At 38.6% G+C, this 112,889-nt stretch overlaps 3 protein-coding genes across 4 annotated transcripts; 1 reads left to right on the plus strand and 2 right to left on the minus strand.

The window, feature by feature from the left end:
* Positions 1–19,989: 19,989 nt before the first annotated feature.
* Positions 19,990–63,276, plus strand: lmo3 (LIM domain only 3). 2 transcript variants are annotated; one of them, XM_067390971.1, is made up of 4 exons: positions 19,990–20,047; positions 23,503–23,716; positions 53,041–53,166; positions 63,171–63,276. In XM_067390971.1, the coding sequence occupies exons 1-4, from the start codon at positions 19,990–19,992 to the stop codon at positions 63,274–63,276; spliced, it is 504 nt and encodes a 167-aa protein (XP_067247072.1). The 2 variants fall into 2 exon arrangements, with proteins under 2 accessions (XP_067247072.1, XP_067247074.1); XM_067390973.1 differs by having other exon boundaries at positions 20,015–20,055; positions 23,480–23,716.
* A 28,488-nt stretch (positions 63,277–91,764) lies between these two features.
* On the minus strand, positions 91,765–93,749 carry mgst1.1 (microsomal glutathione S-transferase 1.1). Its single transcript, XM_067391782.1, has 4 exons — positions 93,535–93,749; positions 92,708–92,833; positions 92,517–92,611; positions 91,765–92,419 (listed from the first exon to the last, which is right to left on the minus strand). The coding sequence occupies exons 2-4, from the start codon at positions 92,831–92,833 to the stop codon at positions 92,173–92,175; spliced, it is 468 nt and encodes a 155-aa protein (XP_067247883.1). The 5' UTR covers positions 93,535–93,749; the 3' UTR covers positions 91,765–92,172.
* A 419-nt stretch (positions 93,750–94,168) lies between these two features.
* mgst1.2 (microsomal glutathione S-transferase 1.2) lies at positions 94,169–97,090 on the minus strand. The gene is made up of 4 exons (XM_067391783.1): positions 96,942–97,090; positions 95,140–95,269; positions 94,915–95,012; positions 94,169–94,834 (listed from the first exon to the last, which is right to left on the minus strand). Exons 2-4 carry the CDS (start codon positions 95,254–95,256, stop codon positions 94,588–94,590), a joined length of 462 nt encoding a protein of 153 aa, XP_067247884.1. The 5' UTR covers positions 95,257–95,269; positions 96,942–97,090; the 3' UTR covers positions 94,169–94,587.
* Positions 97,091–112,889: the final 15,799 nt, after the last annotated feature.

Below are 112,889 nucleotides of genomic sequence, written 5' to 3' on the forward strand. Positions count from 1 at the left end.
AAGTCAAACACAGTAGATTATAGAGATGTAAATGTTACAGGAAGAGTTTATCCAAAAATGAAAATTCTGACATCATTTGCTCACCCTCATGTCGCTCCTAATCTGTATTATTTTCTTTCTTCTGAAGTACACAAAAGGGAAAAATTTCCATAAAATTAAAGTGAATGGGGCGGTCTAACTCCAAAAATAAAAAATACATAATAAAACTAATAGTCCATAAGCTCTATATTACAAGTCTTCTAAAGCCATATGATATATTTGTTTGAGGAATTGATTTGTTTTCCACTCATAATCTCTCGGTTATAGCTCTCAAATCAAATTTGCCTTTCTGCATTTCAAATCAGAGGCCATTTTTCTAATTTCAGTGTATTCCTCCAACAAAGCTATCATATCACTTAAAATGTGTTGTATGGGCCACTTTTATGGTGCTTTTGTGGGGCTTTTTTTTTTGTCAACTTGACAGCTCATCCCCATTTGCTTTCATTGTGAGGAAAAGAGTAGCTGAGACATTCTGCAAAACAACTTTACAGAAAAACAAAATGACATGAGGGTGGTGTATGCATAACTTTTTAATTTGAAAAGGTATAGGAAGAAATATAGAAAGAGCAAATGCAATAAATGAAATTACAATGTTTTATAGTATCCAAGGGCAGATTGCACAACCTAAATATGACGATCCCAATTCTCATTTCAGTTTTTTATGTCTAGGACAGCGCTAGAGAGCATTCTTACATCACAGTACTTTTCTGTTGTCCAAATTCACAAGGCATTTACAGTAGCTGTGGGGCATTAATTTATTCATGTTGTGTTCTTTAAATATTCACACAGTGGCAATCTGTTAAGACTCATTGGCTGTCTCCTGAGCACTGGCCAGAGCGATGTAGAGAAGAGAGAGAAAGGGACTGACAGCAGTTAATTATTAAAAATGTCAAAAATAATCACTAACTCCCTGCAAACCACCACTGTCATCAAACCTGTAGCGAATATCTGAATTCTATTCAGGAGGTCAAAGGCGCAATATGGGAGCCGCTAATAGCAATGCAACAAAAACTCTCGCAGATGCATTGAGGAATGGTTTTGTAAGATGCTAGAGAGGCTCAATAAGTAACGGTTAAAACATGACCTCCATCCTGCCGCCATATGTCGTAACTGAAAACTACTTTCACCTCTATTTTCACTGCTTTGTGCGTGAGATGTTTCAAGGTGGCCTCATTTGAATCAAGGCTGTCATAGTGCTTGAATAGGAAAGGATGTATGGAATCTTAATAAAAACCCTCCACCATGGGCTACTTTTTTTTTTTTTAATGAAAGCACTTCATATCTCCTTTAAATGCCATAGGAGCTTATTTAGCGACATGATTGTGTATCTCATTTTAGGCTTTTGTCAGGGCTTTTTGTTAAGCTTTTTTTTTGTCCTGTGTAGCCTTTTGTACACATTTATTTGCTCTCTGTATACAATTACATTTTTTTTTTTTTTGCTGATTGCTCAATGATTCACAGTTGGATGGATGGATGGATGGATGGATGGATGGATGGATGGAGACATATGCAGACAAATGGACAAATGGATATATGGATGGATGGATGCAATGAGACACACATATGGATGGATGCAATGATAGACACTGGATGGATGGATGGATGGATGGATGGATGGATGGATGAAATTGGACATACCGACGAATGGACAAATGGATGGATGGAAAGATGAACAGATAGATACATATGGATGGATGGATGCAATGATAAACACATTTTTGTAATGAATTATAATTATGCAATAAAAAAGACAGACAGACACAGGATGGATGGATGGATGGATGGATGGATGGATGGATGGATGGATGGATGGATGGATGGATGGATGGATGGACGGATGGATGGAATTGGACAGAGGGAGAAACATATACAGACGCATGGACAAGTGGATATATGGATGGATGGATGGATGCAATGATAGACACTGGATGGATGGATAAACCAATAGATACATATGGATGGATGGATGCGATGAGACACACAGATGGATGGATGCAATGATAAAAACATGGATGGATGGATGCAATGATGGATGGATGGATGCAATGATGGATGGATGGATGCAATGATGGATGGAAGGACAAACATATACAGACGAATGGACAAATGGATATATGGATGGATGGATGCAATGAGACATAACAAAGGATGGATGCAATGATAGACACTGGATGGATGGATGGATGGATGGATGGATGGATGGATGAATGAATGATGGATGGATGGATGAACTGATGGATGGATGGATGGATGGATGCAATGAGACACATGGATGGATGGATGCAATGATAAACACATGGATGGATGGATGGATGGATGGATGGATGCATGGATGGATGGAACAATAGATGAACAGACACTTTTGTACTGAATTACAATTATGCAATAAAAAAGACAGACAGACACAGACTGGACAAATGGATGGATGGATGGACGAATGCAATGATAGACACGGATGGATGGATAGATGAGCTGATGGAAAGATAGAGAGAGAATAAGAAGTAAAAATTAAAAAGTGGGATTATATGATGCTCACTATTCAATAAGTGTGAAAACAGAATCAGTCCACGGGTCGCTATATCCTATCTTGTTCAAGTGCATCCACTGAAAGCAAAACTAATGGAATTCTGTGCGGTGGGCTGTCTGCCGTTTTCTGATCACTAGAAGATTGCACTATTGACCAAATGTCAGGCGCAGAGAGATGCAATGATTGAATAAAAGAGTATACATAATCGAAGGCGAGAACTCTGCCAGGGCCGCCTTCTGTTGCCTCTCTAACTACACCCTGGGAAATTCTCAAAAATCATTACCCCTCCCATCACCACAAACACACACACACATGCTTGCAACCACACACGCTGCTGTCATCCCACCTCTGCTCTCTTGTGATGCTCTCTTGAAATGCTATTTGTTTTTCTCATTAAAAGCAAATTTTATATGTCTTTCTCACGCACGTCATATTTCTCATTCCAATGCATTTCTGCCCTGTTGCCAACAAACTGCTGCTTGGTATCTGTCTGAGGACACGTTGTGAAATATTTTGGGCCCAAATTAATGTGCTATTACTACAAGAGGACTGAGATGAAGATGACAGAGAGCCCCAGGATATTTAGATCAGTACCAGATTGGTTACCGGAAGGAAAAGTGGGTGTTGACCCCTGGAGACCAATACACCGCCCCAAAAAACATAACTCACCTAAAAGGGAGGAGGAGGCAGCTAACAGATTAAATTCTGATTAGGGAGAAGATGCCCAGAGGAATTTATTGGTCACTTGAGAGGCTGAGTGATGTTCTACCAGTCTGACAACTGCTTGAACATGCTAATGACGCTGTTGCATTTATAAATGCAACACGAATGTGGCAAATGAAAAATGCATTCCCTCAAAAGAAAGATTTTTTCCCCCCTAGTTCTGTTCTAAAGTGATCCAAATCTGTCAGAGGTGAAATAAATTACATCCTCTCAGGAAAGGAATGTTTTTTTAAGGGTTTTACCTTATGTTCTGTATTTTATATCTATCCTGTAAAAATACATTTGTGAACTAAAACTTGTTAAAGGAGTAGTGAAATTCTGTCATTTATTACTCACCCTCATGTTGTTCCACACCCGTAAGACCTTCGTTCATCTTTGGAACACAAAAATTAAGATATTTTTTGATAAAATCCAATGGCTCAGTGAGGGCTACATAGCCAGCAAGACAATTAACACTTTCAGATGCCCAGAAAGCTACTAAAGACATATTTAAATCAGTTCATGTGACTACAGTGGTTTAACCTTAATGTTATGAAGTGACGAGAATTCTTTTTGTGCACCAAAAAATCGAACTAACAACTTTATTCAACAATATGTAGTGATGGGTGATTTCAAAACACTGCTTCATGAAGCTTTGAAGCTTTACGAATCATTTATTTCGAATCAGTGGTTTGGAGCGTGTATCAAACTGTCAAAAGCTTCGAAGCTTCATGAAGCAGTGTTTTGAAATCGCCAATCACTAGATATTGTTGAAATAAGTCATTATTTTGTCACTTAAAAGTGAGTTTTGGCATTATTTACTCACCCTCATGTCATTCCACACTCAAAAGACTTTCTTTCTAAAGCACAAAATTGTAAAGATTTTACAGGTTTGTTTATTTTCATACAGTTGAAATGAATTGTCACTTCAAAGAAGTCTGATTTGTGCATGAATCTGTCAGAACAAAGAAAAATTTGATCAAGAATCAACATTGTTACATTAAATGACATATATATAAATATAATATTATATTAATTTATGTAAATCAAATTATAAATGAAAAATAAAATTCACAACCAAGATGACACATTTATAATATAAATATAGACACATAAATATATAGCTATAAAGATTTAGAAACATTAAAAATGTATATATATTTAAAAATTTAAAAATGCATAAAATATTAAAAATATCTGACGTATATTAGTTAATGTAATTAATGTCAATATAATAATAATAAAAAAATTACAACCTATTTGATACATTATGGTGTTTTGGTTGAAGCTTGAAAGCTCCACACCAGTTCTTTGTAAGTGTGTGAAAAAAAATATTTGTTGTAAATTTTTTAAAATTTAAGACAAGTTAAGTGACAAGTAAATGATGACAGAATTTTCATCTTTTTAAATGCGAGGCAGAACTTTTTTGTTGCACCTGTGCTCTCATAGAAACAGCTCGTCCCCCCTCCAACCACTTGTGCTTGCAATTACACCTAAATGCACTAAAACGATTGAGTGAACCATGTGAAGGGCATTTACTTTTTGTGAAGCGTGACATAATCGGAGAGGTTTAGATTTCTTTTTATCAGGAGGCCCAGGTAATGATGAAGGCCTGGGATCCTTTCAGAATTCTCATTTACAGCTAGGAGAGGATGGCCCCATCTGTTCCGTGGCAAGGCCCCTTCCAGCAATCTTTGATATCACTGAACGCTATTAGCTGAGGAAGAGGCTGGGCTAATGGACCTTTAAGAGCTCATTTATTTGAAGCAATTATTTTGAGCCGACCTCTTTTTGGAGTTGAGCATTGCCCTCACAAACTGGAAGATTACGCCGTGTTTGGAGGAGAATGCATTTGACTGAAGGACACAAGGAACTGGAGGAGAAGGATGGAACTCATTTCACGGAAACAGACTGGAGACCCACAAACAGGCACTCGATGTACCCTGATGTCAACTCATGGTAGCGGTTTTCAGTATTCAGAAGCGCAGGTTTGAACCAATCAGTTTTTAACAGAACGTTGCAATAGCGAGAAAGAAAAACAATTTCGAGAAGGAAGGAACTGAGTCAGCAGTATTGCCTTTACAGTGGGCCAGGCCTTCACATCAAAATGGAGATTGAAGAACTCAAAGATGCCGATCATATGTCTTCTACTGCACAAAGGCATTAATACGTTGGATGTCCCACTGTGGAATAAGTCTTTGCCCGGTTCTGACTCCAGTTATGTTTACACCCCACATAGAGGAAAATGTTGCGATGAATACCTTTCAGATTTTAGAGTATATTGTGTATAATATTGTTTTAAGGAGCTAAAAATATCAAATAAAAAAGCACTTCAAGGGTAAATGCTCCATTCATGAAGACATTTTTTTTTTCTGAAGTATATAAAATACACACTATATGCATCCATTTTGTGTAAAATATAATAATATAAATCCTTAATTTAAACAATGCTGGTTACTAACTGTAAAACCAACAAAAATACCTGTGAATAATGTACAAGATAAGACTGGTTTCTATATGTTAGATTATACAGCTCTCTAATGTTCACAGTTACACAAGATTTTGTTGTAATTACTGTGCCAAGTTTCAGAGTTGTTGGAGCATTTTCTTGGAGTGTTTTCAGGGTTGATGTTTATTCATTTATTTATCTTTTTATAAAACAAAAAAGTTTCATTTTATCTACACATTCAACAGGAAAAAGAAAAAGAATGTGTGGGACTATGATTTGAGAAGTGAATCAAAAACTCATGTTTTGAGTTCCAGGAGCTTTTCTTTTCTGCAACACATTCAGAATCTCAACAGATCGACATTCGACTTTTAAAAAACTGCCAGAAAGAACACTTAGTCCCTAGCTGATCATAAACGTCTCCTTCTCCCTCCCTCGTGACCGCATTTGAGAATATCACTCACTCTGCTAGGATATGAAAGAACCAAAAACTGAAAGAACATTGCCATGGATTCAATACATGACATTCCCAAAGTAAAAAGATCAATCAGATCTTTTATGATTATGCCACTTTCATTGAATGTTTCAATTTACCAAATATAGACAACCTCTGCAATTTACTCTAACCTCACCCGCAAGAACTGCAAGTTTGTGATATACTTTGTACTCTTTTGAAACGGGTACATCCGTTTCTTGGCAGCCTTATTTTTTTTTAACCTTAGCTGTATTCTGAGATCAGACAATGAGCAAGTGATGCAATATCGTGGCCTGGCGGACTCAGTAATGTAGTCAATGGTATAAGTCCTACTGCAATTTAAAACTGCTTATCCGAGCTGAATCCAGATGGGAAATCACTCCCAAACAGTTTTCTCTTATAAGCACTCGTCAGGGCTTAGCCAGGGTGGTGTTCATCTCCGCACAGAGGATGCGCAAATCGCTTTAGTAAAAAAAAAAAAATGTAAGGCCTCATGAGCCATTTGATGAGACGCCGGCTCATAGGCCTCTGTCTTCTGCCTTCAATTTGGTGGGCCCAATGCCTCAGCTCAGTTGCGCATCCACTTCCATTTTCAATATTGCTTCTCCTATCATGGCGAAAGAGTCTCTGCAAAGACAGACAGCCTCATATTGGAAAATAATGGGCCTTGAACTCCTCGGCTGTATGGTTTCACTACACTAAACTATTCCGTTTTTGGTGTTTCTTTCTGTTCATCTGCCATTAAAATCTTTGCATTTCTTGTCAAAGCCACAGATACATTCCCTCCACTTGTTTTTACATGTGATAATTCAGCACATTTGAAGAAGGTGCACCTTAGATTGGGATACTGTGAAGATGGCGTCAGAGCAATCTGAACTACAATGGGGCACGATGCGAGAGGAGCGAATTTGAAACGCCTTTCCGCACCCTCCCGAGAACGGGATCCAGTCTGATCGTCACTGGAGGATTAGTAACTATTCCACCGGGTCCCCTGACATGCAAAGAGAGCAGCCAATTAAAACATGAAGGAGGGGACTTGCACGTTCCTACACAAAAACATGGAAAGAAATGAAAAAAAGGAAAGAGCAAGAGAGAGAGGAAGACGTAGAGACAGGAGTAAGATGTAAAGATTCTCAGTTTGCTTGTACATCAACCCCGTTTTTGTCGCTGTGTACCATATGAATCAGGGAAAAGAGCCTCAATCCAGGATGGCTTTGAACCACCAAACGAAGCTTGAACTACACGCCTAATTTGCAGCTTTATGCCAGAACACATTCCCATCAAGCTCACAGGGGTTGTGACATGAGAAACCAAATCCTAAAAAAAGGGGGAACGGGTGCATCATATGAGCTGGATGTTTATAATATTCTTTGCCTTCCGTACTAGGGACTACATATGATAATGATGAAAATAGTCACATGGCTCCGCCATTTTTTATCACTTCGGATCTGATGGTTCCTCACCTCCCATGGGATTATGGGATACTGTGTTAGCACTTCTGCATACTGCATTCCAGGGAAGTACACATATTCACACACAGGACTTGACTCTGATATTTGGCGCAGTTTAATGATGTCACACGCTTGTGCAACAACCATCGAGTGGATCGTAAAGAGTGACAGTTGCTCTAGCCACTGTGAAATGTGGCGATTAGCCATCTTAATTAGCTGTCGTCTCCAGCTCAGGCCCCCCTCTGCATGATGGAACGTTGTTCTCCAAGGATCGATCATAGCAAAGCGGAGGCAATCGTCTTTAAATCCTTATTTTATACTCCTCCAACTTACATACTAGAAAAAGTTAGTCAAGGCTGTATAAGAGAGATTCACCACCAGGGTCCAAAATATTAGTCAAATAATGACATCTAAAAGCCACTTCAGCTGATTTTCCTTTCAATCTTGCTCATGTAGCCTTACCTTGAGAACACTCAATTGCATGGAAATAAGTGTAATGCTTTGACTATCTCTCTCATATTTTAAGCCTATGAGATTTGGAACCTACCAAATTTGTAGTCGTCACTGAAGGTGAAGGTTAATGCTTCTCATTCAAACAACAGAGGTGTAGGTGCTTAGAATGCCACCTATTGACGTGCAGAAAATTAATTTCATGCTAAGTATGTTTTGAAAAGCGCATTTCATTTTTTGTAATGAGGCTATTGTAAGGCCCGTCTGTGCACGCTTTTAGTTCATCCCGTGGACCTCACCTTGTGTGTTTTTGAGTCAATTAGCACTGGGGAAGAGAATGAGCTAGAGGCTAATGGCAATGAACAGAGAGGTGATGTCCTTCAATGTTTCGAATAAAGGGAGAGACTGTACAGCGTCAAAGCAGATGGAGGATGGGCCGTCATGTCATTGCCTCTCACGTGCTGATCAAGGTTTAGCTCCCCCTCCTCGAATCACAGGCTTAATTATTTTAAGAAATGGCACAGCACTGATCTCAGATCAATGTAAAAGGGCAACTTTTACGGTAGCAACACCATGTCATTACACTGACTGACGCGTGTGGGTGGGAAAATTGCAGCAAGAGCGCAGGAGAACATCAGTGACATCAATCATTGCTTCATCTTGCCAATTAGTGCTCCCAGATATACACGCAGATGAAAATCAGAGCCTCATCTAACTGGCTGACAGACTCTGAGATCAACCCCCCCAGTCTCCAAAACAGTATCAGCAGCACCAAAACTTCACAACGAGATGTCTGGTTTTGTTCCTGGGCCTCTGGAGTCATTCTTCAGCAAGATGAAGTTGCTTGCAATTTTTTTTGACTCCTTTTATTTGCAATCAAGACAAAGCATACATGATTAAGGCACTTTTGACTGGTCAAGAAGGGACAACCTGCACCGTAGCCTCTGTTTTGCGCTATTGTGGGCTTTGATACAACAATTAATTGTATCATAAAGACAAACTACCCATTGACATGCATACATGAAGATTTGACAGTTTACTGAAACTAAACAAAAACCGTCATGGCAGTAACTGATGCATTACAATCACAAGGAAACTTAGTGAACTCAATAGTTCTAGTAAGCCTTAAATAGGCATTAAATAAGATTTTAAATATTAAATATAAGTCGATCTACCCTCTCAATAATCTGGATCGGATACATGAACTTTATACATGACAGATGGCTGGGTGCTAGTTGATATAAATATTTAAGAGATTGCAATTTTATATGTAGGTCTGTGACAAAAAAGGACGCCCAGAAAAAGTGGATTAATAGTTAGTTGTAGTTCACATTTTTTAATTGATTGGACTTGGTAGGAGTTGAAAAAAATTTCATTTTGTTGTTAATTTTGCACTAGTGGTTGTGCTTGAAATTAAATATCTATTTGAGTTTTCAAAGATAAACCTTGAACTGCATAATGCTAACACATACTGTACACCAATAACTGCACTGTTTCTGGGCAGAATGAAAAGACATTTATTCTGCAACTCATAGCATCTCTATATAGTGTGTATAACAAGTCTTGTTAAAGACTGTTTTGTGTAGTACATAAAGTAGAGGTTCCATCACAAGCGAGCCTCCATTTTACTGTCAACTGATGCTCAGCACTGCAATCAGGGATTGTCGGCAAGAGATTAAAAGATATTTTCCTCTTCAGGCGGAGTAAATTGGTTTTGGATTAAGGCTGATTGATTGCCGCAGAGGTATACAGCAGTCTGTTTGAAATGCTTAGTTCCAAACACACAAGCCATTTCAACCGAGCTACTCAAGGAAATCATGCTGGATAGAATCAATAGATATTATGTAGCAGGTACCAGTATTGCTCAAGGTTATCATTAAAGGCTTGTAGAAATATTATTCAATGGCTCATCTTTTTGTGGTTTTGAAAATGTGTGTCGGTGTGTGGCCTAACACTGAAAAGGGACTGACTGGTTTATTGACTGTAAAGGCTCCATTATGACGGAAGATTTAATTGGAAAGCATAAAAGTGACCTCAAAACTCCAGAAACTCAAGCTCTGTGTTACTAGGATTCTTGTGAAGTAACTAAAGCACATCCTGTGAAAGGGCAGGCAACTGTTTCTTCACATACACAAAGTTCAATTTAAAAATAAACAAATACTAATAAATAACTTTAAAAAATGTAGCATTGTTTGCTTAGTGCAATCATTTTTGTTTGATAGAAAAAAAAAAGTAATTTGAAAAATGTTTTCCAATTGCTTTACAACTTTATATATAAAATCAAAGCACTTTATTATACTGCATATGCTTTAATATATCTCAAAGCAATTATATATGGATTGCGGAGACACTCAACAAAAAAAGTAATGGTCTAATTAATTTAATGGTCTGTTTTGGCTGTAAATTTATGCAAAAAGCAGCAATTTACTCTAAACATATTGACTATAAAAGTACAAACATCACAAATCAGTAAGGCAGATATGAGCAATAGCCCCTCAAAGTCCATAAAATCATACTGAATGTGAAAGGTAGTTGCACATTAAAATGATCTGATCTCACTGCAGACCTACATATAACCAGCCTTCAGGCAGTCGAGGAACGCCCTTCTTCTGCAATGTCATGTTGCACTTGGATATTCTAGCTCTCAGACTGGCCTTAACAAATTAATTGCTGGTTGAATTAAGTAATCTCCATTGATTCCCACTGCGGCAATAGGATAGGCCAGTATCTTGTGGTTTGGGTATTCTTTAACTTCAAAGCTGTCCCCTCAGGCCCATTACTAAAGGTGATTCTTCAGACTTTGCTAAGGAGTCTCTATTTTTCGCTTTAGTTGACTCTCTGCCAAAAACTAAAATTGGTCTACAGGGCAGAGAGAGCGAGGTTGGGAGTACGAAAGTTGTCATTAAAACTAGGCATCCCTTGACCCTAGTTGAGGGTCACCTACCTGAAGCAATTATTGGGTATCTCTTTAAGGAGAGGCTCTTGTGGTCGTTAGTGCAAAGTCACATGTGTCCCTTTGTGTCCACTGGGAGCAGAGAACAGAAAAGTATGTGGAATTAGATTGAGGGTGACTCTGTACCAAAGTCACAGGGTGCTGACGAGATTATGAAAGTATAGTGTGGGTAACTTAGTTTAGAAAAGATGATGAGATAAACTGGATGAATATAAAGGTGCACGCAAATGGCAAGGAACCTGAACACTGACACATGCTATATTATGACTGCAATGCATACTAAAAAACCCTGATTTGTTATATCTCTTCATCACAGCACCTGTTAGTGGGTGGGATATATTAGGCAGCAAGTGAACATTTTGTCCTCAAAGCTGATGTGTTAGAAGCAGAAAAAAAATGGGCAAGCATAAGGATTTGAGCGAGTTTGACAAGGGGCAAATTGTAATGGCTAGATGACGGTCAGAGCATCTCCAAAACTGCAGCCCTTGTGGGGTGTTTCCGGTCTGCAGTGGTCAGTGTCTATCAAAAGTGTTCCAATGCTCATTGATGCACGTAAGAGGGGCAAAGGCTGGCCTGTGTGGTCCGATCCAACAGACAAGCTACTGTAGCTCAAATTGCTCAAGAAGTTAATGCTGGTTCTGATAGAAAGGTGTCAGAATACACAGTGCACCATAGTTTGTTGCATATGGGGCTGCAGAGCCTCTGACCAGTCAGGGTGCCCATGCTGACTCCTGTCCACTGCCGAAAGCACCAACAGTGGCCACATGAGCATCAGAACTGGACCACAGAGCAATGGAAGAAGGTGGCCTGGTCTGATGAATCATGTGAATCATGTGAATGTGTGCCTCCAAATTCCCCAGATCTCAATCCAATCAAGCATCTGTGGGATGTGCTGAACAAACATGTCTGATCCATGGAGGCCCCACCTCACAACTTACAGGACTTAAAGGATCTGCTGCTAACATCTTGGTGCATATACCACAGCACACCTTCAGGGGTCTAGTGGAGTCCATGCCTTGACAGGTCAGGGCTGTTTTGGTAGCAAAAGGGAGAACAACACAATATAAGGAAGGTGGTCATAATGTTATGCCTGATCTATATGCACAGGGCTTGACATTAACACCTGCTAGTCAATGGGTGGATTTCAGCAGTGGTGTGTAATGTGTACTAGCCACTTTGGTGGGTTGAAATAATATACAATGAACAAATGTATAAACACAACGCTTTTGTTCTTGCCCCCATTTTTCATGAGCTGAACTCAAAGATCTAAGACTTTTTCTATGTACACAAAAGGCCTATTTCTCTCAAATATTGTTCACAAATCTGTCTAAATCTGTGTTAGTGAGCACTTTTCCTTAGATAATCCATCCACCTCACAGGTGTGGCATATCAAGATGCTGATTAGACAGCATGATTATTGCACAGGTGTGCCTTAGGCTGGCCACAATAAAAGGCCACTCTAAAATGTGCAGTTTTATCACACAGCACAATGCCACAGATGTTGCAAGTTTTGAGGGAGTGTGCAATTGGCATGCTGACTGCAGGAATGTCCACCAGAGCTGTTGCCCATGAATTGAACGTTCATTTCTCTACCATAACCCATCTCCAAAGGCGTTTCAGAGAATTTGGCAATACATCCAACCGGCCTCACAACTGCAGACCACATATAACCACACCAGCCCAGGACCTCCACATCCAGCATCTTCACCTCCAAGATCGTCTGAGACCAGCCACCTGGACAGCTGCTGCAACAATCAGTTTGCATAACCAAAAAATTTCTGCACAAACTGTCAGAAACTGTCTCAGGGAAGCTCATCTGCATGCTCGTCGTCCTCATCAGGGTCTCGACCTGACTGCAGTTCTTTGTCGTAACCGACTTGAGTTGGAAAATGCTCACAGTCAAGACAGTGTGTATGGCGTTGTGTGGGTGAGCGGTTTGCTGATGTCAACGTTGTGGATCGAGTGGCCCATAGTGGGGGTGGGGTTATGGTATAGGCAGACATATGTTATGGACAACAAACACAGGTGCATTTTATTGATGACATTTTGAATGCACAGAGATACCGTGATGAGATCCTGAGGCCCATTGTTGTGCCATTAATCCGCGGCCATCACCTCATGTTGCAGCATGATAATGCACGGCCCCATGTTGCAAGGATCTGTACACAATTCCTAGAAGCTTGAAACATCCCAGTTCTTGCATGGCCAGCATACTCACCGGACATGTCACCCATTGAGCATGTTTGGGATGCTCTGGATCTGCATATACAACAGCGTGTTCCAGTTCCTGACAATATCCAGCAACTTCGCACAGCCATTGAAGAGGAGTGGACCAACATTCCACAGGCCACAATCAACAACCTGATCAACTCTATGCGAAGGAGATGTGTTGCACTGTGTGAGGAAAATGGTGGTCACACTAGATACTGACTGGTTTTCGGACCGTAAAACTGCACATTTTAGAGTGGCCTTTTATTGTGGCCAGCCTAAGGCACACCTGTGCAATAATCATGCTGTCTAATCAGCATCTTTATATGCCACATCTGTGAGGTGGATGGATTATCTCGGCAAAGGAGAAGTGCTCACTAACAACGATTTAGACAGATTTGTGAACAATATTTAAGAGAAACAGGCCTTTTGTGTACATAGAAAAAGTCAGCTCATGAAAAATGGGGGCAAAAACAAAAGTGTTGCATTTATAAATTTGTTCAGTGTACATTTTTTCAATTGCAGTCTTTTAAAAAGGCACCTTAAATAATAAACTTGGTACAACGTAGTGTTGTCAAAAATAATGAATTTTCAATACATATCGATACTGAAATATCTGAAATGTTTCCAGTACTCATTTTCCACAGAATAGAATTGATTTTAGGCATAGGACTGCATGTATTGTGCATTATTTTACTCATTCCCACAGATTTTGTGCTCACACTCAAAGTGTGCGCACATAAAGCCGCCTCTCAGTATGAGTTCTTTTTCACAGCTTATTGCACTTAAACAGATATATACAGATATAAACACACACATATATATATATATATATATATATATATATATATATATATATATATATCTCAGAGCTGGTATCAATGTCAAAATTGTGGTCAGTGAAAATGCTGAGTGGCTAGTAACTTTGGAAAACCACTGTATATATACAGTCATCTCAATAGCAATCCATGCCATTGGGGGAACCCATGGAAACATTTCATGCGAGGGAATTTTTTCATTTAGATTTGGATTGGTTGAACTTTGAATTCTTAGTATTTACCAATATTAAAATGCTTGGTTTGGAAGTACAAGTTATGGAAGTAAATTTACAGACTGGACCACTTTGAACTTTAATTGAACTCCTGTAAGACATCAAAAGAAAACAAAAATCACATATCGCCATGTTTGCACTCTCTCAAAGCTTCGCTGCCTACAGTCATGTCAAGTTCACATCACAAACAGTACATGATCTAGAAAAATTTACGCAGATGATTGGCACCAGGCGCACCCACCCTAACTTCCTCCTCTCCCTGTGTGACGAAACAGTCTCCTCTTTTAAGTGCGTAAGCATGACATTCTCATTTCCCTAAAGTTCTCCGTGTTTTAGCAAGGCGGATAATTAAGCGGATGGAGGGAGTGGCTCTGATTGGCATTATAAATGCTGCACCATCTCTGCTCACCGTTCACACCACCTGCCTCTCCCTTCTGCACTCACATTCACCATCAGTGGAATTATTAAAGATAAAAAGGCATTGTGCAAAAAAAGAGATCCTCCCCTGACAGATATTATCATTACAACCTTTTATCAAAAAGTGCAAACTTGTTTTTTATCCATCCATCTCCCCCCTCCATACGTGTCTCAGGCTCCATCCTTCACTCTTTCCCTGGGTATTTCAGCAGGGAGAGAAAAGGAGAGAAAGAGAGAGAGCAAAAAACGAGAGGGGGAAAAAAGCTAGACTGAGCTCTGTCAATTGGAGTGAGTGCACTACTAAGTCTGGCTTCACTACAAAGGTTAGCAGATCTGACTGTCAATACTGTCAGAGGAATGGAGTCTTAGGGAGGGGAGGGAGCAAAGGAGGTGGAGACACGAAGGTTAGGTGGTGGGGGAGGCAGGAAGGTTTGCTTTGAGAGAAAGAGATACTTTGATATTTCGGAATGTTAGAAGGGTGAATGTGGAGAACTGGAGGTTGGGGATCTAATTACCGGGCCATAATTGGGGGCTAGGGAATAGGTTGCCGTCCTCTCAACTCGCTGCAGATCAATTATGTTAAGAGAACATCTGTAAGTAGAACTTAATGAGGTCCATTAGAGCAACATGCGCTGCCTTCCCTAACGGTGCTTGTCAGCTTCTTGGATGAGCTGGAGTGTGCTGCTAACTAGGGACCTGGTGAAGGTGCTTAAATAGGCGAGGAGACGTGCGGGCCGGCTCAGGTCTGTTTTGCTTTGCTGCCAGGGAGGGAACGAGACCACGAGCGAAGAAACAGCCGTCGTGGGGAGAAGGAGGGGAATCTTTTTAGAGCGGGAGCGAGGAGGAGTTGCACTGAGGCGGGCTGCACGTTTTTAACCCGCTCGCCTGGAACTTGACAAGGGAACCGGCTATATTTGAACTACCATCTCCTCTTAATCGGCAACTTTTCCTCGGTACAGTATCTTTCAATCAGATTTTTCCTCCTCAAACATATTCTGATCTGCAGCCTCATTAAGCAGCTTGGAAACGTTAATTCGTGCAGTGTTTTAATTTGACCCTAAACCGGAACTAATTGGTGATGGTCTTTTGTTCTAATTAAGGTTGTTAGGATAAAGGATCTCGGGATAATTCCCAACTACTTTCTTTTCTCTCCTAAATAAGGAAGCGAAGAGTTAGAGTCGGTTACGTCTATTACATTGTGAGTGACTGTGGTGGGTGCGCGAGAGCATTAGATTCTCTGTATGTTACTAGCAGCGGTTTAAAACTGGGATTAAGTTGAAGCTTCCGTGAAATGAATGGTCGCTGGAGATGCTCAAAGGAGGCTTAAACCAGGGTAAGAGTACCAAGAAATATATTTTTTTTACTCCAATCCTACCCGAAAAAGATTTTCCTCCCTTGTGAAGCCCGGTAATTAAACTCCCGCTTTCATTTCTACCACAAAAACGAACCTGCATTCTTCGCGCTCGGATGAAGTGGGGTGGTCTTCTGTCGGATATCCCTCTCTTTGCTGACGTTATATCGCAAGTCTGTGAGTGAAAGAGAGAGGGAAAGAGGGGGAGAGTGAGCGAGTGAGAGAGAGTTAGGTGAAATAATAAGCAGCTCTTCATTTTAACGACGTCCGTTCGCCAAGACTGCGCGCGCTTCCCTCCACGCGGGCTGGACTGTTTCGCGCGAGCGTCACGTAACGTGACGGACTGCTGTGTTCACCTCGCGCGGCACAGTCTGATGATGGCACTCTCTAGCTCATCACCCCCAATAATTCAGATATCTTCGGTGAATAATTGACGTGATAATGCGTGAGATGAAGTGGTGGCGGGAGGGTAGAGAAAGAAAAAGGGGTTATAGCGTCCCCTACTCTCTCTCTCTCTCTCTCTCCCTCTCTCGCTCCCTTTTACTCAGCTTAAACCGTCTCCCCCGCAAATTGCATGATTACCAAGATAGCCCGCTTTGAAATAATTCAATCCATGACAAAACCTAATTACTGGCAGGTAATACCCTGTCAGCTTTAATGCATCTCATCACTCATAATGGAAGCGAGGAGCATTTTATGACCCATCTCATTACTGCTGTATTTTAGGCAGAGAGTGATTGGCATGGGGCCACAATCTTACCACTACTCAACTCTGTTACCATCAGTTCTCTGTCTCCACATTCTCAGTTTAGTCACTTCCAAACTGGGCTGACGATAAATGACTACTTTTGGGCCATGACAGAAAATAAACTCTACAGTGAGTGTGTGATTATGTTTCCTTTTCTCTCTCTCTCTATGTGTATGTGTGTGGGGAGGGAGGGTAGGTGGCACTGAAGGCCTGTGATTCATCCTACCTCGGCAACATGGGCATCAAGCAGTGCTAATTAGAGTGAACAGGTGTAACCAATGGGCGAGGAATAGAAACACAGGCTGAAAAAGCAACTGCGAAAACAGTGAAATGTATTGCTCTCTCTCACACACACCCACATACACAGCTAAAATTTTTGTCTGGATATTCATGGACTTTGATCTTGCAGGTGCACAGCAATCACATAGCATGAAAGTTCAATAAGGGAAAATGTTCATTGTTTGGCCTGGGGTAATACGGCTTGATTTAGGCCTAAGCGGCTGCAGACAAACCAATAAGTGTAACACTTACAGACACAAGAGGTCACACACAAAATGCAAGATATCGTAGGCTTATTCAGAAGTCATCAGATATATATATATATATTTTTTTTACTAAAACGTTTTTTTTTTTAAAATGTGTGATTAGTGATTACAGGTAAAAAATGTCGGCAAGCTTTTCTATTTTTCTGTGAATGATCAGTGTGTTGAAGCTTAAAATAATTAGCCTTTTAAGTACCTTATATCAGTGATTTCCAACTAAGGGGTTACCTAGAAAGATTTTGGTTTTGCAAAAGGACAGAAAACAAAATAATGTGCGTAATAAGTGTAAGTTTAATAAAGTACTACTTGGTGAGTCTGTTTTACACCAACAGTATTGGTTGTTGTTATGTGACTTTCAAAATAATGATAATGCTAAATGACATTAATATGATGAACCAGCATAGCCCATTTCTGATTTGGGGCAGGTAAAGGTGTACTTATTGATAGGAATGGTTATAAAAATGGTTATAAAACACTGCTTTAGATTGGATTAATTGTTTTTCAAAATCAATCAACACAGCTCTGATTAATTTGCTCTGAACCAACATAGCCTGTAAACAATTATTGAATTAATCACTTAAATACTGAATGAATTAGGTTGTGTTGATTTCATATCAAAATATTCATGCATTTGAAAAATGATCTGCACCTGATGTTCTCAGCGGTGCTGTACAAGTCCAATAGCATATACTGTAATGTTATATATATTTTCTTAAATTCTTAAAATTGAATGTTCCTCAGTCACATACTGCAGTTCCTTATAATCTGCAAAGTATGTTTCTGTCATAATCAAGAACCATTTTTGTTTTATAGGATTTATTTGGAGATAAAAAGTTTTTGAAATGATCAGTATGGCTTCTAGCTCCTCTAAAGCATCATTAGATGGTTTTCTAATGACACAGAAAAAAAAGTTACTTGTAAAACTTAAGGTTCTTACATAATGCATTAGTGTGTAAAAGCCTTTTTGTAATTTTTCATAATGCATTTGCCTGTTTTCATAGGTAGACAATTAGGCTACTAGTAAAACAGTAAGCTGTCGTTAAAATGATAGACACATGTATAGCCTTCATTAATTGATGTGTTTTATGAATTAGATAGGTTCTGCTATGATACACTTGCACTACGAAATTGTTGCCTAGCTTCTAAAACAAAGAGAGAGGGAGAGCGAGTCTAAACGTGTAGTACAGAGCTCACAGCATGTTTGCGCGCGCGTCTCAGAGAGGTGAGCATTAAGTTTGTGTTAGCGAGCGCGCGCTCCGTTACTCCGGCTGTCGGTAATAACCGAATGACCTTTTCCTCTTCGTGTAATGTCTCACTGGTGAGGGATTGGGTTTGAAGATAATAAAGCTAGGCTTCACTATTCCTCGTTCCTCACTCACTGATGGGCAAGTTGTTGTGAGCCTTCTCAGAATACTCAATACATGACGGCTCGCGCGAGAACACCTGTAGCTTTTGGTGCGAACAACTACTCGTAGATGATCCATGTGGACCTCATTATTTTCAACCTGAAGATCACTCTTATCCGCGGTGCAATGTCAGATTCGTGAACTTTTGCTCCGAGGAATATTGAGTTGGAGTCGGTGCTCTATCCTAAGTTAACCTTCTGCATAACTTGGTCAAGAAGGTGAGTGTGCTGTGCTTTAATTGTCTTTTCCGAACGAACTTGCTCTCATTCTTTTGGTCCTAAATAGCTACACAGCGAAACTAACTGCTTTTAGTGGTCCTTGATGTTTAATAGAAAATTCAATGTATGCCATATTTGCTCATGTGATTAAAATTATTTCAGATAAACTGATCCAGCAAAGTCAAACTTGGGTGCGTTGACATTTTTGCGAAAATCTTACTACGTTGCAACGCTTAACATACATCCAACTATAAATCACAAACAATAGATATACAGTATTAATCAATAAGACAGCACTTAAACAACACTGGATATAATATAGCCTGTAAGACTCATGTAGGATGTGCATTACATGCATTTTAATGTACGCACTTTCTTTACATTAAAGTTTGTAAATAAAACCAATGATTCATTTTGTATATTCAGTACACTTTTTAAAGCTTGAAAGAATTTGCAAAAGTTGGATGTTGGAAATGTAGTCAAGGTTGAATTTGTGTTTATATTCTAAAAAAATATGGCAGGCATCAGAACAAATGTAGTTCGTAAATGCTGGAGAAAATATGATTTCGTTTTAGTATGCGAGTTCCTGTTTGTTGTCTCTTGTATACATCCAACTTCGTGCCTTTTACTGTACGCGCACTGAAATAGGCGAGAGGCACGATAGGATTATAAGATTACGGCGCGCGCGAAGGGGTAAAGCATATGCCTTTGTCATCCGCTGTCATTTGTTCGCCGCCACTTGCCTCGCCACGGCTGCTGGTCGATCTAATTTCATAGTCGAGCACTGTTGTGACAAACGGAGTCTTAACAGCGTGTGGCGCTGAGCGATAGCGGCTCGCTCTTTCTTTTTTTCCCTCCCGTGTTTTGTTGATTGGTGTTTTCGACGTTTTCACTCTTTTCTGGCGAAGCGAGGTGGATTGTTACTTGTAACAAAAGCGAAGCACCCTCGCGCGCATACAGCTGCTCACTTCACGCGCATCTTTGGCTCACGCCTCGTCTTGTTGCATGGTGTTTCTGGGAGCCGAAGCGGGTCAACCAATGCAGAAAAGGGAGAAAAGTTTCGGTAAGAGCTCTGTTTTGCCTCATATCAACGTGAGTGTGATGTGTTTAAACGTGTGGCTGAGTAGTTGGGATGTTTCTATGCATATAGCGGCAGTTTTGTCTAACCCAATACAGCTGCATTTGACCGAAGCGACGCATTTTCTTCATTTCCCTCCCGTGTGGATTTTCGTGGTTTGCTTAAACAATTGTAAATAACGTTAATATGGTGTGCCGTTGCGTATCGTCGTTTCTAACACGTTAACGGTTTCATTTCGTCATTTTGCAAGCTGCAAATCTTATTGGCCTTTTCCGTGCACTACGCTGCCATGGCAACAGTAATTAAACTGATAAGAGGGTGAAATGTCAGCATCTCCGGCTCGCGCAGCTGTGATGTGAAATCAAATTGGTACTTTGCGCTCGGTGTTTGCCAAGTGTAGCCTGAAATTTCCCCATCAGTATCTGCGAACAGTGAAGCGCACAAAGAGCATCGTATCACTATGCGAACGGGACATAATGAAAGATCTGAGTGAGAGAGCAAAGACAAAAAAAAAAAAGACACCCAATGTCCCAGGCCTGTAGGGATGAGCATTTAACGATTTTAGTTGCGAAGTCGATTGCGCGTAACGATTCCGATTCCTTAACGGTTCCATTAATGATTCTTTGTGTACTCTTGAGGAAGAAATATTCCGTGAAAACTGCGATTCGTTTTGCATTTACTGCCCTCGGCAATTGCCAACCCCTGAGATCGTTTCATATTTCAGCAGAACCTATATAACAAATAAGAAATACATGTATTTCAGTTCTTTCAAAAGATGCGTTTACACAGGTTAGTGACTTTTCATAGACATCTGTAAGGCAACATAAATGCGGTCTAATAATTGGTACTATTCAGGCTATATAAAAGGAAAATGCTAAACAAAGATGTGGTCACATATGTCATTGAGTAGCCTATTGATTTATTTCATAAAACAGCCTTACTAATTATAACAAAACTCATACGTATCTGTAAATGTAAAATCTCATGACATTCAGTCAGTAGCGACACAGATTTAAGTCCCACGAGCCTTAATACATAAAGTAGGCTATCTTGGTTCATTTCGAGTCGAACATGACTAAAGTAATAATTGCGGTTCAATCAAGTATCAGATAAATTTAGTAACAGCTAGTACTGATTCAAAAGTGGATCAGTTCGCCAAAAGAACCGGTTCATAAGACTACACTTGTAGCGCTGCATGTATATGATTCACTAAAAAGAACCGACTCATACGAGTCATTCTTTCGGGGTTCGGGGTATGCTAGTCGCGCTGTAGCCTACGTTTTTGATTCAATAAAAAGAACTGACTCTTAATAGACATTCGGCCAGGAATCGAACTACACTGCTTACGATGATTCCGATTCACTAAAAAGAACAACTTCATAAGAGTCATGTCTTCAGGAATCAGATTAAATGTTGTAGATTCATAGAACATTAGCGCAGGAAACACTACCAGATTAGTTCTGTACACTATTCTGCATTGGTGGAAATATAATTCGGTTTTTGTATTCTTTAAAATGGCTTTCCAGGGCTGATTCCAGTGTGTTAGATTAATCTTTTGTTCACCGTTTGATATAGAAATCAATGAGGCCACGAACATCCCGCACTCCCATTAGAGAAAATGGAATTGGGCATCCAGGCTTTTGAATAGAAGGGCTAGTTAGTCTGTGCCACAATCGATTCATTTGGGACCAACCATGATTGCGGACCGAGGGGAGTCGAAACTCTAACTTCTCTGGCTTGGTAATGAGAGGCGGTGACTTTGTTGTGTTAACCAGGCGAGCTGGGATGGTGCGGATGAGTGGGACAGAACAAGGATGCATAGCAGAGGAAATCAGCCGTGTGCTCCTCTTACAATCCAATCCAGCCAATTAAAAGCTCAACAGCTTAAACACAATGGGACAAACAGTGCGGCGGTGCTACCTGTCTGATGTGCCTCCTTGCTGTTTTCCCCTCATCAAGCCCTCGCCTTTGAATAAACTCAAAATAAAGCGGCATAAAAACACCAGCGAGGTCGAAGGAATCATCATTATCCCTTGCCTCGTTTTCATTGAATGTTCCTACATCTTAACGAGCATGGTCCTACAGCAGAAAGAAGTTGTTCACAGTCTAAGCCTATGGTACTGCATCAGATATTTGCTCTAGGCTATAATTATGACCCTAGAGGGATCGGCTACCTGCTGTTCCTTTCCCTGCATTGTAATGCTCAGTTGAATTGAAACAATTTCACACCTGTCCTCAGTCTTACTAATTGGTGCACTGTCTTGTTTATTTTCTGTGAGGGCCAACTGCCACGCTTTTGGCAAATCATTTTTGAAAGTAATTATCGTCAAGGCCACATGTTAAAAAAAAAGGAAGCGGCAAACTCTCTCTCTCTGTTATAGGGCAGAGTCTTAATGGTCTCCAAATGTGTTGACATGCACGACTATTTAAAGGGATAGTGCACCCAAAAATAAATTCCAACATTTACTCACCCTCATGTCCTTCCAAACCAATATGACTTCTGTAGAACGCAAAAGATGATGTTAGAGATTGAAAGCCTTGATAAACTTTCATTGCATATGTTTTATCCATACAATAAAGTTGTCAAACTAGTTTGTAATGACATGAGAGTGAGTAAATGATGTCAGAAATTTCATTTTTGGGAAATCTACCAAAAAAAAATGTCCTAAAATGTTACACCAGATGTTTCACAAACTTTTCTTGTCAAGAGAGATTCATGAATTCCAAACAAGGCTTTTTAATCTCATATTCCTCTATAAATGTATTTCAGCGAGATTGCCCGGACAACGCATCGCAGCGAAGAGCGCATTATAACTATCCCGAGGGAGGTCCTCAATTCAGACAGAGACACTCAATTTACCACAGCTGAGAAATCTCTCGGTGACCCTCTCACTCAAAGTTCGCAATTTCTCAGTGCTTGCGCTCTCACCCCCCTCCAAGAGCAGCATATACATTAGGTGGAATCTATGGCTCTGACAGCTTCTCCTGCACAAGGTGAGAAATGGGGACTGTCTCAGTGGCAGGACAATGGTACAGAATCAGACGTACTTGTAAAAATGTAGGACAGAAACTTTTTGGGCCTGGACAAAAAGAGGGGATGGAGTGGGGGGAGCGGGGTACAGCTTACTTTCCTCTGTATGGAAGGAGAATACTAATTACAGGCCTTCAGCATGAGCTCACATTGTTCACTCTCTACCCAACAAAGCCCTTTCACGCCCTGTAAAGGGCTACACAATGCCTGCTCTGAGGGCAAGCTTTGGCCACTCCCCTAAAGAGGGGGAAGAGGAGGATGTTAGCTACATTGGCTTCTTGTTATTGTTGACTAAAAAGTGTGTGTGTTCACCTCTTGACTGAAATGCAGAGCACATGATTTACCTTTCAAAAGTAACCAGGAACCATGTTCTCACCTTGGTTTCGCCCCTTGTTGCCTTTCTCCGCAGGTATACAAATGCTCTCCGTCCAGCCGGACACCAAGCCAAAGGGCTGTGCCGGCTGCAACCGAAAAATCAAGGACCGCTACCTGCTGAAGGCCCTGGACAAGTACTGGCACGAAGACTGCCTCAAGTGCGCCTGCTGCGACTGCCGTCTCGGAGAGGTGGGCTCTACGCTGTACACCAAAGCCAACCTCATCCTCTGTCGGAGGGACTACCTGCGGTAAGAGGAAAAACTCACTCTTTGTATCATAACACGCATTCTAGACACTACAAGCACAAAATGTCACTGAAAACAGCTGAATCTGTACCACATTTAAAAGAGACCTCTCTAAAGGCCTTACGTCAAATCCCAAACAAAGCAAGTGTCACAAAAAGCCATATTGCTGTTAACACTGGCTTTAATGGCCGCCCTTAATGCCCAGAGTTCTCCCATGCTGTTAGATATCCTTTGCTCTTCATAATAGAAAAGGAGCTCAAAGGGGATCTTTATGAGCCTATAAACTGCTCCCATTTCTGTGAGTTTTCAATGGATTCACTTGTTGGATCCAATCAACAAACTGAGGCTTGATAGAAGGGCATTGTTTAGCAGGAGACCACCCTGGTTCTTGTTCAATCAGCTTACCTTTGTCCACTGATGGAAGGGTTCCCTTAGAAACCCAACCTCTCAATTCTGTACTTTTCTGTATCCATGTTCCCAACATGCATTAGTTTTAAAGAAACATGTCTGCTAGTATACATTTTTGGCTAAAAGACAAATATATACTCTAATATCTTTGGTGTCTGGTCACCCTTAAAAAATATTCCTTACCCTCTTAGTTCTGTCCTAATGAGTAAAAAGGAAAGAGTGCATAAGCTTCTTTCTTGTAGGGTTGTACAATGAGCTGGAAAAATATGATATGCAGGTAACTTTTGATGCGATCACATCAATTTCAGTTATATTTAAAAAGATTTAAAATGACAAATGAAAAAGGCCGTAGTCACAAACATTCGTCTAAAAGACCATGTACCAAATGTATATCCACCATTCTTCACATCCAAATGATTAAACAATCCAAGAATGAAAAAAGATGCACACACCTAAAATCGGCCAAAATGCCGATTTTTTTCAAAGTAGATTCAAAGGCAGAAAATAATGACACATATCTAGTTCATCCTGGCCAAAGAAAGCATCACTCAAACTTCTCAAAAAAAAAAAAACATCCTCCAGAATTTATGACAATATGATTGAAATGTAAAACTCTTAGATCGTGTTTTTCATGGACTATGTGTGACTGAAGAGGTTTGTGGTATTTGACCTTTGATTGGCCACACACAATTTACAAGTAGTCTTTTTTAATTACTGTCATTATTTTAAATATATCATCAAATAAATATTAATAAATAAATAGTAATACATGATGAAATATTAAAAAGTTTAAATAAATATTATATAATTTTTTTTTCAAATTATACAGTATGCATTTTTTATCTCACATTGGCATTAATACTACTTGTTTACACTACATATATGAGGTCACATATGATTTCTTATTTTAAGTGCATGTCACAAGTACGTACACTTAACATAAGACATTTGCAGGATATTCTCTGCATCTCCATTAAAGGGTTATTTCACCCAAAAATGAAAATTCTGTCATTAAGTACTCACCCTAATGCCGTTCCAAACCCATAAGACCTTCATTCATCTTTTTTTTTTTTAGCTCCCATAGAAAGCAACAAAATTACCACATTCAAGGTCCAGAGAAGTACTGAAGTACTAAAGTACTAAGTACTAAACATTGTTAAAATAGTCAACGTGACTACAGTGGTTCAACCTTAATGTTATGAAGCAACGAGAACACTTTTTGTGCGCAAAAACAAAACAAAAATAATGACTTTATTTAACAATTTGAACTTGACGCAGTGAATGCAGTGCAGGCTTCTGTGTTTATTTCCGAATGCTGGCTCAGTATTGGCCGCTAAGATTAAAGTTTAACACTGTAGTCACGTTGACCATTTTAACAATGTCTTTACTACTCCTCTGGACCTTGAATGTGGTAATTTTGTTGCTTTCTATGGAAGATAAAAAAGAAACCTCTCGGATTTCATCACAAATATCTTAATTTGTGTTCGGAAGATGAACAAAGGTCTTGCGGGTTTGGAACCACATTAGGGTGAGTAATTAATGACAGAATTTTCATTTTTGGGTGAACTAACCCTTTAATGGAGATGTAGAGAATATCCTGCAATTGTTTTATATTAAGTGTGCGTACTTGTGACATCATATATGTAGTGTAAACAAGTAATAGTAATGCCATTTTTGGGTGAACTAACCCTTGAGGAATTAATACAGTCAATAATTTAGTTACCACAGCATTATTACACTGTTCGTTTTGCAATATGTTTAAAAATGATATACTATAAAACACATCATGCAGCTGTACTCTAGGTCTACAAACCACTCTCCTTGTGTCTTTACGTAATAGTTACACACGTTCATGTTAGTAAACTCGCCTACACGTTTGTGCTACTGTATGTATATAAAATGATGTAAATGCTCAACGGGACGCTCCAGGGAGTCACAGCTTTGTGAGTGTGCTAGAAGCTACAGTAGGCAGGAGGCGCTTTGAAATGGCACAGTTCATTTAATTTTGGCATGGGCGATGAGAGAGTCTCCATTAGGCGCGGTACACAAGCAGGCTTTGGGGAAACGTGACTGTAAAGCATCGCCAGAGGGCCAGAGGCAGGCTGAGATTACCATCTTGCAGTAAGCCTCATTGACTGTGCCCTGCTAAACTGCATCTTCATTCACGACAACGCTCACAAGTTTGTGCCTCAAACAACAACGGTGACGAGATAGATGGCACCAGATGTGCCATTAGGAGACATCATATCAGTCTTTGTGATACGGTGATGGTTTGTACTAGTTGCAACCGTTGTGTATGATCTGTAATATTTCTTTTAATAAAGAGCCTTTTAATAATACCTCACTGATAACGAGGGAGGAGAGAGGCCAACTGCACCCATGTGATTCTTTCATCTTCAAAGTTCAAGGTGACTGAATTGATTCGATTCTGGCCATCACATGAGTGGTCTTCCCGTGCCTCCGGCTCGCCGTCTCCTCACCAGCAGCAAATTAGGTACGAGTACGGCATGGTCCCAGTTCCTCAAATCACATCTGCAACACAACAAAAGAAAAGCAGCCTTCATTGACGAGCCAATCAATCGGCAGTTCTACAGAGCGCTCCAATGCACTCCCCTCGATTGGATCGTTTCCTTATTTATTTCCTTAAGTTAGTGCCGGCGAGATAAGAGATAGACTTAATCCCTTCCTCTTTGTTCTGTGTTCTATTTCTTATTCCAAGTAAATTATGCTTGGATTTATTATACAAGATTCCCCACCCCCACGTCCGCACAGAATCAATCCAGTCCTGTTTAGCAGTGTGGCATGTTATTAAGGCTGACATAACCAGGGTTAATAGAATTCTTCAGGGGTCTACAACCATGAGCGATGTGATCCCACCAGCTGAGAAATAATAATCCCTATCGCAACACACACAAAAACAAATTAAATAAGAAAAAAAAAAAAGATTTATGCCTTCCCAGACCTGTCTCCCTTAGTACGTATTATCAAATATGATGTGGGGGTTTTTTGTAGTCGAAGGGAGAAATCGTTTTAGTCTGGGGATAGAATATCATTCGATTCATATTCAAAGCATCAAGAAGGTAATTATTGATGGAAAGCATTATCGGGTCCGACTCTATGCTCGTATTGCTCTCAAAATATGGGTAAATGGTATTGGCCTGTCAGATCAACAACAAATGATTCTTTTGATACCGTGCGGACATCTCCATTGATGATAAAGGTAATAACCGGCGTGCCAGTGTTTATGCCGATGCGGTTACATTTCATAGCAGGGTGCGATAAAGTTAAAAGGCACAGACAAAAAAGCGACGGACACATTTAAGTTGAGAAACGGGCAGAAATGAACCCCGTCAGAAAGTAGTTACAGACAGGAAAGCCCATGATGCAAGGAGGGAGAGGGAAGCTGTTAGGCATCAGTTAATGGAAAACTGTAAATTTCAAGGCATCCATTTTAAAGACAGCGCAGGGTGACCACTTATTTATTTATCTATCTATTCATTCATTTTTTTTTTAAATCCAACTTCAATTTTCCTCTACAGTGGTTTTACTAAGATTGTAAATGCAAGCAAACTCACAGAGCAGTCAACATGACTGGATTTATTACCGTTATGGAAAGCTGGCTATCGGTGAAAGATAACCAACATGTAAAGCATGGTTTGGTTGTAATAACTTGTATTTTTTTCTCCTCTCGCCCCTCATTCAGGAACCACTTTGTGCTCCGCATCTACCTTGTGCTGTGTAAACTTTTGGAAATGAACCATAAAAATGTATCTTTCACTTTTTCATACAGTATTTGCATCTGGAGTCACGCCGTAGATTGTATGCATTTATGGATGTGCCATATGTTTATCTGTAGGTCAACAAAATGAGAGTAATCTTTAAAGTCAGGAACTTTAACCAATTGTGCTGAACAGAATTGGTTTTGTGATTCATTTTGGTTGCACACTTACAGATAAAGATATAATTACCTTTTCGCTTGATGAAATGATGATTTCAGGATGTACATTTTGAATGACAGGACAGTGCCAAGATAAAGTAGTTGTATTAAAAACTGCAGGTGGCTTACATACTTTATAAAAGAAAAAATAGTGTACCTTGGATGCAATCATTGCTCTACGCATTTGTGCAAAGTGATGTTCGGCTAGTATCGCCCTTGAAAACATAAGAAGCATCATACTTGGGTTTGTGCCACTGAGCAGTCCAAAGAGTCACCACCTAAGGAGACAGAGACAAATTATTTGAAAAATCGCAGTATGTGGACCTCAACACAAACTGTGTCCAATCAGCTATTTTAGTTTAATCTATGTTTTGGGTGCTGTGCAGGTGTGCAATACTCATTTTTTTTCCCTCGGCTAACCTGCTAACACTCTCCTTGTAATTTTGAAAAGGTCACAAATGCATAACTTCTAGTTCAGAAGTTCTCTAGTTCTCCGGTGCTCTAGTTTACGCCCTCAGCTGATAAGAGCAATAATTCTCAAATATAAACGCATTTATTGTAAGCTGACATGACACTGAAGTCACAAAGTCGTTGCTGTGTTGTCTGTTAAAGGTTAGCCCGGTCTGTCCGGCGGGACTAGCGCAGCGCAGCCCGGTGTAGTTTGTCTTGTGTTTTCTTCAGTTATTTTGAAGCTAGCTGAAAGATTGAGGCCATCTCTTGTTCTAATGACCAGTGCAGATGTTCACAAACAGAGCAGTGCTCTCTGTCTCTAAAGGGCTTTAAGCAGGATTTCAGTTATAACAAACACAAGAGTGCTAAAACAGAGCATTGCTAGCATTTGTGTTTTACAGCCAGGATAAGTGTTGGGGAGTTACTAACATGACAATAGTTTAGCTGATGACAAAATACTCAAGCTTTTCCAGGAACTTTTACATAAGTAGCTATGTACAGTATATGAATAATGGTAAATTGCTGGTTTTTGTCATACACATACACTAGAGACAAACAGGCTGTCATTTTTCTCATACGAACTTTGAAATGAACCAGTTCATTCAGATAAAAAAAAAAAAAAAAAATTATGACGCTGGGAATTCAAATTCATTTTAGTTAAAAAGCTTGTTTGGGTGGTTAGTGTAAATTAATTTTAAAAAAAGTCACAAAAGCATTTTGAATTGTTGTAATATTCAGTTCAAGTCTACTGTTTGTCACTCTGTTTTTTAATCGTATATAGATTAGTGTGTTTTTAGTGTCAATTTACTTATTCAAGTTTAATGCCTCACCATAAATGAGATCCACATTTTTGTGACCAATAAATAGTACTCTAATGCTAAAAAAAATGATATGGGAGTTATATTTAAAAATATTTAGCACCTTTAAATGGCTTTTTGAATTAGCTTTAATTTACCAACTTTAAATTTAGAGTATGCTTTGAAAGCTAGAGTTTAAAAGTATAAAGGATAAACTAACACCGTGTCTACAGCAGACATGAGCGGCGCAACGCTTCAAAAGACAATAGAACCCATTATAATCGCGATGCGACAACAAATTCCCGACAGTAAACGAATTCCCCGTTCTGTTTCTGATGTTGTCCAAGTGCTTTGCAACGGTTAGTTGTCACGTTCAGTGTAGATAGCTTTTAGCTGTTGCTGTGCGAAGAAATGCGTCACGACAATGGTTGTGTCTAGTGTAGACACGGTGTAATAAACTAAAACGCTTCGACATCTTTGTGGTAATGTTAAAAGGATAATTCACCCAAAAAGGAAAAATTTGCTTACCCTCAAGTTCCAAACCTGTATGAGTTTCTTTCTTCTGCTGAACACAAAAGAAGATATTTCGAAGAATGTTGGTTACCAGACAGTTGATGGCATCCATTGACTACCATAGTATTTTTTTCCCTACTATGGAAGTCAATGTGTGCCATCAACTGCCCCACATTCTTTAAAATATCTTTTGTGTAGAAGAAAGAATCTCATACAGGTTTGGAACCATTGAGGGTGAGTAAGTAATGACAAAATTTTCATTTTTGGGTCAATTATCATTTTAATGACAACTGCTTCAGATGAAGATCTAACTACACATTTTAGCACAGTTAGGCATAGCTGTATAAAGCCTAATTTTTAAGGTCAATATAATATTTTGTTTTGAAATCAAATCCATGCTCAGACCATTTTTAGTCTACAGCAAAAAGACTGGCATAAAACAGAGGTGAAATATGCTGTTTGAATAAAGATTATTAAGATAAAATCCTTTAACGATAGACATAAAACAAAACAGTTGACAGAAGAACAATTTACCATTCATGTTAAGATGTTTCTTTTCAGTGTGATTAAAATGCTACACAACACTTCAAACGCATGTTGTTTGGTTTTAAAACATTAAGATTCTTTATGAGCATCCTGTGTTACTTTTGTTGGCAGCGCCATCTCTAGCTGACAAATTTCTAGGCCCTGGGGGATGCGTTTGCAAGGTCTGCTTTTGAAAACACTCTGCACCCTACATAAAGCGGTTTTCTTTGGGTGCACCTGTGCTGTAATTGTTTTTTCCCTTTCCTGTCTTTTAAAGAATGGATTTTTCTTAAAGCTAATGAAAGAGTAGTATTAAAAGAAAGAAAAGAAAGTATTATTGTCATTTGTAATTACAGCCTTGTGATGTAAAACATTATTTTTGTTTTATAGATTTATATTATACTTTTGTTTTAAAGTCTTTTTTTCCCCCATCTTCGGTTTGTTTGTTCAAAAGTGCTACACAGTCTAATTAGCCAAGAAAACAATTGACAGAATCTCTATTATGTGGGAAGTTGATGCATAATATGTGCATTATTTTATTTATTTATTTATTTTAAATCAGTGTTAAAATTTTAATTAATGTCTAAGAAAAATTTTTTTTTTAACTTAGGTACAGTAACTGGTCACAACATCCATAATAATTAAAAACAATTAGCAAAGTGTTGTTTAAAAAAGTTTTAGACATCAACTTTCTGAAAGTATTTAATGTCCAAACTATAGCAGACTCATGGAGAGTTTGATTTATCCCAATGTTATTTTCAGACAACAAGACTGTTTGGCCTTATGAACTCTGATTTCACAAGAGGAAATATTGATGACTTTAAGGAGGTAAATCCTCATAGAGAGGTGCTCCAATAGGAGTGGCCCTTAGTGTTGCGGGATCACAGGCACTTGAGGTGTGGATTCAGCGGGTGTGCCGTCTCTCACAGCCCCGGATAGCGTTCGGTCTCAACGGCACTCGTTACAACAGAGCACTCAGCGTGTACAAAAGGGCTTCTTCCTGGTGAAGATTTTAATGGTGTTGCGGCTCTGGACACTTTACCTCTTTATCCCCCCCGTCTCATTAGACAGCCCCTCACCGTCCTCTGTTCCTTTCTGCTGAGCTCTGGTCTTTGATACTGCGAATGAAACCTTGTGATGACCAGCTTTCATGCAAGCCAGGTTTTCGTTTTCACTCAAGAGTAAATTTGTTCACCCAAAAATGGATCATTTGCATGTCGTTCCAAACTCGTATGGCATTCCTTCAACTGTGGAACACAAGGAGAAATTATGAAGAACGCACAAGTCGCCTTTTTCCATGCAATTACAAGAATGGAAACTCGAGCTTTAGTGCTTTTGCATTCTTCTTGAAGATGCACTATTTTGCTCTTGAAATTGGGACACTTTCAAATGAAGCTGCACTGATGAGATAAATGGAAATTTAAATTTAAAATGTAGTTTTCAAACACCTATGTAGGCACCCTGGAGTTCGTGAAAAGTAATATAACAGTACAAGTTAATTTAACATAGTACAAGCCATCATAAATCTACTCCAACAACTACAATAATGACCCAAAAAAAGTTTATAGCTAAGAATTTCACCGTCTTTTTACGCGCTTACCCACTGTTTGTTTTATTTGTTCCCCGTAGCGTCCTGTATGATTCGTGCCCCTTGAGGCTGCACAGCGAGCCTCTAAACAGCAACGGCCGCTCCACCGCCACAAGGTGAACTATTCCCCGCTGTGCGTTATTATTAATAACTGTCAGCCAGAGGGGGTCACCCACGACAACTCCTTGAAAAGAACCCAGGGCAAGGCAACTAGGCCGCAGCTGGGCGCCTTGTAAAACAATACCCCATCCCCCCTCCCTGCTTCCCCAGAGGATGAGTGCTTAAGGCAGGAATAATGCATGGGAGCGATTGGGGAGTAGGGCACGGCCATGTTTCCAGCCGTGAAAAATTAAGATGTCACCACCTGGCACTGTTAAGCATACCTTTTGCCAAAGCACGAAGCTATCTATTAGAACAGGACACGGCAAAGACAGAGCATTTGGATGTCTCACTCCCCACTTCCACCTCCAGTCACATCTTCCCACCCGATTCTGTGGCCTAAACTTTGAATATAAATAAATAAATAAATACATAAGAAGAGGAATAGTTCACACGCACACACACACATACACACAAATTAATGAATTTGTTTTAATGAATAAATTCACAAATTACTCAATAAAATATCATATATAATATCAATGTACTTTTAAAAATGTAATTGTTTATAAAATATATTATAGTTATAAAATACATACCATTTACTTAAATAAATCATTAACATGTATTAATTTAATTTACTGTTCCTATACAACTTTTAATAATATAATATATAAATTGTTAATCATTTATAAAATGTATGTATATCAGATAAATTTATTAAGTAAAAAAAAATAATACTTCATCCACTTCTGTTGTATGGAAAACAAATAATTCAAATTACTCAACTATGCCTACACTCTAAAAAATGCTGGGTTAAAAACAACCCAAATTGGGTTGAAAATGGACAAACCCAGCGATTGGGTTGTTGCCCAACCTGCTGGGTAGTTTTATTTAACCCAACTATTGTTTGAAAATGACTATATGGCTGACTTAAAATGAATCTAAAATTAAATTAAAATGTTCATTTATTAAACATATTAATAAATGTTAATTTTCAAGATATTTTGGGTTCATTTTAAGTAAGCAATACTGTAATTTTTAAACAATAGTTGAGTTAAGTAAAACTACCCAGCAGGTTGGGCAAACATTTAACCCAACTGCTGGGTTAAAACAACCCAGTCGCTGGGTTTGTCCATTTTCAACCCAACTTGGGTTGTTTTTAACCCAGCATTTTTTAGAGTGTATATAATACAATTTAATAATTAAAAAAAAAACTTTTAAAACCTATATAAATTGCTGTATAACTTTATTCACTGGCTACACTGAGGCACAATACATTAGTCTACTGCTCAGGGTATGTATAAAATTAACTTAGTTCTGAACATTATTTTTGTCTTTGCAAAGACTCTCTCTTTTTAAAATAGAGGATGTTGTTCTCTGCATAGTTGCATTTCTGTGGTCAGAGCAATTCCAAATAAGTGTTCCTCCAATCTCCCTACACCACCTCTAATCCAACAAGTTTCCATTAAAATGAATGTTATAACTGAAACAGGGTGCCGGAGATGTGTGTGGGAGGGTAGTGACAGCAATTTATTTGTGCTCACCTCGTCTCCCGTGCACTCTCACTTTGAATGCATTACAAATCCTGCTTTAATTTTCTCCACTGTACCACATAGACATACAACTACATCACTCCAATCTCTCCAAATGAAATTGGTTTTGGAGGGGTCAGAGTTCAGTGCACTGGTCTGTGTTATGATTTCCATCTAATCTGGGAGAGGACTATAAAGACCTAATCCGCCCTACCTTTTCCAGGCACTGCTGCACTCTTGAGCCTGCGTATGGGAACCTTGTAATAAGCCGAGAGAGGAAGGAGGGAAAAGAGGGATGACTGTTTTTCAAGTCCTATTTGTTTTGTGGATTTATGGGAAGCAAAATGTTGGATGGGTTCAACTGTGCCACGAGTAGACAGACTCCATGAGGCCAAGGCTAGATTAACTGTCAACTTTGACCCTGCTTGCTGATAGGAAAGTGCCACCCAGGGGCTTCAGATGGGTTTGATTTGGTCCAGAGCAAGAATAAGAACCCCTGTGGATTTATTGCCGTGGACTGCCACCATTTTCCCAAGAAACAACGAAAGTGAGAGCCCTTTTCACTGAAGTTAAATGTTCACCATGTGCCTCATGTTATTGCTTTGTACCCTTTAAATGTGATTTTATTTTAATGTGTTTCGCTGCACTGGAGTTTTTATTAGAGTTGTTATACTACATTATATCTTAGCTTGCACCTGCCAAATTAATGTGTTTGTTTTGTCCCAAGAGTGAAATTGGCCGGACAGTCTCGCAAAGGATGGACAGTCACAAAGCATTAGACAAATGGCTTTGAAATACTTTGAAATACATTTTTGCATTCATGATGCCTGACAGTAGCAGGTGATACCGTGTAGGATTGCTACAGCTAAAATTGTTGGCCGTGGAAAAACACCTTGCTAGCTTAGGAACACATGCTCTTAAAACACGACTACCTGCAGAGTGTGATATTATCTGTGATTGTAACGCTAGAGGAACTGTTTTTCCATAACTGTATTCAGCTGCATGATTTCTTGTTTTGTTTTTGCTTTTGCTTTTTATATGCCCACAGTTCTCTAAGATTTGAACACAGTAGAAAAAGAGAAAAAGATATTCATGGCATTGTGTACATGCATCAATGTCGATAGGCCTCAATAACTTAGAGTGACATTGATGGAAAAGGTTGTAATGTTAAGTTTCCACTGGATGAATAAGAAATATGTTCTTAGCCACATTATTCTCTTGTCTGAGTCCCCAAAGCTGTTGAACGAGGTTATATTAAGCTTGAGTCAACTATTACCTTATGAGGCTTCATTTTTGATGAGATGACTTTCCCGAAATAGTTGTCGTGATACATCTCGTTGTCGAAAACGCTTCCACAGGCATTATGACCATATGGGTGCTTCATTTTTCCCAGCGCTCATGTCGTTACATTAATTTTCAGAAACTGTGGCTGTCGCTTAATGCCGAAATTAAATCCTGCACCTGCTGACTGGACTCAATGGGACGATTGCTCCTGTACCCTGAACTTAACTTTCTCCAGCAGACATTTATGTGGATTTCTTTTTCCTCCACTCCCAACCATTTGATATCCTTGCTCCTCATAGATTAACCTTTTTGCCCTTAATAAATGCTCTATATTGACATCAAAGGAATGGGGAAAATGGCGCAAGGCCTTTTGGGAAGAGGTCTGGGAGCTTCCTGAAAGAACCCAGGCCCTGGCTCTCCTAAGCGAGAAGCCATAATCTGGGCTGAGCGTATGGAACTTACCGCTCGTCTTTGTCTTTTTAATTAAACTTGAGCACAGTTTGGAGGCTATTTGACCTTTCTCAGCCCCCTCTTTGTGAGGATTGCCGTAGGTCATTTCCATGCATATATTACCTCATTTGAGCTCTTCTCTGCTTCTAGTGCGTCCATGATCCGCTCGGATTTACAGATTAAGTGGAGGTGCGGCTGAAGAATATCGGCCACATATTATATATGCTGTTTGAGGGAAATATTGAAGATCAGGTATATCATTTTAGGGAGGCCTGACTGAGCATTAGTAAGTGAGAGATTTGTGCTTTTAGACTTTATTAGGTCTGTATGTTCTGTAACTGTGAAGCATGTTTTTCTTTCTAATTTTCAATATTAATTTGAAATTCAGTGTTCTTTTACAAGAAGCAGCATTGCCTTGCCTGGCACAGCTGTAGTCGGGGAGATTGTGCCACTGCATCCTTGGCTGGCATCTCTTCTCTGCCGGCATGCGAGAGTGTGATAACCAGCCTTGTCGCTTGACACGCCGAGATATGCAAGCCCCTCTGCTGCCCCCAGAGCTTTGGCAGACACCGATCGGCTTTTGTTTCTGGGTTGTGCGCTTGGAAGCCATCCGCCATCTTGGCTCACGACACAGCCATTTAAAAACCTTGCAGCTCATTCTCCAACCTCCTAGTGCAATCCCTCCAAAACCAACTCCTCTTTTACCTGTGATAAAGCAACAGACCCAATCGAGCAAACAAGACAGGAACGGATTCCCTGCCCTGAGAGGGAGGCCGAAGAAATAAACCCTACTCTTCTGAAGCATCGTCTTGCATGGCCTGGTAGCTTTTAAACTATTCATAGCGAATTGTGCAGAGTAACAAATACAGACATGTTTTTGTAGGATCAGAAGCACAAAACTTTACTGTTTTCTCCTCAAGTGCATGTGGCGTAGTCTGTAAATCCACAAGCTCTTTTTTAAATCCCAGCAGTCTGGCTGAGAAACACATTGAGGGCTAAAAGAGAAGATCTCAGACTTATTGTTTAAGGCGTTCCCTCTCTTCGCCTTCATACTTTTTGAACATCCAATTATTTAGCACAGCTTGGTGGGTCCTTGGTCCAAGCAAGTTCCCTCTCTCCAGACCTGTCCGCTATGTTTACACCTTTAAGCATAGGTCTAAAGAGCCGCTGAAGGCAACAGTCCTTTTTATTGTGATAAGCTTGCCATTTTTAAGAGACTACAACGCCTCTCAGTGCCTAACTTGAGCATCAACGGCTGTCTCTTTCACATGCAAGTTTAACAACCAAACAGAACAAAGCACCCCAGCCCCAACCCAAATCTTGGACCTTCTCTGAAATGCTTGCTTTAGGGCTCTGCAATGCTGTGTATGTGTTACCCTCTCCTAACAATGCTCACTCTGGCATACTTCACAATCTTCATGTATGTGTGACTGGCAGCTCTACGGACCTACACAAGGCAGTCAACTCCACTCATCGAAAGTTACACTGCAGTTCACGAGGACGGGCTTGGCCTCAGACCTTCAATTGCACCACCTTAGTAATGAGCCTTTTATGGAGATGAAGAAGGGGCAAGATAACAGAAGATCCTTTCATGATAGTCAAGAAGTGGAGGGGGATAGTGGAGAAACCTCCAGATGGTGATTGGTCCATGTCAGCCCCACTTACAGGGGCTTGATTTGGATAGGGAGCACAGTGCAGCGAGCCCCCTGCGCTCAACCCCTGAGCGACTTCTCAATTAGTGTGCTGCCTAGCGGAACTGTGAGACGCTGCTGGATGCTCCTCACCTCAGCCCCTCAGCTCCAGGCACACAGCATCTGCCAAAATATCTCATATGATCACATGGTCAGGCTTATTTTGCTGTGGATGTTACATCAATACACATGCTTCTATCGAGAGCAGCAGACCAGAGCGTAGCCTGACTGAAAAGTGCAGGAGGCACACAATTTTTTCGGTATTTGTAAATACAGATGCATTACCTAAAGAGAACTGCTTGCAAGACTTTAAATGGTTTCTCGTCTCAAAATTATTTGATTATTCAAACTATAATCAAAATTCTGAGTTACTCCTTATATGGAAGTTATAAATAAAGTCTTTTTCTTTGTGTTAATGGTGTGGGTGCACTCTAAAACATGCTGGGTTAACAACAACCCAAGTTGGGTTGAAAATGGACAAACCAGATTTTTAATTTCTCACCTATTTTGGATTCATTTTAAGCCAGCCATATAGTCATTTTTAATCAGTAGTTGGGTTAAATAAAACTACCCAGCAGGTTGGGCAAACATTTAACCCAACCACTGGGTTAAAACAACCCAATTGCTGGGTTTGTCCATTTTCAACCCAACTTGGGTTGTTTTTAACCAAACATTTTTTAGAGTGTGTTGAAATAGAGTCACACAGGAAGTATCTGACACATTTACACGTGATTTCCTTTCATTTTTTTTCTTCTTCTTATATTTAAGTTGTAAATAAAGTATCTTTTTCTTTATGTTAATGTTGTGGGTGAGACCAGTCAAACCTAGTTGCTCAACTGTGCTTGTGTAAAATGAGATGTAAATGCAGCCGTTTTAACGCCCTACTTTATTCATGAGAGAACCAAAAGAAAGAGAAGAATGCAAATGAGGCACTCAGGTTTGCCCTTGAACCGGACACTTCCACAAACAAGTCCATCTCACCAAAAGAATTAACTACTTTATTAAATCATCTGACAATAGCCCTCGTGTAAATGTGTCGAATATTTCCTGTGTAACTCTATTTCAACATGTAATGCTCTAGAGTAGATGTCCACCTCACTTGACTTGAATGTTCTTATTACAAAGATGTTTAGATCTTCAATTTTATTTTCTTATATATTATGATTCTTTTTTCTTTCCTTCCTTTTCCTTTCTTCTTTCTTTATCTCTTTTCCTCCCTCCCTTCCTTATAATCCTGATATAATCGATGCATTCCTACTGTAAAATCACAACCACAAACATCTTCACTTCATGTAAATCTGAGCATACGTGCATAGGATTACTCGACGTATATAAAGAGGAAAAGAGAAAAGACAGGCAAAGTCGTCTTCAGTGCTGTCACCACCACATCGATTGTGCTGAATCTGCACCACTTTTCCATATACTTTTAATATTTCTACAATGCTAAGTCTGCATTAACGTAAAATCTCTGGTGTCTGTGCACTTCCCAGGCCCTGTGTTTTCTCTCAGCCTAGCTTGTCTGCATTAGCCACGGGCATCCTGATCAATCGCACACATTGTGAGAGAGTGTTGAGTGTTGTTACATGCTAAATGCTATCATGGACTAGCTATTTAAATTCAAAGACAGAGAGAACAGAACTGCAGAGTCTTGTGTGTTTTTTTGTTGCTGTTGTTGTTGCATTGCACTAACCAATTAAGTATAAGCAGGGTCACATCCTACTCTAAAGACCAACATATCCTTGCTCCTACACGACCAAAAAAAGGAACATAACTGGCAAAGTAGGCTGTCATAAAATAGCTAAGCATCTTCCCTCCAATCAAAGTTACTGTGCCTTCCCTGCACACTATTCATTCCAGCTATTTGGATTTGATCAGACCCATGGCCTTTGTGAGCTTTCATTTAAAAAAGCTCTGCTCTTAGTCTGTTCATTAGAGACCTCTCCATTGTCAGGCTTGAATAGCAAGATCATTTGCACTGATTTGCTTCTCTCTATCACAGATCTGCATAAAAAAGAAGCATCACACCGCAGGAAGTGTAGGTGCTGCTGTCCGTAACGCATTACTCTGATACCCATATGTCCCCGGCACAAAGCAACAGAGGGTTTTGATACTGAGAGGAGTGCGTATAATTAATTTGATTTTGAAAACATAGAGGTGGGTGGAGAGAGAGGGGTGCCGGTTAATGTATTGATCAAGAGTTCATTTGGCTTTATCTTCATTCTACTAATTACTTTACTCTGAATAATATCAAGGTGGTTTTCATTTTAACTGCCAGTGGGAATTCCTGGGCGAAAAAAAATATATATATCCAATCTATTTTATCAGTGATTAAAACATTTCAATCATTGGGCCCACAAAAACACCCTCAAGCTCAATATGGGGCAGCATTCAGGATTCTGTCTAATTAAAATCCTACATTAAATATTTCTTAATTATCTTTTTCAGTAAAAGAAAGGAAAGGAAAATTAATCAGGATGGTTTTGAAGACCTTTCCACAGATGGAATCTGCAAATCTAGTGCTGCAACAATATGGCACTGTTGGTTTTCCCCTTTCCTAAAGTCATTATTTAAAAATCAGATTTTTTTTTTAGATTTACACTTCAATGATTTTATTCAGTCTATATTAAAGAACCTAGCTTTGTTACTTCAATTAAAAAAAAAAATTCTGACAAGACAGTTGAATTTAAAAAATGTATAACAGATGGATATGTCCATTCTTTATCAACAACAACCAAAAATCTATTCAAACTCAGTAAACTTTGTACAGTACAAAACAAAACAAAGATCCTCTTATTGATTTGTTGCTTCAATTGTACTGACAGTCTTGAAGCTTGCAGTGCATACATCAAAAACCTATAAAGATCTAAACCGATTCCATTAATTAAAAATATAAACAGATATTTTCGACATTGCTAGCATCAAATATCCTGCAATCCTAAAATTATGCACTGATACATGATAGGCTATGAGCTTTTTTAGGACTGAATATCATACTCAACCACAGTAGAGAATAGAGATAGAAACTCTACCCATGATTTTAATAATAACAGAAAATGCAGGAATCACTGGATAATAACAAAGCTGTTCACTGTGAGTTGACATTTGGTTGCATTTTAGTTAGGGCATATATTTATTTTGTTCCAAAGCAACCTATAAACCACAACGAATTACTCAATGTACTGTACATCAGGGTCGTGCAGTCCATATAAGCTCTGAATGCTCTGTATACCCAAGCCATTTGTGGATATGCTAATTAACACTAAAAATTACTATAAATTCCCTTGTTTGAGGTGTACTATAAAGCCTATATTGATAAAATGTTGGTAATACAGTACGTATGTAACTGTCTTTTATTTATTAATTTGCCAAACGACGGTAATTTTCTTTAAATCTGCCAGTTACAACTTTTACACTTACAAAAGTTATAACTTTTGTTATGCATCGTTATCATTGTCCGACATGCTTATTGGTTTGCTGGCATATGGGGATTTTATGCGCAGGGAAAGCTGTCCGCGAATCACTCGCCCAAGTGGAAAAATGTGCTGTTGCCAGATCTCGATCATCAAAAATCACGTTGTATTTGATACAAAACTAACTAGACTAAATCAAGTGAAAAAAAGCGTCATAACTGCAATTATTTCCAGTAGGCCTATTTCATTTTCTCCACAGAGAAATGTATTTTTAGTAGTGATGGGAAGTTCGGTTCTTTTCCGCGAACCAGTTCTTTCGGACAGTTCGATTCAATAAACCGGTTGAAAAAAACGGTTCACCGGTTCTTTTACGCTCCGACGTAATGACGTCATCCACGATGACGTCGTCTATCGCGGGCCGGGTTGAAAAAACAAGTGATTCAAATATATAAAGTTAGTAATCATAACATCAGTCAACTAAAACATTATAATCTGAAGCGTTTCTTACAATTTAGTTTTGCATCTAAAGCATCCAAACACATATACAGGCAGTGATGTGCAAACAAAGTTTTACAGTTATAAAGTGAATAAATTAGTCTTCATTAATTAAATTAAATTATAAATTAGCGCAGAAAACATGAAACCCCCTACATTATGATAAACTTACGTTTCGCCAGATTGGCCCCTCATTCGAGTCCTCTCATAGCATCAGTTGTCCTAGTTAGCCGGTGCTGTGATGTTACTGTTCGGTAGCTTCAGATCACACGCTGAATCACGCATGCGCAGTATCATCAGCTCACCGGTTCTCAAATCGGACACGTCTGAAAGAAGCGGTTCCTCGGTTGTGTACTGATGATCCGAAAACCGTTGCAACCGATTCTACTCGAGAACGAGATTGAGATTCGAGAACCGCGAGAGCGATTCAAAAGGAGTCGCCAGTTTGCTCTCGCTGTAGTTTGATTACGTAATTTTTTATCTTTAAATCACCTTGTTTAGAAATTAAAGCTGTCCATGGATTTTTTATGAAACAAATAAATGTTTAGTTTGATAAATCTAATTGTTTTCAATCTTTAAAAAAAAAATAACTTGAAAGCACAACTGCACAACTTTTACTATTGCTTTTTAAATAATATTAAAATAGAAAAATGAATTTGTAGAACTATTTCTGAACATTAGTTTGATCTGTGTACAAAATATTATGTTCATGTTGGCATGTAGTTTATTATGTACAGTATTATGTACAGTATTTTATGCTATTAATCTGCTATGGTGTATTTGGAAAAGCACAATAAACTTTTTGTATTTTGAATTAAGTCATAAACATATTTTCAGTATGTTTTATATTATCACACTGTCCGATGTTCAACAAAACTTGACTAACGTGCTTTTCGTTCACTTGAAAAGTTAAACGCATGCGCAGTATCATCAGCTCACCGGTTCTCAAATCGGACATGTCCGAAAGAAGCGGTTCTCGGTTGTGTACTGATGATCCGAAAACCGCTGCAACCGGTTCTTGACTCGAGAACGAGAACGGTGACAGGCCGTGTATGTTTGTTCGTGAACGCCGCGCATGCGCACTCATATGAGCTGCTCTGCAGCTCGTGCTCATCATCATCAGTTCTCTCTTTACAGCAGGTTAAGTCAAGGTTAAGTACTGTTGGAGTGACTGAATAACTCTGGGATGTTGGTTTATTTTGAGAGGTAGTGTCAGGCACGTCAAAAAGTGAGTAACTTTAGTAATTTGTGGATTCATGTTTGCTTACTGGAGATACGAACTGTTTGGAACGATTCAGACCTATTCACTGAAAAGAACCGGTTCACTGAAAAGAACCGGTTAAAAAGAACGATTCGTTTGCGAACCGGACATCACAAATTTTTAGGGAAAACTTATAAACTGTTAAAGACAGACGTACTGTAAGCAGACCTACTGTAACCATCTGAAGCTGTTAATCGATAGTCTATGGCTATGCATTTGTTAAAGTCATCAATTTGCATTATTTCAACTTCTTTTTTAAAGAATAAAAGCTATAACACTCTGTCCATCCAACGTATCTGTACCAGGTGCATTTTTCACATAACGCGCCACCCAGCATACCCGGTTAAAAAAGTCACCACTCGCCAAATGCATGCCATACGCATTAACATCCTTTATGCAATGTCAGATTATAATTGTCACTTCTTTGGCTTAAAGCCACCATGAAATCAAAATGGACAATTCTTGTTTTTATGGAATAATGCCTTATTTATTATAAATGACTTTTTAATTCACGTGTCCTCGTAATCTTTAATCAAAATAGCTTCCCCTCCCTCTTGCAGAGATTTATCATCTCTAATGACGTGACAACCTGTCACTCACATGAGATCACAGTAATGGCAAACCACAAGCATCCAATCAATTCTCGATGGACATAATCAAGTCCCGCCCTACATTTTTTTTTTTTCTCATTCAAGAAGCTGTTTCACTCAAACAATAAGGAAGAAAAAGGATAGCAACATCCGTTTCATGCTGACTTTATATTCAACCTTTCAGTTTCTGGACACCAACGAATGATTATATGATCCTTCAGTAAGGCCCAAGATGTTTTTCCTTTCATCTCATTCTCCCTTTCTCACAGTTTCTCATGTCTTGTGACATTTCAAACAGCGGCTCGAAGCAGGAGGCCTCCATATTATGAACAAATTCTCATCTGAGGAACAGATGGTTTAAGTCTTGCGTCCTCAGGAAATAAATTAACAGATAAAGCAACAGAACAAAGAAATCCAGTGTCCCCTCTCGCCTCTATTTTGTGTTAAATGAGATGGCGTGGAGATGTTAAAAGCTCTGAAGGCGTCCTGTAATTGCTATGTTGTGCTTGGAAAAAAGCTTTGCCACCATTAACCTCTCCTCAATACAATTCACTTCACATGTCTGGCAATTACGTGGCCAATAATGCTCCATTCTTGCAAATGTGTGTGTTCTTGACTTCCTGTAATTAAATTGGGCTTTTCACATGTAATCTGAAATCGTGGAGAGGTCAAAATGGGCACTTGTAATCACCATTGATCGAATTTGAAGTAGAGGTGCAAATACTTAATCCTCTATTTTTCTTCCGTGCTAAATTGTCCTGATGGGAAGGTCAGGGATTCAGCTAAGGGGTCAGGGGTAGGACGGTATTGTTTTCTCCCTCTTTTCAGTCTTTGGCAGAATATGAGTTGTGCAAAAAATAGAAGAACAGACAACAAACACTCACTTTTTTTGACAGACATTGTAACTTCTTAAGAGCAAGAGGCATCTCTTCTTTGAAAAAGTCCCCATCTCTCAAGTAGATTATGAAGTTGAGTATCAAAAAGTTATTTTGCTCATGCTCTAAAATTGACATTAACTCCTAGGTGATGTATGCTCTGAAGCATTTCATGTAGCCATAACTATCAGTCACCAAAGGCCACATATGCTGCAATGCATCTTTTCAACATTTTCTATGAAGTTAGACCTTTAGAATGATCCATTTAATGTGCTGACACCTACACAATGCCCTAACGCGACAGCTCAACACATTTGCTCTGCGATGCCATAAACAACTGTAGGACGTTCTTTCAGGAACCCTTTTCTCGATCCACAAAGCAGCAGAATAAGGTTGTCAGCCCTGGTTTAAAGTGCTAAATACAAAAATTCACTCACAGTTTGGTTATAAACAAAAGGGACTGCCTGAAATTGTCATGTAAATCAGGAAGGAATGGTTAGCTTGAGCTATGCTAAGCACTCAACATTAATAATATGAGGGGGGAGATAAAATTAGCATAAATGACAGAAGCTTTGAATTTTTAGAAAAGGTGCTCGACTTCAGTTATTCATTCATACAGATTTATTCATATTCAATTTCCCTTAGTTGAAGACTGCTGTTGTAGGAACAAGACAATTCAAGATTTACACCTGTTAGTAAACACAATTCCAAACATTGACTCTGTGAACGCAGTCTCTGTGTCAGCCGCCATTTTGTTTGCATTGGAGAACTTCAAGCTCACAATGCTGGCATTTCCATTCAAGCTAAACGGTTTTGAGATCAGTCGCCTGGACACATTATGTTTTTGGATGGTCCCCTCCAGTTGAGATTAGCTTAATTAGCTGTGAAGAGCAATGACTCGTGGGACTGAGCATGTTTGGTGCAGATAATTGCAGGGCTAGCGTGGCACACCCCGGTGCCCAGCTTGCAACTGCAGGTGGGTTGGCACCGAGAAGTGGCTATCAAAGTGCACATCTGGGCCCTGCGGGGGTTGAAAACTTTCATTACACCCCTCTTCAAAATACCCCTCCGAATCCCCGCACACCCCTGCCAGATTTTCTTGCTGAAAAGCGCTCCAAAGCTTTTGGACGGTTTTTCTGTGGCGAGGGCATAATTATTTTGGTTTCACTGTGATTTTCACTTGAAAAAGGTTTCGCACCTTTCATCTTGGTTGTTTATTGAATACACAGATGCGTGAAAATATTTGACCACCATTGTTTTTCGGGAGTCCATTAAAGCCTGTGTTTTATCTCCTGATACGAGCATCTACGTTATTATCTCATAATAGCAGTTCCTCAAGTCAATTCCTCAAGTTGTTGTCTTTTTAGAGGGCTGTTTACAGTAATTACCCTGTTGAGGCAGTAACTTTCGATGTCAGAAAACAATTACCCTTTACTTTCAGGAAGATATTCTGTTCTCGATCTCACACCCGGGTTGTAAAAACTGTCTCCGTTGTGCTTTTACCGAGAAGAGAGAGAGGACCAGACAGAGGGCCTAATGAATGAAGGGCCTAATGAGTGAAGGATGTTCATGTGATGCTCATGAGTTTTAAACACGCACATGGTCTTTCTGGGCAATTATCGCGGGTCTCTGCCTCAGCCTAAGCGAGCTGACAGGTCAGTGGAGAGCTGTTCTATCTGCCCTGCAGTGGAAAGCTAAGAGGCCCATAATTCATCATTAGGATATCAGAGTCCAGGTGCAGATTAGAACTGATTGAGCCAGCAGCCAGGCAAAGTCAGGGCACTCAAGGAGGAAAATCTTATCCCACAGACAATTCCCAGGTCACGCCCGCTGTAATTGAAATAATTTTGCCCCAAGAGTTGTTTAATCTTCGAAAATCACATGTGTAGGCGCTAGATTGAAGAAAGTACACGTCTGATAGCATCTGCCAACCCATTCCAACTGCTCCCTCTTTCTCTCGCTTTTTTTTTTTTTATATAGAGACAGGCAACTTTTCTTTTCAATCCAAATACTATCAAAACCAATATCTTTATATAATGGAACTTTTTTTCTGATTTCTGAGGATAAAATGGGTAATTACAACTATTTACCTTTAAAAGTCATAATTAAATGGTCTAAGATGCAGATTTTCAGGCTCTTTTTTTTTTGTTTTACCTTTATTAACAAAAATTACAGTGCACGATCAATCATTTAAAGACCACATGAAATCTAAATGGAAGTTTCTGCCTTTTAGTCCATGTGCACTAGGTTTGGAAGTTATCTAAATGCTAACAAAACATTTTTAGCAGAACAAAACTCTGAAATCTCTCTCGGTAAAATTAGGCAAAATGACTGATGACTCATCCTGTACTACACAGATTTCTGTCCAACCAAACGCTGTCTAAAATGAGAATGTCCTTCCTCCTAAAACAACTGAAATTGGCAAGCAAGTAGCAAATCATGACTGTGACAAAACTGAAGCCTATTGGCTTTTTAAAAACAACAACAACAAAAAAGGCACAAAACTTTGATTCAATGTCAACAATAATTAAGCAATTTTATAGGGTCTTCTGTTGTTTAAAGTTATATCAAACATAAAAAAAAAAATCACAAAAAAAAAATGTATCCTATTAAAAAGTTACATTTAGCTTATGTAGAGAAATAACTCCAGATTATGCTTCTTTTTACTGTCAGGTAGGTTTTTTCACATAGACGCTAATGATACGCATACATTTTTATGCTAATAAATAATATATTCACTAGCAACTTTTTAACTCAGGATTCAAAACACTTACAGTTGATATTTTTATACTAGGATCAATCTTCTCGACAACATCGGTAATACGAGCATCAATATTTCAAGATTAATCTAACTTTTTTAACTCACGCCACCCCAAATATTGACGTTAAAAGTTAGCGCCGACGCTAACCGCAGACACAGCGCTGCACGGTAGCTGCGAGAGAGCCTGCTGCTCGAGACGCAACAAATCATTTGTCTGTTATTAACCCTGAGCCTGTAATTATGCAGATTGCCATAGATTTTCCCTGGGTGCCGAGAAGTGAGATCCAGGGGTTGCTCTCAGCGTGGCAGGCGGACGCGAGAACGGCCGCGCATTACTGAACTTGCCACATTCATCACTGTGACTGATGGCACAGGCGGCCGGTCCCCGGGTCCCGGTGGTTAATGTAGTGGGTAATTAACTGTCATTTGCCTGGTAATAGGCCGATGATCAATGGTTTGTGAGGAAACAAATTCTAATTCGGCAGCTGATGAATGCACGCTGAGGCCAGAGCGATTGAAGTCGCGGGGGTGGCGGCGGGAGAGAGGAGCAAGATGGAGAGAGGGAGCCACTGTCAGAATTTCAAATGCTTCTGGAGGTGGTGGCGTTATCATTCTTTCTCTTTTCCTTGAAAAAAAAAGGTACAGAAAGGAGAAAGCAATGCTTAATTTGTTGCCCTTGATGTTCAGAAAATACCCAAACAAATGAAGCGAAAAGAATACTGGCCTGACGTTTCAGATAAACGTTATGCTTTGTTCAAAATCCCATTTACTTTTTTTTTTTTTTTTTTTTTTCCAACATTCACAAGCTCCCCCACCCAAACATTATCTACCATGGCTGTACAGAATTCAAGCTCTGTTTCAATTCAATAACGTGGTTTTGAATTGAATTGGCCACACCCCACAGGAAGTAGAATTAAATTTTAATTGAAATGGCAGGAAGCGAAATTTACTGAATTGTAATTAAAAGAAATTCAACACAGGCAATGTATTTATTATTATTTTTTTTAATTTAAGTGTTCTTCCACATTGGCCCACAGAAGTAAATGTATTAAATTAAATGCAAGTTTCTATAGGTGGCATTTCTTTAGGTGATGATACACGGGGCAACTTTTTGAGCAATTTTGCCAGGCAATTTTGCCAAGTGATGTTGCTTGGGAACTTTCCCATTCAGAATGGGCAACAAATTTATACCTGGATACTTTAGATCAAAATTTGTTGTCCATTCTCAATGGGAAAGTGCCCAAAGAACATCATTCTGCAAAATTTCCCAGCAACATTGCTCAAAAAGTTGTCCCGTGTATCAACACCTTTACATAAATCGAATAAATCTGTCTTTGTGGGTATTCAAAACCATTTCAGTTAAACTCAAATTGCAGTTCTGCATCATATTTGCCACATATCAATTCAAACTGAACTGATTTGGATTTTAATAATCTTAATTCAATTGTGAATTGATCAAAACCATGATTACACTGGATCATTACCTATGAAAAATGTATTATCTTCTCCATGAACCCCTGGTATAAGGGGTCCCAAAATGGCATAGTTTGGACCATATCAGTGTGTCTCATTTCTTTGTGTTATCTGAATCACTTGCATGTTAGAGTCCCAGAGGGGTCTCGTTTGATAGGGAGTAATTTACAAGGATTTTGTGTAGCTAGATGAGGATATTGAGGTGACATCGCTCATGCATTTTCCATTGGGGCACTGTCTAATGATTACAGTAAAGCTGCACGCTTGAGCCTCGCTGCTGCGACCACTAGGATAAAGCCTTGTGGAATAATTTAATTGGTGTCTGTTTTCCTCTCATCAAATAGGTGCCATTCAACTGTGAAAAGCCGCTGTGCACCTCCAACACCTTTTGTGTCCAATCAGGTGGTACTGATTGCGCATTCTCTTTTAACTTATGAATCCGAGCTGCCATGAATTTTAATTTCAAGCTGCCTCTTCAGCCTGCTAAAATACACATGCTATTTTGTAAGCCTTGATGTCAGAGTTAGCTTGATTTCCTCCATTATACTCTAGAAATATTATACAGCCACTGACCATTGATGGAAAACTGCACTGAGCGATAGACTCAGTTGAACCACGTTTTCTTCACCCTACAGATCATAAATGGGAAGGCCGGTCTGCATTTGTCTTTGGACTCTCAGGGCTTTCTCTTGCAGACTGCATTTAGAGAACATGCACCTCCAAATTCATTACAAGCCAAGAACGCTTAATTTGCCGCCTCCCTTGAGAGCCATTAGCGTCTGTGGCATCAAACTGGCAGACCGGTGAAAGACAAGTGGCAGGTAGGGCTTCATCCGTCTTACCGCCCCTCCCCTTTTTCTGTTGGGCTGAGGAACAGAGCTTTCTGTGAGTCTTCTGTATAGAGGGATGGTTACGGTGCAGTTCCCTAATTTTAACAGCAGTGGGTCTTTATCATGTCTGTGGAAGTGCACCACTTGTGGTCGACCAATATGTAGGCAGCGTGTATTATTCATTTACACTGCCATTCAAAAGTTTGGGGTCAGTAAGATTTTTTTTTTGAAAGAAAGAAATTAATATTTTTATTCAGCAAGGATGCATTAAATGATTCAAAAGTGACAGTAAAGATATGCATAACGTTAATAAATGTGTACAAATAAATGCTGTTATTTTGAACTTTCTATTAAACAGCGATAATAAATATTTCTTGAGTACTAAATTAGCATATTAGAGTGATTTCTGAAGGATAATGTGACACTGAAGACTGGTGATGATGCTGAAAATTCATAAATAAAACTAAAATATATTTAAATAGAAAAGTGTTATTTTAATTTGTAATAATATTATTTCACAATATTACTACTTTCTGTATTTTTGATCAAATAAATCAAAATTCAAAAAATGATTTTTAACTAATTTACAGCTCATATAATAACTGTGGTTTACTAAATAATGAGAAAATAAGTACTTTTATAAAATTTCAAGCTGTACATTTCTGCTTTTTATTAAAAATAATTGAAGGATGAGTCCATTTTTTTCTTTGCTAATTAACATTGTGACACAAAAGCTGTAAATAGAGCTGAATTTAAAATATTTTTAATCTACAGCTTAATATGAGATGTTCAGTGTTTATATACCAAAGACAAGTTTAGATCCATAAATCTACTGGTTTGCCAAACCATTTCACCCTCACCAAAACTCAAGAGTCTCTCTTTTCACATGATCTAATTCAACTAGAAACTCAAAAATAAAGGAGTATGTGAATCTAGTGAATGTAAATATGGAGCCAAGGGTACATCTGTCATTTCTGAAACAAGGGAATAGCTAAAATCAGCAGTCAAAAGGAAGAAAACAAATCCCCCAAAGATCCTCATTGTACTTCAAGATACTCATAGCTACTTTCTGATGGATTACAATCAGTTTCATAGAAAAAAAAAATACAGTAGGTTCTTTAAATAAAAACATCTATTGATTTCTCTGCACAGCACATGTATTACACAGCCAGATTCTCAGGTGAGAGCAGCCGTTTTCACTCAATGCCTTGTGTATTTGCAAAGCACAGAACTCTGTCCTCAAATGCTCAAAGCAAAAAGGCATGACTGTCCTATTCCAGGAAAGGTATTGGTTACTTTAAATTTGCACGAGATGAGACGTTTTGAGCTCACAGCTCGCTAGAGTGGCAAACCCAATACTGGTTTGATTCAACCTGATGACAAAAAGACCTTCAAGCATCATTTTTTCATATGGATATCATCTATCATTCATCAGCTGAAATCCAGCACATGCATTAATGCATCTTTTCTTTCCAGAACATGCATTAAATACATGCGCCATAATCATTTTCTTTTATACAAGCGAGCTGAACACAGTGGATCTATCATCCTTTTTCTATTTACGTTTAGATCTATGATATATTTTCAATTGCAAGATGGAAGTGGAAAAAATATGCCTCATCATTTCATCAGTTTCATGCTGAGGCCTTCTGGCTATGCACTTTTTTGAAAATAGTGGAGTCGTGATAACATGAACGTGTCTATATTTAGACAGCTCAAAGGGAAAGGCATAATTCCTTTAATTAAATCGGCACCAATCCACAGCACAAAGCCTCGTTTCCTTACTCTTCTTACCTGGAAAACTATTGGAGATATCCTTCATCGTCTCAAGGTGCGTTCACAGTAGTCCTTAATTTTGTAGGTATTCATGAGAGTACAATCTATCTGCTTGGCTCTTTTTTATTTGCCTGTGGGAAACATAGTTTCTGAAGGTTAATAAACAACCCTGCATATCCCAGGCCCCAAGATCATTTATCAGATTGCGATCTCTTACAGAGCCGGAGAGTGGCATGCAGTTTTATCATTTTAACAACGACGGCTAAAAGTGCCCGAAGAAGTCCGCCTAATAGGTTATTTTGTTATATGATTTCGTTATCAGATTTTTTTTCCCCCTTCCCCTCTTTACTCGTTCTAGGTCGCGGTAGAGTAACAGCCATGAATCCCTAATGAATCCCCTCCGTAATGTCCCGCGAGCAGGCTGGAAAATAATAGGCTCGTCCCTGGGCAGCGGCTCTGTGGCGTTAACCTCACCCGGCCCGGCCATCTCCATGATGGTCACACCACACTCTGCTTTTGTGCTTTTCAAGCCGAAATATCAAAAAAGAAGGCATCATGGGAAATATTGGAGTAGGATTTGGTATTGATATTTCCGGTTCCGTTCAGACAGTCCAGCTTTTCAGATAATGCAGTTGTGGGTCCTCAATATTTACGGGTGAGTTTGGTCATAGATTGCAGTTGTCACTCCCGTAAATAATTGAACTGTGTGTGAATGTAACAGTATTGAAGGGTTAGTTCACCCAAAAATAAAAATTCTTTCATTGACCTTTGTTCATCTTTGGAAAACAAATTAAGATATATTTGATAAAATCTGATGGCTCAGTGAAACTTTTCAAAACACTTATGATGAAACGAAGCTTTGTTTACTGAAATCACATGACTTTGGCAGTTTGATACACACTCGGAACCACTGATTTGGAAAAAAAAGATTTGTGAAGCTTCGAAGCTTCATGAAGCAGTGTTCTGAAATCGCCCATCACTAGATATTGTTGAATGAAGTCGTTATTTCGGGTTTTTTGGCGCACAATAAATATTCTTGTCACTTCATAACATTAAAGGTGCCCTAGAATTAAAAATTTAATTTATCTTGGAATAGTCAAATAACAAGAGTTCAGTACATGGAAATGACATACAGTGAGTTTCAAACTCCATTGTTTCCTCCTTCTTATATAAATCTCATTTGTTTAAAAGACCTCCGAAGAACAGGCGAATCTCAACATAACACTGACTGTTACGTAACAGTTGGGGTGTACGCCCCCAATATTTGCATATGCCAGCCCATGATCGAGGTATTAGACAAGGGCAGGACGTCTGGATGTGCACAGCTGAATCATCAGACTAGGTAAGCAAGCAAGGAAAACAGCGAAAAATGGCAGATGGAGCAATAATAACTGACATGATCCATGATAACATGATATTTTTAGTGATATTTGTAAACTGTCTTTCTAAATGTTTCATTAGCATGTTGCTAATGTACTGTTAAATGTGATTAAAGTTACTATTGTTTCTTACTGTATTCACGGAGACAAGAGCCGTCGCTATTTTCATTATTAAACACTTGCAGTCTGTATAATTCATAAACACAACTTCATTCTTTATAAATCTCTCCAACAGTGTAGCATTAGCCGTTAGCCACGGATCACAGCCTCAGATTCATTCAGAATCAAACATACACAATATAACAGTATACAATACTCACATAATCCGACGCATGCATGCAGTATGCTTGACAAACACTTTGTAAAGATCCATTTTGAGGTTTATATTAGCTGTGTAAACTTTGTTTATGCAATGTTTAAGGCAAGCGCGAGCTCCAGGGGCGGAGAGCGTGCGATTTAAAGGGGCCGCAACCTGAATTGGCACATTTCTTATTATGCCCCAAAATAGGCAGATAAAAAAATTAATTAAAAAACATCTATGGGGTATTTTGAGCTGAAACTTCACAGACACATTCAGGGGACACCTTAGACTTATATTACATCTTGTAAAAAAACATTCGATGGCACCTTTAAGGTTGAACCACTCTACTCACTTGAACTGTTTTAAATATGTCTTTAGTAGCTTTCTGGGCATTGAAAGTGTTAATTATCTTGATGTTAATGGAGGCCTCACTGAGCCATCAGATTTTATCAAAAATATCTTAATTTGTGTTCCAAAGATGAACGAAGGTCTTACAGGTGTGGAATGACATGAGGGTGAGTATTTAATGACAGAATTTTCATTTTTGGGTTGAACTAACCCTTTAGGGACTCAAATACAGAACTGACAACCATTTTCTGTTGCTGTGTACGTGGCCCAATTGATCTCAAGCTCTTGTGTGAACACTGAACTCCTATGGAAGAGAATAAAAGGTCTATCTTTTTGGATAATTCATTAAAGAGTTAGAGTCATTTGTTTGTGAATGGTTGCTTTTAAGTTTTTGATTAAAAAGAATCAGTTCATAGGAGTCATTTGCTTGTGAATCCAACTACACTGGTTGCTTACGAATCCCTCCTTAGAATCTCATTTTGATCTTCGCATTCATGTGATCGATCCAATGATTCTGACCCTAAAACTTTACATCTTTTTCAATCTGTTAGGTTGTTCGGCGTGACGGGGAACTGTGCGGCTTGCAGTAAACTCATCCCAGCATTTGAGATGGTCATGAGAGCCAAGGAGAACGTCTATCATCTGGACTGCTTTGCCTGCCAGCTGTGTAATCAGAGGTTAGTCAATTTATATTCAGTTTTCTCAAACATTTTGTACTTAAATGTATGTATCTCGCAGATGTGTTGAGCCCCTTAAAACTCAAAGGTTGCCTTGAATCCAAAGCATCTTACAGTACATTTACTACAAGAATGGTCCCGCTTAACCCCACTATCGTGTCTTGCTCAAGGGCACAATGGCGATAGGGAATCCCAGCACCTCTCTGGTTCATGAATCAAACCTCCTGGGGTTTGAAAAATGACCTTCGGATTAAAGCCCACCACCCTACCACCGAAAGACGGTTTGGGCAGGTGTTTTCTTATCCAAATTACATCAGTGTGTTTACTACAGGTACCATACCCCTGGAGCAAGAAGTACATTGCTCAAGGGCAAAACAGTGATATAGGAGAAAACTCTCCAGCACACGAATCACCCTTCAGGGGTTTGAACTGGCAACCTTTGGATTGCTGGCACAGTTGTATTGACATATTGAACCACCATCAGACGCAATTTCTAGTGGTTCTAAACAACAACATCTGAACTACAAGATAATTTGTGTTGCCACCACCCTACCACAAAAACTGCCATTTGATAGGCAGTATGTATCCAAAGTGGCTGATGGTACATCTCTTCATGCCTTGTTCAAGGGCACAGTGATGATCGGGAACAAAATAACCCTCAAAATCACAAATCACCTTCTCTGGGGTTTGGACAGTTTGGATGGATTAACCACTGAAATACAACCACTGCTGATCAAACCCCACCCTCCAATATTCTGAATAGCAGATTTTTTAAATGTTATATTTTTATTACACATTCCATTGCTCCTAATCTTGAATATTTCCATATACCCTTCTTGTTGAGGTCACACATCACATTTTTACAGTAATTTTCCAATGAATGTTGAAACAAGAATCAATTTAAATCATCTTTTCATGTCAAAATGAATTGCTTATTGCTGTGGTTCACCATCAAAAACAGCAATATAACACTTAAATATTCTGTGGCCTGCAGTTTTCTTCATTACTTTGGGCAAACTGTGTTGTTTGTCTTCATTCACTCTAAGAAGAAGAGGCCATTTGTCTTAGAATGTGGCCAAATAAAGAAAAAAGCTCATGCATGGGCTGTTCATTAGATATCTGCTTCATACAAACACACAGGTGCCAGGGAGAAGTACACACAAGAGAGGCCGATTGCAGGATCCGGTTACGCTCAATTAACACCGGGTTATTGTCTTGCCACTTCACTTGACTGCACGAACCACGCTCACCTAATCTAAGAAGTCAGCTAATCTTCATCAGCAGAGCCACAGACAGGTCCACCCGCTTGCCCGGCATTACTGCCCATTTAGAGCCAGGCAAATCTTTCTTTTTACATTAGGCCAGCCGATCAACTGTTTAATAAAATCTGCGTCGGTCTGCTTTGCACGCTCTGACGAGGCCTCTATGCATCTTTCGTTCGCCCATCACAATTTCGCTGGTGTTCACCACAAGATTTATAGCATGGAGCTGATGCTAATTGCCCATATCTCAGACCGTACCTTACATTTCCTATCAGTTTATTGACACTTTTGGATGTTTTGCTGGAGAGATGGATGTACATAGGTGTCCTTCACAACAAACTCACATTCAAGTACATTAAAAAGTGTTTGGAAACTTATGCAATACTTAAAAATGTATTGCATTTCATACATAATATTAAATCAGATCCCATTTATTCTGTTCTGCAGAACTGATTTCACACAACTTTGTTTGATGCAACTTTTTTGACCAAGTTAGTTACCCATTTGTTTTTGAATACACTGAAATTAATATGTGCAGCTTAAATGATTAGTTCACTTTCAAATGGAAATTAGCCCAAGCTTTACTCACCCTCAAGCCATCCTAGCTGTACATGACTTTCTTTTTTCTGATGAACACAGTCGGAGAAATATTAATAAATATCCTGACGCATCCGAGCTTTATAATAGCAGTGAATGGTGGTCATGAGTATGAGCTGAAGAAAGGGCTTCCATCAACATCCATCCATCATAAACGTACTCCACACGGCTCCGGGGGGTTAATGAAGGCCTTCTGAAGCGAAGTGATGCATTTGTGTAAAAAAAAAAAATCCATATTTAACAAGTTATGAAGTAAAATATCTAGCCTCCGCAAGACCGCCTTCCATATTCAATGTACGAAGAAACGCGTGCAGTTCAAAAAGCTTACGCTACGTCCTACGCCTTCCCTATTCAACTTATGGAAAAAGTGTAACTGACGTGACGCCAGTTTACACTTTCTTTGTAACTTGAGTACGGAAGGTGGTCTGGCGGAAGCTAGATATTTTTCTTCATAACTTGTTAAATAGGGATAATTTTTTACACAAACGCATCGCTTCGCTTCAGTAGGCCTTTATTAATCCCCGGAGCCGTGTGGAGTACGTTTATGATGGATGGATGTGGATGGATGCACTTTCTTCAGCTCATGCTCGTGACCACTATTCACTGCCATTATAAAGCTTGGATGCCTCAGGATATTAATAAATATATTTCAGATTGTGTTCATCAGAAAGAAGAAAGTCATATACACTTAGGATGGCTTGAGGGCGAGTAAAACTTGGGCTAATTTTCATTTGAAAGTGAACTAATCGTTAAGCGTCCAAATGTGTGTTTGGCCCACTGTGCATATACAAATCACTTAAACTACTTTTTATCCTAACTAAACACAAGAGTTTAATTTACACAGATCTGAAAGAACTTCCTGCATTGGATCTCCTACAGCACTGCATCAACAGTGTGATATGCAAATACCCCCCATTTGACCAAGAGAAAATTCATTTGTCAACAAGCTGACGAGACATTATCTCCACAGACACCCGCCACCCGACACGTCTCAGACACTTTGTTGTTCTGTCAGTGCCTTTCGAGAAAGCCTCGCAAATTTTGATAGACTCCTCCAAAAGAGAAAAGGACGGCAGGGCTTTTCATGACGCGTCCGTCATTGTGACAGCTCGGCGCATTACCCGAGTACAGGCTCAGTCCAGTGATGCTCTTTGATAAACATCAACACAAACAGCAAGACTGTCTCAAAAGCCTTTGATGGAAGGAGATCTTTTATTTAGAGAATCACACGGAGCATTATTGTTTTGACTAGCCAATTGGGCCTGATTTCATTTTTGTTTTGTTCCATGCACTTTGTGCTTGAATGAAAATGATGAATAAATCAAGAGGTAAAATGAATAATTTTCATAGTTTAAGGACCTTTTGAAATCAAAAAGTGTTAGCTTTTAAGCGGTCTGTATGCTAATATACTTCAAAAGCTTGTCAAAATTAATGGTCAAATCAGTCAAAACATTGATGTCTCATCCTGCCTTGAGATTTTTATCCAATCAAATGCTCTCTGGAATCAGAATGCCCCGCCCTTTTTCTTTAAATTAGGCTGTTTTGTGACTTCGATTGCCTTGAATTTAGCTTTTCCATTTTTCTCTTTTTCATCTATCCCTTTTCTGTCTACTTTCATATACATCCCACCCTGCTCTCTTCCTTCTCATTTCCCCTCCTCAAACAATATTAAAGAGGCCGTGGCCTTTAAAAGAGCCATCTAATCCATCTTACAAAATGCTTTCCTCGCCATCAGTGACGTGGGACAGGCATTCTGATGCTGGTAGCAGGCTAACGGGTCAGTAGAGGTCACGCCGTATAATTATGCTCCTTCATGAGGGTAAGAAATGTCCCGACATTAGCGTTTGATGCTTAAATGATTACAATCAAGCTTTTAATACAGCTGGGCCACCCCTCCTTTTCCCCACACACATCAGCAAGGCCATCATCTCCTACAGAGTCGTTTCATTAGTCAGGCCACACAAAATCACCATTAAATACTGCCTGTGATTAGCTTGATTTCCACAAAGAGAGTGCTGATCTATGTCTGTCTGGCTCACGTATAGCACCTCTGAAAAAATTTCCACATAATATTGCAACAAATCTTTTCGTTCTTCTTCACTTCCATGCACAACTCGTAATTTTTTGTTCAAATCTCTCCCTTTTGCAGCATGTGACTGTTTGGCTTTTCCTGCCTTCAAACACTAACTGAAACATAAGAAAATAGCATTTGATTCTGAATGTGATTCATTAGTTAGACCTACTGAATCAATATGTCCCCCACCCCCCTTTCACTGAGTGAGTCAGTGTTTTGAGTCTGAATGAAACTAGTTCATGAATTAACTAAATGATTGATTAATTTATTTGGCCTATTGTTGTAATTGTTTATCATTTAATTAAAGTAATGCCAATTTTAATAAAGTAAATATAACCTGTTTTGTCTGGTCGTTAATAGTTCATTTGAAACGCAAAGATATTTGTCACCACCTACTGTAACCTGCCGAAAGGGCCACTGAATGAATCAGTGAACACGTGGTTGAAACTTTTCTTTTTTCTTTTCTGAGAATAGACTCTAAAAATTCACTGAGAAGAATCGAAATTGAAATAAAACAGCAAGCTGTGCTCATTCTTTTTGTTATAGAACACCCTAATGTTATTTTAGTATTTATGTACTATTGTTAGTATTTATTCACAATTTAAATGAGCTTTTATTTTTATATTTTAAGTTCTCATTTTATTTTAAATTTATTTAAAAATTAAAAATTTAGTATTTTTTTTTAATATTTATATTAAGCTTGAATTTATTTTTTATTTCATTTTTAGTTTTATTCAATATTTTTCTTGTCATTTTGAGCATTTTTTTGAATATTTATATTTAGCTTTCATTTATTTTTTTATTTTATTTATAGTTTAGTAAATATTTTTTCTTGTCGTTTTTAAGCATTTTTTATATATTTATAATTAGCTTTCATTTAATTTTTATTATTTCTTTTTTATTAATTTAGTACTTCAACCTATTTTAATTTAGTTCTAATCAGTTTTTATTTTTATTTTATTTTTTAAGTTTAAGTTTTACCACCTGATATTATTTCTATTATATTTTATTTCAGCTTCAATTTAATTAACAAAATTGTTTATAATAATTTTATTTAACAATAACATCAATGACTGAACAATATGTTTCAGAATTTTATGATATCACAGAGGACATCAGTCATGCTCCGTGTCATCCATAGAGTATCCCATCATCCCATGCAGCCAGACTTAATCTGGCATGACTATTCATGGGTAGGATATGAATCTGCTCACCTGGCTTGAGGTTATATCCTCAGCTTGGTTAACAGGGATTTGGGCGACAGCCACAGCAGTGAGCATGAACGCAATGTGTTTGTGTGGTTTCGAGACTCTAGCCGGCCGTTAGCCACAGATCAGCCCTGAAGGGACAGCTAATCGATGAGCCTGTCGTCCGCTCAGGCCTCATCAGCCAACCTCAGGAGTCCCAGTTCCCGGTGATGAGCCCGGGCCGCGGCGCTCCGAGGCCCCAAGGGAGATTCGGAGAAGGCTGAGGCCTGGGCAGCAGGGCAGCGAGGTCACCGGCACGGGTCACCGTCCTTGTTGGGAAGTCTGGAAAGCCTGAGCCAAATTGGGCTGCACGTGCTCTGGGACTGCGGTATCTAAACGACGCCACAGACAACGGTCTCGTCCCCTCAGAGACATCTGCAAACCTCAGTTCTTGCCTTCAGTCGTTAGAAGAAACCATGCGGTTGCATTGCAGACACTGCGGCAAATCCACTCTATTCTGTCGGATAATGTCTTGTTCACATCCAATGACGTTGACTTTCTTTCTCTCTGTCTATAGACCTCCCTCCGTGATTCATTTCCTCTCTCTTTTCCCTCACTCTTTCAAGTCCTCTCTCCTCCACTCAGCTCCAGCATGTTATTTCACAGAAGAGGAATGTTACTACTCTAGTTAACACAGACCTCAGAGGCAAATAGCTGACGAAGCCATACATCATTAAGTCCACTGCCTTGGAAGCCATCTTTTCTTTAACAAGATGGGTCTCAATAGACATATTCATCATTACTGTCACACCTGAGGAAATGGAGAGAGCCAGAAAGAGGGAATGATGTAGAAATGAAGGAAAGAATATAAGGGAAAGATGGAAAAAATGTAAAGATATTGTTCATTAAAAAAAACTAACTAGGGCTGTCAATCAATTCAAATGTTAATAAATAAATTAATTGATTTAATTCATCCAATTTAATTGCATTGATCTCAAAAGAAAACGAGGGATGAGCCAAAATTATTTTATCTTTATAATTATTTTTTATTTAATCAACAGTAAATACAAAATAACATTTTTGTATATATATATATATATACACACACACAAAAATTGTTTTTATTTATTTTTAAAATAATTTTGGCGAAGCAAGTTGCATGTGGTCAGCTACAAAAAAAAAAGTGATGCAAAATTTACACAAAAATGAAGGTGTTACTTAAATTGTTCTGATGGTAGGAAAAAATAGCACACTTTTCTGTAAGGTTCAATTTGTTAACATTTTTTAATGCATTAGATATTATAAACTAACAACAAATAATATTTTTACAGCATTTATTAAGGTAGGTTAATGTCAAATTCATGTTCATTCACTTGAAATGTTAAAAATGTCCAATTTAACATCAACCAATTTTAATAAATGCTGTAAACGTATTTTTCATTGTTAGTTAATGATACTTAATGCTTTTTTAGCCTAACTAAAGCTGACAAATCGAACCTTGTCATAAAGGTTCATCGAATTTTTCCAAAAATGATTTAAAATAATTGCTTAAAATGCTCTGATAGTAAATTACATATGGGTTAACTAACATTAACTGCATTCATGTTATCATCACGTAATTTTCTTTAAAATTAAATCACACTAAATTAATGTGTTGAAATGACAGCCTTAGAAAAAACATAAAAAGCCCCAAATTTATGGTCATACCTGAGCAAACACTATATCAAATGCATTTACTTTTTTCTCCTCCACTTGATGGGAAATACTAAAAAGCAATTAAAGCAATCTGAAGTTGAACTCATCTCGGAAGAGAGATTGAAAGGGGAGGGCGAGGGGGGCGCATCAAGCTAAGGGTAATGTAGGTGCTCGGAAACATGTGGCGATCGGTAATGACTGCACGAGTAGGAAAACGGAGGGCAGCGCAAGGGCATTTATTACCGCTACCTCTGATGGGCTGACTGCAATATCCTCGTCATAATTGGCACACAGATGTCACAAACGCTGTTGACATTTCACCAAGCAGAAACAATTTGGCGCTGCGAAACAGGGCGGCGACGAGGCTAAGAGGGAACAGAAAACACAGGCTGTAAATAAACACAGAGAGATCCTATTAGCTGAGAAAGCGAGAGAACGAACGAGCATGAGATGGAGGTGCTCAGAAGAGGAGGTGGAGAGGGCCAGGATGTCAGAGAAGACAGACACTAATGGATTCCTGGCAAGAATGTGTCATTTAAACAGGACGTTTTTATTGGAGTGAATGACACCATTACATTAAGCACACCTCTGCTTTGTGTTAATCACCGTGTCAACAAGCACGATTAATGGATATTACTTGTTGATACTTGGTCCAAACTAATGGCTGCACCTTCCTGCTTGACACTGCCATGTATAACGAATAAAAAAAGTTTTCCCAGAGTGCATGCAAGGGAGGGAGGGAGCCGTTTACAAAGTATCCTTGCGCTCGCTCATTATATTCAACAATGACGGAAAGGGTAATGGCTCTCAGATCTTGTTGCGACCCCTCCTTAGGATGTTTAAAGGAATATCGCGGGTTCAATACAAGTTAAGCTCAAACGCTCAAATTCTGGTTACCTCAAAGCCAGAAACCTGGGTTACACTGAGGCACTTACAACAGAAGGAATAGGGCCAATCCATGAACGTTAAAATACTCAGTTTTAATAGTATAGCCAAAACATATAAACAATATAAAGATTTTAGTGTGGAAAAAAATCACTACCAACCTGCCTACCAGCCTAAAACGACTGTAAAAATGTTGATTCAAAAGCGTTACAGCTCAAATAATACACACATTTTAACTTTTTAATTTTTGAATTAATGTATGCATTTATAAAATGAGCTTCACATTTCTGCTTTTAAATCCTCCAAAAATTCTCCCTATTCACTTCCATTGTTAATGCCTTTCTGTAACCTTGATTTTTGCTTCTTTTTTTTTTTAAAGAAAACGAGGGACGAGCCAAAAATATTTTATCTGGTAATCAACAGTTATGCCACAAAACTGTCAAGCTTAAAGCCGCAAATGGAAGTAGCGACAGATTCTTTCTTCCATTTTGTGACGTTGATCTGAGTGAAACGGATTCTTGAAAAAGAAAATGTTGGGCGGGAACTTGGTTCAGTCCACCCGTTGTTGATTGGATGGAGCAGATCTGAATCCGAGCTTGTAAGAAATGGGTGGTCAAAATGATTGGAGAAGTCGATCGAGTCATAACACTTTAAAAATTACGAGGTCAAACTAATTTTAAAAAATGAAGCATGCATATGAATTGTTCACAATAAGATCAATAACATTCATTTAGAAAATCGATTTTTCTAGTTCATGCCGATTTTAACCTGTAATGAACCACTCTTACAATTCCAAAGGATTAGTTCAGTTCAAAATTAAAATTTCCTAATAATTTACTCACCCCCATGTCATCCAAGATGTTTATGTCTTTCTTTCTTCAGTCAAAAAGAAATTAAGGTTTTTGAGGAAAACATTCCAGGATTTTTCTCCATAAAGTGGACTTCAGCAGTTAACAATGGGTTGAAGGTCCAAACTGCAGTTTCAATGCAGCTTCAAAGGACTCTACATGATCCCAGCCAAGGAATAAGGGTCTCGCCAGGCGAAACGATCAGTCATTTTCTAAAAAACTAATAACCACAATTTATCGTCTTGCACTAGCTCTGCGATACGCCACGCATTATGTAATCACTTTGGAAAGCTCATACATGACATAGGCAGTACCTCAGTAGGGAGAACAAGCACGATTAATGGATATTACTTGGTTATACTTGGTCCAAACAAATGGCTGCACCTTCCTGCTATACACTGCCATGTATAACGAATAAAAAAAGTTTTCCGGAGTGCATGCAAGGGAGAGAGGGAGCCGTTTACAAAGTATCCTTGCGCTCGCTCATTATATTCAACAATGACGGAAAGGGTAATGGCTTTCATGTTGCGACCCCTCCTTAGGATGTTTAAAGGAATATTGCGGGTTCAAAGCAAGTTAAGCTCAAACGGCCTTACTCACACCAATAACAGGTGTTATACTGAGGCACTTACAATGGAAGTGAATAGTGCCAATCCATAAACATTAAAATTCACAATAATTCCCTTATTCCTCAGCTGGGATCGTGTAGAGCCCTTTGAAGCTGCATTGAAAATGCAATTTGGACCTTTGGTACCTGGAATGTTTTCCTCAAAAGCTTTAATTTCTTCTTGACTGAAGAAAGAAAGACATAAACATCTTGGATGACATGGGGGTGAGTAAATTATCAGGAAATTTTAATTCTGATGTGAACTAATCCTTTAAGACAGTTCGCCTAACGTTGCATTCCCAATACAAAGTTTTAATCGTTAAAACGGTACCAGAAGACACTCAAATGCATTGTATTCCTCCTCGTCCACAGGCGGGAGGGTTCTGTAGGCAACGCTGGCCAGTAGACACGAGCATTCGTTGGCACTCCGACCTTGTCGAACTCTCGCTGTGAGCAAGATAAGCGGCCCTCAGGATGGCTAAACACACAGAGCACTCGCTCTCGCTCTCGTTCCCTCTGCCGCCTTCTTTGTCTCTCTCTTCTGCCTGACCAACATAATCTTCTTTCCAAAAGGTCAAGTGAGACAGCGGCCCGTCAGGCAGCGCTAAAGCCTGCGCTCCGTCTGTGGGGTATATTTATGAAACAGCTGCAGGTAGAGAAGATGCTAGGTGCACTCTGGAGATACTCTTTCCAGACCAGCCGACTTGTCCGCAGGATAATGTACGCTAATATTTGAGGGGGCGGAATGCGAGTCTGTGGGGAAGCCTGCAACTTTCGCTATTAATGAGTCCTTCTGCGTCCCTCTCGAGTTACGTAAACACCATGTTTCTGTTTCTTGCCTCCATGCAGGTTCTGCGTCGGAGACAAGTTCTTCCTGAAGAACAACATGATCCTGTGCCAGACAGACTATGAGGAAGGACTGATGAAGGAGGGCTATGCGCCGCAGGTCCGCTGACCACCCCTCTAACCCGCCGCTTTCAGTAGGGGAAAGAGCTGCGAGAGGACCTGAAAAGGACATGCAATCAGACACAAAAGCACTAGTGTCCTCTCCAGCCCCTGTCCCCATCACATTGTATATATACGAAGAGCCCAATTGAGGGATGGTGTACTGTACAGATTAGCCATAGAGACGTTTTTTGTAAGTGGGAGAACATTTGAAGACGGACCAAGACTGTGGTTCTGTTATAATGACGCTGCCTGACGGCCTTACGTCTCAATGGCCTGACTTTTGTGAACATAAACACACACAAACGTACAATCCATTGCAAGACCCCTGTCCATATCACAATGATGCCATTTAAATTGCTTTACAGGGTGAAGACCATGTAGTTTAAAAAACATTTTAAAAAAAATCATTATTTATTTACAAGTTTGCGAGAAGAGAAGGAGCCATGTCAACATAAGTTCTCAGGTTGAATGAGTTTCTTCACTGTTCTTTCTATTACAATTTCTTTTTCGTTTACATTGAGTCTTAACCAGCGACAAGCTATTTGGAATAAACACAATCATCCAATCAGAAGATATTTGATGTTACATTAAGTACAGGTCTGAGAACCAGTGAGATTTCACAGTGGGCTTGTCTTGGCTGTTTAGGACAACTTGCAAAATCGCACCTGGTTAAAACACAGCGTTAGCTTTTTTACCACTTTTTGGGCTTCGACATCTTCAACATCATGTGATTTCATTAATGACATAAAAAATAAAAACCCTGTTTTATACCTAAAGGACCCTAGTGGTCAAATGCAAACTCTGTGAACATCTGCGTTGGCACATGTGTAATGTGGTTTAGTGGGTTGGAAAAAGATGGATTTGTTACTTTCTTCACTGTATTTATTTAATAGGCTTTTCATCATTGCGCGTAATTCAAGGCTCTGTCCCTGACATGTTTATACTTGAACTGAAACACCACTTAGTCGCCAAGCATCTCCTCCAGACATGACGAACATCACATCGTATTTTTTTGTGCGGCCCATCAGCTGACATAATTCTCTTTAAACACAATCAGGTCGCATAAACTAGGCATTACTGGAGCACGTGAATACCTGGTCGGAGGATTTTACCGGGTTTGTTTACTATCGATTCAAGGCGACACTCAAGCGCAAATCACTACTGAAGCCTACTACATTGATAATCCTTTTATGGGCTATGATTACCTTTGGAAACAGAGGGCATAGCCTAGAGAAAATATGAGGACAAACTTAATTTGTATATGTTGGTTGTACATATATAAAAAAAAAAAAAATCCTTTTTGCTTGCTATTGTATATGGATTTTCTTTTTATGTGTTATTCAGCATGAGATGTTTATTTTTAGGATGTGTACATACTGTACTGTAATCATTTTAAGCACAAATGTAATACAGTTTTATTGTGTTAGCACTGTGTGTTGGCTTTCTTTGTGTCCTCTTTGTTTTTTCCACAAAAAGCATTTGGCACTTTCCACAAACCGTACAAAATAGAACATGAAGCGCTTAAATAAAGATTTTTTTGTTTTTCTTTTTCAGCAAATGATTGTTGAAATGATTCTATTCATTTTCTGAGATTTGCTAGAATGAGAGAACAAAAATTAAAACATTTAATTATATTATTGAATTTGACAGGGTTCAGTGGTTGAACTGAAAATGTCCAAATGACTTTACGTTTACTTTTGGATTACAGTCAATAAGATCAAGACACCTGAGGTGAAACTGGTCAAAATCTCCCCATTTTATGGGGAGTATATATATCATGCATGGTTTACTAAACATATCTAATAGTTCTCTAACAAAAAAAAAAGCCATTAAAAAAAGTCATGGTACACCAAAACCTATGAAAAAAAACCATTCAGAGGATGCCATCTCTCTCTCTCTCTCTCTCTCTCAATGGCCGGTTTGCATACACTGTCATTTCTAAGACGGAGTGTTTACTGAAGCAATTTGGGTTAAGTGCCTCTCTCAAGGGCACAACTGTAGATGCCGAGCAGCCAGTGGTGAACCTTCAGGTCTCCACTCCATTAGCCTATCCACCAGACCATGCTGCACTTCCGGTTCTATGATTGATCATAAGTGCAATTTGTCATTTTGTCATCCATTTTGTTGTCATCGCCCCTCAAAAATTTCCTCCCCTTTAGTCTGTGGGAAGGAAAAAAGGGTGAGTGAGAAAAAAATGGATCCACCGGTCCAGCTAAAACAGCTGAGTGTTTAACAGTGAGTTGCTCAACTTCAGCTAAAACAAACTCAAGTGAGGTTTAAAGGTAGTGACCTGGTCATAATTAACCTTGGATTCACCATCAATCCTTCTTACAAAACATGTTTTTGTCTTACCCTGATTCACTATGGTAAGCCCATTATAAGTGTTTATATTTTAGACAGAGCAGAATGCTTTCTGCATGAAATTGTATACTTGTGTCACTTGTCTGTGTGTGTCTCGTCATACCCATTAAAAAAAAAAAAAAAAACCTCAGAACAGAGGAGAGTCTGCTGCCAAAAATAGAATGCGAAACAGAAACAGAGCTTGTAATAAAACGAGAATCAACATTGGCTTGGCTTTTCGGAGATGGCGGAAAACCGTACCCGGCCATCCACGTGATGTACAAGAAAACGTGATTCATCAGACCCTTCTTCCATTGCTCTGTGGTTCAGTTCTAAAGCTCACATGCCCCACTGTTGTCGCTTTCAGCGGTGGACAGGGGTCAGCCTTGGCACCCTGACTGGTCTGCAGCTATGCTGCCCTTATACGCAACAAACTGCGATGCACTGTGTATTCTTGAGCAATTTGAGCTACAGTAGTTTGTCTGTTGGATCAGACCACACAGGCCAGCCTTTGCTCCCCATGTGCATCACTGAGCCTTGGCCGGCCATGACCCTGTCGTCGATTCACCACAGTTCCTTTTGAAAGACACTGACCACTGCAGACCGGGAACACCCCACAAGTGCTGCAGTTTTGGAGATACTCTGACCGTCAGTCGTCTAGCCATCACAGTTTAGCCCTTGTCAAACTCGCTCAAATCCTTACGCTTGCCCAGTTTTCCTGCTTCTAATACATCAACTTCGAGGACAAAACATTCACTTGCTGCCTAACATATGAAGAGATAATAAGTGTTATTCACTTTACCTCTCAGTGGTCATAATGTTATGCCTGAATGGTGTATATATATATATAAATTGTATAAGTAAGGCCTACACTTGAGCCATTTAAAATCTTTTGTAGTTTGCTTAGCAAGCAAAGCCAGAATATTGCTTGAAGATCCTCTTCACTGTACAATTGAAACACTGAGATTAAAGTTTTCCTTCTAATTAAGGAGGCTGTTTAAAGTAGCCTGTGAAGTTTGACAACAGCGGCACTCACATCACATTACAGCCTATAATAAGCAGACCAATTAAACTAATTGAATTTCTTTAGCCTGAAACACAGAGGGAAAAAAATGTCTTTGATTAGACTCAAGCTGTTAAGTCCTTCCATAAAAAGCAGAGACGGCTCTGAAACCTCACTAGATAACAATCCAGTCTAAAGAAAATAGGGGATCTACTTCGCTAATTTACAGTAATTGTCTCATATGGTGAAGTGTTTGAAGGAAGATATAATGAAACCCTTCTGTTAGCACTAACACTGTGGTCATTCCTGACTTTAGAGTGATGTGAATGTACAGTATGGCCAATTACTGATTTCAGCACTGTAAAACACATTCAAATACATGCATAATAGAATTTAGAACAGTACAATACAGAGCTGAGAATGACACATAAATATTCTAAGCAATCAGCAGAACTAATTGTGCTCACATACAATTGGGTTTCAAATCATATCTTGAGAATGACTGACTGTAAGTTTGTAAGTGATAAAATCTAATAAAGTCTCAGTATCACTATCTGATGTATCTTAATCTTTTGATGCAAGCATACAGAGAAGCCAAGAGAGTTTTTCATTCAACATCTGAGGGTATTGTACTACGGAAGAGGATTAGGGCCAAGCAATAATAAAAAAAATAAAACCATCTCGAGATTAAAGTCATTAACTTTCACATTTAATTTCGAGAAAAAAGTTGTTAAATTATGAGAACAAATTCGCTAAATTATGAGAAAAATGTGGTTACATTTTGAGAAAAAAGTTGAGATAAAATGTTGAGAATAAACTCATTAAATTATGAAAATATAGTCATTAAATAACGAGAAAAAAGTCATAATTTTCTCATAATTTAATGAGTTTATACTTAACATTTTATCTCTACTTTTTTCTCGGAATTTAACAAGTTTATTCTCATAATTTAACAACTTTAATCTCGAGATGGTTTTATTTTTTTCATTATTGCTTGGCCCTAATCCTCTTCCGTAATTGTACAACATTTTACACATTCATGTATAAACTGTGTCCTAAACTGCTGACTTGTTCATTGAATCGGATGGATCTAATGTTTGCTGTCAGTCACCACATCAGTGTGGAAACTGTACTTAGGAATCACAGATTCTGTGTCTTGGAAGTATGACCAAAATAACAGTTTTCACCGGAAAATGTCATCTGATCTGATCAAGTAACAAATCTGCCACTTTTGTTCTGACCAACTGAGAAAATAGCCTTACAATACATAGTGCCAGGGCTTGAAATTAACTTTTTTGCTCACCAGCCACTGTGGCTAGTGGTTTTCCAAAGTTGCTACTGGCCACAATTTTGATGTTGGTAAATTACATTTTATATGATTAAAGTTGACTTTGTTATGCTTAAATTACTTTATTTCGAGTCATTTTACTTGATTTAGAAGATTTAAAACCCTTTCAAACTTTTAAATGCAGATTGACCACCTAAATCAAGACTACATTGTATATCAGCTGGTATGTACAGGTGGGCAAGAGGTGGACAATATGAACATATGAGAAATTTTATAAGTTATTTGTGTTAGGCTATATAAAAGAACAAAGAAGCCAATTACAAAAACAATAGTAAATTAAAAATAATCTTTTTTCAGATACACTAGGTTTATAGATACACATATAGCCTACATTAGCCTACATATTTTGTTGTTTGATTAACATTAATGACCTATTTAATTGGGCAGCTGAATGCATGGACGTAACTGATGCATATTCAGTTATTACTCACCTGTTTACGTCCACTTAAGCCATAACCGACTGTATTCACGCGAGATACTCCACACGATGGACATTTAGACATCTGTGTGCACGTGTATTTGGCTACTCAGGCGTGAGGAGAACTGATCGCGCTCGCGACAGAGAGAGAGAGCGCACGCGACAGAGCGCTTCTGTTGTGTGTCATTTAGCGCAATTCCGCCTATCCCTCCTTCACTAACTGCATGTAAATAACGAATAGTGTGATTGGATTGTAATGTTGTGCTACGACGATCTTCGACGATCCTTTGGCTGTAAACTGAAATTATATTCAACCCGCCAAACTGGCTAGTGGGAGTGGCTATCTTGCCCGCTGAAATCCACCCGCATTTGGCGGGTTGGCGGGTGTTAATTTCAGGCCCTGCATAGTGCTGCCAATGGTGATTAAATCTAACGATCACTTAGCTCGGATCACGTCAAACCATGCAAATTATTATCATTACCATCAAAATGTTGTTTATTTATTGCAGCTGCTGTGAGAAAAGGCTATAAATGATCCACCATCCTCACATGTGATTTAGCCTACTAAATGGGACTTGTTCTTTGTGTAAACAGACATGACGAAATGACGCAAAGACGAACGGCGAACGACGTACCACCCAAATTACAAAACATCATTACAATCTTACCGTTGTGAATCAGGCTAAGGTAAGGAGATAGTTTTGAACATGGGCTGGTTATGTACTTGCTCAAAAATTTATTTTGGATTATTTTTAACCAAAAAAGTTACGGACTGCAGCTTTAAGGTGATATGGCACAATTAGTATGGCACTACTAATACATTTAAATGTTAGATGTGGTTTGGATCAGATCTTGACATTCAAATAAATAAATAAACTTTTAATCATCTTTCAATTGTTGGATGCGATTAGGATTAGTTGACTTTGCCAAGTAAGACATGTTCCTGGATCAAAATTTGTTGATTTTGGAACAACATGAAATGTATGAAAATTTTGGCGTAACTCCATCCCTAATCCTAACTTATCTCTAAAATCAGAGGGAAATGATAGCTGAATAACACTGATGTATAATCACCTAATCCTGGTTATAAGCATAAACTTGACAAACTGTAAACCTGTCCCTTACATCTGATTGGTTGATTGGAATTTTGTTTCAGGATCAACAAAGATTCAGGAACATGTTGCACTACGTTCATCATATTTCAATTGTTGGATGTGGTTTGGATCAGGACTGTAAACTCCATTGTTCAAACAAAAACAAAAAAACAAACAAACAAAAAGCCTGGGTGCCCACATTTGGGTTTTTGTTCCTCTATCTGAACTCCTCACCTTGCAGTGCTGTTTTTTTATTATGTAAATATGGCTTCTTTCATCACATCTTTTTACTCTGAGAGACTTAGGAACACTCTGAAAGCATTGAGGGAGACAGCACAGACTGTCTTATTTAATACACTGTTATTGTTTTATCAGGGCTATTCACAGGGGCGTTTGTTTAAGACCTGTGCTCCACAAAAGAATAAAAGATTTACACTTGTGTGTGTAGCATAGAATCATCTCGCCCTCAAACCTCCAGCAAACAGCAAGCTGACTAAAGCATAACAAATAATAAAATGCAAGATTCTTTCATAAAATAGTCATTAGGGGCATTTAGAAAAGGAATTAGCTGCTAGGGCACGTATCTTTAGCAGCTCCCCCCTCCACACAGCAGCTGACCGCCGAGTCTGAGCGGCCGCTCTGCTCATACGGCTCCTCTCGTTTGGCAAACGGCTCCAGGGGCGAAAATAATGATCTGCGTAGACATGCCAATGCTATCTGGACCAGATAACACTGCCTTAATGACTCCTTATCCTTCGGCCTCTTCGTAGAGATGGGTGCCACAGCAAATATATTCCCGTCATTGGGTCATTAGCTCTTTATTGCACCGATAATGGACTTAAGAATTTTTGGTCCAATTCGAGTGTACGCTACCCAGTGGAAAACAGCCCTCAGATAGATTAGCCAACGGCTAGTAAGATGCTCAACGAGCGCTTTTCCCATTCCTGATTAGCGGATCATTAACTGGTATCGGCAAAACACAATGACAGTTTCTTCTTCAAAAACAAAAACCTGATAAAGACATTGTAATGGAGTCTGGATAATGGTAATCACTGTACTCAAAGTACAAAACACCTCCCTGAATCACACTTTGCATTTTCAAATCTGGCTTTTGATAGCCAGACAAGCTGAAAAATTTTGGCACATCCTGACTCAAATTAGCAGTCTGAACAGCAAAATCTCACATAAAACCCAAATCCATTCATCTTTTTGTGGTCTGAAGTCTGACTTTGTTCAGACACAACATTGAAAAGTATAAAAAAAAATATCTGCAAGTGTAATCTTGTATTAATGGATCGATAACTGTAAAACAAGACAGGAAAAAAAAAAAAAAATCACCAAATCTCTTACCATAACAAAAAGTGTTTATGATCTCATACTGATTTTTTGACAGACTTCATTATAAAATAAAATTGTGTCTGGTAACAGTGGCAAGGGCTAAAAATAGCATTTTAGCTTAGCATAAGCCAAATGTCGACATGACAGTTTACTGTGAATTATTTATGCTGCTCAAAACTCAATCCCAGCTTATGTATAAAATAATCACAATACATTAATACATTCTTTTACTGATCTTATGTGGATTCTAGTCAAGAATGAGCCAGAAAAGATGTTTGTAGCTTAATATTCCATGCTAAAAGCTCATTTCTCACACAAACATCCTTAGAACATAGACAAAGCGTTATTAAATCCAAATATCTATCCATCAATGCATTTCTAATTGTTTTCTCTTAAGCTGTATGAACAAACACATGCTAGTGTCCTAACAAAACTCACTCTTATATAGGGCCTACATAGAAAAACAAATCAGTTTTTTTTGTTCAATGTGAAGAAAGCCATACATTAGAGAAGTCATTTGTGATTCCATTATTATTGCTTAAACCATTAAAATCAATATTAACACAACTATCTGTGCACATGGTACACGACCAAAGGTCTTTAAGGAGTTCGTAATGAAGATGCACACACCACAAACATCCTAGACCGAGCTCGCACACACATATAAACATGTCTCTCCATCCTTGCGTCAATCTCAACTCTGCAGATGCGCATAAGTGGCTCATCATACACTGTTAGGCGGGAAGAATGCTAGTTATTTCACCTTAAATGTCACTGGCAATTTATTCCATGCGGCTCATTCAGCTGATCTGTGATCTGTTATTTAAAGAATGCAAGACGTGTTATCGACACAGACGGATCTGCAAAAGTGGTCTGCCATTATCAGTAATGTGTTCTGGATAGCACAGCGCCGACAAACGAACTGAGGGAGATTCGTAGTTCAGAAGCCCTGTGAAGTTCTGTCTTTTGATGTGGCACACTAACCTATTCCAGATGGACCAGGATTGGTCCACCAGGGAGGCCCAGCAATGACACTGAAATGCACATGCCAGACAAATGGAGATATAAGGAAACTCTCACATCCACACAAACACATTTAAGCAACAGAGTCTATGTTCAGAATAGCATACTAACTTCTTTCTATTTCTGCAGTGTATGGTATGAATACTGTACACATAGTATGTGAATTTTTTTGTATGCATGTACACTCAAAAAATTAACTGTTGGATTTACTTAAAAAAGCTGTGTCAAGTGGTTCCACGCAACTATATTGAGTAATTTGTGCAAATAACTATTTAGTTGTATAAACAAAAGAAATTTAAGTAAAGCTGACAAAATGTCTTTGAGTAAATACAAATCATTTGAATTTGTCAGTTACATATTTATATGTGCAGTGTACTTAATAATGTTATGCTTATTACGTAAGGTGATTGACTTACGGATCAACTGCCCAGTTAGTTATGTCAACAAAAATGTGCGTTTCACTCAGCAATGACTAAACAGACACTTAAGTAAAGCTGACAATACTTATTCTTAGTAGAAACAACTCAGTTAAATGAAGTTAGTTACATGAGTTTTTTAAGTAATGTGAACAAGGATGGTTTGAGTGAAACTAAGACATATGGAACAGCATTTACCTTAAAAAAGTTATAAGAAATTACTTTAAAAAATAATTTAAATTTAAAAAGTAAATGCAGAGACTGGCATATCATTATATTATATTATATTATATTATATTATATTATATTATATTATATTATATTATATTATATTATATTATATATTTATAAATGTAATGTTTTTTTTTTTTTATTGATTGATTAAAAAAAAAAAAATTGATACAACAATCCAGTTACACAAATATTTTCCAGGCCTTAAATTACCATAAACAGTAGTTCGAAGACCTTTTTTTAATTTTTACAAAAACAAATTAGATTAAAATGCTACATATCCTTTTTTATTAAGAATATGACAACTGGATGCAATTTCCAAAATTAAACATGCATGTAATAATGTTATGTGACAAACTGAAACTACATTTTATAAAGTAATAAAGTAGGTAGTATTAAGTGTATAGTGCACTATTAGCCAGGGGTTTTCAAAATTTGATACCAAGGATCTCCAAATATGATGGGATATATATATATATTATATATATATTTTTTTTTTTTTCCTCCATGTTTTTGTTATATATTTTCACTATTCTTTTCAATACTTTTCAACTGACCCCTTAGTGGCCCCTATTTTAGAAAGCCACTCAGTAAACCATAGACCAGGATCATCTCAGTCATCTCAGCATGTCATATCAGCATGCATACATCTTATTCCAGACCTTGAGTTATAAAGATACAGATTTGTGGAATTTAAATGAAGATTGCATGTGATCCAGTCATGCAGAGCACAGCTAATGGCTATTTCAGTGTCTTAGTTAACACCTTCTTTCAAGTACAGCTACACAGCTGGAGCTGAGAATAGCTTTAGCCGTTTATGACAGGCTATTCCCATTTGACCTAATTTATACTAAATTGGAGAGATGATTGTATTCAGCAGGGGGTGCGAGACACACGTGGCTCCTGACAACACCCTCACAAACCCTTTCAAAGCAAATATTTGAGATTATTCAAGGCAATTTTCTACCGTCCCTACCTCGAGCTCACGTTCTTGGGACAGGCGTAACGACTTGAAACATCTTGTTTTGCCAGGTTGAAATGGCTGCGGCAACAGGGAGAGCTGAGCTCTGGGTTCTCTCAGCGGGTGATTTAAGAGTAATCAAACATTGCTGCACTGCTATGGGAACCGACTAAAGCCCGTTAAACTGAAGTCCGGTGAGATAAGAACAGCACTACCTCATCTCGAGCAACCTCAGAAACAAGCGCAAACCCTCCTGCGAGACTTATTTGGGGCAGATGGGCTTGTGATTTCTCAAGCACCCGATGAGCGATATGAGAAGAATGTTGATCTGTAAGGCATTAGCGCTTGAAGACCTGGGCCGGTGCATACGCGTGGCCTTGAGCGTCAAGCTGAAGCCTTCGGTGGATGAGAGCTTTATTTCAGGTGCATAATTGGACTCCTGGCTTTTATGGCCTCATTTACTGGAGGACTGCTTGTGCACTACCACATCTGTGAAGGTTATGTTTGCGCCCAAGGATTTCAGCACACTACTGCTGCGTTTTGAGCCTGTGCAGGATTGAGCTATGTAATCCAAATGCAACTGTTTTGCATGGACATTATGAATTATATCTTATTTATGGCATATATTTCTTTGCATTTAATAGCAATAGACTATATATAAAATATCACCTGGTATTAAGATTATGCGTTCATAAGTGGACCGGGGACACACATTCCCGTTTACACCTGGAGTTCTATTCCATCTCTTTTTTCCACTTACAACCCCTTCTGTCCTGATTTCCTCAAGGGTAGGATCTATGGATGGGCAAATGTATTGGCTTTCCAGATCTTTCAATCTAATGGACAAAATAGCTTTTGTTTCTGCTCTGATAGCGCTAGACCACGCTGAACGCTGTGAATGTGTGTTAGACATCAGGAATGGTGAGTGAACATTGTGCTTGGTACATTTTTGGTCTTCAAACCAAACTTGGGTCTTCAGCCGACGAAGTTTAAATCCCGCCTGGCTAGCTCGATTCCCATAACGTTTACGGGTAAGGCCAGTATTCGATCACATGAGCATCTACACTATGAAAGCAGTCTGGTCGAATGCATTTTCAACTGCTTCTGGAAGTGGTCGAAAGTGGACGAGCTCAAAACATTTTAGACCCCATTAACACCTTACCATCTAGTGATCCAATCAACCAAAATCCATCTTAATACCAGGTGTAAACAAAGCCTTAATTGCATGAATTGTAAAAAAAAGTAAATTCAATGTAACATGCTAGCTACAGCAATAGGTGAAGTACCCTAAAACTACCATCTGCTTGCACTGTTTAGCATTTTGCTTGTATTAAGACCAGTTACTGATCCTATATATCAGGGTTCCTCAAATCCACCCCTGGAGAGCCACTGTCCTGCAGAGTTTAGCTCAAACCATGAGCAAACTCACCTACCTCCAATTTTATAGTAACTCTGAAGACCTTGACTAGCTTGTTTGTGTGTTTGATTATGGTTGGAGCTAAACTCTGCAGAGCAGTGGCCCTCCAGGACCGGATTTGAGGAACCTCCTATATGTGACATGCAGGGCGGGGCGAGAGCCATGAGGGAATGGCGTGAGGCCGGTGGCGTGATTGCTAAAGAGTGTCACCTGCGTTTTGCACCGGTCTCGTATCTCTCACGGTGGAGCTCCGGAAGCATAAAAGGAGGAGCGACGACAGTGAAGGACGATAGAGGACCAGGCCTGGATTTTATGTTATGTTTTATTATGTTTGTGTGGCATTTTTTCTTTTGTTTTGTTGTTTGTTTATTTCATATGATTATTAAAGTGTGTTGAGCTTTCGCTTTCACCTGGGAGGAAGGAGCGACATGCTGTTGGAGAGCCTTTAGCCGGAGGAGTCATCGCTGGCCGCCAGGGGGCAGAGGAGGATCAAGCCGTCCACCGAGCAACCAGCACCATCGCATGGCACCGCGAGTAAGAGCCTCTCGGCTGGCTGAGGACCAAGCGGTGGTGTGTCCAGGAACCGGACCAAGATTTTTTTCTTTTGCCTCTCTTCCCTCTCTCGTCTATGTCGCTCCTTTTCTCCTTTTCTCTCGTCTCGTCTGTCCTTACCCCCAGGTGCTGCGGCCGCTGAGACTGGCCCCCGGGGGAGTAAAGCACAGTCTCTTAGGTACCCCTCGGCCTGCGAGGGGCGATGGGGGTATGTGACAAGCAGGGCGTGGCGAGAGCCATGAGGGAACGGCGTGAGGACGGTGGTGTGATTGCTAAAGAGTGTCACCTTCGCTTGGCACCGGTCTCGTATCTCTCACGGAGGAGCTCCGGAAACATAAAAGTGACGACAGTGAAGGACGAGAGAGGACCAGGCCAGGGGTCTCATTTATAAAACTGTGCGTAGGATCCCTACTAAAAGTGTACGTACGCGCAAAAGCTAGATTCTGCGTACGCACAAAAAAAAAATCAGATTTATAAAACCATGCGTACGCTAGAACCTGCGTACAAATCCCTTTATAAATCCCAGTCAGCGGAAGATTGTGCGTACGTCCATCTCCACCCTGTCTCCTCCCCGACATCACCATATATGGAGCTTATGACGCCTAGTTTTACTATGCATAACCTCATCTGCATATCATTTCCATACATATTCCCATCCACGTGACACCACGATTAACACCGTCAAAGGTACAAGACATTGGAAAATATTAGATATGGACTATAAATGCCATTTGTGCCACACATTATATTGATAAAGATCATCCAATATCCTCTTTATGTTTTAGAATAAATATATCAAAATATCCATAAAAACAAAATTGTATAAAATACTTCAGATAAAGGTTTTAGGATAGAGTTGATTCATTCATTTCCACTGGCCAAATAGTATTTTAATAGTTTTAAACAATTCAAATCAAATTTATGCACTTTTGCTGATGAGGTGAAAACTTCTTTTAGGAAGTTTATAGGCTATTTTTAGTGGAAACAGATCGGACTACTTATTTATTGCAGTGTAAATACAATTGTCTGACTCGGCGCGTCACTGACAAATTATTTTAAAAAGAAAACATGCAAATCTTACAGTTTTTCTCAAATTATATCCTTCAAATACAGTGGTTGAAGATCCTTCACACGACATCAACACCTCCTGCAGCTGTAGTTGTACAGTAAGATATTATCATTGGACCTATTCAAATTGGACAACGGACCGATCGACCACCGAATCCAGCAGTGTCTTCCATAATATCTAAGTTAAGTGTGCATCACTGATCGTCATTCTCGAAAAAAGTATTTTGTCATAACATCTGCAGTTTAGTTTAAAGAGGAATTATTGTGCTCCCAGCGCTCCTCGCTGTCATAAAACAGCGTGTCACTGGAAAAGTGATCGAAAGTAGCACATCTACTATCTCAATTCATATCACTTTTGTCTCCAGAATGTGCGTACGCACAGCTCAAAGTTTGCTTAAAGGTGCGCACATTCTTCCGTCAAGTTTGTTTTTATAGATCACAACCTTTGCGCAGGAACTGGCGTACGCACGTTTCCAGCCCCATTTTGTGCGTACGCACGCTTTATAAATGAGACCCCTGGACTTTATTTTTTATTATGTTTGTGTGTGCTGCAGTCGTGCGTGATGGACTGCCGCCATTTTACTTTCGTTGTGTTGTTTATGGTTATTAAAGTGCGTTGAACGTTCGCCGGTTCCCGCCTCCTTCTTCCCGTATCCCATATACAGCACGTAAAAGCAAAAAAAAAAATGCATATTTGCAACTTTGAGGGGCTGTTCACACAGGGCACATTCTTGAATAAGATGAAAAAGAAGAAAAGAAAAAAAAAGAGTAAGGGGTGTTAATCAGACCACTAAGCCATGTTTCTAATGGGCACCCAGGAGACCCGGGCCAATTCTGAATCTCAGTCACAAAATGTGCAAAATGAAGGACGCTGCCGTGCGCTCAACTCCGTTGTTTGTTTATTTGCCGGTTAAATGTGTTTATATTAGTAAATGGCGATAAAATACGTCTGTTTTCCTCCTCGACTGGTGACCTGTGACCTCTGGATGAAGCTGGAAAAGTACGCCCACACTCCTGCTGTGCTTTCTGGTCTTGGGTCAGATACGTGGGCTGGGCAAAGAGAGCAGTAGAGAGATGGAGAGAGAATGTGTGTGTGTGTCTCGCTCTAAACCTCCTAGCGAATTCTAAATGTGAGTGATTAGTTCTTGGATGGTTGTTTGAAAGCTTTACTATTGCCAGTCCACTGCAGACTTTGGAAAATAAAGCACATAGTTATTTCCTGTCTCTCCACGTCACCTTTGAGAACCACCTCCTAGAAAACTATGCACAAGAACAATTCAGAGAATACCTGGACAGCACAAAACAATAGAAGAGACACATGGAGTTCCATTCATTTATAACCTTTTTCAATGTTCTGACAATTTAATTTTACTTGAAATTAGGAATTTGAACAAAGTATAAAAAAGAACTAACAAAGTATTAAAAACTAGGCAAGCATTCATAATGCATATTTGGTTCTACAGACATGAATAATACGAGAGGTGTGCGATTTAAGGGGTTAGTTCACCCAAAAAGGAAAATTCTGTCATTAAGTACTCACCTCCATGTCGTTCCACACCGGAAAGACCCTCGTTCATCTTCAGAACACAAATTAAGATATTTTTGATGAAATCCAAGAGGTATATGACACAACACTTACAAGGTCCAGAAAGGTACTAAAGACATTGTTAAAACAGTCGACATGACTGCAGTGGTTCAACTTTAATTCTATGAAGCGACTAAAATACTTTTAGTGTGGCAAAACAAAACAAAAATAACAACTTTATTCAACAATATCTTCTGTTCTGTGTCAATTTCATGCATTGTTTGCATCCAGCGCTTCCAGGTTCTACGTCAGAACGGCGACTCATTATTGGCCGGCTCCTGCGTCAGCATTACACGCATGCATCACGCTGCCCACATGTGCAGCTTTGGCCAATACTGAGCCGGCGTTCGGACATAAACGGAAGCCTTCACTCTGCTTACTGCATAAGGATAATGACAGGAAATAGAAGAGATTGTTGATTGAAATTATTATTTTTGTTTTGTTTTTGCGCCCAGAAAGTATTCTTGTTGCTTCATAACATAAAGGTTGAACCACTGCAGTAATGTCGACTTTTTTAACGATGTCTTTAGTACCTTTCTGGACCTTAAAAGTAGTGATTATATTGCGGTCTATGGACGAGTCATACATCTCTCGGATTTCATCAAAAATATCTTAATTTATGTTCTGAAGATGAACGAAGGGTGTAGAATGAAGGGTGCAGAATGAACTTACGGGTGTAGAATGAAGGTCTTATGGGTGTAGAACGACATGAGGGTGAGTGATTGATAGACAGAAATTTCATTTTTGGGTGAACTAACCCTTTGATATAGATTTAAGGTGCAGTCACATTTACCATTTTTCTGCATAAAATTCATTAAATTCAATAGAAATCTACACAATCACAAATTTCATGTGTGTGTTTGGGTGGGGGGGGGGGATTTCACTTGTGTTTTGCCACAACAGAAAGCTGCTTGGTTTGAAAGTAACTTCTGTGTGAGCTGTGATTCATACATTGCTGTAATACTGACAATGGACACTGGATCTTTCTTCTCATGAAATTTGCTGAAAATATGCCACTGTGACCACACCTTTACACTGAAGGAAGTAACATGTTTCCATCCATTTTTCACTTTTTTTAATTTGAATTTTACAAAATGCTGCATTAAGTTTAGTTGGATTTTCAGAAGTTCCTCAAAACTCAAAATGCGCATCAAAGTAATGTTTTTTTTATGTTGTTGTTTTATTGTAATCATAGATGTAGTTTAACCATTTGAGCTTGGAGAAGTATTGAGCAATGAGGAACTTAAAGACAATGTGCGTAACATATTTAATAATATTTTGCATTGCCTTCAGTTGAATATTTAGAAATGAACTCTGAACATTTGGATGGAAATCCAGCAATAAAGACTTTTATGATGGACTCTTTTGACTTAACACTCTAGAAACCACCTAGAACCCTTAGCAACCAAGCAGCAACAGTAAATCTATCACTCTAAAAGATGCTGGGTTGTTTCAACCCATGTTTGGGTCAAATATGGACAAACCCAAATGTTAGGTTTAAAATTTGATTTAAAATTTTACTCCAATGGTTGGGTTTGTCCATATTTGTCCCAAACATGGGTAGAAACAACCCAACACTTTTTAGAGTGATTCAAGACCTTTTTAGAAACCACATAGAAACACCCTTGCAACTACCCAAGCATCACAGAAGATTTTTGCACAAAGACCAACTAACCGTTCTGAAGAAAATGCAAAAATCTATTTTTTATCATCTCTTTTTGTGCTTGATAGAAACATATAACTGGAAATATTAGTCACAAATGACCTCCCTGAAGCAGCCCACAACACTCATTTCCATTGCAAATAGACCAAGGAGTCGCAGAACATCTGCTAGGCCGAATCCCCACCCACAATCACAGCTCTTTGCTCATAAACAAGCACCACGTGGAGGAAAAGAGCATCCCTCTGGACCACACTGAACTCTCTGTATCCTACGAGCACCCCGATCTTGAAAAGAGTCCTCCAGGAGCTATTTATTCTTTTGGCCATTTTATTTCCCCCCCCACACTCTCCACCCTAAACTTAATCAAATGATGAGGGCTTGAAACAAGGGCTGGTGGATGAAAGTGTTGGGATGGTAATGATGCCATGTAATGATTTCCCCTGAGGAGATCGGATCTATTGCCAGGAGGAAGAATGAGGAGAAGAAAGACCTGAGGGAGAGAGTTGGTGTAAAGAGGGAAAGACTCCACATCAGCATTTCACACGAGCACCTCTGTCATGAAAGAGACTCCGAGCGGGAGGTGGAGGCCATATTAGGATGAGAACGATCCAAATCGCACCCTGGGCGTCTTGATTCCACATTCTCCATCTCCCTTTTTGAGGGTTCTTAGCAAACTATCAAGTGTTTGGGAGGCAGCAAGTCATATTAAACAGCTGAACACTACAATTTAACAATGCTCAAAGTTGGTGTAAGATAAGCAACAACTTAGACTTGTCTGTGTTAGGAAGATGGGAGGAAGCAGGTAAAAAAAAAAAAAAAAAAAGCCTCTTGCAATCGATTGCATCGTCAAAAATTAATCTGCCGTTCTGCGCTTGGGACTCACTGCCAAGGTTTGTGAGAAGTAATAAGCACTCATATAACTACTCTCTCTCTTCTTCTTCCTTCTGCCCAGGAATCTGCTCTTAGTCTCGGCAGGGATGTTTTAACTGGAGAGCCCAGACATCCGGAGTAATCTAGACCATGTACCCTTGCTGTGACAATTGGTTTAGATGACTGACAGGATGGACCAATGTGAGTGAATCCATGGCGTACCCTTTTGAGCAACAATTATGTGATGCTTTGTAAACACAGTCGTAATTGGGTGGAAAGCTCACTGTGGTTTAACTACTGGCATGCGCACCGAACCATTAGCCATACAAAAAAAGTGTTAAAAATGGTTCGAACACACCCTAAACCCTAAGTATTTTTTGAAAGGATTGATAGGTGGTACACAGTCCATTCTTTGGAAGTGCTCCTCTGTGTCTGTAGTAACAAAGCAGGCATGTATGGGCAATAAGTGAAGCGCGTCTGTCAGGCCGGAATGGTAGTGCATCAAGTCTGAAGGTGACAATGCACTCTTGCCCATTTGCACCACATTAAGGCCTGCTCTCAGCAGAAAAGTGCCTTTCTGCGTTCACCCCTCTTTACCCTAAAGTAATGGAGCTTTTTCACAGCTCATGAAGGCTTTTGCAGGCCATGCACTTAATGGCATTTGGTTATCACCTACCCGCCTGCTCACGAGTTCATCCCTATTTGTGTCTAGGAGGCCTTCTGCCATTGTTTGGATCACAATCTCCTAAGCCAGATCTGAGCCACAATACTGAACTCCCAACTACTCAAGGCACCATTACAGTCATGGTTGTGGACTTTCTGTATTTCTGCATACATTTGACCTCACAATGAGATCTTCGAATCTTTCTACAAGAAAATCCGATGGCCTCACTGAGCCATCAGATTTTATCAAAAAATATCTTAATTTGTGTTCTGAATATGAACGAAGGTCTTATGGGTGTGGAACGACATGAGGGTGAGTAATTAATGACAGAATTTTCATTTAAAAGTCTTAAAGAGTGTAAATTGAACATTTTTAGTAATAAAGTTTAAAAAAGTATCAAAATTAATTAGACAATTTATTGAATATATGAAATTAAACAAGAATGAGTTGCAAATTTAGTTCGAATTAAGCAGTCACTCTGTATTAGATAAACTTATATTCTCCATAAAACAAAGAAAACAATCTTTTTTCTTACAATAACTTGAGTAACAGGGTTGAAGTTTGATTATAAAAAATTATAATAAAATTCAAGAAAATGATGCGAAACAGGGTTGCACGCATAATGTATAACGTTTTTAATCATCAAAATTAATAAATAAATAATACATACATTTGTTCATAAATATGTTGGGTCTGTGCGATATTGATATTTAATTTACATGATTGTCAAAACTTTAAGGGAAAGGGATTACAGATATTTGAAGTGACTGAACTACCTACTTTTCTTGCCATGTTGATTTAATATTTAGATTCTCAAACATATCTAATATTTTTCAAAATTAAAAAAAAAAAATTGAATTTTTGCCTCCAATACTAAAAAAGTGCTGCACAACATTTACACGTTAGTCATTCTGAACTTCTCAATCCTTCAAAGAAAGTCTGCATTTGGAATTCAAGCAATTTATTTCACCTCCAGATGAGTTTCTCCCGTGTTCCTGCATGTTCAGAAACGGCGCAGTGTGCGTAGAAGCTATTATCCTCGGTCTGTTCAATTATTGATTGGCGAGTGCCACAGGGTGAGCAAAAGCGCAGTATACGAAGAGCAAATAAATCTCTGTTTGGACTTTTTAGGCTGCATGCCTTCGACTCCGTGGACTTGTGACGGTAATGGGGATGCTAAAACCACAATTATTTGTAACGTCGGGAAGAAATCAAACATCTGCACCACAAGTTCAAAATTATTTTCCCTGCTTTTCTGCCAGACTGAATGGTTTGAGTGAACTGTGCTTTTTTTTCTGTAGAGACGCATGTACAATGCTGCAACACCTTTGTAACATGCAGTCTATTATGGTTCATGGTTATAATTGACAGAGCTAGACAGCATCAATTTCACTTCTATTATGACATCTCGGATCAGTTGTGTCCGGTACTATTCCAAATGGAAGTTTTTGACAGGATGGATTTGAATGATATTTCCAGAGTGATTGAGCTGCCATCGGTCTCCCTCAGGTCCCTCACAGCCTCTGAAGGAGCTTTTATTTCTTTCATAAAACCGGGCAGATTTATCTATTATTAACTCTGCTCCTCATAGCAGCCACATTTTTATGTATTGCTGAGACAGGGTTAAATGATTTTCAGTTAATTAGCTTGCCTCCAGGTTATTGATTTTCCTTCAGAAGGCAGCGAAGCTCCAAACAGGGGCCTCTGACTGGCTTCAGCTCTGTCTCTGATCATGGCCGCATGAAGGTGCAGCTGAGCTGATGCTAAGAGACAATCCCGTTGCACCTTCACTGCAGCGCGCAACATACCGTTTCCCTGGAGCTTTGAAAGTCTAGATTCATCCACAGAGGAAACAACATTTGTATAGCACTCTCATGCACAGCGACATACATTACAAATCTCTTGCATTAAAGCATTTAAAGTCTTCGGAGAAGCTAAATCTGTTGAATCTTTTTCATTGTAACAGCACAAGGACTCAAGATGTGATGTGTGTATGCCCAATGGGGTCATGAAAGTAGAATATTGAAGGTCTCCTGCATATACAGGAGAACTAACTGAATAGATCCACAGAAAAGTGCGTCAAGAATCTATACGCTCGAATCAATACAACAATACTGTCAAATAAATCAAATGTATTTTTCCCCCAGATTAAATGTAAAGGTACAACCTTATATTTTGTGCGCAGAGCCTTCAATGTTACATTCATCTTCAGATTTTCAAGTTTATAGGTTGGCTGAATCCAATTAGACAGCTCTCAAATGGAAAACATGTCAGAGCGGTGGCCAAGCAGTACATTGAGCTATGGTGCTTATGTGGGAAAATCAAGTTTGAATTTGGCTTGCATTCTCAATCTCATTCCAACTCCTTCCCCCATCATTTTCTTTACTGTCTTTTCTCTACTATACGATCAGTAAAAGTGGGATATTGGAAACAAAGAAACATGAACTCTTACTCTGGACCTAGCAACAGCCTAGCAACCATTTAGAAGACCTTTCTAACTACCTGACAATAAGCTAGATCTATTCATAGATTTAAATTGTCCAATATTTAAACTACATGAGTCTATTCAAAATGCCCTTTAAAGGGTTGGTTTACACAAAAATTAAAATTATATCAATATCATAGTTACTCACCCTCATGTCATTCCACACCCATAAGACCTTTGTTCATCTTCGGAACACAAATTAGAATCAAAAAATATATTTTTGATAAAATCCGATGGCTCAGTGAGGCCTCCATTGCCAGCAAGATAATTTTCTTTTTCAATGCTCAGAAAGGTACGAAAAACATAAAACAGTTCATGTGACTACAGTGGTTCAACCTTATTATAAAGCGAATACTTTTCGTGTGCCAAAAAAAACAAAAACAACGAAAGATGGGTGTGATTGGCGCTCCAAACCACTCATTTGAAACAAAAGATTTGTAAAGCTTTGAAGCTTCATGAATCAGTGTTTTGAAATCGCCCAAGTCATGTGATTTCAGTAAACGAGGCTTTGTCACGTCATAAGTGTTTCGAAATTTCAATAGTTCACGTGCCTTTGGCAGTTTGATACGCGATTCGAACTACTGATTCGAAACAAAAGATTTGTAAAGCTTGAATTCTCAATCTCATTCCCTCCTCTTACCCCATCATTTCCTGTCTTTTCTTTACTACACTATAAATAAAAGTGGACAAGAAACCATCTCATAGACTGGATTGTGAGATATTTGAAACAAAGCAACATTTAAAAAAGCATAAACTTTTGCTGTCGACCAAACAACAGCATAGCAACTTCTCAAAACACTTTCAATCACCTAGAAACACTGACAAGCCAATATTCAAAGACATTTGTCTTTAGTTAATAGTTGTATTTAGGGTATTTAATGAAAGGTAACAAAGATTTTGTACAGATTAGTACAGCCTGTCCACTTCTTAGGGGTCATCTGGGCCTAATTTTTGACCGTGATTGGCTTAAATCGAGATGACATCACATCAACTTTCTGTCCGAGTAGGAAAAAGTGCTTGATCTTTTCATGATAACAGACTCCACATGGTGATGGCTGAGTCTATTCTCTGCCTCATCAATGTTTCAGACCCGAGTAATGAAGTCGAATGTCTGCGAGTCTCGCGCACAGCCGCTATCATGTGTCTCACACACACATACGTGCACACGGAGAGCCATGTGACGATGAATTATGGCAAGACCCCTCCCTACTTGACTTCCACAGAGGTGGGCTCTCTGACAAACATAAATTATGTTAATAGAATGAAATAAAAAACACTTTATTCCAAAGGTTTCAGTACTTTGAAATGTCAGGATGATCTAGTACGCTACCTGCAGAGAACTCCGAAGCTTAAGTCAGAGCGCTAAAATATTAAAACAAGAAATTTGCGTACTCTCTCTCGAGGTGCTGGAAAGGTGGGTGAAAAATGGAGAACGCACAAGCGTGTCTCCCAGGTGGAGTTTTTCCATTCATTAATTGATCCGAGTGCCAAATATAGCTCTGCATAAGAGCACGACGCAATATTGTAGATACCGAAACTTATTTGTCGGTGCTTTCATGGGAAGAATTGCCATTAGGCCTGTTTTTTGTCCTGTTGCTTCAATCAAGTGCTTAGTCAATGTTATCTAAATGCCAAATTATAATTATCGTTCAAATTAGCCGTTTGATTTAAAAGAAGTTGATTAACTCCCAAGGTTATTACACTAGGGGGGTTATCTGGCAGGAAGCTCTCTGGAAACAACATTTTCTTCTATTATTCTTGTCCAGATGAGAAACATGGGGGACGTTTGCATCCAAATTGGAGCAAGTCCCACTGCTACCTTGACATTCCCTGTGTATGATGTGGGGGTGGCAGGATTCTAAGCAGCTAAATTAACCAGAGATAGGATATTAATTGAACAATTCCATTGTTGCCGTGGCAAACTGCCAATTGATTGGCCCTTCAAGGCCGGATCCTTTCCTCTTTATGGGTGCTCCTTGGGCTGCTGAATGCATTTTCGTTAATGCAAGAGTGAAAAGAGGAAAAGGAGAGAGTGAAAAGGGTGCGGGGGCTTGGTCGCGGTGTTCAATTACAGCAGGCGAGAGGATAAATCAATATCATTTAAATTGCTTATGGTAATCACCTGCGATCCAATCACAAAGATCAGCATAGGATATCTGCTGACCCCAGCCAAGTCTAACAGTCCCCTAGCTCCAACACTCAAAATCTCCTACTGAAACACATGTGTAAAGGTCATGCCTTCCAATGCTTGGAGTAGATTGGGTCAGGGCGTTGCCTTAGTGACTGTTATTATGGGATTCGAGGTGTGAGTTTAAATCATTTCTTCTATAAGGCTTGTTACACACACAAACAGTGTGTAAATGAAGCAGCAGAGTACATTCAACAGGAAAACTGTGTGGTGCTTTTAAACCAACAGCAGAAAATAAAACGATTTCTAGATTCTCATAAATTCACCATTCATAAAATATAAAATGGTTATCATGCATGAGCTATTGAGCAGGGTTTAGATAACTTCAGAATTGGCTCACATTGAATTCATAAGTTGGAATTAAAATTAAATTTTCCACACCCCATATAGCTGAAATGGAATATGAACTGGAATGACAGCAAGAGGAATTTACTGTAGCCTATTGAAATTCAAAGAAATGCATTCTGGGAAATGAAGACTTTCAGTCTGGTAAGTTAATTAAAAATGATGAAATATAAATTAGATACACATTTATATAAGGCTTATAAAGCTTCAAAATGCATTTTTATTTCCCCAAAACTTTCAACATTCTGAAACTTTTGATAAACTTTTCTTTTAGTCAAAAAATGACAGTTATATAATATTCAGTTTAATTCTGCTTCCTTGCATTCAAATTTGAATTCCAGTTCTGCATCATATTTGGTACCTCAATTCCAATTCAGGAATTCAGTTGGAATTTAAAATGTATTATCAATTCAATTATGACAGCACACAACCCTTCTACTGAGAAATTGATCAGCATGGTATATTGTTTACGTGAGGAAAGGTACCACATTTTGTGATTAATCTAGATAGAATAAAACCCAGTCCCCAAAGTGTGTCTATAAGGGTACGTTTGCACAACAACCATGTACTAAAAACTGAAAAGTTTTGCCTACAGACGATAACGTTGTCAAAACGATCCCTGTTCTTACGAATCCACAAAAACAACTAAAAATGCTGTATAATGCATGCCGGGCCAGTAGATGGCGATGTCATTTTGTAAAGAAACATTACGACTGAACACGTAATTTGCACATGATGTCACTGTTTTCACAAATTTGTGGTTTTGTAGTTTACACAGAGACAGAGACAAATATCGTTTTCAAAATCTTGCACTTTGAAACCCGTTTTTAAAAGTTTGCATTTTCAAGCCCCCAAAATGCTGTTGTCGTGTAAATGAACGGTCAAAAAACACAAAAAGTTTTCAGTTTTTAGTTGAAAACGGTCGTGTAAACGCTCCCTAAATTACTTATATCATCCAGATTCAGTTAAAATAGAAAGTGAATGTGAGCTTGCATCAAGCCTGACAGACATCGTTTTTCAAACAATCTGTGAGCTATCAGCTCTTAAAATGCTTCATAAGTCTATATTGCAAAACATTATACTGGAAATCAAGTTTACAAGTGCACTTTCATGTTATTCTTTATTTGTTCGTCATGCAGCAAAAAATAGGCTCAGCACTGAAATTCTTTTTGCACTTGCAGCGATATGTTTCTGCTGTTAACACAAGCACCGAAACGATGCTTATGCTTAAATGTTAGATGAAGCACCACTTCCTCATGACTTCTGGCCCGCAGGCCATCTATTAGGCGTTACGCTGAGATAAATATGCTGAAATCATTGAGTCAACACAGGGCATTTGCTTCACTGAGCATTTAAGGTAGATTTATTTGCCCCTTCAAGTGGCCATTCAATGGTGAGTTTTACCCCACATGAGATAATATGACTTCCTGTGTATAAATGGCACTGACAAGTGTAAAAAAAAAAAAAAATGGCAAGCTTGCTGCAATTCTGAGCTCTGAGCTCAGTAATGGGCTTCAGTAGAGATGAAGGGCAGAGAAGAGAGCAGCAATGCGAAAGGCATTAGTTAGTCCTTATTATGTTCGCATTCCACTGAAGTCTGTTCTCGAGCTGAGAAAGGAGTCCAACATATGGTCCTGACCTGCGCTCGCTACTGTCTCAATGTGATTATGGCTGATCTCTGCACCCATAATTACTTCACATAAACTCACAAGTCATTAGTTCAAGTGCGCGTATGAGAAAGAAAACATGCCGTCATTGAAGAAAGGTCACGAGACCGTGCATTCACATCTCGCCTCTGACCTATTTCGTCCACATTACAGCTGATGCACCTCTAAAAACACTCTAAAAACGCCTAGTCCAGCAGATACGGTCAGTTCCGAACTGCAAGTCTCAAACTCAAATTGATTTATATTGCGCCGTGTCGCCTATAAGTCGGATCCCGGCTAAGCGTTCATTAATTTTTCAGGACCCATGGAGCCATTGTGTGATATAAATCTCTGCTAAACCTTGATACTGGCCCACGCCATGACTTTGAAGTGCTGCCTAATTAAGCATCCGTACAGTTAACGAGCCTTACAATAAGGCAGTGGGAAGATCTGAGAAATATATGATGTCTGTTGTAATATAGAAAAAGCGTGGGAGGAATACAACGTTATAGCATCTGTCTGTCAATATATATAGACCACTATCAGTCACGAACATCCATCTAATGAACAACTTCAAGGTTGACTCCAAGAGCCTTGAGTTTCAACCCAAAAAATCTTCTTGGATGGGCCAGAGCCCAGCTCTTCCCCATGTGGAGAGAGAGCCTCTTGTGGGCGGATCAGTCATTATTGATCACAGAGCAAGGTTTAGCTGTTCTTCATCTGCCCGGCCTGTAAAATGCTTGGCTTGACTGAAATATTGCACATCCTGGAGCTGGGCACAGACCCAAAACAAATGAGAAAAAGCCTTTACGGGGCATATGCATGGCCGGCCGTGGCGACCTTGGGGCTAAGTAGTAGTATTTACTGCGTCACCAAGAGAGGGCTGGTTAAAGAGAAGGACGAGGTAGCTGAAGGATGCTCAAACACTCAAGACACAGGTTGGTTTAAAGGGATCCTATTACGCTTGTTTAACATTTTGAACATTCTTTGGTGTGTTATGTTGCTGTTTGAGCAAAAAAAAAGTTTCACAAATTCCACTCTAAAGGAGTTACTCTCTATATCAGCAAGTACTGTTTCTGAACTCCCTGAAATGCTTTGAATGTAGTCTGGAGTTTTCTTCTGGGAACTTACACGTCACAATATTCCTCATATAAACAATTCCCTCCGAGGGCATAAGCAAAAAAAGTTGGTGAGACCTGGTTGCATTAGAGCATTGAAACTCACAGTTATAGTAAGTGGAGTGACATTTCCAAAATACATTTGAATCGGTTGACCAATCACAACACACTGGTCCAGTCGACCAATCAGAGCACATTGCACTTTTCAGAAAAAGGAGCTTCATAGAGACATGAACTAAAAAACATGTTAGTGACAGATTTGTAAGAGAGGTGCTGCAACAACATAAAATAAGTGAAAAATAATGTTTTTTAAAAAAACATTTAAATTAAAATTAAGACTATGAAAAGATAGTGGTCCTATTTGTCCTTAAACATGCAATATGTAAGAATTTTGCACTAAAATATCTACAAGTGTCTCACAGCAGCAGCCGAGCGAACGCACAATATAATGTTATAACATTTTCAACACACTCAAATGTATCTAATATGATAAACAGAGCTTACCTCATACGCTTGACCGGAAAAGCGAAAGCAGCGCCGGTGACTGTGTCATAATAAAAGTTTCGCTGCTCATGAGGCGTGTGTTGCGCAATTGCTCCAGCGGCCTCTTTCAGTTCCCACAACACTCAGTCCTGCTCTGCTTCACACTACAGTAACGCATCCTTGAACATGATTACTTCCCGATTCCTATCCCAATTGTTTTCCACCAGCTGTGAGGTGAAGACCACATGTCCCAAGATTCCGCGCTCAAACTTGCCATCATCAAGCTACGCATTTGTTTTGAATAGGCCTCTATAGCGACCTCTAGCAGACAGAAAATCATACATATTGCACCTTCAATATAAATCTCTTTTCAAACAGCTTGATCAATTGAAATTTTATTTTTAATGCATGTTGCTGCTCTTGAAGGCACAATATAGTTTTTCACCATTTGCCTATTCAAAACAAAGGCATAGCTTGAGATTGAGCGCAGATTCTTGGGATATGTGGTCTTCACCTCACAGCTGGTGGAAAAGAATCAGAATGCGACTTGGGCAGAAATCATGTTCATGGATGAGATTATTAATGTTACTGTATGAAGCAGTGCAGTGCTGAGTGGGAGAGCAACGAGGCAGAGACGAGTGCGACACATGGCTCGACTGCAGCAGAACTTTTATTATGCCACCGTCGCCGCTTCCGCTTCTTCCGGTCAAGCGTATGTGGGGTAACACAGCGCTCTTTATCATATTAGATACATTCGAGTGTGTTAAAAATGATGTTATAACGTTACTCTATGCGTTTGCTCGGCGGCTGCTGTGAGACACTTGTTACACACTACAGTAAGCTAGATCGATATTAGGCATGGTAAAACATGGTACTCAGGGTAAATCAAGAAAATGTGATTCAAACAATAAAAACGATTGATAATAATGATTAGTTTTCTGTTCATGAATGTATCCAAACAGTTGTTCACTTGTCTAATAAAACGTATAATATATTAAAGCATCTCTGGTGTTTCCATGGTTACTACAAAATAAATCAAGGGTAACGCAGATATGATGTCACTGATAGACGACACACGGTGTGTGTCCAACGTAAAAATTACTTATTTCTCTGGATATAAGCATTCTTGTAAATATCTGGGATACTGTAAGTACAAAAGTTAACAAAATATATAACCCTGTTTTAGAGTTTTTTTGTGTGGATATTTTAATCCAAAAATCTTACATATTGTGCCTTTAAATGCATTTACCTTTTGATGGGTCAAAATGGCATAACTTGCTCTTCCTGTGTTGACTCACTCAATACTCACTTTTCATAATCCTTGAAACAATAACTGCCGGATAAAATCCTGCGCTACATTTTGTTGCTGTTGTTGTTCAATAAGCCATTGCTCTTAAATATGGCACAATATGAAAGACTGTCACAACTTCTGTTTCACGCTGACCTTAAGATCCCAGAGTTGTTTGCCAGTGTAAGGCTAAACTCCTTTCACTTTCTTAAACACAAATATAATGCATATTTTCACTTACCTTCATTTTTCTTTAATGCAGAATTTCAGATATTCTTACTTTGCTTCAAAGTTGAAGTTGTTTTCAAAAGATTTGATTGTTCATGGCTGTGTTGAGTTTTACCTAAATGTCATTGCAATAAAGTGAACTTAGATTTTTTTTTTTTACTTCAAAAATATAACTTTTTTTTTTAAATGTCATAAAGACTGAAACACTTCAAGACAAAACACTGAAAGACTCATTTAAATGTATCTAAGGCTAATTATGTTATAATGATTAGATTTTTCGTAATTACATGAAATATGTTTACAAGCTTTTCAAAACATATCAAGGTAATGAGTGAAGCAGGAATAATAAGATATCATTCATCGTTCTGTTAAGCAGGGCTATTTTTACCAAACATCTGCTAATGTACATCACCATCAATGTTAGTGGTGTAGCTGTATAAAAGAGTTAAGTTTATTTGTTGAGGAAGAATAGACACAGAGTGCACAGAAATTAATGTTTTGCAAGTCAAGGTTGAACTAGAAACAAATAAAGAGGTGCTCCATGTGCATTAGACAAACATGAATGTAAACATTACTACTACTTGGGCTTTCAAATAGCTCCCTCTAGTGGACAAAACATGCACCGGTTCTAACTTTAAAAGATTAATCAAAACCATTTGTCAGAAACTTTTTTATTTTCAAACTCTCTTTAATCCATTAATACCCCCCCCCCCACCCCCTTTCTTTTGCTTTCTTTAAACCTGTTGACAATAGCATACAAAATGCTAATTGAATATTTTCCTGTGCTTGTCTTTACAACTGGTGTAAAACTACATGCACAAACATACATAGGCCTAATTATTGCTCCAGTCTGTTGCTCATGATTAATAAGTAACAAAAAACAAATGCCTGTTCAATGTACAATACAGACTCATCCTCAAATGTGTGTCAGGAGTTAAATATTGTCAGCAGTTTAAAGGCTTTCATTTACACTATAAAGTACATTTAAAGAGGTGTGGTACTAAAAACCAGTATAAAACACACTAAAAAATGGTTAAAATAAAAAATAAAAAAAGACATTTTCTTTCACACAAGACTGCAAAAAGCATGTAAACTTAAACAAAATGATTTTAAATGTAGTGAGCTCTCCCATTAGAGAAAAAGAGCGGTGGTGAGCACCCTGTAGGCCATAGACAAAGTTGTGAACAGCCCCACACCAAAGGCCAGACCTCTGCTAGGCTGGGGCAGAGCCATAACATAGGTCACTGTGTGGATGATGCGTGACCCCACAAACACCCGGAAGTGCAAAAGAGCCGTGGAGAGATCCGGCCCAGTGAGTGCATACAGAAGACCGACCACCACAAAGGGAACAATGTTTTCCAGGTCATTCTGATGGCATCTGTGTTTCAAGAACAAAGGCATCAGAATGAGACAACATCAGTAACACCTTCATCGCTCACCCAGGGATCTTGTCATAAAACAGTTTATAAGTTTACCGTCGCACTCTTTCCACATCCGGATCAAGCCTGACCAGTTTCTTCCTGTCTTCTGTGGTCTTCACCAAGGTGGTGTCCTCAATGTTTGCAAAAACCTAAAAGAGGAGTCATTAAATCTGCGAAATTTTAAGTGTTCAAATATAATGCAGCTTGTATAAGCTGTAAATAATTGAGCACAACATGCAGTGTACCTGTTTTGTCAAACGAAAGTATGAAGTCACAAGGCTCATCAGCATCATTTTGAGGATGACAATGGTTGCATATGTGGAGAAGGCCAGGAAGACCTCGGTGTCAATCATGTGCACAACTTCTGCCATCTTTATTCAAATTGTGGTGGGTAGTACAAACAGGAAACAAAAAGTAAACATACATATATGAATAAAGCCAAAGGACAAGACAGTTACTCGTATGCAAAATTCTCACTAAAGCAACGCTGGTTATTATGATAGAAAATATATTTGTTCACTCCTCCTATTGCCCTTACTAACAAATCTGGTCAATTTCTACCAACTTGGAGGAGTTAAAAAAACCATGTTCCAAAACAGCTGCCAGTTTAAACTGGATTTTCCAGTATCTTGTCAGTATAACAAAGCCAAGCTTCAAACGTGCTATTCACCGAGTTTTCTTTACAGAAAGTGGACAAAAATTCCCACACCCCCCAAAAAACTGTTACAGAAACTTAACTATTTCTTTAAGAAAGTCCTTTTAAAGTTGAATTTAGTACAGTTGTTACACGAAAAGAACTAAATACCCCTTTCTCTACCGTTCACATCGCACAATTAAAAGGCTGTCATATTATAAATGTTTAATATCGTAACATCCAATATAGTTTTTGCATACATGTGTGGTTTGTTTACATGTTTAATAGCGAAAAATAGGACGCCGAAGGCGGTCTTTCTGGAATGTTAAAAATGCATGGAAATGTATTTTATAAAACAGAAATTCTGACAAGAAGACTAAAAGTACAAAAACAAAAGGTTAAAATGAAGTTTTAACCGCGTTTTGACGCGTTTCTCACCTTTTTTGATGCTACTCAGTTTCACAGTGCTTCCTGAGCTAACGTCAGACTCAGACGGATGGGCGTTTCAAGCCTCACATGCAAATAACTTAACGGTTATATTTATGCAACTGTTTGTTTTGCACGATTTATACATCACATATAGACCTAGATCTCCTCAGGCACTTTGCTGTAGCTCAAACAATGCAGCATGACGGTAGCAACGCCAAGATTATTGGTTCGATTCCCAGGAAATACATGAACTGCAGTAAATGCTAGTTGTCACATTTTTGATTAATATTCCTCACGGGTGATTTTGTTTTTTACTCTATAAGCACATACCTTAAGGTTATTAACATTTCTTTTTTCTTTTAAATGTCCCAAGAAAAAAAATACAGCTGATTGAACACATTTTTGTGACAACATGCACCAGTACTACTTGTGTATCTTGCCACAGTGGATACCATATTATAGTATAATTTAAGAGATTTTTAGCTAAATTTAAACAAGGAAACAAATATGAAACAAAAAAATTATGAAACAGCAAAAATGTTGCTCGCTGCATTGTTTCGCAGGTCATACTGTAATCATACTGATTTTGTAATGTCTCCCAAAGTGACCAAACAACACTGTGATAGATATGTTGCAAAATGTTCAGTGAAGAATCCTGTAAGTCATGCCACAAAGTTTAATATATATTAGTATATTACAAATTATAAAGTTATCATTCAAGGTCTCATTGAAGTACTGAAGAAAAGCAGGTTTGAAAACTTGGAATGCATCCTAAAAAGACTCAGCATTGATAGCAACCCTCCGCTGAATGCTGAGTCATTGTGACAATGACTTATTTACTGTTAACAAACATTCAGAAGTTAAGCAGTGACATTAGCACCTTTACAGACTTATAAATGAATACTTGTATTTTGGTAACTGCAAATACATCAAAAATACAGATGAATTATGACAGTTTTTAATTATGAACTACATACAGTGCAATAAGAAAAGATCAAACAAGGGACAATAAAAGATATAGGTTAAAACAGGCCTCTTCTGTTCTGCAGTGCAACAGCGTCTTTAGAGAAGGAGTGCTGTGGTGAGCACCCTGTAGGCCATTGAGAACGTTGTGATCATTCCCACCATCCAGGATAGACCTCTGCTAGGCTGGGGCAGACCCATCACGTAAGATACCGTGTGAATAAAACGTGAAGCCACAAACACTCGGAAGTGCAGCAGAGCCGTGGAGAGATCCGGCCCCGTCAGTGCGTACAGGAGACCGATCACCACAAAGGGAATGATGTTCTCCAGATCATTCTGATGGCACCTGTGATTAAAGAGCAAAAATCACTGAGAATATAAGAGAATAACAGGTTAAATGAGGATAGACCGGTCCTTTTCTATTACCTTCGTACACGTTCTACATCAGGATTGGTCTGGAGCATCTTCTTTCTCTCCTCTGGATCATTTTTGGCCATCGCAGTGTCCTCCCAGTTTGAAAAAGCCTGTATGATGAACATAAAGAGGAACTATAATTCTTGCATTTTTCAATGTTCAAAGTTAATGTCAACATAATGCAGAATGAATCAGTCACTTGTTTCTTTATTGCAATCTATATCAAACCAATTGCACCTTTCTGGTTATCCTGAAGTATCCAGTCAGAGGAGCCATGAACATCATTTTGAGAATGACAATAGTTGCATATGTGGAGAAGGCCAGGAACACATCACTGTTTATCAGGTCGGCCATTTTGCTAAATTTCCTTCAGAAGGACAACATAGAACCATACAGAACAAAAGCAAATAAGGGCAATAACAATAGACATTAGGAAGTTTGGCCTACCTTAAAGCATAAATGCAGCTTATATTAGGCTACTATTATGTTCAGCATGTTATGTCTAGATATTATGCCTAGACCAATAGACAGACACGAGAACTTAAAGGGTTAGTTTACCCAAAATTTAAAATCCTGTCATTTATTACTCACCCTCATGCCGTTCCACACCCGTAAGACCTTCGTTAATCTTCGGAACACAAATTAATATATTTTTGTTGAAATCCAATGGCTCCGTGAGGCCTGCATAGGGAGCAATGACTTTTCCTCTCTCAAGATCCATAAAGGTACTAAAAACATATTTAAATTGGTTCATGTGAGTACAGTGGTTCAATATTAATATTATAAAGCGACCAGAATATTTTTGGAGTGCCAAAAAAACAAAATAACGACTTATATAGTGATGGCAGATTTCAAAACATTGCTTCAGGAAGAGAATCAGCGTATAGAATCAGCGGTTCGGAGCGCCAAAGTCACGTGATTTCAGCAGTTTGACACACAAATCATGATTCGACACACTGATTAATAACGTTCCGAAGCTTACTGAAGCAGTGTTTTGAAATCAGCCATCACTAAATAAGTCGTTATTTGTTTTTTTGGCGCACCAAAAATATTCTGGTCTCTTTATAATATTAATATTGAACCACTGTGCTCACATGAACTGATTTAAATATGTACCTTTATGGATCTTGAGAGAGAAATCACGGAGCCATCGGATTTCAACAAAAATATCTTAATTTGTGTTACGAAGATTAATGAAGGTCTTGCGGATGTAGAACAGCACGAGGATGAGTAATAAATGACATTATTTTCATTTTGGGGTGAACTAACCCTTAAACAGTTTCTGTGAAACAGTTCTTTTGATCAATTCTTTTCAAATAACTGATTCATAAAACAATTCACCGATTCCTTACTGTCTATCCTGTAATTACTTTCACGTTTTGTTCTACAGCACATGAAATACAGCCACACTGTTTATTAAAACCAATTCGTTTTTAATAAATGTCATACAGTCATGTTTTGTTTGATAATTTCATCGCTTCGTGAACGAGTCAAGTTTTGTGAACCGGTTCAACTGGCCATATAAGGATCCGCCTCAGAAAATGATTCATTCACGAATTGGGCGTTTTTGAAGAAATTCAGTTGAGGAAATGCCACCTGCTACTGTAGCCTAATTATACGGTTCATATTTTCAGAGCCCAGAGAATAAAAAAAGTTCAATACCGTTGCACATTCAGCTCTTACTTTACAAACACTGTGTAAAATTAAATTACCACACCATGTTTTGCTCACTATTCTTACAACCCATCCACACACTGTTGCGCCGTGTCCACACTGCAAGCGAGCGACCCGACAACACAACAATACCGCCTCCATTTTAATGAACCTGTTTACACTGAAAGTTCATATCTACTATAATGCATTGTGCCGCTTCATTCTGTATAATAGAGGGGGTATTCGAGTTCGGTCCATTCGCTCGTATGTAGTTTGGTCCAATGTTTACAGAGTTTATATTTGGAGGTTGTCACGCACACCCTCTCCAGTAAAATGCAGAAATAGCAAAACTGAGGCAACAAAGGGAAATGTCTCTCCATTCTTACCTGGTTGACGACTCAAGTGCTTGTCAGACAGCGTTTTGAAATCTGAGATTGCTCAGTTATGTTGAAAGTTCCGTGTGGGACAGCCTACTTGGACCAACGCCAGCGCATTCCTTGTAGCGTGATTTTCTTGTAGTAATATCAAGTTAACAGTTTAATTCTTTGGTCTTTTGGAGCCTTGTGGACCAATGACTAATCCTAGATTTTACAGTAAAGTCTTCCAGCCAAATCAAACACATTAACTGTCGTTGCTTTTTGCAATGCATAACACTGTTGGCAAGTATGATTGCATTTTTATGGTGATTCCCTAAGCCTGTGTGTTACGTTATGTAACAGTAAAGGGGGGTTGCAAAATATTTTGACTTCAACCCAGTTTATCTGGCATATCATCTCACCTGCCTTTTACCCAGGCAATAAAAGTGTGCTTCTGTGATTGGAACAATATAGGACGTTTTATTACCCGTGTAATCAAAACGAATGCTTTTTTGATACAGGTTAACTGATATTGGTGAAAACAAAACAAGGTTTGAGGGGTCTTGAAAAGTTTTATTTCAATTTAAAATCTACAAAAGTAACATTAAACAGTGTTTTCCAATATTTAAGTAGTCATAAAAGTTATGTATTCCTACATTTACATTATGATCTGTATATAGGCCTATATCCAAACTTAACAGAGCATTTTATTATTGATTTACTTATGCAAGCATTACAAAAGGTTATAGTTTCCAAACTGGTCTCAGAGTTTGTATGAGATGGCAAAATCATCTAACCTGACTTTTAAACCTTTGGCATGTAACCAGACCAACAACAAAAAAAAAAGCATAAAAGTTGATACGACTGAAGTAAAGCAATGACTTCCATCTCGTACTAATTATGACTTGTTTCCATAAGAGCATGTGTTTTTTGAAGTTGCTTGGGACAGAACAAATATACATTTTCCCCTTGTTTCACAGATGAGGCTTAAGCTAGTCCTAGACTAAAATGCAGGTTTGAGCTGTTTTAACTTAAAGCAACTTGCACTGACACATCTTAAAGGTGCCCTAGATTCAAAAATTGAATTTACCTCGGCATAGTTGAATAACAAGAGTTCAGTACATGAAAAAGACATACAGTGAGTCTCAAACTCCATTGTTTCCTCCTTCTTACATAAATCTCATTTGTTTAAAAGACCTCAGAAGAACAGGCGAATCTCAACATAACACCGACTGTTACGTAACAGTCGGGTGTACGCCCCCAATATTTGCATATGCCAGCTCATGTTCCCAACATTATGAAAGGCATTAGACAAGGGCAGAACGTCTGGATGTGCACAGCTGAATCATCAGACTAGGTAAGCAAGCAAGGACAATAGCAAAAAATGGCAGATGGAGCAATAATAACTGACATGATTCATGATAACATGATATTTTTAGTGATATTTGTAAATTGTCTTTCTAAATGTTTTGTTAGCATGTTGCTAATGTACTGTTAAATGTGATTAAAGTGTACACTGTACTTACGCGATTAGACATGCTGCATGACGAACACTTTGTAAAGATCCATTTTGAGGGTTACATTAGCTGTGTGGACTTTTTTTATGTTGTTTAAGGCAAGCGCGAGCTCTTGGGGCGTGGAGCACGAGATTTAAAGGGCCACACACCCTGAATAGGCTCATTTCTAGTTATGCCCCAAAATAGGCAGTTAAAAAAATGAATTAAAAAAAATCTATGGGGTATTTTGAGCTGAAACTTCACAGACACATTCAGGGGACACCTTAGACTTATATTACATCTTTTTAAAAAAAGTTCTAGGGCACCTTTAAAATATGTCAGAGCCATTGTTTTTTCCCCCAAGATGCACACCACACCAGTAATGTTTTTTTCTAGGGTATGTTTATAAAAGCTACTTAAATACCCTAATTGAAATAAAGCTTAATCATGGTTTAGCCTAAGCCCGGTCTGTGAAACCGGCCCTTTGTGTTTTTCTTCCACTTCTATATAAAAGAGCATTTTTTTTCAGGTGTTTTCAGTGTCATGCTGAACGCCGCATGCATTGGCACTTAACCATTGCTATCTTGATGGTATGCGTTTAAGGTATCCGCTTCGTTAGGCCTTATTCTGTTGACTGCACCCATAAGGCATCATGCAATGTAATTGTAGGCACTAAAGAGATCTAGTCATTCTCCGATCCTGTCATCTTCCTCAGCAGAGTATCTCGAAGCGAGAAGTTGGTCTTGTCTCAAGCTGAGTGAAGAGCAAGACGTCTTCTCCCTCCTTACAATTACACCACTGTCACGCTAAACAGCTGCACGTCATGTTGCCATTGTGCTCGTGTTTTTGTAAGGCATTGCAGGTGCGAGAAACATCCTTATCGCTGCTGGAACATATTCTGGTCTTTACATATGCATGAGCTGCACGAGAAAGTGCGACGCGGAGAACTAGTTGATAAAGAATGTGGACTGATGAGATATTCTCCTACTGACACGTCGCGTTTGCCGGCTTCTCCAACTAATATGTTTTACCTCGTGTTTACCATTCCAGGGAGAAATGTGGGACTGTGCTACTTTGCCAGAGGAGCACATGAGAGATGTCAATCAAAGTGGGGCAAGGGATTTAAAGATGTCGCTCCGCAGTCAGAGATTTAACAGTGTGGTCTGTGTCAGGTGTCAACAACTTCACCATCAGAATAGTAATGCTGTAAGACACATATCATTAGTGTTTGATTTGCACATCACCTGAAGAACGCTAACTGCTTTTTCTTCAGACTTAGTATAGTTTCAGATTTAATAAAAAAAATTGACTTTAAACACTGCAAGCTGCATGGCTGCCTAGTGTAAGCACAGTTTCAACACTTTTGCCAAGACTTATGAATTTCAATTATATGACATTTTTATCAAACTGAACTGGGTAATCTTTCAGTGGTGTACATATTATGAATTCAGAATAAATGCAAAGTATTTATTTTAAAACAATTAAAAGTATGCACTTTTAAAACCTTCACAATACAGCTGGTAAATGGCAAAGCGACTGTCATTTCCTTTGCCATTATAGTTGAATAAATTTTATGCACAACAAAGTTAAGCATTAAAGTGATAGTTCACCCAAAAAGATATTTTGAAGCAAGTTGGTAACCAGACAGTTGACGGCCATTGACTTCCATAGTATTTTTTTTTTTTTACTATGGAAGTCAATGGCTACTGTCAACTGTCTGCTTACCAACTTGCTTCAAAATATCTTTTTAGCTCAACAGAAGAAAGAAACTCGTACAGGTTTGGAGTAAATGATGACAGAATTTTAAGTTTTTTGGTGAACTATCCCTTTAATACACTACCATTCAAAATTTGGGGTCAGTAAGATATATTTTTTAAAGAAATTAATAGTTCTATTAAGCAAAAATGCATTCAACTGATCAAAAGTGACAGTAAAGACATTTATAATGTTACAAAAGATTTCTATTTTAAATAAATAGGGTTATTTTCAACTTTCTAATTATCTAAAAATCCTGGGAAAAGAATGCATCACAGTTTCCATTGTTTTAAATGGTTTTCAACACTCATAATAATAAGAAATATGATGAATTAATGATTTTTTTGAAGGATCATGTAACACAGAGTCACATGATCTGTGATAAAGACTGGAGTAATGATGCTGAAAATTCAACTTTGCTATTCCAGGAATAAATGACATTTAAAAAATAAATAAATATAAAAAATAATAAAAAAAAAAATTTTAATAAATGCCACAATATTACTGTTTTTTCTTGTATTTTTGATCAAATAAATGCAGCCTAGGTAAGCATTCTTCTAAAAACCATTAAAAAAAAAATTAATTTACCAACCTCAAATCTTTGAATGGTAGTCCATATAAAAAAATAAAATAAAAATTATTTGTTTTTAAATTTGTTTTTTTTTTGAAGAGCCAGCAAAAAATCGTATTATATGCTTTAATACAAAATTCATGGAGACATGTATAATATTCAATGTTAAAATATTTTTTTATATTTACGATTTACAGTTTATCATATCCGAATCAAGCTTTTTCCAAACAATGGTAAATGGGTAATTATTTTTTTGCTACTTTTTTGGCTAATCAAATAACAATTTAGAGTCCAAACGATCCATTATCTCTTTTTGCATCACATCTGACTTGTAGGCCATAGCGCACAATGCTAACAACCAAAAACTACATGCTATTGTGTGATCACTGATGTGAGGGTTGCACAAAGCAAAGCAAAACAAGGTAACTAGGTCTTTGGCTGTACAATCTCTTGTTGATTTGTATAATTCACCGTTTTAGAGCGAGACAGGGAAGGAGAGCGCTTGTACGAGAGAGAACCGAACACAAATAATGCAGTATGATTTCCCAAAAGGACCTGTTAATGGCCAACACATGAATTGATCTCTCACCAGTCTCACCAGTAATTGGGATGCCGACTGTGGTGTCACTTTATTGATTTTTCACTGGTAGCCAACTTGCACCCGGGTTGTAGGACAACGATGACTAAATAACAGCCAGACCAATGATCTTAATGCTAGGAGCCAAGCACAGCTATTGATTTCATTACTGAATGCCTCCTAGGCTCCAAGCACATACATTTTTGTATCGACCCAAGGCGGCGTCTACATTTCTTCCAGCACTGTCACACACACTGTGCCTGGGTATTCAAAAGCAGAATGCTGAGTATGTACAAATACTTGCTTGGATGCATGTGTACGCCATAAATTTTCATCATGCAATCAGCATATGAAGGTGACCCGCTTTGACAGGGCTGACAGTTTTATGTCACCAAAAAACACGTCTGAATTACCTATTTTTACTACATGGATATCAGGATAATTAAGTGCATCATCTGGGTGTTTGAAGTGCACTTTATCTCTTTGGAATTTTCAGTGTGAACACATTACTCACACTATTTATACTACAAAATGGGATAGAAAAGTGCACAAGTCTGGAATTTGGATGCACATAATAACATGACTGCAAGTCTTGGTATAGCTAAAGTTTTTGGTGAGTCACAGGATACTGTTTCTATGTCAATCAGAGCTTAACGGCAACTGCAGCCAAAAAAAAAAAAAAAAATATATATATATATATATATATATATATATATATATATATATATATATATATATATATATATATATATATATATATATATATATATAATTTTTTTTTTTTTTTTTTTTTTTTGGCTGCAGTTGCCGTTAAGCTCTGATTGACATAATTTTTAATTTAATTTAATTTTTTAATTATTAAAATTATTTTTGATATATTATATAGTAATAATAGTAATATATAAAGTAAACTGACATATTGTACCCAAAAATTATTCATACAGTGGACCACCAGTAAAATTGATAATAATCTGGAACCAAAAATTATTCAGACACTTTGACCTGACCATGTTTTGCTTAAGTATCTGACATAATTAAGATTTTAGATTAAGAGTTTAATTCTGAGATCTTGTCATATTTTATTACCATTTTTGAAACTATAGTGAATAAACTGTATTAATTAATGAAATGTTCAAGGTGTCTGAATAAATTTTGGATTGACTGTAATAATAATAATAATTATATATATATATATATATATATATATATATATATATATATATATATATATATATATATATATATATATAAAATGATGAGATAAACCACAATTATGAGATAACATTATTAGATATGTCATAAAAAAATAAAAAATCTAAATGATGACATAAAAAGTTTAAATTATGAGATACTTCAACAATTTCAACATGACTTATGACATTTATGACTTTGTAATCTCATAATTATGACTTGGAATACATTTCTACGACAACGATGTACTAAAAATGGACAAGTTTTTCCTTTGCGTTTTTCTCATACAGATAACAACGTAGTCAAAACATCCATGTTCACCTGGATCTGCAAAAATGACAAAAAATGATGTATTATACATGCCAGGCCACTAGTTGGCGATGTAATTTTGTACAGAAACACTATGCGCCTAAAGACTGAACACGTAATATGCGTGCGCATGACATCACCGTTTTCACAAATTTGTGTTTTTGTAGTTTACACTGACAAGATAACAGTTTAGTTTTCAAAAACTCACACTTTGAAACCCGTTTTCAAATGTTTGCATTTTCAGTCCCCCAAAACGCTGTTGTCGTGTAAATGCAGCCAAAACACATTAAAGTTTTCAGTTTTTAGTTAAAAACTGTGTTGTGTACAGCCCTTTAGTATCTAAAAATTTGGACTTTTATGATAGACCAAAACATGTTTTTTTTTCTGTTGTGGTAGAAATGGACTTCCATATAAAACCTTGGATATATGACTAGAAGCACTGTAATTTAGATCAGAAGAACAACAAACAGTAAGATATACAAAGAATGAAAAAAGTCAAGAGTCCCTAAAATTATTTAAACTTTTTACCTTGCTTAATGTTAGAGATCCCCTCAGTCCATCAGTACTGCAACTGAAAAAAAAAAAAACAATGTTAGGTTACCAAAAGATAGTATCACAGAAACAACATGGCAGCTTCTGGTTAAAAGCCTTCTTGTGTACTCTGAAAGTTGTCTGCTGCTTCAGTAGGCATCTGTTAAGTTCTTTCAGTCTTTAATAATCTATCCATTGACAATGACCCTTAACTAGCAGAGCCATTAGGAAAAGAGGCCACTTGTTCTGCACTTAATTACAGCAAACACTGGTGCTCATTATCGTAAAGAGCTTGTTTCCCCATAAGCTTCACCTAAACTCTGAGTCTAATGACAAAATTAGTCAACCTGTACAATTGCTAATGATCTATTATGAAAATCAAACACACAAACGACTCAAGTGGAGACTCAAAACATTACCATCACAAATCCACTCATGTACTTTACTTTACATATTTCAAAATGTGCTATATCGAAATATGTCCAATGCATTTGGAAGAGCGTGACACTAGCAGAGGGTTGTGAGTTCGAACCCCATCTCAACTGCTCAAATGTGTAGTTGTAAATCACTTTGGATAAATGCTTAATGGGGATGGGGATTTACTAAGAAACAAAAAGTATTCCATCATTCGAAAATTCACATTGCTTTTGTTCATGATGGTTTTATATTCAGCGACTCAGTGCAGGTTAACAGATAAGTCTGCTTTCAAGCATTAATATTCAAATTTTCAAAACTGTAACTACAGGCAAAGTTTTGCAAACTAAATATCTCCAAGTAAGTATTTCAGTCAATGAACTCTGTTAATCATCTCACATTCCCAACAGTGTAGCTTGACACCTTTCCGTGGCACGGGCCTACGAGTGAGTTACGTCAGAGTAGTCATGGGCGGAAGGTCTCATAACGGATATGGCTCCGGGGTGCAAATTAAGATAATTACGTACTGTGAATTCCTCGATAAGTGGCCCTCCAAACGCAGACGATACCGTGTTCACGCTTACTTAATGCACATCTGAACAAAAGCGAGTGCTCCTACTAGGCGTAACGCTTGGGCCTCGGCGCTCTGCAGGAGGGCTCGTCTCATTAGGATGCTTATTTTAACGAAGCGTCTCCATGCTGCAGATCACTGCGTGGCCCCACGGATTCGCTCTCCTCCTCACAAAGGGAAATAAATCTCTTTTCGGCAGGATAATTACCAAGATAATTTTATCCGTAATGATGCTTGTCAGTCAGGAGAGCTGATGAAATTAGAGATGTTCTTGTGTAAGGAAAAAAGAGAGAATCCCAGCAGATTTATCTGTCAAAAATGAAAAGAGATGAATAAAGAAACTAGTGAAAGAACTTTCTTTTCTCCAACCTTACATATAATGGTGTTCAGATGAATCTTACACAAACATCAGGGTGTTTTTAAAGAAACGGTTCACCTAAATATGAAAATTCTACCATATTTACTCACCCTTATGTTCCAAACCTATATGATGTTATTATTTATTTTTTTTCTTCTGTGACACAAGAGAGTCACTATGTAGCTCTTACCATATTGTTGATATAATGTCTGGAAAGCTCCAAAATGGACCCCAAAAAACCCTAAAAAGCTCCATAAATGGCGCAAAATGACTAATGCGTGATATTTCAAAACTTTTGAAGTTGTCCGATGGCTTTGAGTGAGGAAAAGCATAGAGTTTCAACAATGACACAACACCATTGGCAGCAAAATGGCATTGGTTGCAAAAGCCATTTTTTTTTTTTTTACGATTTTTGCATTTAAAACAATCACTTAAATAGTAGTATGGCACTACACTGTAAAAAATTATTTTCATGATTTGTCATCACACCATTTTTTCTTTTATCAAATCAACTTCAATAATTAAAGTGGTTTAGATAACATAATACTTTGAGTTTCTTTTGATTAAACCAATCGCCTTCATTTTATTAAATTTTTAATTTCAATGAACTCAAAATTTTAAGGCAACCAGGCAACTTACAACAATTGCTTTTTAAAGTGTAGTTACGAAAACGTTCATGTCTAACGAAAAAGTAAAAGAAATATTTCTCATTTTGTGCTCCATTAAAAAAACATACAGGTTTGAAACTAAATGAGTAAATGATGACAGAATTTTCTTTTTTTTGAGCACACTAACCATTTTATCTATCTCAAGTCCTCTGAAGTACTGAATCATTTTAAGCAACAGAATGAATGACCATTGTTGACTTTACATTAACTTTGGTGTTAGAGATAAATCTTTTGTCTGGTACATAATAAACGCCTGCTTTTCATCAGTGGATATCATATATATCTTGACACTTCATTAGCTGTTCACACACACCTGGATGTAAACATGTAGACATGCTCAACTTTATAGTTAATGCTAGGAAAAGCGAGCACAGCCTTTTACCCACAAAAAACAGCACTTGATCGCAACATAGAAAGCTAGAGAGCCAATACTTACTCTAGTGGCACTGCAACTGCACAGCTTTGATCTTAAATGTGAATTCTCTTAACTTGTCTGGGCTTTCAAAAAAGGGCTACTTAAATTATTTCAGAGATGCCGCTTCTCTCCGACGTGGCAAAGGTAGAGCCCTCCTGTGGATTTGGAAAGATAAAAGGTGCTCAAACAGACATCACGACAGGTTTGTTATATTACTTAGCATAAGCACTGCCAAGCATCCCTTAAAGGAATAGACATCTTGTGTTTTTCCCTTTTAACAACAAAAAATTAACAGTGAGGAATTGGGACCCTGCTCTTGTGTTGTATCACTCAACAAAGGCGCGTGAACAATCGCTTATTATGTCAAACTTTGACAATGACAGAATTGGAACAGGGCTTCTTCAGCGCTCCGTCCCCCACTGGGAGCCCCCCCCCCTACACACACAACTCCGGAAAGAAAGTTTACTTTCCCTGTCATATGAAATTACATTTGCATTTGCGGAGCATAGCAGACCATCAGAACGAAAACCAGTAACAGTGTTGGGCATAACGCATTACAAGGAACTTGAGTTACGTAATCAGAATACTTTTTTTCAAGTAAATATCGGAGTTACTTTTTCAAATAAGTAATGCAAGTTACATTGTTCTCCCATTTATTAACTAACTTTGCATTACTTTCAGCCTGAGACTTATTAATTTCACTTTTGGTGTGAAAGGGCCTTTACATTTAGTAAAAATAGAATTATTATTATTTTTTTTGTTATATATATAAAAAAAAAGCAAGGTATAACGCATTACTTTCTATAAAAAAGTAACTAACGGAACTAGTAGCTTTTTTTAGGGAACTAGTAACTTTTTTTTAGGGAGTAACACAATATTGTAACTCATTACTTTTAAAAGTAACAACAATGGTATTGTGAAATATATGAAAGAACTTTAAGGTTGGTCATCGAGTACGAGTAGACTAGCTGTTTTTTAATTGTTCAGACATTTGAGTGGATATTCCCTTATGTAAGTACATTAGCATTAATATTCAACAGCCCCAGGCCAAGTATCCATGCTGATATTCCACACAACAGCGAATGTGATATTGTTTTATACAAAAGTTAAATGAACAAGTTAAGAGTAACTTACATTTGACACAATATTAACTGTTCTACTGTTAACTGAAAAAGTTACACATGAAAACAAAGCAGCAACAACACAGTTTCTTTTCGATTTGAGTCAATTGAGTGAATTATTCAATGACTCACTAATAGTTTTTTTTTGTTTGTGTGTGTGTATCTATATGCTAATTTAAAAAAAAACTATACAATATATTTAAACAACTAAATATTTAATTTAAATATTTAAAGACCATTTGAACTCATTGACGGACCTTAACTGTTGTAAAATAAAGTGAACATTTCTATAAACTGCAAAAGTTAATTTCACTTAAAATATTCTTTAATGTTTTTCTTGCTATTCGCACTAAACTTCACCTCCGTGGCAGCAGTAAAACTTCAAATGACTTCAAACGAGGAAGCGCAGACAGGATGAAGTCTGCTGTGGTAAAATGAATACACCTCAAACAGAGTCATTAGCAGGAAAGGGTTCACAAATTAAAGCAGTAAAAGGGACTAAAGATCGATTTTGGGGGATTTCGGCTGGCATCGCAGTGTGAGAACGGCAGCCGGATGATTGCATGCTGTAAGGAGGGGTCTGGATCATACGCTAACCTCCATTCAGTGTGCTAGCTGGCGGCCCCAGTCATTGACAGGAAGGAGTGGGCCGCTAGGGCATTGATTGATTAATCAAAGCTAATGTTCTTTTGATCAGCGGGGGCTGCCCTATTAACCAGCGAAGGAAAGAGGGAAGAAAAAAATGCTCCATCTTTTATTTACCCACTTGCGAGGTCCCTCGTTGGCTCCCATCGCTAACTTCAAAGGAGACTGTGACAATTCTGTCACAGTTTTGACTGATAGAAAAAAAAAAAGTTTTATATATATTTTCCCTCGACAGTAGATTTTGTTTAATCGTTTCCAGCCTCGCTCTGTTTTAATATGTGTCGAGGAAGAGAATACAAGTCTCATGTTTTCTTCATGACTGTTTCCTTTCTCGTCTAGTTGTCTAGTGGGTTGTCCTCTTTTTCGCACTGTGCCATTTTATGCCATGCACTGCCTGTCACAAGGACACCCAGGGAAACTTCATGCAACTTTTTGTTGTTTGCTATAATTTATCCCCTTGTTCCAGGTTGGAGTGCACATACTTTCGGTGTCAAGCATGTGTTGTTTGAGGCCTAAAACGACAGTATACGACACTGTATATACAAACCTCCCCTAAGAAAACACTATTATTCATTTGTTTGCACATCAAATGATGGATACTTTGAACTAATTTCAACATTAGTGTAAAAGAGTCTGATACACCTTTATTCTAACAGAAAACCATTTATTTATTTACATTTTTAGATTTTAAAAAGTTATAGTGTGCAATGGCACAGCGGTTTGGAAACAGTATTTCAGACACATGACTGACCTCATACATCCACCAAAAAAAAACTTACTTTGTCTAAGAAAATGAAGTTAGATCTAAGAAAAGGTCTGACATTTGTATTATACTGTATACACACTATTATTATCAAGGCACAACTTTATATAATAATTGACCAATAATAACTATCTACATGAGGTTTGACAATTCAAGTCGGGTTTATTATAGAACACTAAATTTAGTACAATTTGTGTGTTATGACCACCTTCCTAACATTGTGTTGGTCCCACTTTTGCTGCCAAAACAGCCCTGACCCATCAAGGCATAGACTCCATTAGACCCCTGAAGGTGTGCTGTGGTATCTGCACCAAGATTTTTGCAGCAGATCCTTTAAGTCCTGTAAGATGCAAGGTGAAGCCTCCATGGATCGGACTTGTTTGTTCAGCACATCCCAAAGATGCTCTATTGGATTGAGATCTAGGGAATCTGGAAGAATATGGAGGCCAAGTCAACACCCCAAACTCGTTGTTGTGCTCCTCAAACCATTTCTGAACCATTGAATCTAAAATAGTACACGATTGTTTTAAAATATCTGAAATTAAACATTACAAGAAGCAGAAAAGTTTGACATTGATCCATTTTGGTATTATGAGCATAGAAACAAAGTCTGAGGATGTGAATAGTCATATCATAATTAAGGTAATTCTGACATAGCACAAAAACCCATTGACTGTTTTCACAATACAATACAGCCTCATAGGTTAATAAAACTACGAGTAGAGAAGTTCAACTAAGAGAAACTCTGAAGAACCTATAAAATACATCAACTTCAAACTGAAGGGCACGTTCTTGGCCGCAGAATACTTCTGTGGACAAAACAAGACAATCAACTGCACACAATCCCTCCCCAGAAGGAACGTTTTCTAGCCTTGTGGCGTATCATATCATGTTCAAAGTTCCTAAAAGTACACTGGTTCCTTTCTTTGCATTCAGATGAAGGGAGACCCACCTGGGTGTAGACTAAGTGAGGTATCCTTCTACATCCTGTTTCATGTTGGGTGACTCTCAAAGTGATGGAAAACTCAAGGTCTTTTTGCCGGGTCCTTGAGATTCTTAAGCCTTCCAAGGTCTCGGAGGGAAATATATCTTATATTTAATAAAAAAAAAGTTCAGAAGCAACTCTCTCAACACATATACAAACATACACAAGCAACTTAATATACAAACGGCACTTACAAGTTGTGTGAAGTCGCCTTTGTCTTTGTTTTTCCTCTCCTGTTCTCGTCTCCCCTCCTCCCTTTCTCATTTGAGAGCCTGTTTCCTGCTCAACCCCTGCCCTTGAGTTTTTCCCAATGTCAGTGCACACTTCAAACACCAGCTGACAAGCTCAGAGGAGTCTGCTCGGAATCCTTATTCCAAACACTTATTCCATCTCCTACACACTGACAGATCTCTTCCCAGAGCATCACGCCTAATCAAAAGGTCCCTTTGACCCATTAACAACTCTGTGGACGTGCTGAAAAATTTGCCCCTCGCTGGTACATTCGAATATAGTAATGATCACATATGTTTAATATATGAAAACTAGTAGTGCAGATGCCGATTTAAAACCGAGAATGCCTGGAGAACATGTTTGGGTTGAGCAAGCTCTCTCTTTCTGTATCTTGAACCTTTGGCAGGCTTCAGGCAGTGACTGTACCTGGGAAAGTTTTGTTAAACAAACAACAGGCTTTCATCTTGTGAAACTAAATCATTTAATATAGATTACAGCTGGGGTAAAACACCTCGGGAAACTTGTCCGCAGTCTGGATGCGCAAACACAGCTCCACTAGATACAGAAGCTCCTGTGAGGAACCTCTTTACCAATGTAATCTCAACCTGTTTGATTTTACTTTAGGATAAGCTTGCCCAAGAGCCTTAAAGTAGTCATTTAAATTCTAAAACAGCCAAACTGGTCTAATTTGACCTCAAATCATGATGTGCAAACCAGAATTTTAAAACAGCTTTCATAAAATTGCCTCAGAGGAGTCAATAATTACACTCACTGATTAGAAACAAGACGATCAATAAAGATCACCACCATGTTTTTGGAGTATCCATCAAATGTTGTAATCTGCGAATGGAGCTTGATCTTTCAGTGCCCCTCCCTCAAACTCATCTTCACCACCTGAACCTCCTTTGCAGGCTTTTTTCATTTATTTGGAGTATTTTCATATTGATTGTGCAGCAACTGTGGCCTTTTGTTTAGTAAACCCCAAAGCAAGTCTGAAATATGGCCTTGCTAATGTACATCAGATTGCAGAGGATCAGTTTCTCCCTTCTAGAAGCTGAAGACTTGAATTTGATCACTGCATACACAGGTTATCAACTGGTATTGGGTTCGGGGGATCTTACCTCTCAAATGCAGTTGCAGAACACCTTTGTTGTGTCCCAAATTACCTATGTATCATGCACTCATTATTGTATATAATTAAAGCTGCGACATGCAGGTAAATAAGTGAATCATCTGAGTATATGAAGTGCACTTTTTCTTTCACACTTTTCTTTTCTCTTCACTATTTATAATACAAAACTGCATTGAATAGTGAATACTAATGCTAAAATATAGTAACAGCTATAACATGAAACTAATTAATTAGTAATTGATCATGTGTTTTAGGAACAATTTCTTCTAGCAAAAGGATGACATTTGCTCAATATAATTGTGAATATACAGCCTATGTTACTTAATTAACTCTTAAAAACCATAACTAAAACTTTTTCAACTTCCACAGACAGTTTTTTTATTTTCAGCCTGCATAACCTTTTACTTGAATGAGGATTTATTGATATTGGGTAAATGCCAACAGTTAAACTCACGTTAGTCTTTGTAAAAGCCATTCACCTTTCATTTCATCAGCCCTGTAGCATTTTAATGGATTATAAATACTTGGCTGATCTGTCAATGACAAATAATTTATCCACTGCAGATCTGAGAGGGATCAAAGCTAATGAACTTTTCCTCGTTAATTTCAGCTGCGGAGTTTGACAAGTGTGGCTGAAGCAAAGGCTCTTCGGAGAGTCAGACATCAGACCGGCAGTGCCAGGTGAGGCCCGAGCACAGGTTTGATCTCATATACATGTATTCCTTCACTACTCGGTCGCTAGGGAGCTCCGAGCCAAGGTCAACATTCAAAGACAACTGCACACAGCGAGAGACACTCCTGCACGAGCGGCGCTGCGCGAGCCATGGCTCTCTTTTGTTGTGCGCATCACAGCAGCATCAGAGGGTGCGGACTGACACTAGTGAAGTCCCTGGATAGCATCCATCGCTACTGGTTTCCGTCCCCTTCACAGGAAAAGCTAGTATACGTTCTAATTGCATCATTAATATCATTAGGGATTAATTGTCTTCTCCGCCTGGTTCACTTTTACTGTGTTGATGAGGCGCAAAGTGCGAGTTATGATGACCTTCAACCCAAAGTGAATAAAAGAAACCTTGTCTCCAGTGGCTGAATGGAATTTCTTGATGTGTACTTGAAGGACAGCTTTTCTTATGTGCAGGATTAATTCTCTCAAACTATTATTCATTCTAGCGCTCCCTTTAACCTTTCTGGCACATCTGACGCTTTGAAGGAAATATGAGACTGCGGAAATCTAAGATTTAAAATCGAATTTAAACCTGGAAATACTGACAGATTTTCTCGCAAAATAAGACAAAAAAAAAAAAAAAAAAACTGAGCTCATATAAAACATGAAAAAAAAAACTAATAAAAACGAAAAGAAATGGCTCATATAAAATGAAAATAAAATATTTAAAGTAATATAATATAAAATAAAGTGTCCCAGATGGAGAAGCTCAGACTATCAAAATGAAAATAAAATGTGAATCTTCAAGCACACATAAAGAAAAACATACTCATTCATTCAAAAAAAAAAAAAAAGAGAAAAGAAAAGAAATAATATCTATACTGAACTTACTGTCACAGTTGAGTTGTTGCATTCCCTGCCGTCTTCTGAGTTACTTTGTGTGGATTATTCATTAAAGTATTGAATCTCATCATCTTCTCAACTATCATTTGTGACAGAAGACCAGGCCTCAAAATGATTTTGTTGTGGCGTTTTTGAGTTTGGTTTTGTTTTCCACTGTTGTGCCTGGAGCAGATGGACCGTTCGCTAGCTGATCAGGACTTTTTAAATCTGGCGTGCCTGAGGCACTACTCAGACAACTCGCTCAAGTGTTTCCTACCACGCCAGCCTGAGTGTGCAGGCGAGGGCACCCCTGCCAGCGAATGGTCCCCGTGAGGATTTCGCAGCTTATGTGGAGTGGGTGCTGGTGAACAATGGATCAGAGTTCACCATTGGCCCCAAGGAGGACACCACCAGCCCCACTCCTGACTCAGAGTCCAGTCGGACACATGATACCACACGCCTCTGAATGCCTACCTTCATCTCCGCTGGTCTCACCTGGAATCACCCGATTCCTCTGCCCTCTGCTCCTCCTCTGCTCCTCCCCTCGTCGAAGTGGATCCGCCTCGGGCCTTCAGTAAACCAGCTCCCCCATGGTGAGTGGATCCCCTGGCTCTGCCTCCAGCTGCTGATCCCATCGCTCCACCTTGGCTCCTCCCTCCCTCGGCTCCACCTTCGGACTTATGGCTTCACCGGACTCCC

Source organism: Chanodichthys erythropterus, chromosome 8, assembly GCF_024489055.1.
Source record: "Chanodichthys erythropterus isolate Z2021 chromosome 8, ASM2448905v1, whole genome shotgun sequence".
Lineage (NCBI taxonomy): Eukaryota > Metazoa > Chordata > Actinopteri > Cypriniformes > Xenocyprididae > Chanodichthys > Chanodichthys erythropterus.

Coding starts and splice junctions, on each gene's coding strand:
- lmo3 (XM_067390971.1), top strand. CDS start 19,990: ATGGTGTTTCTGGGAGCCGAAGCGGGTCAACCAATGCAGAAAAGGGAG. Junction 20,048..23,502: donor GAAAAGGGAGAAAAGTTTCG/GTAAGAGCTCTG, acceptor CTTTCTCCGCAG/GTATACAAATGCTCTCCGTC. Junction 23,717..53,040: donor TGTCGGAGGGACTACCTGCG/GTAAGAGGAAAA, acceptor TCAATCTGTTAG/GTTGTTCGGCGTGACGGGGA.
- mgst1.1 (XM_067391782.1), bottom strand. CDS start 92,833: ATGGCAGAAGTTGTGCACATGATTGACACCGAGGTCTTCCTGGCCTTC. Junction 92,612..92,707: donor ACTTTCGTTTGACAAAACAG/GTACACTGCATG, acceptor CTCCTCTTTTAG/GTTTTTGCAAACATTGAGGA. Junction 92,420..92,516: donor GATGTGGAAAGAGTGCGACG/GTAAACTTATAA, acceptor CTTGAAACACAG/ATGCCATCAGAATGACCTGG.
- mgst1.2 (XM_067391783.1), bottom strand. CDS start 95,256: ATGGCCGACCTGATAAACAGTGATGTGTTCCTGGCCTTCTCCACATAT. Junction 95,013..95,139: donor ACTTCAGGATAACCAGAAAG/GTGCAATTGGTT, acceptor TTCATCATACAG/GCTTTTTCAAACTGGGAGGA. Junction 94,835..94,914: donor GATGTAGAACGTGTACGAAG/GTAATAGAAAAG, acceptor CTTTAATCACAG/GTGCCATCAGAATGATCTGG.